Here is a 117,868-nt window from a genome sequence, read left to right on the forward strand (position 1 = left end):
TTGATTCCCACACAGGAAATTGACAACCTGAATAGTCTCTCTAGGAGAGACTTTAATTTAGCATTGGATGTATGGTCTGTACCCACTAGCACCAGCACCAGGGTAGTGGGGAACTGTGTCTGTGCCACTATCGCGTCTTTTCACCTCCTTCCCCTCTCCTTCCTCTCCTTGGATGAAGTGTGGGGATGGCTTCCAGCTGGAAGCAACACAGAGGCCAGGCAGCTAGAAGCTGCACCTGTATTGCAGGGGTGTAGGGATGGGAGAAGTGGTGGTGGTGTGGGTAAGTTCCCAGCTGCTTGTCCCTAGCACTGGTATAGGTATGGATAAAGCCCTTCTGCTGCTGACATGCCACTGAAGCCCCCTGGCCTATGGGACCAGAGCTGGTTGTTCCAGACCCTGGGTTGAAAAGGTTCTTGGTTACTGCCTTAGAGCAATGTATGGATGGCCCGCCTTCTCAGCTGCTAGTGTTCCAGGGTCATAGCCCAGTTAGCTAATCTGTACATCTGACATTGCTCCATGACCCCTTGAAGGGGCTGGAGCTCTCCAGCCCAGTCCATACACCAGAGGAGTTTCTTGCTCTCTGGCTTCCCAACCTAAACTGATACTGTCTTCCTGACTCACCGGCTTTATAGCTCTCAGAGGGGGAAAAAGCTGGAAGTGATCTACCTTCTCTGCCCTATGCAGCCCTATTTCCTTTTACCCTGTGTGGAATTTACAAGCCTCATCACAGGGAACTTTTATTTTTCCCTTGGGATGTCTTTCACTCTGGAGGTAAGGTTAGGAGTTGCATCAGAAAAGTGACAACCTTGAGCCTTCACCACAGAATGGAGTTAGGATGGTAGAATATGAAAAAAAGCCCTGCATCGTGATGGATAGAAAATGGTATTTAGAGGTTTGCTTTTGGGAATTGGCTTGTAGATAAAATAGAAATTGCATTAAAACAATGGTCCAGGGGAATGGCAAGGGTTAATTGATTTCTCAAAGCCTGTTTGTGACAAAGTTCCTTTAATACCCACTGTGTCTGAAGCCAGCAGACACACAGGCTGGAGAAATGAAGACATGCACCACACTGTTCCATAACATGAATAGCATACTGAAACAGAGATAAGGGATCTGGTGCCAGATCACAGTGCCCAACTGCAGAGCCCTTGGGATTTCCAGTTTTAGTGAACAGACCAAGTTAGGAAGCCCAGTAAATAACCAAATTAAGGTGTGTGCATGTGATGGGTTTGTTGGAACAAAGGAATATGCTGACAGGACAGAACATGGACAATATGACGACCATGGGAAACCAATCAACGGTGCCTGGGAATGAAGAGTCATCAGAGGAGGAAAAGGAAACAAAAGGAGGGATTTCACAGCAGCAAAGGATCTCTGAGAGGGAAACCTGAGGCCACCCTGGACAGAGGGCATACCACCAGCCAGTCTCACCCACCCCACTATGGGGCTCAAGCCTCAGCCCTTGACCTCCAGGCTGCTGACATCTGATATTCAAGAAAGAACCTCAGGGTGAAGCGCACATACTGGCCACACATACCTTCCTTCTGTGACAGCTCTAGGACTGATAGATATAGAACTGGGGTGGGTTATTTTGTTTGCCTTGCCTGCATTATTCTTATGTGCTATCACTGTGTATCAATAAAATTTGCCTGTTATCGAATGGAGAAGTCGAGGTCTGCCTGAGGGCTTGGGTCTGTCCAGAACAAGGTATTTGGGTCATAAATCCAGTGCCAATACATGGTACTCATAAGGCTGCATGAGAGTTTGAAATATAACCCAGTTCTGGGTTACTTCCTGAACCTTCCTCAGATGAATATGTCTATTCAGTTTTCCTTTGTCCTGGACAATGCTTGGAGGAAAAGATGATTCAAGACATCATTGGACAGAGTAGTCTCAGATCTCATGGGCTAAGTTCAGACATTACATTTTTATCAGTATAAGTGATCAGCAAACAGTCTATACCCATAACAGAACAGAAGTTTTGCACACACAGAGTGGTTTAAAAATGCCAGAACTCAGTCTAAGATTTACTCCCTGCCACCAAAAGACAAATGCATGTTCTGCTCCCTATCAATTTAAACTATGCTACTTACAGAAAACCACCTAACTTAGATCAATTCCACCTCAGGCTTTTTGAATGCCTGTACCTAGTCTTGGGGATTAGGAGTGTTGGTCATGTTTTGTGAGTTTTTTTTTAAACTGAATAAAACAGAGCCTGAGGGTGCATCCAGACAAGTGTGCACATGCCCTTTGCAGCACCTCAAAGGTTTTTGAAGCACCACAAAATGCATGCAGCACAAGTAAAAAGAGTCTCCGCACTGCAAATATGCAGCATGAAGGCAAAATTAGATACTGGGAACTCCAGGTATCTAAAAAACAATGCAGCAAAAAAACGGGGCAGCACATGTGGCTGCAGTGTGCACTGCCCAAAACCAGAGCCTGGCCAGCCAACCAGAGCCATGCTTCAGCTGCCAGCCAGGCTTCATGCACTTGGATCACCAGGAGGTCCCCAGTACTCTAGATAAGGCTGCTGGAGCCAGACCAGGTGCTGGCCTCAGCCTCCCTTATCCTACCCACAGTAATCTGCCATGTGCCAGAGCACACATGCAGAGACGTTCCCTGGAGACAAGTAGGAGCAGCACAGCTATGTGCTGCTGCTGTTTGTCCCTGGGGAAATGCACATGCATGTTCATCTGGACATTCCCTGTGTGTCTGTCAGAGACTCTGGTTCCTGGAGCTCTCTCCTACAACTCACCAGGATTTCAATGGCAGGGGTAAGCAGACTTGATCAGGACCTGATGGATACCTGCACACAATGTGGCGACGTTGCTCCAATACACTTTCAAATGAGCTTTAGTTAAAGTGTTCCTGCCACCATTTTGAAGCATGGGACTGCTGAATACACAAGACACTGTGGGCACTTTAATTACAGTGGCTCTTGGAGCTGCTCTAATTAAAGCAGCCCCCCACACCTCCAGAGCACATGCAAAGACACCTGATGTGCTTGTTCTGAGTTCACTTTAGGTTTTAAATTACTTTGATCCAGGGAAGAAATGCATTTGGGAGACAGTTTTCCCATTCAGTTGTCGTTGAGCAGTTCTTCTCCACTTGCCAAAGAAAGGGAATGTGGAGAAGTGAGGGACTTGCCCTGCTTTGCCGTAATCTTAAACCTCCTTCAAAGGCTTTCATAAATAGACTGAAATTTGTGACCGGTGGCACCTTGATCAGATCTATTTAAACAGTGAGGTGACATCCAGTCAATATGACCCCAGAACAATGGGGTTTATTATTGACAGACCTTTTCTTTTATAGGATATAATTCCAGTCTCAGAAATTATTTGTATGTAGGGTTGGTTTCTCCTCATTAAGAGAAGGCTTTTGGTTGTGTAGATAGTACATATTTGTTTCATAAGTTTGCTTCTTCTGGTTTTAGCCCCAGATCTGTCTCCTGCTTTCACTTTCTGTAAAATGATAGCTTTGTCCTCCTTATGGTGAGGAAGCTGAACTCATGAAACAGTGTCCTTAACCCCCTCTCTATAATCCTGCCATGAGGGTTTGGCAGGATTATGTTATGTTATGCTTTTTTTTCTATGTATCTAGCCCCCTAATTGTAACAAAATTAGTTAATGCAATGGGTGTCAATAATTTTACAGTGATCTCAGTAGTTATACCTGCTACTAAGCTTGCTTCTACTCTGCTCCTTATGTTTTCTGACAGTGGTTTTAGTAGTTTTAACTAATTTATTTTTGATGGATTAGGCCGCAAATTACTGTAGGGCTGTCCAACTTCATAGTGGCTATGGGGTTGCATGCTGTGCCAGTAGTGGGCCCCAGGAAACACTATTCTGGTTGAGTTCTGTGGTGGGCCACATGGGCTCCCCAAGACCCCCACTCTATGAGCAGCGCAAGCTCCCCCCACTTCCACTACCACCACCACGTGTGTAATCCCTCCCCATATACACTTCACTGATACCATCATGCAGACAATTCCCTTCCCCCTCAAACTTTCACATGGGCAGCAAGCTCACTGTGCCTCCTGCTGTGCTACCCTGTTCCAGAGACCACTGCTGCCACAGCAGCCAGGCAGAAGCCTAGAGGCCACTTGCTAACCCGGTATGAGCTGGATGCAGCTCGTGGGCCACCAGGCAGACAGCCCTGTGTTACTGTGTATGTTTGTGGTTGAGAGTGATCATGAGTACTTATTGATCATCCTGGAGCAATGTGTAGATGAAGGGTTCTGGTGTTAGATTCCATCTGCCCAGCCTGACAAAATGGATGGAAAGCTCCCACATATATAATGTGCACAAGAAAAAGTGGATGGTTTTTAGGAGCACATTTCATAAAAGTGTTGCTACAAATGTATTTTTGTATCTTTTCACTCTGAAGGTGTGATCCAAAAGAGTTGTCCATATGTTTCTTACCTCTTCCAAGTTGCCTCAATTATTTGTTTTGGAACAGGCTATTTCTCACTCATTGTCATGTGATTTTCTTTTCCTGGGGTTGTATTTATTCTCATGCTGCAATATAAGACTGTGGTGTCTGGGATGTGAACTTTATCTTGGGTCTTAAGACAGGTAATTTCAAAAGCCCAAGATGTAAATTATGTGGTTCTCAATGTTTTTAGACTCAGTGCAACCCTCCATAACTTCTGTGAATTACGTGGGACCCCATTTTAAAAAGGAATATATTTACTACAGTGCTTACTTCCTTACAGAAGGTCCAGGCAAAGGAGCAACCAAGCAGAGAGAGACCAAGCTTGCCTTTATCTGCTCATGTCCTCACATATTTTGTGGCACTCTTCAAAGGCTCTCATGGCACTCTGGGCTGCCCTGAGAATCGTTGTTCTTGGGTTACTGATATTTGGGTTTGGGTTCTTCCAGTAATGTTTCATCTGTATTAGATTTTTATTATTTTATAAGATCTTTATTAGATATTTCATTCTCACATATGATTTAGATAAATTTACTAACTGGAAATGTACTTTGTACTAGTGCAAGTGGTCAATTGTTTCTTAACTTATTCAGTTTTTATATGATTTTTGTCTGATGTTGTTAATATATTGGTCTTATTAAAAGTATCTTCAAAGTTAAAGTCTCTCTCTCTGTCCCTCCACACACCCTTACACTAGAAAAATGTATCCTGAACCTGAAAAACCTTTTCCAAAGAAAGTTTGATCACAGCTGTTATGTTTCCCCAAAAGGTTTTAGTTTCAATGAATTAGCATTTTTGCAATGAAAACATGCAAGCATAAAATGTTTTTCCTCTAACTTCAGACATAGTATCTTAAAGCACCACAACACCTTACCCCAGGAGACACATTCTTTGATGTCCCATTTGCATTCTTGGAATAAGATTGCAAATACTGAAATCCCTCCAGTAGGCAAGCTCTTTATCAGGGTGCGGATCAGCACCTGCCCGTTTTTCATCCCTTATACACTCTGCTGCTCTTCTCAGGGTAAAAGCTTTTTGTCTCTGCAGCTGGTTGTTTTTGTTTGGTTGGCTTTTTTTTACAAAGAAATAGAAAACACTACACTCACCACCAGTATTTCCCAAAACAGCTGGAAACAACATCAAAGCCAAACAAACCCTGCTCATAAGCTTTTAATTGTAAGAAATTAAACTGTATTTTTCTACTCTGTGAAAAATACAAAGAAGAGAGAAAAGTCTTATTTAATTACTTTGTGCTTGGACAAGCAACAAAATGTCATGGTTTGTGGTCAGAGACTTTACGTTGTATACTTGAGCTTATGTTGAAACTTCAGGGATCATGTTCTTGGTAGGAGGCTTAAAAAGGCCATCCTAAGATAGATAGATCCTTAGCTATCTACCATAATCCACAAATTCATTAACTTGGGCAAGCAGGAAGATTACAAATTCCAATACCATCATTTCTGTCTTAATCTTTTGTTCTGAATAGTGGAAACATTAACTAACTTTCACATGACAGAGAACCAATGGGATTTTTCTTTCAAATTAGAAATGGAAATTTTGATGGAAATTTTGGTAGAAATGTAAATTTTGGTGGAAATTTCAAATTGTTTTAGGAAAGGGGTGTAGGAATCAATTACATCCTGGGGTATCTACAAATGTCGTTAGTTCAACTAAATAAACTCCAGTGCAGTTCACACTAGAGTTTATTGCTCCCAAGTGCTGTGTTTACACATGCACCCAAGTCTGCAGCACATTAAGCCAGTTGGCAGAGGGCTGGGGTGGGAGGGTCAGGGGAGGTCAACCTGCCAGTTCCAGGCTACTTCAACCTGGCTCAAATGTGATGCGGGGGAGCTGGCTGGGGCACAAGGGTGCTTCAGTGGGGGGCTAGCCAGAAGGCAGCCACAACACTAAAGCACCCTTGTGTCTCAGCCTGCCCCCTCAGTGTCTACACATGCACTGCAGCAGCATAAATAATGTTAAAAAGTACTATTGTATGGCAGCGTTTATTAGTTTACTGTGGCCTAATAGGCCCATAGGTGCACATGCTGGAACTTTACTGTGGAGCTAATTAGACAACTGTGCAAGAAATTTCTCATGTAGATGTGCGCCCTCATGACCTTTCCTCCTTCTCTAACTGGATCTATGACAGAACTGTTAACTTGAGCAAGTGATTGTGTTTTGATTAAAGAGTTATTAAAGAGTCATTAGATAGATATATATGACTAGAATCCAGGACTCCCCCTACAACTTATGCCATAGGCGTGCCTTCATGGGCAGATCTAGGATTTTGAAAATGGGGGTACAGATGGTGTGGTGCAACATCACATATAACACAAACACTTTTTCTCCGAGTGAAAAGAAACGAAAAACTTTGCTAATATGCTAACAGCCCCATGGTATATTATTTAGTGTAGGATCAAAGCAAAAGTGAGTAAAACTTTATTGGAATATGCACTAATTAATTTTTTTTTAAAACAACAAACTAGGCGAAAGTAGTAAAAAGATGTTTTCTTATTAGTCCTGTAGTCATTGCAGTTAATTGTACAACTGTTATTCAGATTCACAAAACAAAATCTAGGCTTCTTGAACATCTTGACATTGCATCCAATACTTAACTCAAGTGTAGAAATGACAGACAGTGAATATTGCCACACCTGAGTTAAGGATTTTAGCTAGAACTAAAAACAGACTGCAGGACTGTGAAACAGAAGAGAGATATTACCAGGAAGGGCTAACAGACACCAAAACTGCAGAAGAAAAGATAGCTTGATTAACAGAACATCAAGACCATTAAGAAGGAGAGAAGGACATTAGCACCTGAGATTAGCAGGATTCAGTACATTATGATAACTTATCATCAGGGCTGTCTCTAGGGGGGCCAAATCGGGGCAACTCCCCCAGGCCCCATGCTTTGGGGAGCCCTGTGGAGCTGGACGAAGTGGCACAGCAACTCCACGCTGCCACCAGCTTCACATCTGGCCACTCGGAAATGCCCCCCCACCGAATTCAGTACCAGCTTCCTTGCGTCCAGGGGCAGGGCCCCACACCCTGATTGGGTCGTCTCTGCATATCATTGACATATAATGACATCCAACTGACATTTAATGAAGATAATTGAGTCCCTTAGCATTGCCTTGAGAAATGCTGCTGCCCCTCCCAAGCATTTGGTTTTAAAGTTTAGTAGGGTTACCAAAAATGTGGGTTTTCCCAGACAGGTCCTCTTTTTTGGCCCCCTGTCCTCGTGTCCAGGCAGGTTTTTAAAATGTGAGCAAATGTTTGGGTTTTTCCTTTGGCTCTGCTTACCTGGGCACTAGCAACTTGGCTGCTTGGAGCTGGGAGCAGCAGGCAAGGTGATTAGCTGTTGGGGGTCACATGATCTGCATGCGAGGCCCAGCAAGCTGCTCTCAGGTAAGTGACACAAAGAGAGAGAGAGAGAGAGAGTGAGTGTGTGTGTACACACGTGTGCATAAGCACAAGCATGGGAGCTAAGTGGGCAGCAGGGCTGTGGGGGGCAGGGTGCTGTGGGTTGGGAATGAGGGGCACTGGCAGGGCTGGGGGGCAGGGGACTGCAGGTCTAGAGTGAGGGGCCCTGGTGGGGCTGGGCAGGGCAGGGGACTTAGGAGTGAGGAGCAGAGGGAGGGCACAGGCATATCACATTGCCCCCTCCCCAACAGATACTCCTCCCACTTCTTATCCCCTGCCTGGCTTCCCCCTCTCCCCAACGGGTGTCCTCTTTTTTGATTCAGGAAATATGGTAACCCTAATTTAAGTGAAGCAGGAATCGATGAGGAGTGTACCTGCAACACTGTACCCTCTACTGCATCCACCCGCAAGTGCCCTCACCACTGAGCCCAATCCATGGCCTCCAGACCTCCCCTGTTGTCACAGTCCAGTTCTCTGGTCTAAAGCCTAATTCACAATATAAACAAAAGCCTTTACGTCCCAACAAAAGAATCTGCCCAGCTCTGGGTCACTCACTTCAGTGCCATCATTGCCCTTTAGTTCCCTCTGGGCAGCTCCAGAGAACAGCTCAAATGCCTGCTAGTCTATGTGCTGCAGGCAATTCCCTCAGGGGCTCCTCACCCTTCAGCATAGAGGACCAGGCTGCCTGCTCTGGCTCAGGCCCTGGGTTTATATGCCTAGAAACCAACACCCCCTTTTGGTTACCTGCCTTCCCCAGCTCTGCACAGGTTTTGTTCTCTGTCAGTCAAAGCCAATCCTTCCTGCAGCTGTGGCCCCACACAGCCAACTGGAGTCAACCTTAGGGAGGTGCAGGGCCTGGGACAAATCAGCCTGTGTGGGGCCCCTTTAACACTGTGCGGGGCTGTGGGATCCCTGCAGAGGCAGGGCATGGGCTGGGTCTCCCCAGCACTGGTTGGGGGTGTGGTCTCTATGCTTCTTCTGCAGTGCAGGGCTGAGTCAGTGCCTTAACAATGAAATCTGGTGCCTGGGTCCAAGTCCATGGCAACAGCCCACCTTTGCCCCACGCACAGATCTCGCACACCCCAGACAGTATATCATCTTCAGGGTGGAGTGGGGAGGAGGGAGCGAGCATCCAGGCAAGAAACAGGCAGAGTGGGGAAGTGATGAAGCAGAGCAGTGGTGCCCCTAGGCATGTACCAGTGGCACCCCTTTCACATTGGCACCCAACTCCACAGGGCCCCCAAAAGTGTGAGGCCTGGTGCAGTTGCCCTGATTTGCCTTACCCAAGAGATGGCTCTGCAGCCAGCTGAGCTTGCTGCATCTTCTTAAAGGAGTATAAGCCTCCTGGTTCCCTGCCACAGTTCCCCCTCCTCCCCTTCCCTATAGCCCCTAGGTAACAGGGTCTGTGTCCCCTGTTATAGGGGACTTCTGGGCTTCCAACTGTTGCTCTTCATAGTGCACTCCAGGGATAGCTACTCGTAGATGACTTCTGACCACCACTAATCCACCCTTTTCTTCAAAACCCCCAGTGATGGAGCTTCTACAGCTTCCCTGTGCAGTCTATTCCATATAGAAGTTTAATTGAAAGTCATATCCTTGCTGTCAAATTCTATCTGAAGATTTAAAATCTGTAAAGAAAGTACCTATTTTTTCTTTATTAAACGTATTTATTTCAATAGAAGCCTATTACATATTAACTGAACCTCAGTGGTTTCCTCTATATGTGTTTCTTGTAGAAGAACTTTATGTGGTTTCCTTTCACTGGTGATGCATTCCTGCACTGATTGCTTGAGCAATGTATAGTCTTCAACTTTAAGTTGAATAGTTAAATTTTCCCTTCATAGAAGAGGTTGCTATATTTAGTATATCAAAATTGGAAAGTATAATGTATTGAAATTGGAAAGACTGCAAGTCCAATTGCCTTGGTAGTGATTTTTAGTTTCACCTTACAGTTATTTACGAGAGGCACAAGAAGGTAGTCACTTTTGCAGCTGTGGAAGATAAGGCACTCAGGCCTGACAGACTCTGTAGTCAGCAGGATCCATGGCCTTGCTACCTTCATCAGAAATGACCTGCCATACACTACCATCATTTGGCACCATTAGGCAATCTTAGGGTGAAGAGACTGGTTGCTTTAAATTAGCTTAGCGTTCTAAATAAGTTTTCCACATCAGTTAGATTCTTGTACTCTTCAGAGGTACCAGATGGACAAAACCATCTGTCAGAGATTAATTCAAACACTAAAATAACCAGAGTTTTTGTTTAAAATGTCAAGTTCCAAGAAAATCTTTGCTTTTAACATTGACTGAGCAAATGAAATGGCTCTTTTTTCTCAAGGGTCAGCATTTATAGTTCCTTGTATAATACATTGCTGTTTCAGAAACAGCAGATTATTTCCTAGCTTTACTTTTTACAAGCAAGAGGTTTCTGAAGGCCTCTGAAATGAAGGAAACTGAAAATGACACAAGGAAACTAGAGAGAGAGAGAAGAGGGTGAAGTCACTGTGGAAAGGCAAGAGGGGACTATCAAGTGACAGTATTAAGAGCTCAGAAAGGGCCATATTCACCTAAATGAACAAAAACTTTTGTGGAATTAAAGAATATCCACCTTTATAGATAGGGGCCTACTACACTCAAGGAGGCAGCCAGCTGGTTCTGCAGGCAGATTGCAGGGCCAGCTACAATATTCATGAGTGCAGTAGGGCCTTCCCACACCTTTGATTGGCTGAGAGGCCCCAGGAGTTGCACCCCGCCCCAGATTGCCACATGGCCTGAAACTGCATCTTAATTACCCTGATTAAGTCATTAATCCACATGTTATTAAGCATGGATTAATAGCTTCCCTGGGCTTAATCAAGGTAATTAAGCCATGGAAAAGCATCTTTGCAGACAGGCTCGCTAATCTAGTAAGGACTTTAAATTAGGTTTGCCTGGGGATGGAGACCAAAATCCTGAGATAAATGGAAATGTGGGTGACCTGGAGGAAGCACAGGCAACAGGGGAAGCACTCTTATTCTTCTTGATGAAGTAGGACAATCAGCTAGTTATCTCAGGTGTCTGTACACAAACACACGGAGTCTGGGAAACAGCAGGAAGAACTGGAAGTCCTCACACAGTCATGGAACTATGATGTGATTGAAATTAGAGACTTGGTGGGATAGCTTGCATGCCTAGAGTATTGTCATGGATGGGTGCAAACTGTTCAGGAAGGACGGGCAGGGAGAAGAAGAGGAGGAGTTGTGCTTTATGTAAAAGAGCTGTACAATTGCTCAGAGCTCCAGTATGAAACTAGAAACAGGCCTGTTGGAGGTCTCTGGGTTAGGGTCAAAGAGGAGAGCAACAAGAGTAATGTTGTGGTGGGTGTCTGCTCCACCAGACCAGTACGATGAGGTGATTAAGGCTTTCTTCAAACAGTTAATGGAAGTTTCCTGATGACAGGCCCTGGTTCTCATGTGGGACTTCAATCTCCCTGACATCTGCTGGGAGGGCAATACAGCAGTGAACAGGTAAGCTTTTGGAGAGAGCTGGAAATAACTTCCTGGTGCAAGTGTTCCTGGTGAGAGGCCAATGAGGGGTCATGATCTTCTTGACCTAGTGCTCACGAACATGGAAGAATAGGTGAGCAATGTAGAAATGGATGGCAACTTGAATGGCAGTGACCATGAGACGATTGAGTTCAGGATCCTGAGGAAAAGAAAGCAGCAGAGAAAGGATCCTGGACTTCAGAAAAGCAGACTTTGACTCACTCTGATAACTGATGGGCAGGATCCCCTGGGAGGCAAGTCTGTGGAGGAAAGGAGTCCAGGAGAGTTGGCTGTATTTTAAAGAAACCTTACTTAGGGCACAAGAATGAAACATTCCTATGCACAGGGAGATTAGAATGCATGGTATAAGACCAGCTTGGCTTAGCAGGGAACTCTTTGAGCTAAAACACAAAAGGAAGCTTACAAAAAGTAGAAACTTAGACAAACACCTAGGGAGAAGTGTAAGGATATTGCTTGGGCATGTAGGGATGATATCAGGAAGGCCAAAGCACAACTGGAGTTGCAGCTAGCAAGGGGCAAGGAGGGTAACAAGTAGAGTTTCTACAAGTATGTTAGCAACAAGAGGAAGATCAGGGAAAGTGTGAGTCCCTTACTGAATGGAGGAGACAACCTAGTTACAGAAGATGCAGAAAAGGCTAAAGTACTAAATGCCTTTTTCATCTGATTTTTCACAGGCAAGGTCAGCTCCCAGACTACTGCACCTGGCAGCATAGTTTGGGGAGGAGGTGAACAGCCAACGCTGGCAAAAGAGCAGGTTAGGGACTATTTAGAAAAGATGAAGGTGTACAAATGCATGGGGCTGGATATGATGCACCCAAGGATGCTGAGGGAGTTGGCCAATGCAATTGTAGAGCTGCTGGCCATTACCTTTGATATGGCCTCCCACAACAATCTTGCAAATAAGCTAAGAAAGTACAGGTTGGATGAAAGGACTATAAGGTGGATAGGGAACTGTCTGCATCATTGGGCTCAAAGGGTAGTAATCATGGCTTGAAGTCTAGTTGGCAGCCAGTATCAAGTGGAGTGACCCAAGGGTCAGTCCTGGGGGCCATTTTGTTCAATATCTTCATCAGTGACCTGGAAGATGGGATGGACTGCACCCTCAGCAAGTTTGCAGATGACATCAGGCTTGGGGGAGTAGTAAATGCCATGAAGGGTAAGGCTAGGATTCAGAGACACCTCAACAAATTAGAAGATTGGACCAAAAGAAATCTTTTGAGGTTCAATAAGGAGAAGTGCAAAGTCCTGCATTTAGGATGGAACAATCCCAGGTACTGGTACAGGCTGGGGACCAACTGGCTAAGCAGCAGCTCTTCAGAAAAGGACTTGGGGGTTACAGTGGACAATAAACTGAATATGAAACAACAGTGCAGCCTTGCTGTGAAGAAGGCTAATGGCATTCCACGGTGCATTAGCAGGAGTGTTGCCAGCAGATCGTGCAAAGTGATTCTTTCCCACTATTTGGCATTGGTGAGGTCACATCTGGAATCTGGTGTTCAGTTCTGGGCCCCACATTACAGAAAGTATGTGGACAGATGGGAGAGTGAGGGCAACAAAAATGGTTAAGGGGCTGGGGAACATAACTTCTGAGAAAAGGCTGAGGAAACTGGGCTTATTTAGTCTGGAGAAGAGAAGACTGAGGGAGGATTTAATAGGCAACCTTCAACTACCTGATGGGTGCTTTCGAAGAGGATGGAGCAGGACTGTTCTCAGTGGGGGCAGATGACAGAACAGAGAACAACGGTTTCAAGTTGCAGCAAGGGAAGTTTAAGTTAGATATTAGGAACAACTTTCTCATGAGGGGGTTAATAGAGCATGGAACAGTCTACCCATGGAGGTTGTGGATTCTCAGTCCTTGACAGTTTTTAAGATCTGGCTAGACAAAGCCTTGGGTGGGATGATATAGTTGGAGGTGATCCTGCTTTGAGCAGGGGGTTGGACTAGATGAACTCCTGAGGTCCCTTTCAACCCTAATTTTCTATATTCTATGATTTTATCTGGTGTTGCATATTGTTGTCTATGTTTACTTTTTGGGAAATGTGGCTATCCAGGTAATGAAAATGCTCAATGTTCTCTAAGTATTTCCCTTTAATTGTAATATGTAGAGGAGCCTCTTGTTGGTTTGGAGTGAGTTGGTAAAGTATCTTGTTTTTTGTGAAGTTGACGATGAGTCCAAGCATTTTGTATACTTTGAAGAAGTAATCAAGCAAGCAATCTTCAATAATATAGAAGATTTAAAAAAGTTAGTAAGAGTGTTGCAACCTGAAAGGCAAAATTAAATCTCCCCGTGTAATATCGGGGTCTGGTGTTTCCCTGTGATATCAATGGCAGAATTTCCAGCAGCTTCAGTAGTGAGCAGGAGCACCAACGCTGTTTGTAGTTGTGGAAGCAATGGGTTTTGCCTCAGTAGATAATAGAAACAAGCAACTCTCACAAGCAGTGATACCATTGGAAAGAAGCTGCCACCTTAGCTCAGGCATTGCATGTTATAGAGTGCTGTCACAGGCTAGCCGGGCACTGTGAGTGTATTAATTTTATTATAGGCCAACTGGACTGTTTGATTTAGTTTTGGATTGAGGAGGTAAAGTTGGGAGTGAAGGTAAATTTATTATAGCTTACATACACACAACAGCTGACAGAAAGATAAATGCAATAAGCAGATAATGCAGTATTAAAGAGCTGATAGTAAATAACAGATAATAACAACAGATAGATTAATTTTGTCACAGGCCAGCTGGGCACTGCGAGGGTATTAGCCACTGGGCTTGTTTAAAACAACAGATAAACAGACATGGGTTGGCAACTTATTGATAGTCTTTTAATGTCAGATGCATGTTAAGTGATTTCAGCAAAGTTAGACGCCCCCGATCGAGGCTGTCAGAGGGATTACCTGGGAAGGTCCCTTGATTAGGTTCCGATTTTTACTCACACTGGGAGTTCGGGGTCTGGGTGTGGAATAGAAATGATTGTTTTGTTCCCTCCTTCCTGCTGGTTACTTGATGCACACGCTTTTTATACTTAGTTTTATGCTAATATGTTGGCTTTAGAGTTACTCACAATGTTACCCTATAGCTGTTACCCTATGGGATTGAAAGGTGTTAAAAATAGATCTCTCCATTTCCACTAATCCAGCCCATCAACAAGAATTTTCCTTAATGGACTGGTTTGCTCTGATGAAGTGCAGATTTTTGCTAATATGCCAGGCTTAGTGGCAGGTCTTCATTCTGGGTTAGCTTTATTGTTTGGGGACAACCTATCTTGATCAGATGGCGAGAGATATAGGCAAGAGGCATCAGAGGGGTTTGTCTGGGGTTTTTTAGGGGGGTTGTTTTGTTTTTTAGCTAAAGGAACTTTTATACCAAAGGGTAAAACAAGCTTAATCTCATGTTTGAGGCACTTGGAGGAAAAGTTCCTAATGTAATTCCATCGTGTTCGCCTCACAAGCCAATAAGCAAACAGGGTGGGAGCTGGAGGGTTTTATCCATAGAATCCTGAGAATCACAGAGTCCAAAAAGTGGATAACGAACTATCAGTCAAATGTGTAGTGAAGGAGCAAAAACAGGACTTGCATTTCTTTAAATCTCTTCTTTAAATTCATACATTTCGGATTCTTTAAATACAGTAGATTGCCTACACTTTGCTCACAGCTCTGAAGCTTTTTGTCTTTACCCTAGGATCCATGTCACAGACTGTGCTAAGAAAGATAGGTTTTTTATTATTGTTTTAGCTCTCTCGCCACTGTGAGAGCTCCAGAGTAACAGCCAGTTGCATCAAAAGGACATCAATGTTGTTTTTACCACCCTCTGAACAAACCCTACGCAGAACAAACCTAGATAACACAAAGCCTACAACTGTCCGTGTTTTTGCCTATCTATCCCTGCTCTCCTATCACTGCCATGACCGGTGGAACTGCAACCAAGTGCTGTGTTTGGTTAATTGTGGGACAGTTCCCAAAAAGTATTAAAGACAATGCCTAAGAGCCACAAGAATATGATGTACACAAATCTAGGAGTATTGATGTTCCCTGATTTGAGAAACCACAAACTCAAGCATGGATATGTAAGGTAGGAACTTCAAGATCTCCCCTAACTGGCCTAATACTTTTCTCACTGAAGCAAGCTGGAAAAAAAACAGATGATGGCTTTTTTTTCCTTCTCCCAGCCTGAGTCCTCAGTTCCTCACCGTCTGACTCCAGTTTGGAACGTTCCTTTGTTATAAAATGGGCTGGATGCACACTGAGATTTCTTCTTCAGATAATACTGCAGAGTTAAGAGGTTAAAGAATATTCAAGTCATGGAAATACTCAGATGTCAAGAAAATAGGACACATACAGTATATTTTTTTTAATGCATTTTGGCTTCCATTTGTACTTAATGGAGAAAAGAATCATGTATAATCAACTACCAGATCAAATCAGCTGTAATTCCTGCTTTGGGTTATAAAGTCTAGTTATTTGTCTTCAGATGTAGTTTGTCATGTGTTTGACTGCATCTTTTCCATGTCCTGTCTTCTCTGGTTTTGTTCACAGCAGTTGATGTTAGTAATATCACTCTACACACTCATTCTTGATTTAGTATTGTTGTGTTTGGTCTCTTCCTTGTTATTTTTTAATGTTTTGTATTTAGTTAGATGGCTGGAGTGTGACCCAGCTCTCAATGACTTCAGTGGGTGCCTCAGCAGGTACCTGACATTTTTTCATTCTTTATAAAAATGAACGTCCACAAGGCAATAATCCATAGAGAAGATGGGTGATGGTACAGCGGTTAGGTAGTTGGCTAGTATTTGGGAAATCTGACTTCAGTTCCCTGATCTGCCACCTATTCCTTGTGTGACCTTGAACAAATCACTTACCCATGTGTTCTCCTTCTGTAAAATTATAGTACTTCCCTACCTGACACAGATGATGGGAAAAATATCATATGTAGAACCTATATTTAAGAAAGGATGGGGGAGAGGGAAAATGATTTGCACAACTATCAGTGAGAGTGTGCAGGGTTTTAGAATAAATTTTTAAGGAAAAACTAATGGCAATATAAATAGAAAGAGGGACAAAATGCAACATGGATTTACCAAAGGTAGATCATTCCAAACTAACCTGATAGTCTTTGAGAAGATGACTGATTTTTGGAAAAGCATTACATGTAATCTGGCTGGAGCTTAGCACAGCAATTGGCATAGTGCTACCAGGGGGATTATTAAAACAGGGAAGAGGGAAATAACTGCAGCAATTGTAAAGCAGGTATAGCCCGGGGACACCCAAAGGTGTGCCCTGATCCCAGTCATAAGGGAGGGGTGAGAGGTGAGGGTGCTGTGGGAGGGATCACCATCACTGACCAGTGGTTCCCTCCTTCCTCCATAGAATTATACTCTAGACAGGCTCTTAACTACTTACAATATTTATTAACATATAATATACATAAACATAAAACTAAATATCATATACATATATTTATACAGTGACCATTAACCAATAACCAAGGTATAACACTGGGGGAAAAATCACTTCCAACCACGATCTTCAGGAAAAACAATATATATACAATAAACCCACAGCTTCACCACCCCACAGTGGGGAACTCGTACTCAATTAAAGGGTCATGCAAAATATAACAGGGGAAATGTGATTTTACCCCTACAAAGGAACAGTCCCTTTTTCTTTAATGCAGGAAGATAGGCTTCAATGGACCCCTACCCAGTTAGGAGACCTAGCAATCAAAGAAACCAATAGGATGCTTTTCAGAAATTACTCTGTCCTATGATAACACTATTTATCCATCACAATAAAACAATTTCAGCAGTATCAACACAATACAACATTTCAATTACAAAATATAATAAGTGCTATACTAAGCTGTAGACATAAACAACCTCAATAACATCTATTCCTTAATATAATCCTTGACCCATGGCAAGAGCCAGACTTTCTTTCAATGGGGCCCCTTGGGTGGGGCAAGAGGCAAGAGACTGCTCACCAAGCCCCTTCCCTGGGGTTTACTCACCTCAAACGTTTTTCCCTGTGGGACCCAAGGGCCCAATGACTCATGTTTCATAGATTCATAGAAGTAGGGTCGGAAGGACCTTGTAGATCTTCTAGTCCGACCCCCTGCCCTGCGCAGGAGAAAAACTGGGCTCAAATGACCCCAGCCAGGGGGTCTTAAAGACCCCCAAGGTAGGAGCCATCACCACTTCCCTTGGAAGTTGGTTCCAGATCCTAGCCGCCCTGACTGTGAAGCAGTGCCTTCGGATGTCTACTCTAAACCTACTCTCTAGCAACTTATGGCTATTATTCCTTGTTACCCCGGGGGGCACTAGGGGAAACAAGGTCTCTCCCAAACCCTTCTGGTCCCCCCTAGTGAGTTTATAGATGGTCACCAGGTCCCCCCTCAGACTTCTCTTGTGGAGGCTGAACAGGCTCAGGTCCTGTAGCCTCTCCTTGTAGGGTCTGCCTTGCTGCCCCTGATCATGTGAGTGGCCCTCCTCTGGACCCTCTTCATGTTGTCCACATCCCCCTTGAAGTGCAGGACCCAAAACTGGATGCAGTACTCCAAACGCGGCCTGACCAGTGCCACATAGAGGGGGAGGATCACCTCTTTGGACCTGCTTGTGATGCATCTGTGGATGCAGGACAAGGTATGGTTAGCCCTACTGACCGTGACCTTGCATTGTCGGCCCATGTTCATCTTGGAGTCAATAATGGCTCTAAGATCTCTTTCTGCCACCGTGCTTTTGAGAAGGGAGTTCCACCGCCTATAGCTATGCTGTTGGTTCCTACTGCCCAAAGGCAGCACCCTGCATTTATCAGTATTGAGTCCCATCCTATTTTCATTTGCCCACCCCTATAACCTGTCCAGTCCTGCTGTAATCTGTCCTTCCCTACTAGCGTGCCCACCTCACCCCAAATCTTGGTGTCATCTGCAAATTTAATAGGCTACTCTTCACCCTATCGTCCAAGTCGCTAATGAAGAAATTGAACGGTGAGGGCCCGAGGACAAAGCCCTGGGGGACCCCACTGCCCACTTCCCTCCAGGTCGAAAATGACCTATCCACCACAACTCTCTGAGTACCACCCCTCAGCAAATTTGCAATCCATCTGACTGTGTAGGCATCAATGCCACAGTCGCCTAGTTTTTTAATGAGAATGGGGTGGGAGATGGTGTCAAAGGCCTTCTTTTAAAGATGGGGACTACATTGGCCCTCTTCCAGTTGTCCAGCACCTGGCCAGAGCACCACAAGTGTTCATAAAGCTGTGCCAAGGGCCTCATAATAACCCCTGCCAATTCCCTCAACACCCTGGGGTGGAGAGCATCTGGGCCTGCTGATGTGAACATGTCCAGCACCTCCAGAAGTTCTCTAACACAGTCCTCCCTGACCCTAGGCTTGGCAGAATTTCTCCTGAGTCCATCCTGAATCTCAGTAGGGGAGTCCCAGTCCCAGCACAAGAAAATAGAGGCAAAGAAATTGTTAAAGAAGTCTGCTTTCTCCTCTGGTGCGACCACGATTGCCAAGCATATTCTGCAGGGGCCCCACATTACCCAGGGCCTTCCTCATTCTCCCTATGTATTTAAAAAGGGATTTTTTGTTATCCTTGATGCTAGCCCTAGTTCTGTATCAGCCTTAGCTTTCCTAACAGCCCCCCTACAGACCCAAGCGGTGGAGGTATACACCTCTTTGGTGATAGCTCCTCCCTTCCACTGGGTATACACCTCCTTTTTGGCAATCAGGCATTCACCAATGCCCTTGGTGAGCCAGTGGGGGCTTTTGGGCACTCTTGCTCCCTTTCCTTTTCGTTGGGATTGTCACCCCTTGGGCTCTGAGTATTGTCTCCTTAAGGAACAACCACTGATCTTGGGCACCCAGTTCCCCTACACTCCAGGACCCTAGCACCTTCCCCACTAATCTCCTCAGCTCATTGAAGTTGGCTCTCTTAAAGTCTAAGGCTACTGCCTTGCTGCAGGTCCTTGACACCCTGTGCTGGATGGTGAATTCTAGCAAGTGATGATTGCTATCACCCAGGTGGTCAAGGACCTGCAGTCCCCTCACCAGGTTGTTGCCTGTAGCCAGGACCAGGTCCAGCAGGGGATTCCAGGTGGTAGGACTGTCCACCCCTTGGTTTAAGTGGAGGTCCTGTATCTCAACCAGGAATCTCCATGAGTGGTCAGACCTGGCTGACTGCTCCTCCCAGCAGATGTCTGGGTAATTTAGATTACCTGTGATAACTACATCCCTTGCCTTAAGTGCCTCTGCAAGCTGATCTGAGAATACATGGTCCAGCTCTTCCCCTCAGGGGTGGTGTTCCCTCAGGTGGCGGTGCTCAGGGCACACCTTGATGAGGTCTCTTCCATGTCACTTCTGGAAAGCGTCTTCAGGCCTCTGCCACACTGCTAGGCTCCTCACCACCTTGTGCCCCACTCTAGGCTCTGAGCGCTCAACTACTCTCAGCTGCCATGTTGCCTCACGCAACAGCACTACTATTTCCATGTGCCCTGGCTTTGGGACCGAGAGCTCTTTTAGCAAAGGCCGGGACCTTCAGGCTCTGGCCATCCGGCCTCACACTAGGTGGCTAACCCGAGCAGCCTCCTCTGCTTCCCGGCTCCGCTTCCCCATGCTCCACCCTGCGCACCGTGAGAGGACATGGGGCCTGAGCTGCTGCATTGCAGCTCCCAAGGTCCTTTGACCCATGCACCGCCCTGCACACCGAGTGGCCTGCTGGCCCTCCGAGGTTGCAGGCTTGAGCAACCACTTGCGGCTTCCCAGCTTTTCTTGCTCCACTCTTAAGTCCCTCAGCACATCTTCCCTTGTGCCAGGCACGCTGCTTTTTATATACTCTTCAGGGCTCCATCCATGAAGTCTTCCAGACCTGACAGTGTTGCAGTCTGCAATCAAGTCTGTGGAGCTCCTCTCTCCCTCCCCTCAGAAAAGGGGCGTGACTTTACTCCTCTTGCTGCCTCCTTTTTGGTGGGTGGGCTCCACCAATCAAACAGCAGACTCTCAAGCCTGGGACTCAACCCAAGCTCCGAAAGGTAAGCCTGCTACATACGTAAGGAGTTAACTAAGAAGGAAATGACAGTTGTCCTAAAAGAGCCGGAAACAGATAAATGGTGGCATCCTCTAGAAGTAGTTTGGGGACCAGTCATTAATATTTTCATTAATACCATTCCTGGGGAAAAAAATAAATAAATAAATAAAAAAGAAAGGGCACATGCCGTGGTGGAAGTCCCCCGCACACCTGAACAAGCCTCACAGGCTCCAACCCTCCCCCTGGCCCAGCTGGGGCCCCACTCACCCCTGCCCTACTTCCACCCTCACTGTGGGGGCCTTGATCTGCCCCTGCCCCGACTGACCTGCTAGGTGTGGGCAGAGGGGAGGGGTTGTAAATCCTGGATTGCCCTTTACTTCAAAAAGTGATCTTCACCTTAAAAAGTTTGGAGACCACCGTCATAGAAGAACTGGCTCTCACTGAAGTTGATCCTGTGGCAGAAGGCCACCTCTGTTTCTCTCCAAGAACTCTGGTCTGTGACAATTTGATTAGTATGGGCCATGCAGAGGGTACACAACTTACCCTATCTCTTTAGGTAACCTGAGCTGGATACATTCCTGAGTGGGAAGGGGGGGAAACCTGGTCCCTCTGCCTACATGACTGGCATCACATACCTGGGTGAGGGCCTTGGGCTCCCTGGTGGGCTAGAGACTACCAGTCTACCCAGCAACCAGTGATGCATTTCAAATTGGTTGGCTGACAGCCAACAGGTGCTGGCCTCCATTGGACCAAGTAAATGAGGTCATAAGGGGTATATAAGTTAAGGACTGCCCAGGAGGAGAGGGCAGTAGCCATAAGGAAGACTCAGAGACAGAGAAGAGCTGGACCATCTGAAACTTGCTCTCTCTCAAAACTCATGATCAAGGAAAATGTACTCTGTCCAAGTTTGCAGATGACACTAAGCTATGGGGCGAAGTGGACACGCCGGAGGGCAGGGAGCAGCTGCAAGCAGACCTGGACAGGTTAGACAAGTGGGCAGAAAACAACAGAATGCAGTTCAACAAGGAGAAATGCAAAGTGCTGCATCTAGGGAGGAAAAATGTCCAGCACACCTACAGCCTAGGAAATGACCTGCTGGGTGGCACGGAAGTGGAAAGGGATCTTGGACTCCAAGATGAACATGAGTCGGCAGTGTGACGAAACCATCAGAAAAGCCAATGGCACTTTATCGTGCATCAGCAGATGCATGACAAATAGGTCCAAGGAGGTGATACTTCCCCTCTATCGGGCACTGGTCAGACCGCAGCTGGAGTACTGCGTGCAATTCTGGGCGCCGCACTTCACGAAGGATGCGGATAATCTGGAGAGGGTCCAGAGAAGGGCCACTCGTATGGTTAAGGGCCTGCAGGCCAAGCCCTACGAGGAGAGACTAGAGAAACTGGACCTTTTCAGCCTCCGCAAGAGAAGGTTGAGAGGCGACCTGGTGGCTGCCTATAAGTTCATCAGGGGGGCACAGAAGGGAATTGGTGAGTATTTATTCACCAAGGCCCCCCCGGGGGTTACAAGAAATAATGGCCACAAGCTAGAAGAGAGCAGATTTAGATTGGATATTAGGAGGAACTTCTTCAAAGTTCGAGTGGCCAAGGTCTGGAACGGGCTCCCAAGGGAGGTGGTGCTCTCCCCTACCCTGGGGGTCTTCAAGCGAAGGCTAGATGTGTATCTAGCTGGGGTAATGTAGGCCCAGCACTCTTTCCTGCTTATGCAGGGGGTCGGACTCGATGATCTATTGAGGTCCCTTCCGACCCTAGCATCTATGAATCTATGAATCTATGAACTGCCTGCCTCCAGAGGGAATCTCCACCTGCCTCTGGATGATACCTGTGAGTAAGCTACCTGAGATCTAACTAGATGTACAGCTTGCAGTAACTCAGATGTGTGATCAAAGGCTACTCCAGCCACCCTGTTTGCTCTATGCGATTTCTCTCATATTACTCAACTCTGTACCCTATTCCAACCCCATCCTTAAAACCAATAAAGTTCTCCTTTGTATCTACTGTGGGAGACTTATTGAGAGTGGGTCTAGATTATGTCTTGGGGTCCCCTTGGTTCAGCTGACTAAGGGAGACCACTACTTGTTCTTCTGAGGGAAGCACCCCAGTTCTTGAAGTGAGTCAAGTACCCTCAAGGGCTACTAGGCCTGTGTTTCCCAGGGGGCACAGTGCCAGAATCAAGCTCGTCTCTGGGTGGTGGCAGCTCTGCCCCCAGGGTGTGCTCCAGGAAGGGGGTTGGCCAGATGTGAGGCACCCCTAGGGAGGCACTCAGAGCCTGGAAGGTGGTCGGGCGCAGTGAGGTGAGTCGCTCAGCACAGAAGTACCCACTACTGGCTCAGCACCGAAGCACCCCTTACTGGCCCACCACAGATCCTAAGAGACTATCATGGTAGCTGAAAGCACCTTGAAAAGTTTGCAGGCACAACACATTCTCTTTTTGTCTGAAGGCAAAAACCCAGTTCAGTTGATGGGTACATCTACACTATAGCCATTCCTGAAACTAGTGTAGGGGAGATGTATATGAGCTGGCTTTAAACAGTTCAGCTGTAGAAGCGCAGGCTGGGAATAAAAAGCACCTGAGAAGTTACATAAATAATCTGGAATCTTGGCCTCACTAAACATCACGATCCTCCAGGTGGAGTTAACAAGTCTAAGGGTAGCTTGGGCATGTCTACAGCAGAGGCATCAAATTCATTTGGCCCTGAGGGCTGAATTAAATTTGCTGAGCCAGTCTGTGGGCTGAACCAGGACTGACCCCCTGGGCAGTACTCGCAGCGGTGGGTCCAGCTCACATGCTGCATGCTGCACGCATTTGGCCCCAGGGCTTGCTGTGCATGTGGCATATGGGGCTAGCATGGGAAGTGTAGTGCTTGGGACATGCAGACTGGACCCACTGCTGCAGACAGCACAAGGGATTGGTCTGGGGTGCTACATGCAGCCAGTGTGGCCTGGACCTCCCTATGCCACGTACAGTGTTGGTGCCAGCCCACACATCCTGTGCCAGCCTTGTGTTCACAGAAAGCCTCAGGGCCAGTGTGTGCTGCATACACCACATGGGACTAGACTGTCCATGTGCACAGCACAGGAGGCTGGCACAGCATGTATGCTGCATGTGGTGCCCCACCAGACCAGCCTTGAGCACTAGTTCCAGCACAGCCCAGTCTGGATTGGCCCTGGAGCTGGCACAGAGGGCCAGTCTCGGGGAGAGCCCACCTGTAGCACATGACTAGCCTGTGTTGCATGCAGGGCATGCAGTGCCAGGTCCAGCTTTCATACACATGCAACACATGGAGCTGGGGCCAGAGCTGGTGCATGGGGTGGTCCAGCAACCCATGGGCTGGATCATACAACTCCATAAGCTGGATCCAGCTCGCAGGCTGTTTGACATCCCTAGTCTACAGCAATAGTTGAAGCACAGATATACATGCTATAATTCAGAAGAGCTCCTACAAACCTTGCTGTTATTGAGCTCTCAGTTAGCAGTACCCATCACTGATGCCTTCTACCATCTGTGACTGGCTAAGAGACCTCAATCCTATCCTTCACAGATAAACATGCCTTTGTCACCTCTGTTCTGCACTCCAGCAATGCAACATCTGGGCATGAAACCATCAGCTTGTAGGAACCTCCAGCATACATAGAGCACAGGAGTCTATCACTTTGGGGCGGGACTCAATGATCTTCCAAGGTCCCTTCCAGCCCTAATGTCTATGAAACTTCAGCCACATACACTCCCATGACTGCATTGAACTTGTGTGACACTGTCCTGGCTTCCACAGCACAGAATCAAATTCAAGGTTCTGGGTTCTAGGTATTCAGTGGCCTGAGCTCAGTGTGCCTACATGACTGTCTGTGGTTGCAGGATAAGAATAAGTTTGTTCCTGAGGTACAACAGGACTTCATGGGAACAAAGTTTGCTGATCAGCAAACAGAGCTTTCCCAGGGGCTGGGCCAAGATTAGGAAACAAACTTCTCCAGAAGCAAAGGCCTGTACCAAAACATCAGCTCCTTCTCGAAGCATAAGGCACTCTTCTTCAAACCGCCTTTTCTAAACAGATAGCAGCTCACTGTTATCATAATGATGCCAACCGTGACAGTGACCCTGGGTTGAGTGAAGCCCAATAAGCACACAGATACGCTGTAGGTGTAATGGGGTCCCCACCCCATCACTGAGAGGGAGCCAGGGATCAGCTGAACGGCTCCACCCTTCTGGACAAACTGATAGTGGCAGAGTGCCCTTGAATAAAATGGCCACCTCTCCCAGGTGCAGCCAGCACAGTGTGGCCACTGATAGAGAGGACTAGGGCAGAAGTAGTGGATCAGGTGACTCAGAAAGAGGCATAAGCCCAGGGCCTGATGCAAGAGTTAAAGTCTGGCCCTGCAGGCAGCAGAGTGCCAGGGAGGAGTGGAGCCTGACTGGACAAGGAAGGACTCCAGGCTGCAGGGATGATGCAGGATGCCCCTGCAACACCAGGCAGCCAAAAAAAGCATTTTGGGGCCTTGCATGGTAGTTTTGCCACAGTGTGGTGTTGACCCAGGATAGAGAAGCTTTTGTTTGAGAGAACGCTTTCTCTTTGTGTTTAAATACCAGAGGAGTGGGTGGTGGCTGTAGGGGCAGAGGCCACTGAGAAGGGTGACAAGGGCACCCCAGGTCCTGGACTCTTTGAAGGGTCTGGCACCGCTGTAGCAGAAGTACTGCAGTGTGGGACAGCAAAGACTGGGGCAGGGGGGCCCAGAGCCCATGAGCCTGGGACTGGAACCGGGACCTGGGAGCCTATGGTCTTGAGACAGCAGAACTCAGGTGGAGGGACTCAGCCACAGCAAAGTGGGTCAAGGCCAGGGGGCCTCAGCCCAGACAAGGGCCTAACACCCCAAACCCCACTGCCCTCTAGGGGCAGCCTCCCTGTCCAATATAACATAAAGGTGCTGCAGGAGACACAACAGGGTGGGACCCTGAGAGGCCAGAGGAGCAAGCAAAGAAGGGTCCAGATAGCTGCCAAGGGGTGACTTCCTACCCCAGTGCTGGACAAGTTACAGTACGTCTATGTACAGTGAACACCATGTTGTGTCACTCACTGCTGCTCAGTGAGAGTCAGTCTGCTACTGCTGCTCAGGCATCCTAACTTCTGCTGTGTTTCTGCTCAAGGGCACGCTACTGCCATTCAAAAAGGCTGATGCTTTTCCTCACCTAGGTGCTCCACTACTATGTATTTACAGCTAAGAAAGAGCTCAAAACAGCTATGTGTGCTCAATCAAGCACACACTCACTTGCCATTAAAATTCTCAGTTAAGCAAGCTTTCTCCACGTAAAAACTCTCGTCTAAACCTCACCTAATCAAAACACAGATTGTACATACAATTCTCTCTAGGGGAAACAGGATGGAGAGAAAGAAGAATATTTGTGAAAGAAGCTGGTCACATCACCGCCTTAACTGCTGCAAGATGCTCCGAACCTAGCGGTCTGGAAGGTATATGCAGATCCACATAGAATCAGATAGCACAGGCAGCCTCCAGGTGGCTAGTGGCAGTGTCTGTCACATGTGTGAGGCATCGCCGCGTTCCTGAATAGGAACACTTTCCTGCAAGAGGCAGCTCGATCCAGGACTCATTAACAGAGGCAGCAGTGGACAAAGAAAGGGGGATGGGGTTTGCACCTATGTCTGCTTCATGTTTTCCTGACTGGTTTATGTTGTGGTTTAATTCAGCTACGACCACAAATTGCACACAACAAGCTCTAACATACTCCCGGTTGGAACTGCTCCCTCTGCAATCACAGTTAAACCCATGCACATTTTGTATCAGGTCTGTTTTACGAGCCTCACATCAGCCTTTGCAGGTCCCATAGAAACTCTACTGTAGAGCCTAGAGATGATGAATCTGTCTATAGATGAAGCAACCATTATGCAGCTCATTCTGAGGCTGAAGTAGCACAGTTCTTGCCCCTGGCTAAGCTCCAGCCCTTGCACTTCCATGGAAAGTATGGTTTTAAGACAGTTTTCTTCCCCCTCCTTTTTCCTACACCCCCCAAAAAATATTCAGGAGGGACCGTGCACCTAGGCTGCCTTTTACGAAGTTGAGGCCAGGCTGCCTACCTGCTCATAGAGGTGCACAACCTGCACTGCTCCACATGCATCCAGCCTTCGCTGCTGAAGTCCTTGCAGGTCCTAGAGAGGACACCAAGGTATCTGCTGTGGGAGCTTGTACAGAAGTGGAATTTACAGTACTTTCATTTCTTATGGGTAAATATAGAGTTTATAGACAGTGTTGACTCTTTTGAATGGTGGGGAGAGCTGGGAAGGGGAGGAAGAAGTTCTGGTATTGGTACCAAGGGTTATAATTTAACTATGGGGAGGTTAATTAAGTAGTCCTAGCAATTATAGTACATATGGGATACAATTGCCCCAAATCTCTACAGTACAACATCTAAGCAGCCCATGCTAGCCAAATAATTCAAAATCACATAAGCCTTCTCCCTGTGAAGCATGTGTGGCTCTTGTCACCAACTTCCATAGAAACAGGATGAAGTTCCCACTGACTTCCTAAACACAAGCTCAGCTCTTTTTGCATTACCTGAGAAAATAACACATAGTTACATTCTCCAATTCTGCGTACTGACAGGGACAATGCTGAAATTATATGATCAACTACAACAGGCCTCACCTTAACTTTGAATAATCTATTTATTACATTAGCATTGTCCAATTTCACCCTCCTTCTCCTGTTAGAATATTTTACTTTTGTTTAACAGATGTGGTGTTGCCAGTTTTTATACTACTTGTGCCAGGCTCGAGACAAACTGATGAGGTCAGACCTTTGGTTTCATTGCGTCTAGCACTCCTTGTAAATTAACAGTTGAAAATGTACCGAGTAAAGGTTTGGAAAGTAAAAAGCAAATCAATCCGAAATTGTTAAACAAAATGACACTATATTACATTAAGCCAGTTTTAACATTATTGAACATTTGGGGTTAGCAACATGTAAAGAAGCCAAAGGTCCAAATGAGTATCCCTTCAAAGTTAGAAGTTCATTTGGTCATTGCTATCTAGAATGCAGAGAGAAATACAGTGCTGACATCTGGTGTTTAAAACCAAGACTCCTGTTATCCAAGTTAAAATTTAAGGCCTGCTTTGGTTCATTATATTTAAAAAGAGGTGTTATCTAAAACTGCAAGGGAAGTCGAGGAACTGAATGACCTGGCCCAGGAAGCCTCTTCCAGTCCCAAGTTCTGAGTTCCCCAGGTCGGAACTCAGAACTTCTTTGGACCAGGCGCTAGGATTAGTTTTTTAAAGTTCCCCAAAAACAAACCTCCATTAAACAAACGTAGCTACTACATTTTGTTATTCCTCAGCATTTAAACAATAGATTGGTCAATAACCAGGAACATGCAACAGTAAAAAGCACCTTCTTAGCCACATACTAACGTTTGCAGAGTTGAGATTATCTTGGTCTCACCTACTTTTACATGTTGGCTACTTCCCCATCCCAGTGTTGAGAAACTAGTTGCCTACTTTGCAGATCTATAGATTAGGGCCCCAATCACACCAGCTGATAGGTATGGTAGTTTCCTGAATCCACACAAAAGAACCCCATTCAGAGGTCCCCTTTGGGGATGCAAAGGGTCACAAGTCAAACTGTTGGACTGGAGCTCACACTGGCGTTTGCCAGGAGGGAAAATTAAGGGATTTTCAGTATTATTTAGCAATAATTTAGGGAAGATGTTCTTTATGTGCAATTTGAACAAAACTGCTCCAGAAATTTCCCCAACTTCTGCTGAGGTTTTTTGTGCACATTTATAAAAAATAATACAGCATAGTCTTGAACATTTGTGTGTCACTTGTAAGTCATAAATAAAAATGAAAATTTGAGCAGGCCAGAAATACCAACCACTGATTTGCTGTACAATTTTTATTTGGCAGAAATAGGCAGAATGCACACAAGTAAAGACAACAATTGAATGTGACTGCCAGTTGTATAACAACATAAAAAATTGTTTTGCATCAATTACAAGGGATAAACCACGGGTTTGACCGAATACAGGGACATGGAATCCAGGTGACAGATCCTAAATTCAAGACAAAACTCCTGCTATTCTTCAGACAAGGCTCCTAATAAAATAGATTAGATTATTTGTTTTTTAAGTGCAGGTTTAGGGGTCTGAACAGTTAACTGCCTTTCTGCTACCAGGATTTAACTGTATACATAGGCACATCTGTGAACACATCCAAGTACAATATAGTTTTATTAGCACCTGTGACAAAATGGGAAAAAAAGGAAAAACTATATATTTTTAGACAGAGGTATTACAAATAATTTCAAATGGGTTTTTTTTTAGTTGTTTTTTTTTAATTCTTAAAATGGAGCAGTATACTGGATTTTTTTTTAACAGAAACACTATAAATCAAATTCTAGCCAACAGACAGCTTCATAGTTGCATTACAAAATTTGTAGAGAGGAGGTGGCTTCCTTTTAACGCAGAACTACAGAGCCAGGATGACATTTTTACCTATTATTGCTTTTTTACGGTATATAAAGATGGCCTTTAGATTTTTACCTCTTTTTTATTAAAAATTTTATGCTTTTTTTTTAAAACTTTGTTTTCAAAATTTTGGAACAAGGGTCCCTCTCTGGTTCACAGACAACAAAGCACTTCACCCCATGCTTAAGATACAAATCAATGAGACTTCAGCACCTTGACAGATCAGGGCCCTTGCTGGAGGATAGGTTCAGAGAACCTGAACAGTGATAGCAGAGGCTGGAACTGAACTGCAGGTCCCTTCCTCCCCAGCTGTCAGGGAAGGAATTCCAAAATTGAAAACCTGTTATTCCAGGAAGATAAAATATTTACCCAGAAAAAGCAGACACTTTCTTGAAAAGAACAAGTTGACATTAAGTTGATCATAAGGGAGTGGCAGAGGGACAACTCTGATTTCATTTTGCAATTCACCTAGAGTTTTTTACTTCAATGCACTAATTGATCAATCCCATTTTCAGCTAAATGAGAGAGTAAACACTGTCTGTTGTCAGAGCAATGTTTTGACTAGTGTTACTGCAGTCTCTAGAAGTTGTTAGTAGCTGCAGAGGTAGAGTGCCCGTTTGTGATAAATGCAGGTAATCAGAAATAATAAATGTAGTCAGGATGCTGAACTGAGGACACCACTGCCTTTAAGAAACACTTTTGTTTTAGGTCCACAATAACGTACAACAGTAATTCCTCCTATAAAAAAAACACATCTGCATCAGCACTTTCAGTAAGTGTTTTTGTGCAGTCTGCTTCCAGTAAAAGTTTGTCCTGGCATAAGACCAGACTGTACTATCTATACATTCTCTCACTAAACTTAACACAAACTCAAGACAATCCAAGACAAATCCAGTTGGTCTAATAAAAGATAGCGTTTTGGAACCAAGAGTTCTAGTTTTTTGTATGTCTTCTTGTCTCAGACCAACACGGCTACCAAGTACACTCCTGAAACGTGGAAGATGATGAATTTTAGTCGATTTGGGATGTTAAACTTCACTGCAGAATGAGAAAGATTTTTTACCTCCCTGCCTGCCATCTGACACCTCCAGAGAAGGAATTCTACCTGATCAACGCATCAAAGAGCTACTCCCTCAGCACAGCTCACAAAGACACTATCATGGACCCAGAGGGACAGCCTTCCATCTTCAGCTCCCTCTGTGGAAAAATGAAGTTTATTTCCTACCTATGGGGACTTTTTGCCATCTTGTACCTGTCACGGGCATGCTCGGATGAATGGCCAGGCCACGTTAAGTCGGCAGTGTGCTAGGCCTCGACGCAAAGGCCTCTGGACAAGTGGTGTCTGCTACCCTCACGCAGCAAAAGATCACCCACCTTGAAACTGCCTGACTAACAAAAGCAAGGTAATAATAGCTGGCGTGAGTCAAAACAAAATGCTGCAGCCCGAAGTTTTGATATGGCACACAATCGGTCACTGGGAACAAATTGCTGAGGGAAAAGACTGATTGGTCGCTGGAAATAAAACACTACAGCCTAACAGTACAAAAGCAGTCGCGGGAAAAGCCCTGACAGGGGAAATTCGAAACGAAACTTCAAGCATCAAAGGGCCGATGGACTGATCACCTCCCAGGGCCGCCCCTCCCCGAGCGCCATCTCGGGTCAGTTTTTGAGGCCTCCGCAAAGTGACTAGCGTTCCCCAGCCATGAAGCCACTCCTGTTTGCCTTTGTGGTAAGCATGCAATCCTAACTGTCAAATAGCCTCTTGAAATCTATGAGCCGTTGACCAGGTCTGAGACTAGGGCCCTGGCCAGCCGCACCAAGACCATGCGTGGTTTTGAACACAAGGGGTCTTGGCCTGAACCTCGTGACCCAACAGACACAATTCCCCATTGTTAACTGTTTGTAATTGTTTTAATTTTTTATATATGTAAGTTGTTGAGATTAACGTGGGAAGTAGTAGTAGCAAAGTATTTTGTGCATTTTGTTAAGTAGAAATAAAAAGTTTGGTATAACTCGAGCTGCGTCCTTGTCGGTGCCTACCCCACTGGCCCGGCCACGCCTGGGCATCTCCAACCTAGTGTGACACTACCATCTACACTTTTCCCAGAGCCTGACGAAGAGACTTTGATCCCAACAGCTCACAGAAAAGGACAATTTTCTTCTGATTTTCCAGTTGGTCTAATAAAAGGTATCATTTTGGAACCAAGAGTTTTAGTTTTTTGTATGTCAGCTTATCTGTTCATTTTTATATCCTCCCTTTTCCCTGTTAAAAGACTATTTATACTACCCTGCATTCTACGGAACATGTTACATGCTACCAGTGCCTCTAATGTTACTTATTTGGTTGCATATTTTTTTAAAAACTGCCTCCCCCACCACACCTGAAGAGACTTCAGCTTCAGAGAAGAAATGAAGTTGAGCTTTTATTGTGGTAAAAGAGTGCTGCATGAGCACTAAGCTTGGCCTCCTATGTGCAGGCATTCTCGGCCATCAGGCAAATATGAATACATCTGTGGTACTCCTGTCCAGTCTTCCTAATGCAGGGCCTTTGGGAATAAGACAGGCACATCAAAGAAGAAATGAGATATACTCAGGATCCTCTATGCCATGGGGAAAACCTGACTCTTATCTTCAGTGAAGTGAGTAAGAACCTTCCCATTGATGTGAGAAGGCAGATGAGACTCTAAACTGTTTTTGGAAATAGGATGGGAATCCATCTATACATTTTTGCTGATCTTTTCTAAGCCATTCAATTTATGGAGCTAGTCAGTCATCTTTAGTTCATGTGATAATGAGCAAGATCACAGTGTCCTGTGTTAGATTTAAAGATTAAAAGCTATCCATCAGAGGCTGCATAGGATTTTATATCTACAATAAATAGAGCTCACTGGGATTTATTCAGATAATGCTCCCCCCAACACTAACACCCGTAACTTGCTGACAGACAAAAACCCTGTATCTGTAACCAGAAGCTAAACTACTCACACAGACCAATATGCTTAGTTCAGAATTAAAGCAGGTAATATTTTCTTTAGAGAGTCTCAGTGGTACAAAATACTCTCTCAAGAAAGTCAGCCTGAGACAGTATTTTTCCCAGTGTGCTCTTTCTACAAAGAGATAACAAGTGTTTCTGAGCCAGCTGTTTGTAGCAGACACCATAATGAAAAAAATGACTTCTTGCCTGAATGGCAATTCTGAAATTTTAATGATAAAAATCCCCAAGTTTTCTGGTACTGTAATATTCACTGGGGCAGAGCATATAGATTCAACATGTAAATGTTTCCTAGTTTGTGGGGTTCTTAAGCACTGTTTCAGGACTTCTTTTGAAAGCCTGTGTACAAGCTTATACAATATATTCAAGGCACAACAGTGTGCAAAGTCACTATGAGCTGAGCCTTCCCTGTGATAAATGTCTGAACTGTGAAAACAAGTCAGACGTAAGGAGCCCCCACTCCACTCCAGTGCAAAAGCAGGGTGCAACACAGGTTTCTGCCCAAGAGTGGGTTTAGATGGCAGATGGACTAGCTACTGTATTGTCAGGTGCGGCAGACCCAGAGAGGCTGGATATGGCTGCTAGATGGCGCAGTCAGACCACCAGCAGAGCTCTTGCATGTTGCAACATACCACAAGGAGCACAGATGCTTCCTTTTTCAGGTCTGACTATGTTCACACTAACAACAAAGCAGGAAATTGGACCTATCAGCTTATGTTGTACTTTTACCATGCATATCAATTCCATTTACCTGGATTCACCCTACCTTGCAAGAGGACGTTTAACTTTAGGCTCATAACTAGGAACCTACCAAATTCGGGGCAATTGCCTCCCAATTTTGCAGTCCAAGCACAGTGCCAGTGCTGTGGCTTCCCCACTCCCCTCCCACCTCTGATTGGCCAAGGGGCCCCAACAGTCCCACCCCTCCCTGGAGATTGACAGATGGCCATCTGTCAATCCCCAAGGAGGGGCAGGACTTCAGGGGTCTGTCTGTCAGGGGTGTGTGCGTGTGCGTGTGCGTGTGCGGGGGCAGGGGAGGTGCCATGTATTGCTATGAACATCTCCCCCCATGCTTCAGGAGGCCAGGGCTTCCCACCCCCGAACCTCCCGCTTGCTCACTGATTTCATACATTTTCACAGAGACCTACTGATTTTGTGGTTTCTGTGAAAATCACAAATTCAGTAGGTCCCTACCCATAACCCCATAGAGTTATGGGCAAGATTTGGCTGCAGTACCTGCTTTAGCTGGAAGAAACAGAGCCTAACACTCTGGAAAAATATATTTTGAAAGCCTCTGGCTATATTACATAGGAACCCACCTAAGCGGGTATTATGAAAACTTTTTTTTTTCTTTTTGGCCTTTGGAGGTAAAAGGCATGCCAAAAGAAAACACTTCTACTAGCAAGGGGTAAAAAGGAGTACAGTATAAGGATAACCTTTGCAGATTAAAATGTGACCATGAGCTATTAGCTAGAGCTTCTGGATTTCTTGAAGTTAACCGCATCAGCACCTGTATTTCAAAGCCTTGGATCTTCTGTAATAATTACACTAAAATGGTTATACCATAAATTGTGAGAATGAATCTGGAAAAAAAAGAACTACAAAAGATGTCCTATAAATCAGATGTCTTAAGAACCCCTGGATTTTCTATTCTCAATAATAACTAGTAGTTTACTTCTCTTGCAAACTGTTTCTTTGTCCTTATAATTTCTAACAAATACCTCTTTGAAAATAGCTCTTCCCAAATTAATGAATTTCAGATTTTAATTCTATTGTACTAATTCATTTTACTATGCCTCCTATGTTTGGCCTTTGTGAAATAGGGCCAGATTCTCCACCATGGAAGTCCAGCAAACTTTGCTGGTGACTTCATTGACAGCAAGATTGAACCTGTAACTGGCCTTGATTTGGCTTGAATTTTAAGGACCCCGATTAAGGTAAATCTGTTTTGAGATCAGTAAATCAGTTCCTTCCATTTCATGAAACTTTGCAAAATGGTTTCCATCAGGCATTTTAATCTGCAATGCATGAGTTATTACCATCAGTATAAACAGGAACTCCATGAGGAAAAGCACCCACTTGTCTCTCCCAACTCTTGGGAACAGAGTGCTGCATTTCCAGTTTCCAACCTCTTTTTAGAATCCTGTGCAATGGTTCAACAGATGGAGGCGTCGGCACTAAGACAGGGATAAATTTACTTACCCATAAGTCTATTTCACTGAAGGTATCATACAAGATTCTCACTCATGGGGTTTGTGTACAGCATAGGGCAGGATTTCTCTAATGTTTTTGACCCTCTGAAATAGTTTTAAAAAAACAGGCTGCATGCATAACTTTTCCCATTATAGTCAGGGACATGCCATCAATGACTATTATTTCAGCACCTGAACAAGATCAGAAACAAGTACTTCCAGCAAAAAACTGGGGATTTTCATTCCTGCAAAGTAAACAGTTTAAGAGATGCCCCAAAACAAAACTGTCATAGGAAGGGCACAAATTAGTCTGAAATTTAGGAAAGGAACAAAAAAAGTTTTAAATTTTCAGATAATAGTAAGGATGAGATGGCCTCAAATCAGGCACAAAAAGCTGTCAAAGAAATGCTCAAAAAATATCCCATTGCTTTCAGAACAAGATGGATTTAAGTGGGGGACACCCTGAAAGAAAAGTCTCCAGAGACCAGAATAAACTGTGTTCAAGGCTTTACTGAAAGAATGAAGTCAATTCATCTCTAGAGATAGAATCTAAGCAGTGATGCCTTAACAAGCGTATGCAGAGGGCCATCTGGCTGCCTTGCGGATGTCTAAAATTAAAATATCCCTGAGATTCTAAAAGCTCAGTCACATTGTGAACTGAAGCTGCTGTCACCAATACATGATCTCTAATGCACGAAACTAAGAGACTTTCACACTTTTCACAATGAGGAGTATTTCTGGGGGCTAGCTGCAGGCTAGACTTACAAAAGTCTTGGGGAAAAATTGTAGACTCTAAAAAGAATGTACTCAAAATGTAACAGTCTGGATAACCTTTGAGACTTGACATATATAAAAATGCTTAACTCAAGCTGAAACAATCAGTTGCACTCAGCAATGACTGATTTCTTTCCAAAGTAAATTATTTTTGGAAGCTGCCAAATCTTTATTTCCTGAGGAGATGGAGAGGTAAGATAGTGCCATGAGAAAAGCAAATGAAAGGAAAAACCCACCACACTACCAAGATAGCATCAAGGGTAGTGGGAAAATATGCATGCAAGTGCCAATAGAAAACAGCTCAGCATCACTCAAAACACCAAACTGCTGTTCTTGGAAAGAGCGTGTGATAAAACCCAAAGACCCGAAGACAAAGTGACGAATGGAATTCAACAAACAGTAAAAGCTATAAAGCAAAGTGCCAAGAATTGCCAAGCAATTCCAGAAAGCTTTAAGAAAGGAGGCTGCAATGGAGTTAAGGATTCAAGCAAGGTGGTATTCTTGGGTTCCAATGATTGGGTAACAAATAAATTTGAAGGAACTGTTGGCTGAGAACTCAGAGTCAGAAAAGAGCTTAAAATTTTCCACCAGGCTCCTGAGGGGAGATCTTTCAGTAGTCAAAGAAGCCAGGGTGGAAGGCACCTGGTACAGATGCAGGGCATTTATTGACCATTTGTTACAATTACCCCTAGAGCCTCAGTAGATCACTTTTGCCATGTTTCAATGGTGGAAGCAGTAAATCCAAGAATAAAAATCCTGTAGTAATTTTACCTTTTAAAAACAAACTCCTAATGACCAGCACTCTAAAGGAAAACAACAAACAAGAACAAAAATTGCAAAATCCTCCAAAAAATATTTTCATCTTGAGTGCTTACCCAATTATCCAATATACCAAGCACTTATTGGAAGAATGTTTTCCTTTAAATGGTATTCACTGTGTGCATTTACACATTCATTAATGTGCAGTGGTTACTGAACATTTATTTAATACCTGATTATACAAATACTAAATTTAATTTGCGGTAACCAGAGTTACTGCGCAGTAGTGCTGCCGAACGTCTTTTTAGTGATGCTATTGTGCAACAGTCTAATAATACTATGAGATAGCATATTAGCACTGTTTGGGCTGTGATGCACTACTACTGCACAGTTAGTGTCTCAAGTATACATGTCTACTGTGACCAAAAAGGTGTCAAACCGTGCTCATTTTATTCACATGCATAATCCAAGAAAAGTGAATGGACCTGCTCAAGTATATATAGCAAATCAGGATTTATCCCAAAGAGCATATTGCCCATACTTGAATGAGAAAAGGATCCTTGGTTGAGCTGAAACAATATGGTCTTCAGTGAAGATTCTGGTGTCTGGAAACAGATTTTGCCTTGACGTATTTAAAAACCTGAGGCACCAGGAAAATGTTCAAGTTATTACAGCAAAAAAAGCAATCATCATCATCAAGACCAAAAAAAATTAAATATATTCTGGAAATACATTGCTGCCCTCAAATGAGGTAGGCTGCCCCACTTCAGGTTCTTTAGTTTTTAACCCAGTTTTCACTTGCTTCAGTATTCTTTCCCTTTGACCAGGTTCCTGAACTGCCACAGCTGGTGTTATTAGTAGGCTCAGAAATTCTGATTTTAATTAGAAACTTTATTCTGAAATACATTACATAGTTTACAGGCGGTAAGAAGTGGTGTCATTGAGAGATATTTCAGAACACTATGCTGAGTAAAATGGTTGTCAGATTTTCTAAATAATCCTTGAATTGATAAAAAATTTTTAAAAGAAATGTGTTAATTTCAGTGACAAAATCATCTCTGATAAATAAGGCACAGTCAGAAACCTCTGAAACTATAAGTGACTACCAATTCAATTTTACTTTCACATATTTCTGTTTTTCTTTGATAGCCCAAAACAGTTTTCCGTCTGCTGCTGTAAGTTTTCAAGAGGTCAAAGCAGCAAGGCAACAAACAGAGAGAAAACACACAAAAAATGTTTGGAGTTTATGATGGCTTAGAAATATCTGTAAAGTAGTTCATTTTTATAAATGGAGCATTCACCTGATATAAGAGAAGTGGTGACCATCCAAAGAAAAATACGGGCGTGGCATTATTGCTGCAAGTAGTGTCCAAGCTACATATCAATTCCCAAAATTCCAGAAAACATCACATCTGGCACAATTTAAGCTGGAGACATCATGTGCAATGATGCTCAGAAGTGTCATTCGATCTTATTTATCAATGTTCCTCACTCCACCACAAGCCAAGTATAACACAAACGTAAAGGCTGCCTACTTTAGATCACAGCTCAGGGAATATTAACTCCATTTAGATAAAGAGTAACTACTGCCATCACAGTTTGTGCTACTTATTAAACAAAACAGTCTTCCAAAATGGTGCTAAATGAACAAACAATTCATATTTTGGTTGGAAAAAGCTCAAGAAACCCATAAGATGTGGTGATGTTTTAAGATACTGGAACACATTTTTAAGACAATATTTAAACTTTCAAATGTGAGGGTTTTCCACACTCAGATCCTTAAGATCTGATGTGGCCTTTATGATCTGTGAGTTTTCAGATTCACCTCATCTGTAGATTACTTGTTTTCAATCTTAAATCAAGGCAAGTAAAGTAGTGTATTCATTTTAGTTTAATAAGCTTCAAGCAAAAAGATCACCAAAATTGGGTTTTTTGACTATTTGTATCATAAGTTAGAAGATAATGTTATATGTTGTTCTGTGAAACAAATACAAGCACTAAAAATACAAAAGTTTTTAAAAAAACATTTGCAAAGCTGAACTCATATTGCAGCTTTGAGGTAAAAAAATTCTGTAAATGACACAGTCATGACAAATGTTGAATATAAAATACATTCTAAAAGTACTTTACAGAATGGTTGAGTTTCCTTATCAGGCATAAAAGCTGAGAAGAAATGAAGTTATGATTAGCAGTTCACATACAGAACACAAAGCAATAAGTTTAAATCAGACTATTTTGGTTTGTGTAGCCCTTTATTAGCAACTAAAATAGAAGATATCTGTTGTACAACACGGGTAGTAACTGACTATACTGGAGATTTATTATATTCTAATACAGGATCATTTATAAATGCATTTTTATTAAAAAGCTTCCACCCCTTTTTTCTGTTTACAACTTGCAAAACTATTCTGAAAGCTGAGTACATGTGCACAGGTCTGCAAAGAGTGCAAATTTAGAATATGGTAAATGCTTTACATGTTGTACTTTTAAGGACTGTCTGCCACCATGCCTTTACAATCTTCATCACTTTTTAAAATCACAAAATATTGACAGACACCAGCCTTTCTTCCATTGTCCTAAACAAGAAAGCATTTTTAAATGAGTTGAAACTAAGGAAGGACTACACCTACTAGAAAAGAAGAGAGTTCTATTAGTTTGAGGTTTCAGTATACCCAAAGACCAGGAACTGTATCTTTGCAAGGGCTAGGCTGGGACCCCGTATAGAGAGTGTGTGCAGGTGCCATCCCTGAGTATTCAAAGTTTCAGTGGACCATTAGTGCTCCAGCTGCGTAACTCACTGAGCTGTCTTGCCAGTTTCGACACTGGCTTGATTGGGCATAATTCAAAAATGAAAAGCTCATATTCATTCCATTCTTCTGGAGCTCATTGATAGCCTAGGAGAAACACAAAAAAGTGTGAGGAAAAAATTATTTGTGAGCTATTTCAAGCAATCGGGCCTCTCCTAATTTCAAGCTCTCAATCCTTCCACTCAAGCAGGACTCCATGAGTTCCTGCAACACCTTTGCTCAAAAAAGCTAAAATGATTGAACATATGACATCTTCTGAGGAAAAAAAACCCTGTTTTGTAGGGGGCTAGAAATTTAAGCAAGACAGCCATACCTAAGGAGAATGACAGAGGTTGATGACTTTGAGGCAGATGGGCCATTAAGGAGAAAAAAAAAAATATGCAGCAAAAAAACCCCAAACATCTGAAGATGTAACATGAGAAGACATGAAAGAAAGGAATACTACTTAGATTTATTTCTAAACTCCACTTTAAATACAAAGGATCATACTATTTTTGGAATATGTGCACCACCATAATGTTTAGCTTTATGACATGTAACCTATCCTGATCTAATCACATGCTCCCACAATAAAGAGATTCCTCAGCATATTCTCCAGAGATCAACCTCCAAAGAAATAAAACCTTCTCTGCTAAAAAGGAATGATATACTTCTTATTTTTATGTAACTTATATTTTACAATGTAAGGCTAAATTTGCTAGGGTGCTTTCATCTGATTTGCACCATTCCAACAATGCTACGAACACCAATGACCCAGCTCAGTAAAGGTTTATCTTGGCACTGCATCACTAGAGGGGCACAAAGCACCCAAAGCATACCAGCTGTGAATGAGACAGACCCTTAATTGTTCCTTTTAAATTTAGGAGCTGACCTTTGCAAAGCCACATTATGCTACTGGACTATCTCCATTACATTTGTAAAATCTGAGACACAGTCAGACCTCAAGGTCACCAGACAGAAAATACAAAGACAGACTTTGGAGGGGGTTTTTTGTTTTGTTGGGTTTTTTTTTTTTTTGGGGGGGGGGGGGGGGGGGGAGGGTAGATTTGATATTAGAATGAATTCAGAAGTGAAAATTGGTACTTGTCACTAGGACTCAAAATTGAAGCGCCTAAAAGAAATTAACCATCTATTCCCCATTTCACTTCAGTGGAACTGGGTGCCTTGTTTCCCTCAGGCTCTTCTGAAAATCTTAACCCTGGAAAAATGCACAACTGCCAATGTACCATGCTAGAAAAACAAAGACAGCTGAGAACACTTGAAAATAAACTGGATTTGGACTTGCAATCTCAGAGCTACCAATTTTGCTTAAATATTTAAACAAATTTTAAAAGACTTTTTTTTGACAGACAGTTGTACTCACATTTAATAATACCCCAATAGGATGTCTTCCACATATTGTATTATGGTATTTCTTCAAGTAATTGCTAAAAGATACAGGGTCTAGCTGTTCTATAATGCTCATACCCTGAAAAAGAATCAATAGCAGTGATTACTATTTCCTTAGAAAGACAGCAACTGTAAAGTGCCTATATATCACAACTACATGGGGTTCCCCCTCCCCTCCCTTCTCAAATGCTCAAGTCTGAATCAATGAAGTCTCATGCAAATGAGCGGCATTTTATATTTGTATATAGACAGAGGTTTTGACAGTGATCTGACACATGTAGAGCTATCTTCACATCTTCAGAAATGCACTATGAATGACTGTCTTAATACTGTTCCTAATGCCTACCCCCACATCCCTACATAGCTCTGCTCCCTGAGCAGCTTCACTCCTGGTGGGGTTTTTTGTACAGCAGCAGCATCAAGGCCCAGGCAGGCAGAAAATCTATGCGAGAACAAAGCCTATTCACCTACACGAAACAATGATGTATATGCAAGTTTAAATAGGATCATACCAGTGTTCCAGGCAAAGACAACTCTTTCCTTGTCAGTATATAATTCAAATCAAATAAATGAAAGACAGTTTAATATAAATCTAACCCTGTTATAGGCAAAGATTCTGCCTCCCACAGCTATTCTCTGGCAGCTTCTCACCAGACAGTATTAGATATTGTGCTCCTTCCCCTTCTGACAACTACTTAATCCATTTGAAATCTGCAACAGGTTACTGAGGTCCAACTGCTGACCGACTCAGTAAGAGGTATACCCTTAGGCTAGGGACAGACATCACACATATACTGGTTTAAGTGATCAGAAACTGGTTTAAATGTGTAACAGAACAAATGTTCAGTATATATAAACCAGTTTGAAAATGGCTGAAACCAGTCTGAGATAAACCTGGTTGAATGTAGTATAAGACTTAACTGATTTGGGCCAAACTGGTTTATGTATGTCTGTCCCAGTCCCCTTCCTGGTTTAAGTTAAATCAGAGTCCCCCAGCATCCCAGATACTTTGTAAACCTGGGCAGGACTCTGCTCTCTGCTCCAGCCCAGCAGAGCTGGCTCTTCCCCTCTGCTCTCTAGCTCCAGCTCCAGCAGAGACTGCAGGTACAGCAGTGTCTGCCTGGTGTCCTCCTGCTCACCCCACCCCCCACCACCACCGTTCCCTGCTCAAGCAGGGATTCCCCCCCTCCCCTCTGCCTTAGACACCTCTCAGCATTAGCTAGCATACCACATGCTGGCTACAGTCTGTGGTGTGGGAGACAGGACAAAGGCAGACAAGACAGTGTTGGCTTAGGCCTTTTTGGAGCTAATGAACAGGTAGCTGGTAATGTCCCTCCATTTCTCCCTTGAAAAAAGTTGCCTTTGTTTTGTTCGATGGTGTGCTAAATGGTAACAACTGCCTGTTTAACTCCCTGCTGTGTAACTAAATGCTCTGTTATCAACTCCCTGCTGGCTCCCTGGCTGGTCAGGAGGGAAACCCTCCCTAACCAGAGCATCCTACAAGGGCCTGGCAACCTCCCCCCGCCCCACAGCTCAACACTATGGAAGGGAAGGGAAGGGAGGGCTGCTCTGGCGATTACAAACTGGTTCAGCCTAGCCAAGTTAGACTAACCTGCAAAAATTGAATCAGTTCAGACTCAGGCTTTTAGAATGTCTGTCCCTAGCTTTATTCTATTATCTGTACCTGAGAGGAAAAGAAAAACTAAACACTGTGTCATGGAGGGGGAAAGGGGTTCACAGTGAAGAGAGATCATTCTTTCATATAGAAAGTTGTCTCAAGTTTTGCTTTTGTATATGAAGGGATGGGAAAGAAGTGGAGAATAAGAGGAGAATGTGCGATTAACAGAGCCTCTCAAGTTGCCACCATAAAGTGTTAAGAAGGTGAAGGGCCTTTAACAGAGCTGAAGGGAGATGAATATGCTGTTTACATGTACAACTGTTCTCTTACCCAAAAGACAGTCAAATTCTGCAACTGTCTTGTTGTTTTCAAGGGATTTAAAAGGCACTCTCTGGCCCTTTCACTTCCAAACTCATGCCAACCTAACCCCCTCTGCTGACACAATCAAAGTACCAACACGCATATAGATTGTAATCAGCTTGCCTTACAGTTGCTGAATGGTGCAAACTTTTGCTTACTGCTGAACGTTGGTGACAGATTTGAAAATAAACTAACTCTGTGGCCTGTCAAGTTTTACACACTGTACAGCAGTATACAGCAGAATCAAGCTTAAATGCATAGCCACGTGAAATGAAACATTCCAACTGCAACCATCCGAATTTTAAACAATTGGAATGTAGTTGCAAATATAATAAGAAAACCATTGTTTCATGAATTGTTTTAAAAATAAGCATAGTACACAAACTGTATTGAGCCAAGAGATTTATTTCACAGCCATGAGTCACTGAAAAGTCCTTTGCACAGACAATTTAGCAACTGTCTCAACTAATGGGCATGGATTTATCAGAATGTCAAGTAAGCAGATTTTGACGGAAGAAACACCACTGTGGAACATTTAGAGTTATGCAGGTCACTAATGAACACTAGGTAAAAGCTGCATTCTACTACAGGCTACACATTTTATAGGGGGAAAAATTAGACCTGGTTTAGAGAATTTTTTCAGGTAAGCAATTACTGATTTGGGGTGCCTCAACTCCTCTGTGCTCTACCCATCGTGCCAGGAGGATATCATTTTTACAAGTGTTGGGCACCCACAACGTCAATGAAAAAAATGTGAACTGAAGGTATACTGCATCTTTGAAAATCAGGCCTCAAAGAACCCATAGTTAGCCACTCTTAAATTTTGGACCAGGCTACTTGAGAACTGGACAGTTTGCATATTAAATCTTAAAAGTGAAAGGAGATGATGAGACAACATGTTTTAATTAGCAAAATTTTCAAAATCACCACCACAGCCGCAATTCAACAAGTAAAATTTCTCTTTTATTCAGTATTAAGGCAGTGATCTAGCAAGATTTCAAAAAAGGAAAAAATGTTATATTTATGAAAGATCTATTTTTTCTTTCTATTCCATGGGTATACCTCCACTAAGTTTGATGGAAGTATCAAACATACAAATGTAACAGAAATGAGGAATCATGGAGAAGTGTTTAGTCACGAACAAAGGGAACTACCTTTCAAACATTTTTGCAAAATGCTCTGTATGCCCTCCCATTCTTACTTCACAGGATTGTGGCAAAAGGTATTTAATTAGGGGTCTCCTTTAGTCAAAGCAAAACAAAATCTTAGATTATTGTTAACTGGCTGCTAAAAATGCAACTTGATGTAAACTATATTCTGGCTATGTTAATTATATACATGCCCTTACAGCCATGTCTACTTAGGAGAACTGACCAAAATATACATTTCAGAAAACCTGCCCCCCCCCCCCCCACCATGCACCCTACTGAAGAATTTTTAACAGTCACTGTACTCCAGCATGCTTAAGTGCATGCTTTCTGAGCAGACAAAGCACCTTCCTCATCAGGAGGTAATAAAGAGGAAGTCATTAGTAGTAACAGTTATCATCTCTGTCAGTAGGAAGCCAGTCTTCTTCCAAAACAGAGGTTTTCTTTCTTGCATCTGTTTGAGGAGGGCTAGAGGATATAGCAATTTGTGGGTGGGCCTGGGCCAAAAGCCCCATATCCACTCCTATACTTCTGTGCCATGGCTTAGTGCCCCCCCCCAACACGCTGCCGGTCCGCGTGACAAAAAAACCTGTCACGTCCTGAGCAGTGCTGAGTCAGGGGGCCAATCTCAGGGAGGTATGTGTGCCCTGCCCCCATATTCCCCCCTACCAGTTGCTTGTGAGAGAACTAGTACCGTATCTGAAGAAATGTGAGGTGGGTGAAGGCTGAATATGAAAATGAATGCATTCCCACCAAAAGTTCAGGAAGTGTGTGGTAAGCCACTGGCAGGAGGAGAGTACTGCAACATCATCCTCAATTCCAAGGATGCACAGACTGTGCATCTGCTACACACAACCGCTGAGAAAAAGCTTCCAAAATTATTAAAGAATAAAATCTATTCTGAGGGTCTCCATCCAATTAATAGGGGGGAAAAACCAAACCCCAAATGGATGAGATTTGAGATAAGAAGCTGGCTTACAAATATGTTGGGACTCCCCATAGCAGTGGTTCAGACAATGCCACAAATCAGCCCTGCACTGTCCCCAAGGGCCATTTTGATCCCCTTCCTCTACCAAATCTGCTGCTTTGCTTTTTTCTCATTGACTTGTGCTCCCTACCTGATCTGCTGCTCTGCTCTCTGCATCCTGCCCCGTTTGCCGCTACACTGCCTGTCCTGTCCCCAGTCTGCCATATGGCAAACATAGAGGCTGCCTGTGTTACTTGCAGCACATGCACCACAGGGTGGTCACCTCTGCCCTACAGGAACAGACTATCATATATTTAAGTACATCTGATGTTGGTTAGAAAAGAGAAGACGAGTGTTAACATACCCAAATCACTGTACTGCAATGCAGTAACAGATTTAAAGAAAAAAAATCCAAATGAGACTGAAAATGACTCTGATTAAACAGGGTACAGTAGGAATTACTTCCACCAAATTATCAACTCTTTGCCACATAGCTACCAAAGAAAAGAACTGGACAATTCAAAAGTTTGCTGTCTGCAAACATGAATCTCAGAAATTAACAGGGAAACCTGGTATAAGCTGCCATACCTTAATTACCATTTTTCAAAACAGGTCTTGTCTTAATTGACACAGTAAGGAAAAAAAAATGCTGCAAAGATCTAATTACTACTCTACCACTCCTGATGGGAAAAAAAGTGAATGGCAGGAAACAGATGCTTGTACAGACATGTAGAAAAAGATGCTCCAGGAATATTGCCAAAGGGGAAAAGCGAGAATAACTTCAACAGGCAGCATTTAACAGCTTAAAAAGCTGAACAAGATTTGCAAAGCAACAATTCTCTTTTGACAACTATTGTAGGGTTATGGATTTCAGTAGCAATTTTGTGATTTAAATATGCTAAGATTTACATTTCAAGCAAAATTAAACTTTTAAAATCAGTTTTGAGATTTCAGCATAAAACTCTTAATAGGTCCATCAGAGTCTCCGCTTTTTTATTAAACAAATCTTTTAAAAATGTTTCCTTGCAAAAAATAAAAACAATAAAAAGAATTTAAAAAATAAAGTCCCGTGTCGTTTCCCCCATCTACCCCCCCCCAAATCTTATTTCTGTAGTTAAAGAATCAGTTAGCACTAACTCAGAATTTTATGCACAGGTGACTTCTCACTACAAACAACCAACAACTAAGAACTGCGCTTACACTGAGTTACTCTTTGCCATCTTCTTCCCTCCCCTATCTACTGCCTGCTAGGGCTATGAGAAATTTTGCCAGCTGTTCCGTTCCAACACTGCTTTGACCAATTTTGAGGTTGAAATGGCAAAATCAGAACAAAACAAAGGCCATCGAAATAGCCTTGAAACCAAATGTGGCTGGTCGAAACATTTCAAAAGTTGAAACGTTCCAACCAGTTGGGCTGACTTCCCATCCCCAGCACAAGATCCAGCAGGGGGTGGGAGGCAGCCCAGCTGGGCCCTGCACTAGATCGTACCGGGGGCGATTTTTGTCTTCCAAAATCATAACTTCTAAAATAATCCCTAGCTATTCTGGTCGCAAAACAGTGTTGGAAAACAGTGTAATAAATGCAGTGATGCCTGCTTGAGTCTGGAACAATGGCCTCAAGAGCTGTTGAGCATCTCACACACAAAAATCAGTTGCTCGCAAGCCTAGCAGTTGTTGTTTAGAAGTGATACTTTACTAACACTTCTGTGCTTATTAAAACATATTAGAAAGGAGAGTGCAGGTCTATGACCCTTTGCCCTCTATCTGTTTTAAGGGACATCTTAACTAGGCCCCCAAATACTGTAGGTGGTCAAAGAGAACTGCTGCTTTCTCCATCTAGTCAAGAACAAGCCAAGCCCGTGGAACCCAGCAGAGTATCTGAGCTTGATGGGGCCAGGATTAGGTAAGCCAAACTAAAGAGGTCCAGTATAGTCCAAATGCGTATTGAAAACCTACTGAAGTCAGGCCAAGCTTGGAAGCATATCTAGTCATATTTTGACCAGCTATATAATTTAAAACAAATAGCATCTATTTTGCTGATTTACAAAAGTGGAGCTACTTTTGACAATGGAATTTGGAAAAAAGTACCTTCAAATATTTTCTCCCTAACTACAGACAATTGGGGCTGTCAAGTTCCAGAATGCTGCATTTTTTCTCAATCCTAGACAGCAACATGCTCTGGTTAGGCAACCTCCAGCTTTCTGTGCTAAGGCAAAAAAGGGCTTTCCCATTCTTCCACCCAGTGTTGTTTCCTCCTTTGCTTTTTGGCAAGTGATGGCACACAGCAATGTTATGCCTCAGGGACATAGGATTTCACCTCCATTAACCCCTCTCCTTACAACACAGCTGTTTTCCCTCTTCTCTGCCATCCCGAGCAGTGACTGTGGCCAGAGACACTTTCCTCAGCATGACAAAGAGCTCCCCACCTGTACCTCACAAAGTTTTAAGTATTCTTTTCAACTGTTTTCCTCTAGAGGAGGATCTGTCATTTCTCCATAGTAGTCAAACTATTATTTTGTAAATTCCTGTGTGCTCATGACCAAGTAACTTCATTACAACAACTACAGGAGTTCAGAAAAATACACTGGGAATCACTCAGTATATTTTCTGTCTTTTATTGCTATATAGCAGCTGGTAAATAAAGTCAGAAGCTAACCTATGTCACCATCCAACATATAGCACTCGCACTTCACACGTCAGAGTGAGAACTTCTAAATATGACTTAGTTATTTCCCCCCAGATAAAGGCACACGTCTCAAATTCACAAAGATTCTTAATCCTGCTGCATGTTGGAAGTTTACAGAAACCTGAAAGAGATGAACCACTAACAATGTCTCAATAACATTTTCTGAAAGGCTGGAGCAGATGTTCTGCATCTTCACAATGCTGAACTTGGCAGCATCCTTGAAGTCATTTTTCTTAATTCTGTTGCTCCCCTGAGTAATGCGGATATATGAATCTAAGAGAACCATGAGTATTTGGCATAAAAGGCTCCAACTCTCCTTCCAAAAAGTTGATGCTGACTGACTAGACACTTCAGAACCTTAGAAAAACCCCTGCAGAATTTTTTTGATTTTCAGGAAATATTGGAATCATCCAAGTCTTGCTGGAAGGAAAGACAAGCATTTTCAGTTTCTGTACATAAAACATAACGATTAAATCCAGATGCAAGTAAGCACATGTGGTTTTTTAGATTAAATCATTTCCTTCTACATCTAGGGAAGAAAACGGGTGGTCCCAATGGAATAGGAATGGTTTTGTTTTCTTAATCTGCACAACATCCACATTTTCCCCTCCACTTAAGAGTAATTAAGCCTTTGAAACCATCACCAACACCACAGGTAAGATCCCTGCCAAATTAAACTCCACGTGTAAGCTACCAGAATATTCTGTTTCAGAGTCATAAAGCTCACTATTTCTCCTACACACATGTACACTGAAGGAATTTCAGGCAGTCAGGTATACATTTATTTTCAGAAGTAATATTTGCAAGATTCCACCCACAATACATTGTGCACACTCAGTAAAATGTACAATACCAGTTGAATGTAATACAATTGTTAAAAACCCTGTTTATGGCAAGTGAAAGGAGAAAATGCATATGCAGCATGTCTGTTCCTGAATATTTTATTAGATTCTAGAAAGGTTCAAGAGACATGCACAGATATTTTTTTCAGACAGTTAGTTCCCCCAAATCTGAAAACTTACCATTTTATCTAGGTGCTCAATGGATCTATAAATTTCTCCTTGGGATTCATCATAGTAACTGTAACGGAACCTTTGACCTTCAAACAAAAGTTACATATAGAATAAAAAGGGACAAACTAAACTGGTAGCTAAAACGCTCTCTACCGTATCAGAATCAGATTTATGATATTCATAAAGTAACAATCTTTCTCTGTTATAACTTTCTACTCCACTGAGAGAATACCAAACATTAGTACAGACACTCCCCAAAACCACTTAGGAACATAGGACAGAGGCATCCTGGCCCAGGGAGTCAAGTCCCCTGTGTTTCCAGGCAATCATTATGCCTTTAAGGGATACTTACACTTTGAAAAATGACTATGTATAAAATGCCACTAGTGGCACAATGTGTTAACTGCCTACCCATTTCTTCACATCAAAATTCCCTCAGTTCACAAGTAAATAGATGCGTCTGACTGCCAGCCCCGCAAAAATGTGCAACCTGAAAAAACAAGGTGGTCTCTTCTGCTTGCCCAAAAGCAGCCATGATAAAGATAACATCAGAATTTTAAAAAGAATCCAGGTCATCCTTTCATAGCTCTACTGGCTCCACAATTCTGAGATAAGTAAAATTAACAAAGATGACCTGAATGCAAAAAAGGAAGCACATCTTGGGTAACATGGAAAGTAACAAAAATCATTTGTAACAAAAATGACTACGGGTCTAGAAAATGACTTGCAAGTAAAGGCTGGAAGAACTTTAGGGTTATTTAGTCAGGAGAAGAGAAGACTGAAGAAAGATTTGGTACGAGTCTTCAAATATCTGAAGGATAGTTACATAAATAAAATGTTAATAGACTATTTTCTGTGGCTGCAGGGGACAGGATAAGGAGTAAGGAGCTTACACTGAAGCAGGACAAGTTTAGGTTGGATATTAGGAAGAACGTTCTCACTATAAGGGTGTTTAAGCATTGGGACAGATTACAGAGAGAGACTGGAGAGATTTAACTACAGGTCAGACAAACAAACACTTGTCTAGGATGTTTTAGACAGGGTTGATCTTGCCTTGACCAAGGTGTTAGAATAGATGACCCCTGAGATCCATGCCAGGCCTCATTTTCAATTATTTATGTACCTTTTTTTTTTTTTTGGAGAACTACTTTTCACCTGTAACCAGACATTAAAAAGTACAGGTAAAAGGTACTGGGTAGTTCACAGAAAGACATGGAATCCAGGATTCCTGGATTCTATATTTGGCTCTGTCTTCAAAACCAGTTGGATAATCCTAGGCAATTCATCTGTCTCCAGTTTACCTATTACAAAATAGGTAGACCACCGATTTCTATGGATTTTTGTAAAGCCTAATAAATTAGTTTGCTTATACTTATTATAAATCATTTTGAGATCCTTAACAGAAAGACATTAAGAGCTAGGAGATAAAACATTTTTACTGGGCTATAAAAGTTCAGAGAAGTATAGAAGACCTAGAATGCTCCACCACTTTCCCCAGCCCACTAAGAATTCGAAGACTGACAAATTATTTTGCCTAATTTTTTTTAGCCTTACAGAAAGTGAAAAGGCATTCAAGTTTAAAGTTTACATTTAGCAAAGATCTCTAAACACCTTCAATATGGTTAAAGAAAGGACCTCTTCAAACATAGCTACCAATTCTTATAATAGAAAGGTCTGTAACTTACCCCAATGGCAAAAGTCAGAAGAAACCACAAAGAGGTTACTAGGATCTGCTAGGTATTTACTAAAGAGTTTTCCAAATTCCTGTTCTTTTGACTCACTCAGTGCTCCAACCAACACAGGAACAATGGTAAACTCATCCTTATGGCTTATATGCAAAAGAAAAAAAAATGTCATTTAAAAATAATTTCTAATAAGGTTAGTATTTGTAATACAACAACTGAAATTATATAACCCCAACACTTAAAAGGATGCTTTCAATACCAGTAATTTGAAGAGCTCCAAGTAGTTCTAGTACTAAGCCTTCTCCAAATTCCCTTGACAATTTTTTCTGGTTCTACAATCTCTAAAAAACAAAAAATCCTGCAAAACACATAGTTCACCTTTGCTGGGATATATAACATCCTTAACCAACAGAAAAAACACAACTGTAGAGAAAAAACAAAGAAATGGACTATAAACAAGACTGAAATACCCCTCTATAGATAAGCAGCAGAACTGACCCACACCAATGTTTAACCAAGCCAACACTGTCAAACTCACCCTGCCCCCAGGCCAGATCCAGACCACAAGGCTCCTCACAGGCTGGACATAGGGACAGAAGCAGTGCAGCAGTGGCAGAAGCAGATGTGGGGGTTAACAGAGCTGTCACTCACCCCTGCCACCAACAGGCATCCAGCCTCCATTGGGGCCCACCAGGTTTCAGTAGTGGGCCCCAACCCTCCCCCCCTGCCCCATTTGCCCCACATAACAGCTCCATGTACTAGAAGCGGCCTGCACGCCTTAAGTTTGACAACCCTTAATTCAGGCATCGTTAGAGTCAACGCAAACCTCAGGCGCTATAGGCCCTGTCACCCTGAGACTTTTACCCAAAGAGCCCAACTACGAATCAACCAAAATAATTTTTCCTGATTTTTCAGTCATATTATTCAAAATTGTCTATCTGTAACAACCATAGGTATAAGTAAAAAAGGCTGCTTGTAGATGTTTAAAAAACAAAAACAGCACTTTAAACTCCATGAGCTCCCACACCAAGCCCAGCACATGCCCAGAAGAGGCAATGTATTAATTGGACCCGGTTTGCCCAATGTCTGTATCGATCAGGAGTTTTAGTGGGGCTTTGTTCGCGCTTTTATCTAATAGCTGATTGAATTAGCTTTAGATAAAGGCTCCAAAAAGCCGTGCTGAAGTGCCCAGTTTTTAAAGATGCTGCAGAGCTGGGACAAAGTAATGCACTGCATCTTCTGGTAATGCATTTTTTTGTTTTGTTCTTTAACCTCTGCACACAAACATACATATGCTCCCCCCAGAGGTGGCAGGCTCCACAGGCCTATGCAGGCTGGACTCCATCCCCCAGACTGCTGCATGGTGCCAGGCAGGCAGGTGGGTAGGGCTCCTTCCGCTGTGGTGCCAGCAGCCCATGCCACCTGCCAGCAGAGATGGAGGCTCAAGTGTGGCTCACCCAGGGCCTGCCATGTGGTGGTATTACTCAGGCCCCAAATAAAACAATTGGTGGGCTGGATCCACCCCTGATTAAGTCAATTCTTACATATCTCAGAACAAGCATACTTCCACTTGTGTGTTTAAATAGCAGGATTTTTTGTTTATTCCATTTGAAATACATACCCTCATGAATATTTATTTTTAAACTTGTTTCTCAAATAAAAAATTCACTTTTAGCCTTAAAGCAAGGCAAAACAAAATCTAGGACCAGTAGAAGTTTTTCCCCCACAGCACTCCTATTCAAACAAATGTAAAATGTGATTCTTCTATAGATCATTCAAATTTTAATACTCAGTTGTTTGTTCTTCTCCCCGTTTCTATCTGACCAGGAAGTCCCAGCCTCTAATCCACATTTTTCCTTGAATTTTTAATGTAAAATATTCTAAATTTTCCCACTAAAGCATTACTTCTTCCTTCTGCAAATTACACACAATTCAAGTACATGACTTCAGTCATTGCACAGTTTTTTGGCCAAAGTACCTTTCCATGGCTTTAGCAGTATAAGGCAAATGCATTTCAATACTATGTTCATCTTCATCTGTCTGTAGAGACATACGCTCAAACATTCCAGTCTTCCACAATTCTCCATAAACTGAAGAAATTTAAAAATAATAAAATGCTTCATTAAAATAAAATCCTACCAAGCAAACTATATCAGAAGCGGCACAATTAAACAAAGGCACATGCATTCAGAACTATGACCATGAAATCATTTTAAGTAATTTTCTCATTATAAGCATAAGTTGCTTCTAACCTGTTAGAAAATGTATATATGTCAGTATCTTAAAAACTTAGCACATGGTAAAACAGTGGCAGTTTTAGAAACTTTCAGCAGTTTTCTAGAAATAACATAAATCGCTGTACAATTTAAAACCCAGTTCTGCTCATCTGCATTTCCAGGTTTTCACCAAGCATACAATTATATATTAGTGGGGTGGAAAAACACAGGTCAACTGAGATTCTACTGGTTGGATAAGAACACTATACAGAGGCAGAAAAGGATCTTGGAGTCATCTTTGATGCCAGGATGAACACAGGCTGGCAGTGTGGGGATGCAGTCAGGAAGGCCAACTGCACCTTGTCACGTATCCACAGATGCATCTCAAGCAGGTCCAGGGAGGTGATCCTCCCCCTCTATGCAGCACTGGTCAGGCTGCAGCTGGAGTACTGCGTCCAGTTCTGGGCGCTGCACTTCAGGAGGGATGTGGACAACATGGAGAAGGTCCAGAGAAGGGCCACTTGCATGATCAGGGGGCAGCAGGGCAGGCCCTACGAGGTGAGGCTACAGGACCTGAACCTGTTCAGCCTCCACAAGAGAAGGCTGAGGGGGGGGTCTAGTGGCCTGTTACAAACTAGTCAGAGGGGACCAGCAGACATTGGAGGAGTCCCTGTTCCCCCGAGCACTGTCAGGAGTGACCAGGAATAATGGTCACAAGCTGGCAGAGGGTAGATTTAGGCTAGATATCAGGAGGCGCTACTTCACGGTCAGGGCAGCTAGGATCTGGAACCAACTTCCAAGAGAAGTGGTGCTGGCTCCTACCCTGGGGGTCTTTAAGAGAAGGCTAGATGAACACCTTGCTGGGGTTGTTTGACCCCAGTACTCTTTCCTGCCATAGCAGGGAGTTGAACTCAATGATCTGCTCAGGTCCCTTCCGACCCTACCAACTATGAAACTATACTCTACCTGTTAATGCAGTTAAAAGTATGATAATAGCTGTAAATTATTGATATTTTCCTCAAACTCCTCCCTCTGCCTATTCTGTGATGGAACAAATGACAATACAGAAAAAACTTTCCACTCTACATATAATACAAAGCACAGATATGCCTTGTTCCAGTTCCCTGCAAGAGAATTCTCAAATTAAAAACAGTCGACTGACAAAGACAATATTTGCCCAAAACTATTCAAGTCTCTTAAACAGACCTTATATATTACTTCGGTCTGAAATGTTCCTATTTTATAAAATTTATAGTCTTTGAAGTACCACAGGTCTTCTGCTAGTAAGCTGAGCAGTAGTTTATCAAGTTTTACGCATTGGCATGCACGCGTGCAGACATTTTGTTCTCTCACTTGAATCTAAGTCAATTGTCAGGTACTTTGTTCTAATCAATCCGCAAAAAAACATATCTAGTAGAACTATGCGATGGGTTGAAGTGGGTAGATTCAGCATTAAAAACTGTTACAGTAAGGTGGGTTCCTCTCACATGATTTGTTTGGGTGGGAATAAACAAAGGTGAACAGTGTTTGGGGACTCAGTTTCACAAGCATAAAAAAAGACTTTTGAGATCAATAAGGAAGTACCTTACAAGTAGTCCTGTTGTTAGATTTTTGAGCATTCCTGGTTTTTTTAATGACACAAAAAGTTTCATGCCTTGCATATAATATATTAAAACATAACAGAGCTCCAAGAATTGTACTCTACACTGAAAATAGCAGAAATCTGTATTAGTTTTACATGATTGATGACTTCTGTGAAAAAAGAGAAAAATCAAACTTCCTAATTTCTAGCGATCGGAGCAGTCTAACATGATTATTACTAAGCTCCTCAGGGTAAGGACAGTGGTGAGAACATTAGAGTTTTGGTCTGTGACTAGTGCCCTTATAGACTACCATAATACAAAGAGCTAGTCATATTGCAGCAATCCGTAAGACAAAAGCTTACTGCATACTTACTCTTTTGATCAATTCGAAGATCATACAGAGGTGTTCTATATATGTCCACACTGGAAAGTGCACATCGGGAAAGGGGCACATGATGGGAAGGCCCAAGAATAAAAATTTTCCTACTATAATAAACAACAGGAGCATACTTAATACAAACATGCAAATCAGATGACATTTCTTCATGAATCTGTATTAGTACAAGAAGTTAAGATCTGGCTGACCTTTGCATCTCCAGGGCCAGATATGAGAATGGTAAACCTAATGTGACAGCAAAGTTAGCTGCCAGACACGTATCCTCAGTGGAGGAGAAAAACGACAGTTTAACAGCTACCCAAAGCTGCTTCTGATTAGCTTTGAGTTTTTCCTGAAGTTAAATTTAAGCCAGCTCTTTCCCCAATGACAAAAAGTCTCTCCCAAGCCCAATTTTTCATCCAGCTGTCTTACAGGTACCATTTTTTACAATACTGTTGATAACTGCAACCTCTATTTTACTGGGGAAAAATCAATGAGTAATCATTATTTCAATTAGGGGTCAGTCTTTTCTGCCATGAGGTTTTGAGAAGTCTCTGACATTTTTATGTTCTGTATAGATAGTGTCATATAACTTATTTTGCTTTTGCATAGGAAAAACCTACAATTGCTTCAGGGTGGGGAGACGCTGACAGGTTTGGCTTGTTTCTTGCACATAGAGTGGTTCAGCAAAGCAAACGAAAAAAGTGGCAAAATGCTACATTGTCTCGCTTCAAAATTTATCCAGAATGCTAGCACACCTCAACTGTTACATCGAGGGAATGGAACTCGTTTCCATGAAACATTCCTGATTATCAACAGATTTTCTTTATAAAAACCCAACACCCTAATTTTGTTCAGAATATTTTGCAAAGAACAAGAATGTTAATTATATCAGCCTTTTGTTATTTTTTTTTCTGATCATAGGCTGACAGGAAAGTTGGACAGGAAGGGCCTTCACAAGGTCATCTAGTGTAGCCCCCTGCTCAAGGCAGGTTTATCCCCGACTAAACCATCTAGCCAAGTTAAGGTCCCTCTAACTTGCTCTTGAAAATTTCCAAGGATGGAGATTCCACAGTTTCTCTATGTAGCCTGTTCCAGTACTTGACCACTGTCATACTCTCCAACTTATATTTCCCCTGCTGAAGCTTGAAACCATTCCTTCTAGTCCTATCTCTTACAGTCACAGAGAAAAGCTCATCTCCACCTCCTCTGTAATCACCCTTCAAGTATTCAAATTCCCCCTCAGTCTTCTCTCCTCCAGACTAAAAACCCCTAGCTCTTTCAGCCTTTCTTCCTAAGTCTCGCCTCCCAGGACTCTAATAATTTTTATTGCTCTGCACTAGACTCTTTTCAAACTGTCCACATTCACCTTGAAGTGCGAGGTCCAAACTGGACACAGTATCACAGAATCATAAAGCCAGAAGAAACACCTCAGGCTCTTAATAAAACTCAAATCTCTGAAAAATGGCAAATCAAAAAAGAAATAAAACACGACAAAAATCAGAGGCAATTCCCAGTCAATTTCAAAGTAAAATAACTTCTACATAAAATACTCAGGGAAACATCTTTAAATATCTTTTCCCTTTTACTTTGGCCTCATTTTCTGATAAATGGGTCTATTTTCAAAAACAAAGTAGTAGTATTTTCGTTAATACTGTTATAGAGGACTATTTTAATGTCTGAAATGTGAAAATAATGAAAAAACCCACAAAACTATTTTGAAATGATTAGCTAGGAATTCAACATTTGGTAACACCATCAGCTTGAACAATGCTGTTAGGAAATGTTTCCCACTTAAACTACTTTATACATAGAAGAGATCTATTAATGCTACTTACGTGATGTTAGCATCCACTTGTTTGTAAGCATGGGCTGCACAAGACCCACAGTAAGTATATCCTGCATGGCTACAAAATAATTTTTATAAAATATTAAAACATTTGTGTCTAAGAATAAATGTATTGCTAAGCAATTTAAATAAGAATGTACTAAACAATTACAGAAATAGCAACATCTGAAAAAAACTAGCAATCATTTATCAGGACTGACAATTATTAAAAAAAAATAGTTTTGGGTACATGCGGGATATATTGTTACAGAGCATTCTAAAAATGTATTCTTTAAAGTGATAGTGTTTCTCAAGGAATGAGAGAGAGACTAGTGGAGATTCAAAGTAGCACAAAGAAAAAGTTAACCTGAAAATGGCAAACAGGTCATGCACAAATCTTAAGAATAACTGGTACGTAACATCCTAAATAATACTATATGTACACTATTATCTGATTTCTATTTATATATGATCATTTATAAGCACTGTCCCAAAGAAAGACAACCTTCTAGTTCTAACCAAGCTGTATATTATTTATATACTAGAGAACTGCCTGTCAAGAATGATGGATGAATTTCAAATAACAAAAACAAACAGATTTTACTTTTTACATTTACTAAATAAATCAAATATTATGAAACTTAAATAAAATAGGCTGAACATTTGAAGATACCAATCCCTTCCTGCACTTGCTCTCGTTCCAGCGGGATGGAGGCATACCCACCCATGCTGCTGCCTGGGCAACACTTACATGCCTCCTTGCTGGGCAAGGGCAAGGGCAAGAGAGCTACGAGCCTCACAACAGCAGCCCATTCCCTGGGGCTTCCTCCACGCCGCCACCACCAGGCACCTGCTCAGGGCTCAGGATGGGGTCACTGCTGCTCACCCACTGCCTCACGCCTCTGCCCGGATTCCACTTTTCCTCAGCTGGCCCCTCCTTTTGTCCTCCCTGCTGCCCTCCCAGGAGCGGTTCAGTAGAAACAGCCATAGCTCCTGACTTTTTTCCCCCAATTCTGGAACTTGGCATCATCCAGACATGGTCACTAAACAAATGTTAAGGTTTAGCAAAGAAATTTCTCTGAAGACACAAATGTTCTCTCTCTCTCATTTTTCAAGCTATTCACATTTAAAGAGTGTTACAGACAGACAGACACACAGACAGATGGATTAAGCCCTTTATATATATAGACCTTTATATATATAATGATATCGTAGCACAGTGGAGATCAATATTCTTGGTTGGCATGCCTCAAATTAAGCCCCATGCCCTCCCCAGTGATGTTTTTACACATGCTCTGGGGGGTGGGAGTGGGGCGCTTTAATTAGCACAGCTCTGGGTGCTGCTCTAATTAAAGCACCTGGATCATCTCGTGTATCGGTGTCCCTGCACTTCAAAATGGCCGCAGGGCACCTTATCTAAAGCTCGTCAAATGAGTTTTAGTTAAAAGTGCCCACGCTGCCATTTTGAAGCATGGGGCACTAATACATCAGACTTGGAGGCTGGATGGAGCATGGGAATTACTATGCACCAGCAGACCTGATTAATCAAGTCTGCTCTGAAGCCCTATAAGTACAGCGTGTTAGAGCAGCTTGCGCACTTGTGTACAGGCACCCCAAGTGCCACTCTAATCCCTTTCCCTAACCAATCCATTACTCTGCTTCTGTTTCCTGCTCTGTGCTTCCCACCCAGTCTGTTGCTCTTCTTTCTGCTCCCTGCCCCATCTCCCACTATGTTGCCTGCTCCTTCCACACACAAAGATTGCCCATGCCACTTGTGCCACAGGTTGGCCATTCCTCCTGGAGTATATCCATGAGTACCTGGGTCTTCATATCTATCAATATACTACACTTTTTCAAGACTTCAAAGCAATAGCGAGGAAAGAACAAGACAAAGGTGGATAGATATGGCACTGAAAGGAGAATAGGTAATAAGGGGTAAGTCTGGAGTTAATTTAGAAATATGCTCTGTCAATGAAAAGGATACATCAACCACAGAATGGATGAATGTAGGAAAAAAAAAAATCAATGAAAATTAGCATAAGAACAGCGAAAGCTAAGGAGAAATTAAATAGAAGGACAGGGTGAAAAGCATTCCTCATTGGCATCCAAAAAATGACTAGGCTTATGACAGGCATTTCTCCATGTCTGATTTTCCAAGAACATGTTATTAGTTATTTCCTATTCTGCAGGTGAAAAAGCAGAGGGAAAAGGTAAGTGAAACGACTTGCAGGAGGTGACAAACAGAAATCTGTGACAAAGCTGGACAAAGAACCCAGGTTTCTTGTCTCAGTTTTGCTCCCTGTCCTCTAGACCCCAGTGTTCTAAATAGGACTTTGGTCCAGTTTCTTACAATATCTCTTGTGGTATCATTATAAATAAAGAAGGCATGCTTAATTTAAAAAAATCAAATCAAATCACTGTAACTAAACTATCCTGATGTTCCATGGTGTCTGTCCTACCATTTTCTTTCCGCTCACAGCACTGACCTATTTTATTCTTTCATCTTATGCCTCATCTACCTTTATTAACTTTAATTCGATCTTAATATATTTTTAGAAATAGCTCCCATAATGTTGCCATCATTTTTTCTAATCTATCCTGTAAACAGAAAGCTACTTAGGGCTGGTTAGTCAGTCTAGAATTTACTATCTTCTTAGAATCTTTAAAAATACAGCTAGGATTTTTTTCCCTGCAAAAACAGTTGAACAGTTGAGACTTTTCCCTTTCACACCTCCTGTGTTGCTTTGGTAATTTAGACATTTGCATAAGCGTTTGTGAATTTTGCAGTAACTGGCAGTTCTATCAACATGTTTATATGGCTCAGGGCATCTTTGATTTTAGGGTATGACAGCTACAAAACCATACTGTAGTTGAAGCTTCTTTCAGTATTTGTCCATGGCTTGCAGCAGAGAAAACAGTGAATTCTTTGATCTTTGCATGCAGCTAAGTTTGAGTCAAATTCATTCACTACTTCCAGAGACATGAAGAAACACAAAGAAAATGGGGTTACTAGGTTTATAAGGCTTGAAATCACCCTCTCAAGCACAGTGAACCATAAGGGCTTTTACAGTATTAAATAAGGGTTATTTTGCAAAGTACAGTAAAAGCTCCATTAACCAGCACCTTACAAGCCGGCATATTCTATTAACCAGCATGCTGGCTTGTAAGGTAAAGTGAAACCAGAAGTGGCCACCGTGGCACTTCTGGTTTCTCCAAGCCCCCATGGCCCAGGGCAAAGCAGCTTGCGCTGCTGAGCCCTCACTGCCCAGGGCATAGTAGGCTGCGTGGGGCCCGCCTCCCTGTCCTGCAGGGCCCACAGGAGGGGTGGTGATGCTGTGCAAGGACGCCTGTTCGGGCTGCTCAATTAAGCGACATATTTTGGTATTCAGCATCCCCCATTCCTGGGCGATGCCGGATAACAAAGCTTTTACTGTAGCAAGTTCATGGTCTTGTTGGAACACTGAAAAGACAATTACCTCATGTATTTCCTAGAAGTTTAGCATTAGTGTCACATTCTTTTGAAGAAGGAGGAATATTAGACCATGGTTTCCAGGCATTTTCACCATCTGATGAGAATTATTTGGACTCAAATATATAATAGTTTCATAGTTCTTAGGATCGGAAACAGATCGTTAGGTCCCACCCCCTGTTCCGGGCAGGAATGAGTGCTGGGGTCATAACACCCCAGCCAAATATCTATCCAACCTTCTCTCAAAGGCCCCCAAGGTAGGAGAGAGCACCACCTCCCCTGGGAGTCCATTCCAGAGCCTGGCAGTCCTAACCATAAAGTAATGTCTCCTGATGTCCAGCCTGAACCTTCTCTCTAACAATTTGTGGCCATTATTCAGGCTGGGTCACATCAAAGATCAACCTTTTTTAAAGCTCAATCAAATTTTATTTCAGCATCTTGAAGACAGCTTTCAAATGCCAGTGCAGACCAGATCATGTCTAGATCCCAAACCAAAATTTTAGAAATACTTATAACTGCAGGATTTGTTTTTTATGAAGAGAAAGAAATGATAGCAAAGGCAACTTACGCCTGAATTGATCCATAATTCAAACAGCACTTTAGCAAAGGTTGTTTAAAGAATTTAGATAGCCAATTTCATACCAGTTATACTACTATATAACTATACTTGCAGAGTTGGCATATTCCCCATGAGGGGCCTACAATACAGACCACAGTCCCTAGCCCCAAAAAGCCTCAATCTTCATACATCATTAAAATGCACTCCTTGACCTTGCTTATTGGCACAGCCTTTCTGGGAAAATTAATGTTTTAAAGCATAGGCAGACACAGTTCTTCGGGTAAATCTGATATCTTTTATTAGACCAACTCAAATAGTTGGAAAAATTCTTAGCAGGCTTTCAGGTTTAAATACCCTTCGTCTGAGGAACCAAAGGTATTTGAACCCAAAAGCTTGCTAAGAAGAACTACTTCAGTTGGTCTAATAAAAGATATCAGATTTACCCAAAGAACCTTGTCTGCTTATGTCCTTAGTTCAATATGGCTACAACCTACACCCCTGTTTTAAAGCATAGCATCTTTGTCCAGACAAGGTAATCATCTATTTGCACAAATTTTATGCAAGTTTCATGATACTATAAATACTTAAAGTCCACAAAACATGCTCGTAACTAAAACCAATACTTTAAGGCACTGCTTCCCAACCTTTTTCGTCCCACTGCATACTTACATATATAAAAAAGCACTGCGGCACACCGGACGCAGAGGTGGGGGAGATGGAGTGGCATGTGGCCAGCTGGATGCTGATGGGGAGGAGTGGTACACAGCCAGCATTTTGGGCTGGAGCCACGCCCCCATCTGTCCATGTCTGCAGCAGCAGCAGGCAGGGGGCATGGCTCCAGCCCAAAATGCCATAGCACACCGGTTGGGAAACGCTACTTTAAGGAACGTCAGGATAAAGAAAGGGTTTAACATCCTTAAAAACTTCAAACACACAGATTTCATACTCACGGTGCAATAATGGCTCTAGCAGGTCTTTTTGTAGATTGTACTTGAGAAAGCCAACCTTCTAGCTGTGCATTCAGCTGGGGTCCTACAAGAAAAAAGACAGAATATGCTGAAGTAATGGCACGCTTTAGCATAATTTAAAATGTAACTTATTACAAAAAACAAATTACCACCAACTAGATTTTAAAACTAGCCAAGACTGAATTGAAAGCTTGTATTTCAAAAGCAGAAATAAAAGCAATGGGAGCAACATGACAGTGTGGTTTACAGTTGCACTGGGTATGTTCTAGCCTCCTAAACTGTGAAGTTTTATTTACTGCATCAATAGTGCAAATCAGTTTCTGCTTTCTGTGCATCAGAGATATACGCATGCTGTGCCAAGGGCCACTGCTTCTAATGACAAATTCATAAGAGGGTGGTAACACACACTCAATTAATTTACTCGACTAATCATTTAGGGGAGGTGTAGGCAACCCCCAGCACAGGTGCCAGAGTGTGGCACGGGAAGGCTTTTTGCTTGGCACATGCACCTTGTAAATAGCTGTGCTTTCATTAGAGCAGCTTGAGAGCTGCTGTAATTTAAGTGCCTGCAGCGCCTCATGTATTCAGCATCCCATGCTTCAAAATGGCAGCAGGGGCACTTTAACTCAAGCTTCTTCAATAAGCCTTAGTTAAAGCACTCCCACTGCCATTCTGAAGCAGGGGGATGCTGAATACACAAGACGCTGAAGCATGCTAATTAGCACGCTCCAGCAGACTCAATTAATCAAGCCTCCTCCTACATGCTGTAATTACAGTGCGTCGGAGCATGCATCCTGCATGTCTACAGGCACCCCTACTGTCTAAATTTCAAACTGATTAAATAGGACAATTATGCAAGCTTGAGAGAACAATATAAAAAAAAATCATGCAAGGTCAGGATTTTTGCAGATGACAGTTTTTACGGGACTTGCTGCATGGTTGGGATAGATTCAGACAAGCTTTTGGGCACCACAGTACCTTTCCTTGGGTTTACAACATCACTTCAATATTACTAAAGACATGGATGTTACTCACAGGCCTCACACAATTAACTTTAACCCATTAAATGCTATATGATAGTAGTCAAGGCTAAAGTAGTTGGTTTTTAATAATCCATAAACAACTAAAAAAATTAAACTAACAGCAAGCTGATTGTTAGGGAGCCTGCAAAATACATGAGAGTGCCTAAAGTGAGAAAATGCCATACCTATTTTATAGTACAGGTTTCCCCCACCAACCACAGTTTTGCCAATCAGTTTTGAGTATCCACACTTCAGAGAAGGGGGGGGGTACAGTTGGAAAATAGCCCCCACAGCCCCCTGGCCCTGCTTGTGCCTCTCACTCCACCCTCCACCACCCCCCAACCACCACAGCCTCGCTGGTGTCCCTCATCCCCCACCCACAGCCCCCAGGCCTGCTGGCTTTGTCAACCATGGGAAATTTCAGGAGCCTAACACCCCATGGTTGGCAAGGGAAACCTGTATTTCATTTGGACAAGTTCAGTATTAAGTCAATGATCCTATGGTATTAACATTGAGAAGATGTGGGTGCTAACCTTGAAAACAGATTAATACAGTGGTTCCCAATGTCTTTTTGCTGCACCCCACTGCTGGGAGTGCAGTGCAGCGGTGGCAGCTGCCTGTGGGTGGGGGAGCTCCTGGCATGCGGCACAGCTCATCTTTTGTGTGTGGCACCACTGGCATTGCCTGTGCAACCCTCATTTGGGTTGAGACCCGAGGTTGGGAACCAGTGGATTAACATAACATTATTCCCTTCACTTTTTAGGACCCAGTTCTCCAAGCTCCTGCGCTCACAGGTGCTAAGAGTTCTGATCTCAGCTAGTCCCTGTAGGTTATAACAATGCCTTCACAGAGTATAACAACAACACTAAGAGAACATATTTAGCAAATGTATGTTACAATACTTCCTCTGGGGAAAGTCTTAGCTTACAGAGCACAATATTCTTATAATGAATTAAAAAATTCACTTTCTGCTGCAAGTCTTCTACCTGCTACTGTTACAAGCAGCCAGTTACAATAACACCCCCTCCCAAAAAAAAACACCCTCAAGAATTTTTTTTAAGTTTCCCATACAGATTTGACTGCACCTTATCTTACTTTCATTTGCAACTACTATAGTAGTTCTTCCTTGTGTATGCTTCTTTCACAAAGCCCAAAAGGAAAGAGAAAAACAACTAAAACTACAAAAATTGGCAGGCACTCAGAAGCACCAGAAATTATATTACAATCATTTCTTGAAATTCTTCCAAATTTCAGGTTAATAGCTTTTTAAAGAAGTTATTTAGACCTCTAGTGGTGGCAACTCACAAGACTTGGTACGGTCTTGAAAAATCCATCTAACGGCAATTCGGCAGCCCTCTTCAGGAAGCGTGAAGTCTAAGCCCTCACTACTATTTTATAAGGAACAAAAATCACTACCCCTTTGTGCTGTGAAAAACATCTTCCATATGAGAAAAGGAAGTAAACCAGTACAGCATGACTTTTCTGAGTCTACAAATACTCAAGTAAGTCTGCTGCTGTGGATAATTTTAGCAAAGGGAAGCATGATACTACTATCATGGTCACTTCCATTGCTGCAACCAAGCCATTTGGCCAACAATGCAATTGAAAAACTGTAGCAGTTTCACCACTGAGTATTGTCAAGCAAAGGTAAACCATCAGTTGTGTTTGTCTGTGTGTATGTACCATTCTAGCTCTAGAAACATCCTGGATATCAGTAATGTCCTAATAAACAGTTGCTAGTCAATACTAAAAGAACCTGGTCAACAGAGATTCTTGCCTGGGTTAACATCTCCAATATTAAACTTAATAGGTATTGATATCCATAGCTTCACTGGAGTCAAAAAAGCTCTGGTAACCTGCCTGGGTCAGTTAAAAATCAAGCAGAGTAAACTTTTTCATTTTTGCTAAAGAGAAAGTCCCCCAAAAATACAAGTGTATTTTCAGAAACCAAAACCAGCTGTCTGGTAAACCTTTGTCTGATGCCATCCTGTACTTAAAGCAACCACAGCACAAGGCGGGCCACATTTGCTTAAATAGCTATTTCATTCCTGAACCCTTCAACGGCAAAACAGAAACAACCAAAACACTCTCCTCTACCACAACGATTACAAGTAATAGACTAACTAGTAATGGCTAAGGAGTGTACGTCCATTAGCATCTGAAAAAGAACCTGTCCACATGTTACCGCCACAACTGTGCGCTTATATGTTCTCCTATGCAGTCACATCATAAATTGTAAATTTATACAGCACCTAATTCTTTCTGGGTGTTATTGTAACAATATCATTCCAGAAGAGAAATATGAAGGAGAGACGAGCATAAACTTTTGTCCTTTCAGAACAGAGAAGTGGCATGGTATCACAACCACTTACAGTCCTCTCCCAATTTTAAAGCCACACAATACATTTGGTGGAACAGAATATTAAGACTAATATTCTAAAATTCCACATCCTCTAATCAATTAAATAATTATCTTTGGACACAAGCGATCCCTAACAAGTGACCCCTAACAAATTTACAGTAAACATGTTAAAAGAACAGCTTCTATCAAGGTGTTACAGGCTGCAATCCTTGAGGCTAAGGTCAAAGGACATGTTCGTAGTGGACAAAGAGACAAGCAGTTTTTGGAAGCAAAGAGAGTCACTGTTTAGTAGAAGGTGCTGTCTGGAATTGGATAAACTTAGAGTGGGGGTCAACATACTTAATATTCATAGGCAATAAACTAATGATAGGATTTTCCTCAGAAGCTGGACAGAATATTTTTGCCATTGGTGAAAATAAAGCAAAATAGATTAAGGATGGTTCCTTTCCATATGACAAGTGTGGCCAACACAGGGCACCTGTGCCACAAGGGGCACACACAGCTACCTTGTGGCACATCTGTCAAAAAGTTTGGCCCCCACATAAGTGCATGGATGACCTCCATCTGATGCAAGAAGTCTATGGGCCAACGAGAGGTAAAGAGCTGCTTGACCTGGTACTGACAACCGGAGACGATCTAATCCGTGACCTAATGATCAAAGGGAAGCCGGGTGACAGCGACCACAAGCTGATTACCTTCACCATCCGCTGTAAAGCTGGCAACTCAAGTCAGCAACTCAGAAGTCCTCAACTTCAAGAAATCTGACTCTGACAAGCTCAGGAGGCTTGTCAGTGAGGCCCTAAGGGACCACAACTCCAGGGGGAGGGGAGCTCAGGAAGAGTGGTTGCTCCTCAAGGGAGCAATCCTCAACGCACAAGCTGAGGCTATTCCGTCTCGGAGGAAAGGCAGCAAAAGGGCATAGCAGCCCCCTTTGCTCAGAGAGGAACTAGCGGATCTCCTGCGTCTAAAAAGAAAGACCTACAAAGGATGCAGGATGGGATCCACCTCCAAGAAGGAACATTCCGCACTGGTCCGGACCTGCAGAGGGCAAGCCAGGAAAGCCGAGGCTGTGATGGAACTCCAACTGGCTACTAGTAGCATGGACAATAAAAATATCCTTTTGTAGATATGTGGGGAGCTGGAGGAAAAGCAAGGGCAGTATTTGGACCCCTACTAAACCAGATGGGACAACTGACAACCAACGCCCAGGAAAAAGCTAACCTACTAAATGGGTACTTTGCATCGGTCTTTCACCAGTCCCACATGACGCCCATGCCCATTATGGGACAGGGAGGCCCGGGAGAGGGAGATCTCCTGCCCTCCATCAATGCTGATGTCGTGAAGAAACACCTTGAGAGACTGGACACCTTCAAGTCAGCCAGCCCTGACAATCAACACCCCAGAGTACTTGAGGAGCTGGCCAGCATCATAGATCCGTGCCAGGGGCTGAGCTTCGAGAACTCCTGGTGCTCTGGTGTAGTGCCCGAAGACTGGGAGAAGGCCAATGTGGGACCTATCTTCAAGAAAGGAAGGAAAGTGGATCCGGTTAACTACAGGCCCATCAGCCTGACCTCTATCCCGGGGAAGGTCTTAGAAAAAATTATCAAAGAGGCCATTCTTAACAAACTGGCCGATGGCAACATCCTGAGGGATACCCAGCATGGGTTTGTTGCGGCTAGGTCTTGCTTGACCAATCTCATTTCCTTTTACGACCAGGTGACCTATTACCTAGACAAGGGAGAAGAGATTGATGTCATATATCTCGACTTCAAAAAAGCCTTTGATCTGGTATCCCATGATCACCTCTTGGCAAAACTGGCCAACTGCGTCCTCGGGTCCACCACGATCTGTTGGCTGGGGAATTGGCTCCATAGTCGGACCCAGAGGTGGTGGTTGATGGAAGTCAATCGTCATGGTGCCCTGTGGCCAGCGGGATCCCCCAAGGCTCTGTCCTTGGACCTATTTTGTTCAACATCTTCATTAATGTTGTGGACACTGGAGTCAGAAGAGGACTGGCCAAGTTCGCCGATGACACCAAACTTTGGGATAAAGCATCCACACCTGAGGACAGGAGGGCGATCCAGGCTGACCTTGACACCAGGTCAGGTGGATGAGAACCTGATGGTGTTTAACACCGAAAAATGCAAGGTTCTCCACCTTGGGTAGAAAGATCAGCAACATTCCTATAGGCTCCGCAGTGCTACGCTGGCTAGCACTATGGATGAAAGGGCCTTGGGGGTCATGATTGACCACAAGATGAACATTAGCCTTCAGTGTGATGCTGCGGCTAGTAAAGTGAGCAAAATGCTGGCTTGCATCCATAGATGCTTCTCGAGCAAATTCTGAGATGTCATTCCCCCGTTGTATTCAGCCTTGGTGAGGCTGCAGCTGGAGTACTGCGCCCAGTTTTGGGCTCCTCAATTCAAAAAGGATGTGGAGAAACTTGAGAGAGTCCAGAGAAGATCCACGTGCATGATCACTCCCACTCCCCACCGCCACCCCTCCCCCCCCAGCCACCACCGGCTTCTTCACATCAAATTGTTGGCCGGCCCTGCCTATACATAAGCAACTGTGCCAGTATACTGCATCAGGAAACAACATTAACAAGAGGAAAAAAATCTTCCATCAGCATCGCTTAAACCAGCTCCCCAAATTAACTGAACTAGACCAGCAAAAGGCTTGCTGGGGTTATGGGTGTCCTAGGTTGGTTACGGGTGTCCACATTACTAAACACCACAGCTATGCCAGCAAAACTTAAGTGCAAATGAGTCTCAGTGTTAGTAAAACATATTTTAAAAATTCTTGTTGAGGTAATATGGTCTTTAAGAGTGTGACTAGAGCAAAAGTTTTGGCTAAAACTGATTTTGAAAATTATTCAAGGCTAGGCACTGGCTTGGATTTGAGAACTACGGTTACGATGTAGGTAGAAGTATACTTTTTTCAAAATGATTCTGCTTGCCCCTCCTTGTACCAATAAATCAGATCCTGGGTTAGACCCAGATATTCTGTGAGCACCACATACTCTTACTTGTTAGAAAACACTGAAAGCATTCACGATCTCGCAATATGAGCTCACCATCTTGTTGGTTGAAGCCCATTTTGCCTGAAACTGTATTTAAAATTTAAGTTTATCTGCTACTATGTTAAAATCAAACTCAAATATGCTTCAAAGACTAGTGTAGATGAGGCTTTAAAGGTGATCTGAAATGAAAAAGTGCATTTCAGATGCTTTAAAAAGGTCTACAATGTATTAAAAAAATAAAAGACTGTGCGGGTGGAGGCGAAGATCTACTTGGGTTTTTACATTAGATCAGAGGCCTTGTCTAACCAGTTGGCCGAGACACTATAAATGACTGGATCAGTAAGAAGATTCATAAATACCAAGGTTGTGGAACCTGAATGAAATAGACATTTATTCTGTCAAACTTGTTAGACCTCTGTTTCAGTTAAATACATGTTAGAAGTCTTATATGCAATTGAGTCATCAGATTTCTTTCTTAAAAAGTATACTACTCCCATCCTTTCAACCAAAGTGCTCAGTCTACTGCTGCAGGTCGGACAAAACAAGAAATACCAAGTTTGACAGTTTTGCTATTTTTACAAAAGGAAAAGCAGGACAAACTATTGGAAAGATACCTGTATATGCTTCAGAGAAGCCTAAAGTAGCAAAAAAAGAAAGCTCCCCAAAAACCAGGGTGGGGCATAAACTAGTACTTTCTCTTGGTGTAATCCTTGACACATGCAGACACCATGGGAACAGTGAGCACTTTGTAGTTCCCTAACTCAGTGGTTCCCAACCCCCGGGCCATGGCTGCTGGTCTACAGGAAGGTTGGCTGCCAGATTGGAAGTCTGGAAGTGACTGGCATACAAAATGCTGGTCCACAGCTTGCTGGTCCATGGTCACTTCTGGTCCACAATTTGCCAGTTCGTGGTCTAAAAAGGTTGGGAACCACTGTTCTAACTATCCCTAGGCAAACGGCAACAGCTTTAAGGGAAGCTAGACCTATTCCTCCATTAGTAGGCAATAAATGATCTAAATAAGGGGTGGGCAAGGGCCTTTGCAACCATAAAGCAGGATGCATATATCAAAACAGGAGGCAAAAAAGCCAGACAGCACTGCTTCTTACTTCCACCAGCCAGAGGCCCAGGACTAAGTTTCACATGTATCAGACATCTATTAATCTTTCCAAAGACAATGAAAGATGGAGGCCCCAAGAAAAAAAAAACTGGGAGACGTTTATGGACCTCCTCCTTCTGAGCAACTATTGGGAGGAGGTATGTCTGTAGACCAAGTCCCAAATCTGTAATTTGAGTCACTCCTTGAGACAGAGTTACTTTCTTGGACTCAGCATTGATGCTGGCCTGAACTATCTGAAATAAAGTTATTTCTGCATACTCTTTAACTGTCCCTTTTTCAGAAATTCTGATCAGGTATAAATAAAACAAGTTACACTCAGAATACATCCACAGTGAATCCCTTATTCCTCCTTCATTAGAAAGCAAGGGCTTTGTCATGGGCTACTTCTCCATAATCCGGTGATAGTCAAGTTAGTATGGAGCAATGATGTCCAAAGAGAAGATAATAGTTAAGAATAAGAATAATTAAGAATATCACTGCAAAGGTCAGAAAATACAAAGATTAAAGTCCTCCAACAATATTAACATAGCTATATTGCACAAGTACTTTGGACTAGTTATGCTGTCAATGTATACCTTGGCACCTGGAGTACAAACAGCATGTCCAAATTAGTGAGACTGCTGAAATTCCCAACCTTTGAACTTCATTCATCGTCCCCCCCACAGTCGCAAACCCATTTTTAGCACTAGAGATATACAAACTGAATTCCCTTATTTTCATAAGGAACTAAAAGTAAGTAGAGATGCCAAAATACAAATTTAAATGTGTACTCTAACAGCAACAAGCAAATGACCACAACATTAAAACAATGATAAAAACCTTAATTATACTTAAACTAATTACACAAATCAGTTTCTTACTACAGGTATGACACTAAATCATAATGCCATGAAATGTGACTGTGTTAACACATTCACAAATGACAAAACATTCATCTACACTGTAAAGCTTAGATCAATGGTTCTAAACCTCTTTAGACTCAAAGCACTACTTGGAAAATGCCAGCTCCTAACTTTCACTTGTATCTTGACTACAGAAAAATAATAGAGCAATTCTTCTGTTGCAAAGAAATCAAAAAGATCTCAACAGGTCCTAGTTGCAATTTTTGGGTTTACTTTGTGAATCATATAGGCAATCCTTTAAGAGGATCTTGTGACACCCTGGTTGAGAATCACTGCCCTAGATATAACGGCCATATTTAGAATTGGACAGCTGTTAAAATAGTCTCATGTTGAGGCATACAGTGATTTTTTCACAAACTCGGAGTTGGTCTAACTTTGCTCCCATTGCTGAACTATCATGTTTCATGTCAGTGTAACTTCACTCATATATTACTCTGGCAAGCTCACATGCAAGTTCTTTCCCAGGTTCTGAAAAGCAATTATAGTCAACAGTAGCAAAACTGAACTGAAGAGAAACCAGGCAGGCATGTGCCCAGAGTGAAGAGGTTTGTGTTATTAATTCTCAGGCCTGATTACGCTTCCATTTAGGGAAAAAAAAAATTGCCAACAGTAGAAAAAATAAAATTCAGCTCATCCTAGGAAACACACCCTTCCACAATTACTTGCACTTACTTTTTTTTGGTGCACTTTGAGAAACATGGTTTAACTTTGAACTGTTACAGGCATATCAGAGGATCCAGGCAGTTACTGCCAGATGCAGCAAAGTTGAGTATTCTTCCAAATGTCAGGATATCTTTCTGACCTGGGATAAGGATGTACAATAGAGTTGAACTTTTCTTTAAAGTTATCGCAACAGCTAATGCACTTTCTGCTGCATGAGAAAGCATCCGCTTCAGTGAAAAGAAAAAAAATGCTCTGCTGTGTTGGCTAGTCACAATGGAAAACATAGTGTTTGGTTTGTCACATCAATAGGAAAACTGGGAGAAAGTTAAATCTAAGAAATGTATCTGTACTAAATATCTGTCACAATCCAACCTAGTAGTTGTGACAGACTTACTTTTATTCTTTTACTGGACCTCTGGTGCTATCTGTAAGTCACTGTACAGTCAACAGACAACTTAAATATTGGTGTCAATTAAGTATGGTGAATTCTGATTGCCATTTTGGGGCCACCCTCATCAAAAAGAACCAACAGGAAGCGAATGGAGTGCAAGTGTCTGGTCTCACTAGGGACCACTTTCTCCCCTCACTCTAATTGCTCTGGATGCTGCTCTTGCAGAGTCAAGGCTGCATGTGGCAAAGGAGGCAGGCAGGGACAAATTAGCTGTAATAAAATCTTATGAATAAAATAAATCTTGACAAGAGAAAGCACCATAGAAAGATTTACTTATTCTAAGTTTTGCTTTGCCTGCATCCAGGAACTGGGCGACTTCAGTTCTCCCTGACAGCTATCCCCTCCCCCTAGTAAAATAAGGGATTGTCCATTAATACCAGTTTCCATGTTCTGAATGAGCCTACCCACTTTCCCCAAACATACTGTAAACCAAAATGTAAACAATACCTTGAATCAAGGGCCCCATCTTTCCTGACTTCTCAACCCTGTCCATAGTGCCATAAGCCATCTTGTACTTCAGGCTTGAGAAAATTCTCCATGTTTTGAGCTCATTTATTCCCAGCAGACTCCTAGCAACCACAGACAGCCTCCAGTATGCCGGCCTGGGCCATGCCCCTCAGAATACAGCAAAGCACCTAAATGAAGAGGAAAGGGATTGTGGATTTATCCTACCAAACCATCCTTCAGATTTTATCTTTTTCTGCTCAGCTTTATTCTTAATGTCCAGTTCAGTGGCCTTCTACAACCCCTTTGGATACATATGCTGATCACAAAGACAAGTTGAGTTCCCCCTGGATCGGTTTTTCTCACCGTATCCCAAATGGACATGTCAAGTTGGTCTTGAATTTGCACCTGTAAAAACATCTAAATCAAGACATGGACCAATGCCAAGAGCAGAGTCAGGAACTTGTCATATGGGGTGGGGGAAGGGTCAAGAGCAGCAACTGGTGCTGCAGGTGTGGCTACCTGCACAGGCTACCCCTGCTCCCAACTTCTTTTTCTCTTGGCAGCCAGGACAGGGATCACCCTGAGGGAGCAGCAAACAAACACTTTTTTTTAAGTTTCTTGATCAGGTAAGAATCTACCTCTTCTTCATCCCCTCCACCCTTGCCCTACATGGTCAGTACCATGTCCCCTCTCCTCCCATGGTGGGTAGGGGGAAGACAGACTTCAATACTGTTTCTGCCTGGCTCCAGCCAGGCTCCACAGGGAGCAAGGATCAGCAGGGGAAGCAGAAAGGAACATTTAGGGGACCAGGCAGGAAGGAGAAACCCACCCACTGCCACAGCTGCAGGAAACAGGGACAGCAGGAGTGATATGTGGGGGAGAAGAGGGGAAGGGAGGGAACAAGAGAGGAGATGCCACTGACTACCAAAGGGAAAGGGAGGGGAAGAATTCTTACTTGCTTCAAGGCTTTAAAAAGAAGTCCCTGACTAATGCTCCCTTGGCATCAACTAAAGGGGGGCAGCTGCATTTACACCACTGCACCTGTTCTGGATCCACGATGCTATACTAGTTAGCTGCTCAGCATTCACACAAAGAGAGGTATGTGCCTACCAGTACTAGCATCAATTTCTGAGTAATACACAAGTGAGAGATTTCCTATTGCTCAATCTTCTACCAAATGTAAGGAGGCACTGTATGGCAGAATGAAATTCAGATTAATGACTGAAACAAAACTGTTGCGATGCTTAGTCCCTCTAGAGCAGGGGTGGGCAATTATTTGGGTTGGAGGACCACTTAGGGAGTTTTGGGAAGCTGTTGAGGGGGGTGAGGGGAAGAGGAGAGGGAGGAGGGCAATTGATTCTATGTGGCCTGCTGGCCACAACCAAAAGCCTGAGGGGGAGAGGGCAGTGCCCTGCACCACTCCGCCAGTTTGTGCCTGTCACGGAATGGGGCCTGCAAGCGGCCGTGAGCTCGCTAGCGTCCCCTGCCGTGTCAATTAAGGTGATCCAGCACCCTCAACTCGCCCGTCATGTCTTTGCTGTTATGAAGTTCAGTATGGGAGGCTGCCTCTTATCACCCCTAGACACCGCACTGGTATTGTTCCTCTGTTTCCCGTGGGTGCCCCAATACACCCCCTTCCATATGGGCAATGCATGCCTCCTACCTCCCCTTCAGCATGCCCCAAGCCTCGCAGTTGTCCCTGGACCTTATTAGGTCCCTCGCCCTCTAGCACCCTCTCTGGCGCCCCTGGGCTCGTCACGCCCTGGTGCCCCTCTCTGGCTTCCTTGGACTTGTTACACACCTGGCACCCCCTGGGCTTGTCATGCCCTGACGCCCCTCTCAGGCGTTCCTAGACTTATTACGCGCCTGGCGCCCCTTCACCAGCACCCCTGGGCTGCTTGTGCAACTTGCGCCCCTTTTACCGGCGCCTCTGGGCTAGTCACACAGCCTGTGCCCCTCTATCAGGGTCCCTGGGCTTGCCTCCCCAGGCAACTCCCCACTGGGGCCTGCCTTGTGCTCTCCACGCTCCTTGCCCTCTCTGGGGCCTCTTGTCCTCCTCTGGGCTTTCCTGCCCCCTCTTGGGCCTGTGCCGCGCTTCCCGCGCTCCTCCCCCCCCCCGGGGGCCCGTGCCGCGCTTCCCGCGCTCCTCCCCCCCCCCGGGGGCCCGTGCCGCGCTTCCCGCGCTCCTCGTCCCCTCTGGGACTTGTCCGCACCCCGGGTGGGGCTCAGGAGGCCACAGCCGTGCCTGGCCCCCGGACCACCGTCTGGGTCACTTGCCCTACTAGGGCTTCTCCCCGACTCGCCCCACAGGGCGGGGGTCAACACCCCCACCAACACGCGCCTCGCTGTGTACCAGGAACCCCCAGATTATTGGGGAGCTCCCGTGAGGCCTCCTCACACCCCTACAGCCTCACCCGGTCCTCCGGTGCAACCATAACTAAACCAAGAGCCAAACGGCTATAATGCAAACCCAAGAAGCCTCCTGGCTTACAACTCAACACTCACTCGGCTCCTTAGTCATGGTCTCTTATAGGGTTCACTTGCCGACATCACTGCAGCCGGTCAGGGTGGTCAGGCTGCAACCATTGACTCAGGCTGCTCAGCTTCCCCGCAGAGCTCCTGCGGCGGCCAGAAGGGAACTGCTCCCTAGGCTCCAGCCTGGGCTGTTTATAAAGGCCCGGCCCTGCCCGCTGCTGCCACATGACCTGCCTGGTTGCCCCAGCAACCGGCACCTGAGCTGCCCTAATGATTGGCAGCTCTCCTTAATTTCTCTCCAGGCATGGAGCACCCTAGTGCCCCTGTGACAGTGCCAAGCTAGGCAGCATGTAGATTCCTCTGGCCCCTGCATCTATCTGCCACCCAGCCTGGCTTCCTGTTGGTGCTGCACAGTCCTAGCAGCACAGCCACCACAGCAGTCGTGCCACATCAGAAAAGTTGGGGCAGCTGCCCCAGGCTAAGCCTCCCTTGCAGCTAGCATGGACTAGCAGTGCAGTGGTGGCAGAAGCCCATCATGGCAGGCAGGTACCCAGGATGGCTTTTTGGTGCACTACATTGTGCTCCTTCCCATGCGGACCCAGCTGCTGGCCACCACAGTGCCAGGAGTGCGCAGTCACAGTGTCAACAGAACACTGGGCAGGGAGAGGGATGGGTGTAGGGGGAAGGAGGTGGAGGAGTCTGCGTGCTGCCTGGCCTGGCTCCAGCTGCAACAGAGTGGAGCGCATGGGGTGCAGCCCTCCCACCATCAGGTGCTGCAGCTGGATAGGACAACTTGTGGGCCAGATACAGCCCACAGACCATATATTGGCCACCCCTGCTCTGGAGGTAAGCCATAGCAGACTGTACCAGTTCAATCAAAACCAAAGTTCATTTCAAAAGTATAAAGGCAAACAGTTACAGAACATCTTAACTGTGGCTTACCAGTGTGTACAAGGAACTGTGCTGGAGTTACAATTATTGGCTGTCACAGGAAGATAGACCTTGAATGTTTGTGTGGAGATAACCTGCATAATATGGTACCTAATGCTTGCATTTGGACTCAATCTTTCAATATGCAAATCCATAAAGAAATGTCAAAAAGGCAATTTTCTCTGTGAATTAAGCATACTAAATAGGGATACCTACGCTATTTTCTCCAATAGGTTAAATAATAGGTGTACGTTTCCACTATAAAATCATGTGAAAAAAGTTAATGTGCAAAGGAAAGCATCATTATTCCTTTTTTAAATGTGTTCTGTGATGGGCTTGAGGGATTAGAAGAAAAAACACATGAAACACATGAAATATCCTCTCAGTAGCCCAGGATTGTATGAAGATGGGTATGCAATGTCACAATCATACTAGTTTCCAGGGACCTAAAAAGATGGCTGCTGTATTTCCTAGAAGACTAAAAATTCTAGAATAAATAAGCAGAAAACAAGAGATGAAAGACGTAAACACACATGCATCCTTTCAAGATGTCGTGCAAGCCACAGATGTTGGGAAACCAGTAGAAGTAGAACTTCCAGAGCATATTCCAGCAGAACATGCATTTCAACAAGTGGAGCTCACCCTCAAGAGTGTTTACAGTATTGTAGCAGAATTTTTTTTTAAGGATTAAATATTTATGAATGAGAACATCCCATGTTATGCTAGACAGTATTAAAAAAGAAATACATGTTATATTCTGCTGGGCTTGAGGCATCAGCCAAATAACTGTCTAAGATCATGGTGAAATGTCTGCTGTGGCTAAACTCTTCTAGGATCATCCATTATAAAGATTCTTGCCACTTTCTCCAAAGGGACCTGGAACTGGTCACCAGAAACAATTCATATAATACCAGTATGATCAAAGATGACAGTTCATTTAAAGCCACACGCATATAGCCTCCTACAAACATTAAGGTTTGATTAAGATTTCTCATGTAGATGTGAATCTTTATGCTAAATCTGGTGAGCACACATTGGGCCATTTGAGATATTATACCACATGTGGGGAGGGCAGGCAACAGGGGGCACAAATGGCTGGGGGGGCAGGTACTGAGAAAGGGACAGTGGCAAAGGGGTACAGGCAAGTGGCAGGTGCAGCAGGGGGGCCAAGGAAAAGGCCTCTTGCCCCCCTGTTGCTGCTTTCCCTAGCGCAGTGAAGACAAATTTAAGACAATCCCCAATAATTAGATTAAATACATGGAAAAGTATAATTTTATTATAGTTATAATGTTATAATCTTCCATGTATAGAATACAATTATGGGGGGCTCACCTTAAATCCAAAGTCATCTTGGGATTTCAGTAAATATGGTAAACGGAAACATGGCTACCAACGCACCTGCAACTTAACTGCAATGCGCGTGAATAAGGTAATGCATCAGTACCCGTGTTGAACAGTAAGAGTTAGACACATAGTGAAAATGGAAATTTGATCTTCTTGAGTTGTGCACAATATAGATAACCCAAAACCGTTTTGAATTCTTTGTCCTACTACAGCAAATAACAACAGGGTAACTTGCACAAATGCTTTTGTGATAATGACCTGACAGACTGCTAGAAGCTGTTTATGAGGGATCCTAACCACAGGCTTTTTTACATAAGAACACTGACCAGAATAGCTGTGGCCAAATAAGCCAGGGTGAAATACCTCTCTATATTGATATACTCCAAAATAAGAATGGCTCTCTCCAGTTTAGCTTAATCCGCAGAGTGGATTCTAAAATACCTACGGTGCTTCGAATTCCAGAGAAACAGGCTGTGAATAGCTTTCCTGTTTAGACAAACACTGTGAACAAGTTTCACCTATGATGGATTAAAGGTAGGTTGTAAAAATAGCTATTGCAAATATTTGGACACATCTGAAGTAACTATGGTATTTTGTCCTTTTTTGTATGAAAAGGAAAACATATGCATATGGGCTGGCAATATCACTTTTTATGTTCTGGTAGTACAAGATATTACTATAGAATCTGCAGAATGTCAAAATCTATAATACGCTGTGTTTTCTTAGGAAGCTATAGAGAGAGAGCTGGCATTCAAAAACATAGAAATGATTTGGTAACAGTAAAGTAGACTGAAGCCTTAGGGATATGGCCTCTATTCTTTAAATAGCCAAAGCCTTTAGGGCTAATTTGAGTGATACAGTGAGATTAGAGACTTTTTACAATAAAACCTAATTGACAGGCACCAATATAAAATATTAGCTAGAGTTTATGCTCTAACAAACTACATTTAGACCCCTATAAAAGGGATCATTTACAACTTATAAACATTTAACTAAAGAATACTTTGATAATATATTGGTGTCTATTCTGTATGCTGCTTTATTTGGCTGGGAAACTGACATAATCTAGACCTACAACACCAGTAAGAACTACACTTAAGCTATACCCCACCACTAAGAGTGTTTGCTTATACAGCTCTGAGTAAAATCTACTCACAGCACTTACCTATAAAAAGGGAGTCAGTCTTTCTTTACTTCAGAATTTATAGTGGTCTACGTATTCCTGAACACTCACTAAGCAAGCTTTTACCAGCAAACTCTTCCCGGTCAAGTCTGTTTCTACATAGCTAAATGTATTTCCTAATCTGTGTGTTTCAAACTGGGACCAAACCACTTAACATGGTAAATCCAGATATGGCCTGCCCACCAACGAAGCACCACTAGCACCAACGTCAAGCAGGTACAACTTGCATTTGATCCTCTGAATTGCTGGAAAAGGGATGGCGCACATTTTGATTTCTCCTCCTCACTGGTTGGCACTATTACTGGGAAATCAGCGAACTGCAATCAGGGTTCTGAATACCAGTAATAAATACTGACCAGATTTCACTGAGAGTTAAGAGCAAGAGAACCTGAGCCCCAAGACTGTAGCACTACATTCTGCTTACCTTTGGAAAATACCTAGGGCATCTATACACATACTTTGGAGTAGGAGAGGGGAGGGGGTGTTTTAATTAGAGCAGCTCTTGGGAACTGCTTTAAATTGAAGTGCCAGCAGCACCTTGTGTATTCAGTGTCCTGCAGTTCAAAATGGCGGCGGGGTGAATTAAAACTTGTTCGAGGAGCTTTGGTTAAAGCTTCTCCACTGCCATTTTGAAACACAGGGACACTGAATACATGTGACAGCAAGGCTATTTAATTAATTGAGTCTGCTCTGTTGTATTCTAATTAGAACAAATTGGAGCAGGCATCCTGCACGTGCACAGGCACCCACAGAGGTCATAACGGGTAGGGATTTTTAAAAAAAATAAAATCTTTGATTCTGTAACTACTTTCTGCATTCATCCAGGAACATAAATTTGTTTTACCATGAGCCAATAATTTTGTTCATATCTTGTTCTTCTCTTTTTTCTTTTATGACTCACAGATGAGCAATTCAATACTCTGAAATATTTATAACAACATAGGAGGACATATGCATGTGTTTTAAGTCTTTACTCAGAGGAAGAAGTTAGACAATCCAGCAAAGTAAATAGTGATGTCCTGTGACTTGGCCTGATTAGGTATTGTCTCTCAATATAGCAATAACCTCCTGTAATAATCTGCCCTAAAATAAAGATGAACCTTAAGGGAAATAAGAGAATATTTAAATTTAGTTTACAAACAAATACCGATCCCCTTCCTTCCATATGCAAGAATAATTGAAGACAATAATTCAAAGGACATAAACCAAGTTTAACACAGTGGGCCATATGATTGTATTTAAAAGGACAAATCTTTGATATAAATCCAAGTTCTGGCTAGGCAAAGAACCAGATTTGGCCACAAGGGACAGAAAACTGTATTTCAAAAGACAAATGACAATCAGCATTACTTTCAACTAATAAAATATATAATTCTATAATTACTGAGCACTAGTATGACATATTAAAAGATCTATAAACAAAGCAAATGTTGATATATACTTAAAAAACCTTAAGCACAGACTTGAAAAAGAAAAAAAATTCTAGAATTTTGAATCAAAAAGATGCAAAGAAAGACCATTTAGACACTAGATGAAGTTGTAATTCAGATGTTCAAAACTAAATATAAAAACAACATCAGATTCACTGATAGATGAAACAATATCTGAGCTTCTATAGTTGCACAAACCCACTAAAAATAAATGCCTCAAACATACCACAGTGCTCCATGTGCTGAACCCCACCTCTTGAACTGAAAACAGCACACAGGCAGGCTCATTAGCTTAGACACTTTCATGGTAGAACTTCAGGTGTAGTTTTTTCAGTATTTAGTTGTATATTAATGTGAAAATATGGGGGTGGGTGGACGGGAGACAAAAGGAGAAGTGAGTAGCTGGCATTAGATATATTGCATAACACAGGCGTTTTCAACCTTGTTGCATCAGTGTACCCCTGGTGGCAGGATGCTGGCGAGGAGGGTGCAGGGGTGGCACACAGCTGAATGCAGAGTGGCAGCAGCCACCACATGCAATCTTCCCCTGCCCCCTATGTCCGGCCAGGCAGGTGGCACCTGCATGGCAATACAGGATGGTGTGCGGCAGCGCTCCATCCCCACCCACCTACCTGCACATACCCCCCCAAGGCCTTTTCAAGTACCCCTGGGGGTCTGAGTACCCCCAGTTGACAACCCCTAGCATAACATAACGGATAAGAGTCTGTTCCCATAAACTTTTTAGCAAATTGGTAGCCACCACTCAAAGTCTAATATAAGCATTTCAGGATGAATTTTAAATTACAGTTTACTGCTCCCTTATTTTAAAATCTGAAAACTTTCAAGAGATTTTGCAAAATAAGGGTTTCTCCTCTTTAATGTTTTTTGGATCTTGAACCTAGGGGAATGAATGAATGTGTGATTTGTGGCTGTTTTGCAAGGTAAGCATGACCCAGCATTTCTAACTTCAAGTTTGACAGGTAATGGATTTTCTTTTCCCCATCTGGTCTCCTGATGCTGTACAAGTGATCCATTATTTTATGTTCTCTAGCACTCTGCATAAGCTAGAGAATAATGAATGACAGACAAGTTTTTGTTTTTAAATCCTTCCTGGGATTACTGGTAGAAATTAAAACCACAAAAAAGTATTGGATAAGGATTGTCTCTTATGTATTACTCTTTAATGTACTGGACTGGGGTAATATGGCATCAAAACTTACAGTTCAGTGGTTTTGTTTTTACAATTCTAAAATGGTGAGCAATTAATGAACCAGAAGTAATTTAAAGAACTTTCTGAAATTCTTTATTCGGTATCTATATATAGTCTGAATGGTATACTGAAATGTCTCAAAATACCTAAGTACTTCTCATTATAAATTTAAAATTGATAACAATTCTACATCTGGCATGATCAGTAATATTAAATTAGACCCTTCATGGCCTAAAGCATATTTATTTTCAGTTTGATTTACATTTAGCAAGCATGTATTTAGACATCAGACCAAAAATCTCCTATAAACTACACAACAAAACCTTCCCTTACATGAGTATCCCATTGACTTCCTTAGTGAATAGCTATGCAGACTGAGTGCTGGTTAATCTTTGGTGAGTGGAAGGAAATGAAAGGAAAGTCTAGGTTTGCTAAAATGTGAAGAAAAGAAATTAAATTATGGAGAAGGCAAGAAAAGCGGATTCTGTTGTGAAGCAGAACTTGTTACTTGTATACCTCAGGGCATGTCTACAGCACAAGGGCTGTGTCAGGTAAGAGCCCTTGAACAAACCAGGCTGCTCAGCCGGGGGGAAAGAGACAGGGTAGGAGCAGGAACTCTTCCTAGAAGGAATATATTCTTGATAAAGTAAACATGATGGCCCAATTCATTTCCCTTCTCCCAATGTCCGTCACTCACCTTCAGACTGAATTTTTCAGAACAGAAACTACATCTATAACTATTAACCAGCTTCTTTTATGATACCTCAATGATGATATGATACCAGTTTCCCAGATGGCTCTGAATTTCCTCTAGGCTTAGAGCAGGTCAAGTTTAAGACCAACTGAAAATTTTACTGAAACAAACATCAAAATTTACTGAAGAAGTCCACAGTCCAGGAGCAGCACAAGCTCCAATGGCGTTAGCTACTTCATCATGATAACTTAATGCTGCTATTTGAAAGAGAGTCATGGGATTAGCAAACCCATGATGTTCATTTTTCTGCTTTTCACTGCAGTCAACACGGAGCCTACCCCGTAATTGTTTTATTTTTTTTTCTTCTGTATAACTGCCACGCGGCACTCTCACATTTATGTAACCTTGAAGTCTTAACTAGTAAGCTAAATGAGCGATTTGTATTTTTCTCTGTTGGCATTAAGCTACACATGTGCATTTTGTAGATTTTATTTCTTATCTAGAAACGAAACTTATGTAAAAAGTCTGCCTAGGAATTACTATGTAAAAGAAACTATCCTATCCCTGTATGCTCAACTTATATCATAGTTAGTGTCACAGAGGCAGTCCAACCACATCTATAAAGAGGCAAAGAAACAGAAAACAGCAGAGATGACGACCGGAAAACTCTATAGGCCCAATCACCCTATAGACCAGTTCTCAGCCTCTCCGTCTGGGCGTACCCCAGCAAAGACAAAGGCCTCGCAAATCCGACAACTAACAACGATTCACCGTGTTACAGTTTTGTACTGTATATCCCACTCATGAGCTGTTGACCAGTTCTGGAACTACGGAGCCGGCAGCCGCACCTAGCTTTGGACTTGTTCCACTGTTGGAGAGCAAGGGCTGGCTCTGGAACCCCGTGAACCAACAGACCCCCTTTGTAACCAGCATACTGTAACTGAAGAAACATCGGAGACTCCACTCCTCAACTGCCTCTCATCGTAGCTTAGACAGCATATGTACGCTCGCTATACTTGTATTTACTGCAGCTTTGTTCCAACCGGCCTCCCCTCTTATTCGTAAGAGGGTGAGGCCAGGTGAGTGAATAAAATCTTTTTGTTTTATCCTATATCTACTCTGTAATAACTTCTATTACTAACATCCCATCTCAATGAGCCGTTGACCAGTTCTGGGACTACGGGGCCGGCAGCCGCACCTAGCTTTGAACTAATTCCACTGTTGGAGAGCAAGGGCTGGCTCTGGAACCTCGTGAACCAACGGACACCCTATAAATTAAGAAACATTAACAACTTACTCTAAGTCGTCTACTTGTGCCAACTCGGTGAACCTCGAGGGCGGCTATAAAGCTACCTCCAATCCCGCCCCACAAGCCGCGCGCTCGCACAGCTCCGCAAAGCCCGCGGCTCCCCTAAGCGGTGCTGGAACCGCTAGCCCGGCATTCCGCCACAACCCCAAGCTGGTCAAGCCCACAAGCATCATCCCACAAGCTGCACCTGAGTAGCTGCTTTTACATGGGTGCTGGGGTAAGGCGCTTTGAATTTCTGAGGGTGTACCTCAATGTCCTCAATACCCAAGCAATTAAACTACTCTAGTAGTTGTTACCTGATGCTTGTGGAACTGGCTGTCCATCCTTTTCAAGCTTGCCTGTAGACATGTTTTAGTCCAATGTGGCAGATTAGAAGTGGCTCTAACTGTGCACATTCATTCTTGCCTATCCCAGCTGTAGAAAGGGCATGGGTCCAGCACAATGAGATGAGCAATGTCTGCTTTTGGATTCACTGTTTTACACAGCAAATTGCAGACAAAGGAAACTAAAAAGTAGTGGAGGACACTCAGAAGGTGGAAGCAGCATCTCTGGGCAAGAAAACCATGTATGTTTACATGGCAGAATGGTAGTTATGCTCACTGTATATTCCCTCTATGCTGACCAGCAGTTCCAGAGAAGGGACCCCAAGCATAGAGAGGAAAGACATTTTATAACCTGCATCCACATGAGGAAGATGACTACAGTATAGGGGCTTGCCCTGACACTACGGCACCAGATATGTGGATGATGAAAGCCATCTCAGACCACAAAATGGGCTTGTTACCAGAAACAGACCACCTCAGACTGTTACAGGTAGGCAGTTAACCAGTTTGGTGTTGGTCACCCAACTGTCGATGTAGACACATTGCTTTGTGAGGTTATTGCTATAGCAGCATCCTATACCCACAGGTAAACCACAACAACTTCTGAAACAACAGCTGGGATTTCTAAACTGTAGTGGTGCTATTTGGACCACAAATCTGCCTATTACAAGCAAAGGAACAAGAATGGATACTAAAATTTCAGGTTGACCAAGGCCTGCCTAATGATAAACAAGTTCTAAATGCCATCATGATGAACCCGTAATGTGCATGACAGCAGGGTGTTTAGAAGATTTGCTGCTTGTTTGTTTGGACAAGAAGGAACTATATTTGGGAGGAATAAGGGCATCACCACTGTTTCTGTGCCCTGACTAATTAAGTTGCACCTCAAGATAAGAACAGCAAATAGAATACTGGTGTGTTTCATTACAGTTGTGACCGATAAAAAAAACACACACCTGGGCAACAGAAAGCAAGAACATTGTTGCCTACAGACCCATTCAAATGCTGCTAAGCCCAATGCCTCTGATATTATTTTGGCATTCTGCATTACATTTATGAAGATAATGGACACTATTCATTTGCCATCCAGTACAAGCAGATAGAAGAATGCACCTCTGATAACTGAGAATGAGTCAAGGACAATAACAGAAATAACGGTGCATCTTGTACGCCTATATATTTGCATTGTAAAGGCAAAATGAACGGAGAAATATGATGCTATGTAATGCTTCTATACACATACCAGTTTTTCCACTCTGGACCACATGTCCTGTTAAAACCTTTGTTTTACTGCTATAACATCATGCGAGTACTTGGGGAAAATCTGAGACAGGAAGTTATAGCCAAACATTTTTATTATAAAGTTGGAATACCCAAACAGTACAAGAATACTCCAAGAATCAAAACAGGCAGCCCAGATGCCAGACAATAACACCACGTTACCTGGCCCAATCCGTGCCATCACCCAAATAATGAAACTGCACATCAGCAGCTCATCTATTCACTTTACTTGAAGGAAGCACAGTGTGTGAAATAACATAGTACATCTTCCCAGATACGCTTCCATTCCAGGAGTGCACAGACTGACTGCCAGCAGAATCATCCAGTGTCCACTGTGGATTTGACATGTGATATCATGAAATACAAGTTTACAGCCTGCTGGCCAAAACAACCATTCCCTTTGTAGCTGATAATAGTGTTCAAGGGAGTCTGCAATAAGTTTGTTCTTCATCTGCTGCAAGTAGAGGAGTTAGGAACTGTTACTTCAACAGCTTCAAATGCTTATCTAAGCTGTGCCAAAAGTCATTCCGCATTCCTTGGTTGTCCCTGATCCTCTTTTCCCACCCCCATCACCTGTAGGTTTAGGGTTTTCTCCAGAAGAAGCATGGAGGATCCGAATTGGTTCCGCAGAGGTGGAAGCTCCTGCCAAAACAATGAAATAGGAAGTTATATTTAAGAAAGAAAGTAAAGAGACAGATGCAGTTCTGTTACAAGCCCACAAAATGATACTCATTACTTCACATCTTTTAGCTCATTTCTACACATTTACTTGTTTAGCAACAACTATATTCCAGTTTACCAGTTCACAGAGTCAATTAAATATTTTTTTCTTTTTTTTTTAATTTTTGTAAAAGCATTGTGGCTCTGGTTGGCCATTAGATCAGTGGTCTCTTATCAGCAACAGTAACACTGGAGGATGTTAATTTGCTGGAGGTCCCAGACTGCAAAATATATGAGTTTTCTGTGGGAAGTCCAGAAACGTTATCTGTATGCATCAACCCATTATTTTATTGGACGATAACTAATAAGCATATGAATGACCAGAGAAGGTAAGTAAGTAGAGGGGCTGGCCTGGGAAGATTCCTTTGCCCAAGAATCTCACTGACCATCTTGAATTTCTCCTGTACCAGAAATTCTTAAGCACTATTAGCCAGAAATTATGAAACATTAACAGGAAGCTGAACCAGCAGCAGATATCTGAACAAGCTCCAGGGTTTTTCAACCCCATCATAACAGTGTACTGAGACCCAAGAACATAAAGGAGGCCAAGAACCAAGGCACTTTTCCACTCAATACTGCCAGCAAGACTTGTAATACGTTCTATATGGGACATCACTTTAAATGCTACTAACTCTATAACAGTTATAAATGGAGCCAGCATTTAGATTCTAGATGCTTGTTAAGCCTGAAATCCCAACTTTTAATAAATGTGACAGCAGCAACCTATTACATGTCTTAATGGGAATAATGCACTAGGTGTACATTTAATTTTTTTTCTCTGCTTGGAGCCCATCTTGGATAATATATGGTGGGAGAGAGTAGACAAGGAAGCCAGGAAAGTGAACAGCTTCTACTTTCAATTGCAGACAAAGCTACTCCATAGCGTGGAATACCATCCATAACAATAATTGGATTGATTATAAAACAGCACAACCCTGTCACTTGCGTTGCAATTTCTTCCACAACAGAAGTAGTGGCTGTCTTACCTGGCTCTGGCTTTGATGCTGGTTTCCTCTCCGATCCATTCCTGGGGGCTATCACCAAGAACAGCCAGGAAATTTGGTCCAAGAGCATCTTTTAGCCACATGGCCTGTTCCAGGTCCAAGGTCCATTTCTGATCCGTGCGTCCCTCACTACTAAGGTTCCCTCCTCAGCTGCCTCCAGTTATTTCCTCATCTAATAATCAGACCCTGCTGCCTTAAAAGTCTCAAACACGATAACAAGCTTTGACAGAACACTCCACATTGCCCTAGGAATTAACTCCCCATCCACCTGTCCCCCCATGTCCGCTACAAGGTCATGCTATATATTTAGTTGGCATCCTTGCAATAAGTGCCTTTGCAGCCTTTAGTTTACACCCAACATGGGGCTGCCATCCACCTGATGCCCTCTTCTTCCACCTCCAGCTTCTTTTAAAGCAGCATCTTTATGAGAGCATTTCAAGGTACATTTCCCAAAGTCACATTCCTTCATACACTCACATCAGAGGACAATCAGAACCATGTTGCAATCATCTGGTAAGATAGCAGAACGCTGGGATGAGGGTCTCCAGGGCATTAGTGCATAAAGGTGGAGGTGAGCTGATCTGTACAAAAATGGAGCTGGTAGTATGAAGCAAGACATTTAAATGTTGACCAAGTGTACATAAGCCACAGGTGGTTTCTGGAGCCTAGGATGAAAGTTGGAAGCAAACAAAAGCTATTATGCCTGGAGAACTATGGAAAGGCACTGGAGGAGTTCCAGTTTGAATTCTATAACCTGTGCTTCAACTGCATCCTCACTGCAAAGTAAGGGAGTTAAGAGCTTGCATTAATGGAATCAATGCTGTAATTTTGCTTACCCAGCTAAGGACATATGTTCAAAGACCACAGAAATCAAAGTAAGAGCTTGTGTGTGGACAGCATGGGACTTGCATCTAAATATAAGGTAAGAACTTGAGTCAAGTCAGCAAGGGGTCACATAACCATTTTACTCCCATTTTTTCTCCTTCAGTTCTGCTGAGCCTTCCTTAATAAGCATCCAAAAGCCTCCCCCACGTCCCCAAAACCAAACCAAATTAAGCTAAAGTACCCTGCAGGCAGGCAAACAAACGGCAGCCTTCTTGCTATTTTGAAAGTTATGACCTCTACTTTCACACACTTCATTCATTTTTATGAGGTAAGATGTCTAGTTCTGGTCGGAATACAGAACCCCTTGCCCTCAATTTTCTTCTGCTCATTTAAAAAAAAAAACTTCAAGTGAGAAAAAAATGTAAGTGCTCTGCACACAACACAACCATTAAACATGTTTGTTTTACCTAGTTAAAAACAATCACCTTAACTGGTTACAAGTAACATGATTTGGTTTCTGTGCAAGCAGCTTTTCTGCTATCACAACTATTTATATGCCTTCATTGAGTACTCTGCTTATTTTTCTCTAAGAAACGTTTGGAGAGCTATTCTATCTAGCTGTCCTTTACTAACCCTATTCCGAGAAGTATACAGCAGTATATGTGAGCAGTATTTTTGGATGCCTTTACTACAAATAATTGGATGGAAAAAGTCAGAAGAACTAGACAAACTACACAGTTTACTGGGGTGCATGGTCCGACCAAAATGCACGCACTGAACCAAATGCACGCACTGAACCAGTAGAGAGACAACCGTAAGCCTCTACCAGCTGCTATAATTACTTTAACTGTATTGTGTAAAGACATGTTTTTCACTCCAACCGTGCAGCTGTGGTCCAGTATTATACAAGAGTAAGAAAATTGAAGTGTACGACCATTACACTGGAAATCCATGTTCTAAGGAAAGATATGTACAGTATGTCCACAGAGGTGGTTATTAGCCGTGTTAATCTAAATCAGGCAGAAGATAGGACAGTTTCTAAAGGTGACACCCTGCTCCAACTCGTTCATAGACATGAGGTTTTTGTAGGTAACAACACATTTCATCAAATATTATGAATGGACTGGCAGCAGTCCATTTCACTTGGTTGAATACAGCATGTGGAGTGTGGGAAGTTAACAATACCATGAAGCCTTATGTTGTGTATGTCCCAATGTGTGTTTAGGAAATGGAAGACTGAAGCTGTATGTTTATTCAAGTCATTTACTACTCTAGGCATCTAGGTAGACAATGGGCAAGTCTATAGAATGTTATTTTTTAGGTATAATTCAAGCATTGTTCCTGTCTGGAGTGGATCACCTCTCCAAAGGTCTGTAACTGAAAGATTACTACCAAACAGTAGATGAATAGGCAGATTGTTATAGGAAACAAAACTGAGTTACAAGCTTCTTCACCAAAGTCAAGTTGCTCATCTTATATTTCTGCTTCTCCACTTGTCCGTTTCCTCCAATCCTTTGGATTTGCATGTTAAAAGATATGGAAGTTGGATCCCTGAGGAATCTTCTGTGGGGATGGGAAAGGATTATCACTTGCTCATTAGACAGAACAGGTTTTATGGTCCAATCCAGTTTAAACAAAAAACAAAAACAAAACAAAAAAAAGAGAGCTTCCCTTCCTCCTCTTAACAATGAGAAAGACCTTTCACAATCTTTCTGCTCATCCCACCCTTCAGCTCCAAATCCATGAAGATTTTATCATCATAGCAATCTTTCTTGTGGCTGATGGATCAGATTTGAGGCAAATCCCTTAAGAAAATGGCTGCTAAAATAATACAAGATATATCCAAGTCCTCAACATTCCATAAAGGAACAGAGCTCCATTTCATATGCCAGTATGTCACCAAGCCATTGGCAGCACTTCCTTTGTCTCTTAGTTCTCCTCTCTCCTTCTCATCTCACATCTAGTTTTCTCTGTTATTCTGTTCCTCCACAAAGGGCAGTCAGCAGAAGCAACATTCAGTAACTAGCTTAGCACTTCATTAACACCACTAAATGAGGGTGAAAGAGAAGCCAGAGATAGAATCCCTCCCTTCTGCTCTGGGTGCACAAAGAACAAACGTTACAGAGCTGGATGACAGAGGAAAAGTAAAGCGTCCTACACCTACAGTCCCACACTTAATTCAAAGGGCCAAAAAGGTCAACATAAGGAAACAATCAATTTAATTTGATTTTACTCTTCTGTGCCATCAAAAATGTGCCATACACAAAAGCAGAAGAACAATTTATTTTTCTTAAACATAGGTGCGAGGACTGTGAGAACTCCGATATGGCATCTCCCCTGGTCTACAAGAACCTTGGATCTAGATGCAAGAACACTGCATTACCACCAGCCTTACGTTCACTGTGAATTTAAAGCACATTTTCTTAAAATCCTGCACACATTTGTCAGCTCTGGTTTACCATACCAATTAAAAAAAAAAAAGCTAGTGTAAAATATCTGGTTGTGAGTTCCCACATCATAGAGCGGTTGGGTTGGAAGACACCTCCAGAGGTCATCAAATCCAATCCCCTGCCTGAGGCAGGGTCATTCCTATCTAAACCATAAATCAAAACTCCTCCTAAAACTGCCATCTACCCCGACACGTAATGGAGACTGAACTCCTGAGCCCGCTACATAGGGCAACCTGGGCAGCCAGCATCCTATCTGCCTCTATAAAACACTGTCAGTCTCATGCAATTTCATTTCCAGCAAAATGGCTGGAAAAACCAGTGGAGGACTTAGCAACAGGTCCTTTGCAGACAGCTGTCTCCCACCCACATGCTCAGGAGTGGGGGGAAATCCACCAGCTTGGGAAGCAAAGGGAGTGCCCACTTCTGGCAGGGTTCATGTGGTAGAGGAGGGAGAAGGTAAGGTGGTAGAAGGAGAGGCACCAAGTTTGGGCCATGCCACAGGTGCAAAGGCACCGGGAGCCAGCAGCAGCACCCTGCTCCAGCACTGCCAGGAGTACAGTAACTATCTTATTTATACAGCACTGTACCGAGACTCCAAGCACCCCCCGGCCAACTTTTAGTATTGGGGCCCCCCTTCAGTACAGATGATAATAATAATATTATTATTACTACCACCACCACCACCACCATTTCTGGGCCCTCTTTGAATCCATGCCCGGCCCTGTAGTTATATGACAGTTTCAACCTTTGTAAAATCAACAGTAGGAAAAGCGGTCAAAACGCCAGATCATTTGAGGCAGCTCACTGATGCAGCACAGGCAAAACCCACGTCACTCTCAGGGAGTCTTAACTGACTTTGGGGTTCACCGTCGGCGCTATCTTGTGACTCCAAATAAAGCAATGCTTCCACTCTGAAGACCTAGTTCTCATGCCCTCACTGGCCAGTCACAGGGAGCAAGATCAAGTACAGAAGACGGCAACTTATTTGCACACTTTTTGAGCAAAGCCGATCACTTCGAATTTCAGCCCTGGCATCGCTGCCCTGCCCCCCCACCCCGGAGCCAGGAGCCGGCAGGGGGCAGCGGCGAAGCGGAGCCGAGCCCGGAGACCGTAGTAAAGCTCTCAAGGGCAGCAGCCGGGCCCCAGCGCGGGGCCGGGCCTGGGCCGCCCGGTGCTGATTCAGCCTCCCCACCCGCGGGCCCGATGGCCGGCCCGCGCCCTCCCCCCGGCGCGGCGCGGCCCGGCCGGCGCTACCTGAGGCGGTGTACCAGCTGCCGGCGTGGCTGGCCTCCCGGCAGAGCACCCGGTTGGACATCTTGGTGCCGGAGCCGCCTATGGTGTTGGGGGAAGAGGGCAGGAGACGGGCCCGGCCGCGGCGGCAGCGCTGATCCCGCTCCCTCCTCCAGCTCCGGCGCCGGCTCCTCCTCCCCCGGCAGAGCCCGGGGCCCGGCGGGCGGGGGCGGCGCTGCCAAGGGTGGGGCGGGGCGCGGCGCGCTGCCGAGGGGAAGGGAGGGGGGGCCGCGGGCGCCTGGGGACAAAGCCCGAAGCAGCCGCCGGCAACGGGATGCGAAGACAAGGAGGCCGCGGTGGCTGCGGGGTTTGGCCCGGCTCAGCTCCCGTGGAAGTCAGGACCGCACCGGAGCGGGCCCCTATTGGGCGGTGAAAGGAAAAGCCTCGCTCCGATTGGGTGCCCTTACCCCTAGCCTGTCCCGCCCCTTTCCCCCCCGCACCCCCGTTTGACAGGCCTGTTAGGGGACGGCGCCCTTTATTGGAGGAGAGCACGGAGGGGCGGGGCCCGCTGGCAGCGCCCGCTTGGATTGGCCCGCCGCGTTGCCGTGGCGATGGCTTCTGGCCTCGCTGATTGGCGAGCTAGTGTCTCTGTGGTGAAAGGGAAGATTCCAGGGGCCAGTCAGGTGCGGCAGGGACCCGGGGGGGGGGACCCGAGCTGGCCCCTGTGCCCTCCCCTCCCGCCGCCAGCCGGAGCATAGGGCAGGGGGAAACCCTCCCCTCGGCTGCCTGCGCGCACGCGCACGGGGACCGCGAGTTCGGCCCGGCCCACGCGGCAGCCCCCGCTGGGCAGTGCTGGGCCCTCCAGCGCCGACGGCAGGGCGGTGGCTGCAGCTGCCCCAGCCTGCCCGGCCGCCGGAGCTGCTCTGGGCACTGCAGACACACGGTGCGTGTCCCTACCCACAGAACCGGCGCCCGTGGCAGGGACATGCAGAGAGTGGATCATGGCTCTGCCCCAGGCTCTGCTGCTGCCCTGCAATCCCAGCTGCCCACCCCATTCCCAGACACCGCTCGCTGACCGTCTTCGGCCCCAGACCATCCACTCTGCTGAGCGTGCCGTCCCTGCACGGGTTCCAGCCTGGCCTCCAGGGCGACCCTGCCCACTGCCTACACGGGAGATCAGCTGCCCTGCCCCCTGCTGTGCTGGGCCAGGTTAGCACCCCGTCCTAGCCTGCACCAACTCACCCAAACTCAAGTAGCCTTCCGGTCCAAAGCTGCTGCAGTTATATGAATGGAGCAAAGCTATTGCAAGCAAACCAGTTGTTCCTACAAAAATGAAGCGTGTTTAGGGCAACCTGACCTTATTTTGCCTGATTTTCAACACACAAAAATACAGTCAAAATACTCTGTTCCAACTTCTTTATGTTGGCATTGCGTGTAGGAAGACCCCTGGGAAGAGGAACTGAGATTTGGGAAGGAGGATAATAAAAAGGTCATTATTTTCCTCTTCCCCCTCCCCATCCCATGCATTCTGTATGCCCAGGCATCCATTGGAGCAAATGTGTGGTACATGCTTCATCTTAGCTACAAAAGTGAGGGGGGTGGGGTTTTTTGTTTTTTTTTCTTTTTTATATGTAGTCACCCTTGAAAATAAATTGAATTAAATGATAAGGAACAAGCTAGCAGTACTTAATTAGCTGACAAATTCAACACAATTGTTTCAAAATTAGAAATAAAATCTATTTAATTCGCTCCATTGATATGAACTTCTGTACAGAATGTGCCTAAAAGTCTAAAACAGGTAAAAGAATACTACATTGCAAGTCCTCAGAATCCCCATCTCTTAGTCACCGCTTGCACAATCACAGCTAATGATTCTTACGCATTGTTATACATCCTCTCTGTAGTAAGCAATTGTTAATCCTCTGGATTATGGTATACATGTAAAAGGTCTAGTTGGTGCCTGATTAATTCACTTGTATGGAATCCTGCGACTGTCATACCAAGACCTTCAACTAGAGGTGCACTGATATATCGGTTGCATATCGCAAGAGTTGTCAACTGGGGCTACGCATACCCACAGGGGTACCTGAGAAGGCCTTAGGGGGTACATGTGGGTGAGGATGGAGTGCCACCATGCTGCAACACCCACCCAGCTGGACATGGAAGGCAGGGGAAGCTTGCATGCTTGCTTGCTGGGGGGGAGCCATGGCACACAGCTGCCGCCACTCCACATTCACCTGCGTGCCATACCCCTCCAGCACTGTGTCCAACCTCCAAGGATACACTGCTCCATGTCCAGCTGCCAGGGATACACTGACCCCAAAAGGTTGCAAACCCCTGGCATATTGGTTCACCACTGATAAAAGGAAAATTAGCATTGGCCTTTTTTGGCCAGTGTAGCTAATAATGTCACCACGTGTATGCACACAGCTGCATGCATGCCTATGGTCAGGAATGCAGCCAGGCAACATGGAGAGCAGCACCCTGCAGTTAAGTCTGTGGAGGGGACCAGCGTGGGGGAGGGAAGGGGCGTGGTGGGGAAGATTGAGGCCCCCACTGTGAAGGAGGGAGTGAGGCCGGGCCTGGTGCCCAGCCAGGGCAGTGAATGGAACCCGGGGCTGAGGCAGGGAGCAGGACAGAGCTGCAAGTGGCTCACCTGGGGTGGGGGTCGAAGCTTCCCACTGCTGTGCAGGGTGGGTGGGGAATCTTCTCACTGCTGTGCACGCTCCCCGGGGGAGACATGTGGGGGGCATGTGCCTCCCCAGATTTGTGCACAGAGCAAGTGCAGGCTGCTCACTGGTCTTGGGGCTCTCCACTCTGCTGCCTTTTCCTCGGGAGCCCCATGCTGGCTATGCGTCCCATTTGTCTGGCAGCACTTGGGGCAGCTAGCTGTGCCTCCTGCTGCCAGGCGGGCAGGGGATGCATAGCCAACGAGGGGCCCCTGGGGCAAAGGCAACAGAACAGAGAGTCCCAAGCCCGCAGTGGGCAGCCTGCATTCACCCTCACCCTGCTTAGCTTCACTCCAGTTAAAACCGTTCCTGTGCTCAAAAATGATGGTGGTGGTGCTTGAACTAAAGGTTATTTAATGAGCTATAGTTCAAGCACCTCCACCACCATTTTTAAGCACCAGGACGCTGACCCCTGGATGAGCCACCAGAGGCTCTGTCCCACTCCCCACCCTGGCTCCAGATCCCATTCACCGCCCTGGCTGAGCAGTGCCTCCAGTCCCTGCCTCACTCCCTCCCTCACTGTGGGGGCCTTGATTTGCTTCCCCCATGCTCCCCACATCCCTTCCCCTCCACAGACTTACCTGCAGGGCACTGCTCTCCATGCTGCCTGGCTGCATTCCTGTAAATCAGTTATCAGATTGGTATTGGCCAATATGTCTGGTTAATAATTGGTATTGACCAAGAAAATCTTTATCAGTGCACTCCTACCTTCAATGCATATGCCTAGCCAAGAGGACTGGAGGCTACCCAAGACTTACCACCCTCCCTTTAGACTGCTGAGACAGAATCCAAAGGCCAGACCACGTCCAGTCATTCAGTGCCTCAATGGTTGTAGCTTCTGCCAGAGACCAACAATAAGACCTGCTGCTGACTGCCTAATGCAGCAGTTCCCAACCTTGGGATCATGGCCCCATTTGGGGTTACAGCAATAAAAAATGGGGTTGCAAAAGAGTTGACTGATTATGATGAAATCACAAGAAAAGCAAGAGTTCCAGCCTGAAAGGGGCTGCTTGGGCTTGTGGGGAGCAGGAAGAGGGCACTCAGGCAGGGGGTGCCACATGCATGTGCACAAGCACACATGCACGTGGCAGCCAGGCAGCATAGACAGCATCTCCCTCTAGGTAAGTCTGTGGGGGATGGAGGTGAGGGAGGGAGTGGGGCAAGGCTGGGGGTGGGGATGCTGCCCAGCCAAGCCTGAGCATGGGGTGCAGGCAGGAATGCAGGGCCCAGCTGGGGGAGCAGAATGGAGCCATGTGTAGTTCATCCAGGGGCTGCAGAGGAGCTGGCTCCCCAATGCTGTGCACACTTTCTTAGGGAGAAAGGAATGGGATGGCACCTGCCCCCCAGATTTGTGCATGGGGTGGGGCCAAATGCATGCTGCCCACTGCAGGGTCGGGGTTCCCCACTTTGCTGTCCTCCCCACAGGGCCTCTGTGACGCAGTGGGCGAGACCCCGCATGGGAAGGTAGAGTGGGGCAGGGAAGCTCAGTGCCACTGCCAGGAGCTCCACACCAGCCACTGCACCAGGGAGAGGCACCCCCTATCCACCTGGCAGCAGGAGGGGGCACAACTCCATGCCACCACCACTGTTGCTGGGCAGGCAGGGTCGCCTCACCATGGCGCAGCCAGCATCGGGCTCCCAGCAGTGGCACCAAGCCTCCCGACCCCACTCTGCCTTCCCACAACAGATCCCACCCACTAGGCCACAGAGACCCCCAGGGGGAGAAAAGCAGGGTGGGGAGCCCTGAGCCCGCAGCAGACTGCTGAGATCCTTCCCTCCTGCCCCAACAGCTTCCATTCTGGCCATGCCACCCATGGGGGAAGGGAGCGTTGATCTTGTCTGCATCATTTTGAGGTTGCAAAAAATTTCCTATGTTTAGCTGGGGTTATGCTAAGGAAAAGGTTGGGAAGCACTGGCCTAATGCCTCAGCAAACGTGCATTTCTGTCAGGGTGTTGTCCCTAGCCTTTCTCCAGCCAAGGAGTACCTACAAGATGTGGGGGCTAGGGGTTTGAGGCGTTTTATACTCGCCTTATTCTGGAAGTTGCAACATTGTTGTATTTTATAGGAGCTACCCTGCCATGAGTAGCCCTACCACATTGCCACCAGGCCCTCCAGTCAGATGGAGCTTAATTCTGATCTAGGACATACTTCAAAAGTAGGGATGTGTTTCCTCATATTTCCTCAACATCCATATCTCAGTCATATCCGGAGTCCTGCTACTACTTTGTCCTCTGTTATATTCAGTTCCTCCAACAGGAAATTTGACAGGCAGATCAAAAACTAGAGGAAATGATAATGCATAAACCATGGAGGAATATTTGCAATTGTTATGGACAAAAAGTCCAGGACAATGATTCAAACAGTTTGCTATCTTGGATTATTTCAGTGTTCTTAAGGTAAATAGCAGTATCCTATTAAGGATATCACAAACTTTACTTCTTTAAGAAGATATGGAATAATTCTTAACTTGGTCATACCATATAAATCATGCAGGGGTGTTAAGACTCTCCCAAAGTCAACCCCCAACCTATTGACAGGCATTCCGGCTGTCCATAACGTCAGATAAAATTCTCCCATCCTGTAGTTAACGCAGTCTAATTCTGTGTGCTTTGACCCTCATCTTCTAAACCTACGAACGACTATAACTAACTTCTAATGGAGATCTAATATTAGATAATCAATCATGAATGGTAATCATAAAATGGTTCCAGATTTCTTCTAATAGGACAAGTGGGGTTCTACTTCTTTCTTTCCTTCTCTCTATATCCCTCTTCCTTCATCAGCGCATTGCAATTCTGACTTCTTGCTTCAAGTATCCTTGCCAGATACTTGGTTGATATCAGTCTAGTATTATTCTCTGAAGCCAAGATGTCTGCTACAGTTTTTAATATAAATATCAGGTGCTTTTTTTTTTTTTTTGATATACAACCTGTAAATAGACTTCCACCTCTGGTTCTTGTACAGCTGCATTTACAAGTCTCCATTATCTATCAACCAACACTGCCAGTGGCATAAGATTTTTCTGACTTCTGATAATTTGGTTTTCCTTTTTCAGTGGGTGGTAGCCACATCCATGTTTCCAAATACATGACTGCCTACATTGATAGACCATTGCGCCTGCTTTCACTATCCCTAAACTGCTCTAATTTACTTTCAGACATAATCAGTGATTTGCAGGCTCTAATGACTTTACCATGTTGGATCACTATCCTTTCCAAGCCTTCCTTCAGGATTTCTCCAAGTTTTATACTACTTTTCTAGAAAGGCAGTAGCATCGCTATATTGTTTTCCTAGCAGGTGCTAAATTAGAAGTTGAAGCTGCCCAATCTGTTATGTGTCTTTGTTCCAGGGTCCCCACCTTTGCTGTAATTAAATATGATAAAGGCCTGTTATAGTATATGCAGTTAATTCACATTCCAAGGGAGTAGACCATAATTTTCCCAAAACAAAGGCAAATTGTTCAATTTACAGAAGCTATAGTTTGCTTGGTTTCACTCTGCCTCCAGCTTCTTTCTTGTCCTTTCTGTTTCTGAATCAGCACAGTTTCTACGGCTCTATCACATCCAAATCTCCACTCCCTTGGCATGTAACAGGAACTGTGGGAGGGGATGTACAAGGCAGCTTGCCTACTAATCTGTTTCCATCCCTTCCCCCACCTAATTCCTCATCTGCTCTGTAGCTGGACTGCTGCCATGGAGACACCAGCAGACCTCAAAGACCTCCTCCCACAAAATAGCTAGGAAGAGGGAGAACTGGGAAGAAGAGCACAGAGAGCACAGCCATTGGAATGGGGGAGGAAAAGCAGCATATCCACCTAGATGGGAAATGCAGCACAGAGAAGAATAACACAGTAACAGCAGCAGGGATGAAGGATTGCAGGTACCCAGGCAAAGCAGACTAACAGCTCAGGAGGAAAGAAGGTGGGCAAATTCTGGGGCAGAGGCAAGTATTTTATCCTGCCCTTCAACATGAGCAGGTGAATAAATGTATATAAACAGAGAGTTGCAAACAAATTAAAATATTTCATTTGAGGTTGTAAACACTGCTAATAATCTAGAGTCTTGTTTTTAAGCACATAGAAAACCAGAATTTGAACCCCACTGGATTAAGCCTAGGATGAGAGAGAAGATTTGCAATATCCCCTGAAAGTCCAGGCGTCCAAGAGAAGGGTTCTAAGGTTGAAAGCCCTTTCCAAAGGCAGTGGTCCCAGCACTCCTCCAATTTCAACTCCCCATTTTAAAAAAGGGGCAGTTAACTCCAGTGCTACCAACAGAAACACACGAGGAAATGGGTCCTGGCTGCCTCGGCAAACATTTAACATTTCCACAGCATTCACTTCTCTGTCACTTTCTATACCATTCAATTAGTATTCTTGTAATTACATTGCTTCATTGGAAAAGATGCATTTGCTTTGTTATAACTAACTAGAAGAACTCTTCTGCTGACTTCCGCAATGCTGGCAGTTACGGTGGTGACCCCAAATCCCCAACCTACATTACATAAATTTCAGTACTGGGAGTATCAACTTCCAAATAGATTAATCCCTCAGCAGAATTAACTAATTAATACAGCAGGGAATAAAGTTTTACTCTATTGAAAGAAGTAAATACTGGGCTTCTATTGAAACAAAGAAGGTCAGGTAAAGCAGTAATTGAAGCTCCTCACCATTCTAGGTCCACAGCCAGCTAAGCAGATTTGAGGAGGTTGCTAGTGCTAATAGCTGTTGGGAGGCCAGGAAAACACAGATTTTTACAGGAGGCCTGTTGGGAGGCCAGGAGAGATCCAGAGACTGGAAGCCATCTTTCTCTCTATTCCTCCCCCACCAAGAGTTTTTAAATACAAGGCACGCTTATATATTTTGTCGTCTTAAATGAAGAAAAATAAAATCCTTATGGACCTCTGGACTCATGTGAGGGAAAGGTACAGGGATGTCAAAGTAAATTTTTAGAATCGTAGGAAAGTAGGGCTGGCTGGGAACTTTCCCTGCTGCAGGCAGGAACATCCCTATCAGAACTATCTTATACCACTCCATCGTCTGACCCAGTGGTTTTCAACCTGTGATCCACAGGCTATATTTAAGTGGTCACAAAAGATAACTACAATCAATCAGAAGTGAGTGAGTACTCACACTTACAATTCAAAAGGGTCCATAGCTCCATTCAAAATGGTTTAGGGGTCTGCAGATGAAGAAAGGTTGAAAACTACTAGTCTAACCGATTAGTAAAACTACTATGTAGTCAGTCCCAACAACCACAAGGGATAGCATCCTAACTTTCCACAGGTAAGGCAGGGGGACAGTAGTGGCCTATGTCCCGCTGCTGCAAGGGTTGTTATTATAATACACCTGAGATATCAAAGGAAGAGGGCCACAGCCCCTGCTACAGAGGAAAACAAAACCCCCCCACAGTCCATAACAATCTGAGCACAGGGTAAAATTCCTTCCTGACCCCAAATATACCAATCAGTCTAACCATAAGCAGAGAGGCAAGACCTTCCAACCAGGAACCTCTGGGTGTAAGTCTTAGCAGGAGCACTGGCATACCCCAATAAAAATCCCCACCCTTGGATGCAGCCAACATCTGATGCTTCTAAGGAAAGTTAAAAAAAAAACAAACCCAAACCTCCCTGATGTGGATTGCAACAGGCCTCACGTGGCACTGGCAACCAGCAAAGCCAAGAAGCTTGGGAAATTACCCACAGTAGAGCATAGGTATAGCTATGCCTATATCATCACTGACTAGTAGCTATCCAACCTCTTCTTGAACACCTCCAATGATGGAGTCTACAGCTTCCCTAGGTAGCCTATTCCACTGCCTCACTATTCTAACACTGAAGTTTTTCCTGATAACCAATCTAAACCTACTTTGCTGCAACTTTAAGCTCTCCCACGTTCTGCTCTCTGCAGCAAGAGAGAAGAGGTGTTTTCCCTATTTGAAGACTGCTGTCATGTCTCCTTTTAAGCACCATTTCTGCAAGCTAAAAATGTCTATTTATTTTAACCTGTCCTTGCATGACTTGTCTTTGAAACCCTTTATCATTTTTGTCACCCTTTGTTATTTTTGTCTGACCCATCTCTAACTTCTCCATGTCCTTTTTTAAAAAGTGGAGTGCACAATACTCTAGAAGTGCCCTAACCATTGCTGAGTGAAGAAATGATCACCTTTTGAGTCTTGCACTTCCTGCTTCTATTGAAGCAGCCCAAAACTGTATTTGCCTTTTATGCAGCTACATATTGAGTCTGTGATTCTCCAAAACTTCTAAATCCTTCTCTGTAGTGCTGCCATCCAGCCAGGTGTTACCCATTTTGTATGTGTTTTTTTTAATTATTCTTCCCAAGATATAACTTGTCAGCACTGAACTTTATCCTTTTAGCTCCAACCCAGCTTTCCAGTCTATCAGGATCCTTACAAATTGCACTCCTGTCCTCCAACATGTTCTCAGTCCTTGCTAGTTTTGGATAGTTTGCAAATTCCCTGAAGCTCTCTATTCCAGTGTTCAAATAATGAATATGTTGAACAGCGCTGAGCCCAAGACAGACCGCTGTGGAATTACATTTGAACTCCTGCCATTCTGACATGGATCCATTTCTAATTCCTCTTTGCTTGTGGCTACTGAGCGTTGTCTACACACTTTATAATAGTTTTATCTAGCCCACTTTTCTCAATTTGTTTATGAGACGGTCCTGTAGGACTTTGTCAAAAGTTTTGTTAACGCACCTGAGGGTAGGGAATGGATCCACGCAGATCTGGACTGGTTGGAAAAATAGGCAGAACGAAATAGGATGCAGTTCAACAGAGACAAGTGCAAAGCGCTGCACCTGGGCAAAAAGAACCACCAACATACTTACAGGCTGGGGGAGGGCCTTCTCAGCAACACAGCATCGGAAAGGGATCCTGGAGTCATAGCTGACTCCAAGATGAACATGAGTTATCAGTGTGGCTCGACAAGGCTAACCGCACAAGTGATCAACAAGGCTAATCACACTTTATTACGCATTAGCAGATGCATGACAAACAAGTCCAGGGAGGTGATGCTTCTTCTCTATGCAGCATAGGTTAGGCCGCAGTTGGAGTACTGCATCCAGTTTTGGGCACTGCACTTCAAGAGGGATGCAGAGAATCTTGAGGGGGTTCAGAGGAGGGCCACTCGTATGGTCAGAGGCCTGCAGGCAAGGCCCTATGACGGGACAGGCAAAATGTGGCCTGGGGGCCAGATGTAGCCCACCAGGCCATTCTATCTGGCCCACACGGCCCCTAAAAAATTTAGAAAATTAATATTTATCTGCCCTGGGCTGCCTGTCATGCAGCCCTTGATGGCTTGCCAAAACTCAGTAAGCGGCCCTCTGCCCAAATTAACTGCCCACCCCTGCCCTACGAGGAAAGACTGAGGAACCTAGATCTCTTCAGCCTTTGCAAGACTAGGCTGAGAGGTGATCTTGCAGCTGCCTATAAATTCATCAGGGAGGGCAGCAGGGAATAGGAGATGCTCTATTTACTAGGGCACCCTCTGGAGTAACTAGGAACAATGGCCACAAATTGATGGAGAGCAGATTTAGGTTGGACTTTAGAAAGGACTTCACAGTAAGGGTTGTCAGAATCTGGAACAGGCTTCCAAGGGAGGTGGTGCTCACCCTTACCCTAGGGGTCTTTAAGAGGAGACTGGACAAGCACCTAGCTGGGGTCATCTGACCGCAGCACTCTTTCTTGGCCAGGGCAGGGGGTTGGACTTGATGACCTACTGAGGTCCCTTTTGACCCTAACATCTATGAATCCAAGTCCAGATACACTATATGCATTGCATTCTGTTCATCTACCCAAATAGTTACTTATTAGAAGGAGATCAAGTTGTTTGGCACAATTTGTTCTTAGTAAATCCGTGCTGGCTACTTGTGATCAGCCTTTTCTAATCCAGATGCTTGCATACAAACTTCTTTATAATATGCTAAAGTAACTTCCCAGGTATCAAGGTGAGGTCTATAATTTCCCAGTTCTTCCTTTTTGCCTTTTTTTTTTTTAAAGAGGGGCACTATGTTGGCCCTTTCCTGTTCTCTAGTACCTCACCTGACTCCGACAACTTAGTAAATATTATTGCTAAGGGCTCCAAGATCTCCTCTGCCAGTTCCTTCAGTACCCAGAGATGAAGTTCATCAGGCCCTGCTGAACTGGAAACCCAACAAACACTCTCTCACTGTCTCTTTTTTTATCTCTACCCTCATCTTGTCCCCTAATCCAAATAATCCTTATTAGCTGCATGGTTGTAATTTAATTATTTTGTGAAGACTGAGTCAAAGTAGCCACTGAGAAGCTCTGCCTTTTTTACATCTTCTGTTAAGAGTTCACCGTGGCTATTTAACTGTGGACCCACAGCTCCCTTTGTTTTTCTTTTCTGGCCAACTTATTGCCATTAATTTCTCTTGGCAGGTGCAGTTAATTTTTTATCTTTGCCTTCCTGATTTTGTCCCTGTATGTTCTCACTATTTTCTGGTATGCTTCTTCGGTGACCTGTCCATCTCTCTGTTACCTGTATGTTTTCCTTTTGCTTTTGAGGCATCCTAGAAGCTCCTTATATAGCCACATTGGTCTCTTACTATTCTTCTTGTGCTTCAGTTGTATTGGAACAGTTTTTTGTTGGACTTCTAATACTGTGCCCTTTAGAAACTTCCAGCCCTCCTGGGTGCTTTTATCCTTCAGTCTGTCTTTCCATGGCACCATGCTTATTATCTCCTTGAGTTAATCAAAATCTGACTTTTTGCAATCTAGCAATTTTGGTTTACTGACCTTATTCTTTCTTGATCTCAGGATCATGGATTCTATCATATTGTGACTGCTTCCTCCCCAGTTTCCAACCACCTTCACATCCTTCACCTACTCTTACCTATTGGTCAGGACAAGATCCAAGATAGATAATTGCCTAGTTATGTTCTCAGCCTTTCAAAGCAGAAAGTTGTCTTTCATGTAAGCTAGGAACTTGCTTGACATTTGGTCTGTAGTATTCTAATACCAATAGCATTCACCAATGCCGCAAAAATCCAAATGCCTGCCTAGTATACTTCTGAATAAGCAAATACATTCAAAAACAACATCAAGGTAGCAAGACACCACCAAAGCAGGTTATCTTCCTTTCCTAGGCACACCACTGGACTCCTAACCCCTCTCTGATTTTCTCACACCTATTGTTTAATTACACTCCACGTATGTTTTTTTGCCCTCTTCCTCTCATGTCTCCCTTTGTTCTCCTCTATCCATCCCCATCTTTGAAGCAATCTTTCTTCTCACCCCTCTGACTGTTTTGATTATGAAAAATAGCCAAGTTTAGGTCAGGCAAGGTAACATAAGCTGGCTAAAACTGATGTAGTTGTACAGAAACACTGCTAGCTCAATTTTAGCAGGATACAGTAAAGCTTAAATTCTTAATCAGCTTAGCCTGTGTTAAGAGCCTAAGAAACATGATTTCCCCATTTTTGGCTCAGTGAGGCTCTTACCTCTTTCTCTCCACCCCAGAAGTGTCTCACCATCTATTGATATACATTTTAATTCATTGAGTGTATTTTAACAAACTACTTCCCATCCTTGGAGTAGGATATTGATATTGCCCTCTTTCAACCCCACTTTTCTATGATTCTTTGTGATTCTTCTTTATAGGGGACTTTTTTCACTTTCAATCTTTTCTCACTTCATTTCATCATCTTTCTAGGACTTTTCATCACTGCAGGAAATATTTTGATTGTCCTATATATTTATCTCTCCCTCCAACAAGCCACTACCATGGTTAAAAAAAATGACAGGTAGCTGGTTCTTTCCTCCCAGTTGTTTGAGTAGAGCCATGAAAAAGACTTGGGGGAAAAACCAAAGAAAAGGTAATCTCCTACATAAAGTATAGATACAGAAGGTCAGCCATTGCTGGAAACACAGAAGTACTGTAGTGTTTGGACCAGCCATTTGAATGCAGTTAGAAAGGTTGGGCTAGGATAAATATGCCTACTGCCTCTCCACACCATAATAGGGAGCGATAACCCGGAGCTCTTGTTTGTTCAGGGGGATTTCAATCATTGTTCCTGCTTTCTACCATACTGTCTGGGTCTACTGCTTTTGTCTTTTGTCTTCCTGCCTCTATCCCTTCTTTCCCCCTTCCCTGATACTGTTCCTCTCATACAGTTTTTCTGTTCTACTTTCTTCACTGCCTGATCCTTCTCTGTCTGCTCTTCAGGGAACAGCTCCCTGTTATCAATATCTGCTCAGCTTTTTCTCTCTTCAGCTATCTAAAGCAAACTGTCACACCCAACTGACATTCCTAATCCTCAGACACCCTGCTGTTAAAAGCAAGTTGTGCAAAATGCACACTGCCTTGCTGTCTCAATAGTAATGCAGTGGAAAAGACTATTGCTTTGAATATATCCCGGTAGCCTATTTTGTTATATAGCAGGACACCCATCTTATCAACACCTCAACATACATGTGAGAAAAAATAAATACCACATGGTTTCTGGCAAACTAAAAGCTTATAGCCTTGCCCCAAGCACCCACAAATGCAATAGCTAATGCTTGGGGCTGTCAACAGTCTTGTCAGGATGGTTTCTCTGGGCTAATTACCAAGCAGACACTGGATATCCTGGAAAGTAGAGATAAAAAGAAAAACAGTCAAGCGGGGGGCATAATATATGCTTAAAAATTGAGATAAATATGTACCACAACTCCTAACCGGTGCTGATTAAGAAACTGCTAGGAACTTTCTTTTGGTTATGTATATACCCTGGCCAAATTTTGAATGGCAGAAGGTAAGGTATATTTGCACCTGTAGGCTAAATCAGAGATATATATAATGTAAGCTTGTGTTAGCTCAAGCTTCATCTGATCCTATGAAAGGACATACACAGAGCAGTGTATAAAGTGGAGAGAGTGATTTCAGTACGAAAGGTAGGAAGTGGGGAGGAGGGCTAGTGCTGGGAGAGGCAAACAGGCAGCCAATAAACCCATAGCAACAAAAGGGTCACAAAAGCTAAGCCAAGTAATGGGACAGAAATCCTCAGTCCCTTTTAAATCATATGTAACACGGTTCAGGCTGTGAACGATTTCTTGTTCTGCAATTTCCTATTCAAGTTGTTTTTTAAATTTTGTTGCCTAAGAACAGGCACCCTGAGGTTCCCCTAAAACCTAATCAGGTTCAGAGAAAGGTTAAAATAACTTTTTAGTGCTCCCATTGTGGTTTCTTCCACAAATTAATTAACATAAATCCAGAGGAGATACATACTTTCAAAGAAAATGGGAGCCACTGAGAATATATGAACACAAAATAACTAGGAGGCGCAACCTTTGACAATGTTAAAATACCATAGAAGATTTATCCCAGTTTATTAATAGTTTCCCCAAATATATGAATGTTAAGAAATAATGTGACAGATTTAGATTTGACAAGCAAAGTACATGAAAGCAGCAAAACATTTTAATGTATATTTTTCTGTATATTGGTACTCACCCTGGTATTAGCCTATAGTGCCCTGTAATGAGTTGGAGCCACTATTGCATATTACAGTGGTAGAAGAAAATCCACATTTAAAGGTTAAGTTAGCTTCCTGTAATAAATCCAATTTGTAACTCTTGCTAGATTCTCTCCTGACAAACCAATCTAAAATATGACCTAACACCTCTCTCAAAACCAAGTCAGAGGAGTGGGGAGTATGTTGCTATAAAACATGTATCTTCACTTTCTATGGGTCACCTTTGAATTTCAAGAACTCTGCCTGTCTGGAGTATTCATTTTTCTAAATGATCAATCTGATCCAGGCAGAGCTGATGTTAACTGGCTTCCAAATGGAGGGACATGCCACTTTTTTTATAAATTGTTCTCAGCAGGAAATCCTTTCTTCTCTCACTGTCACTTCAGAGGCAAAAGATGCCATATTTATCTTGATGGAAGCAATTACAGTTAGGAACAGACCTACTTTATGTACATTTACCTTGAAATACCATGTATGACCTATAATTTTTTTGAACTGAGGAAGGGCAGTGTGTGCGCAAAAGACGGTCAAATTTCTCTCCCTACTATACAGTTGGTACAATAAAAGGATCACCAAAAGAACAAACACCCTCCCTCCCCCTGCCTCCCCTTACAAAATCAAAGCCTTGCCTCTAGAATTCTTCAAAGTTATTGAATGGGCATAGCGGATCTGGAATGGTTCACTTGTTTCATTTGCCTTCTTTCAAGTTGTGGTTTCATGTTAGTTGCTTTCCATTTAATTTTTCAGCAAATATTTTGATTCAGTCATAGAGGAAGGCATGGGAAAATTAAAGGTATGTCAAAAATATTAAATTATTTAAAAGTCAAGATAGGCTTTGTGCTATTTAGCAATGAACTGTCAAACATCCCTTAAAATTGCTTTTTAAAATGTCTTTGTTCAAGCCTCTGGTTTAGAGTTAGCTTTTTCTTCTGCCTTGTAGATAACTTTATCTTTAAAAATTTTTCTTGAAGTGCATAGTTTTTGGACTGGCCCCATTTTCACGCTAACTTATCTAAAGCTAACTGTACAGTTTTAAAAATACCATGTCAAATTTTTAAGTATACAGGTAATTGTACAACTATAAAAAAAAGCTGGTCTTTACTACGGAAAAATGCTTGTATTTTCTTTTTGGCTTGAAGAAATAGGTATGTTTTACTGTAGATTTTTAATTGGTTCCAATGGGGGGAAGTTTACAGAGAGAAAAATATTTGAGAAATTGGAGTGTATTATCACTTTCCTGCTATTGCCTTCAACTTGAACACTGACTTAATCTGATACAGATCTCACAGTCAGCAGTAATGTTGGACTGAATGCATCTGATTTTGTCTGCCCTTAGAAGCTAAACAGTTCTCGGTCTTGCTGTGAAGGGCTGAAGGGTAAAACATTTTAGAATCCCATGCACCACAGACACAAGCCAGGGGATCATAGTTGAACACTTGACAAATACTAACCCATACAGAGTGGGTAAGTGGCAAGACTTCATTAGACCTTGCTGTCACTGCTGAACTGAGAGAGGAATATGTGTAGAAGGAAAAAGTCTTGCAGTAGTAAGTGTCTGGCTTTTTGCATATTTATGTGGTACTTCCTTACAAATCCTAACAAGTGATTTTAAATTAACAAATCAAGGAACGCAGTTATATTATGGATATATATATCAGTAAGGGAAAATCTCTTTTGTAGAATTGATAATTTCTTCACTTCTTAGTCCAGTTCCAAGATTGTTATCTTGTATGAAACCTCTCCTTGATAACAGAGTCCTTTTTTTAACAGCATGCCCTTACACAGACACCATTTTGCCTATTTATTTATCCTCCTAAACTGGCCTAGATGGAAGCACAATAGCAGGTGACATCACATCCTAAACAACGTCGACAACAGCTGAATGATTGGAATGCTGATGTCAAGTGACAGCTGAACCGAAAACTTGTGCTCGTGCTCTGGGCTTTGAAATTCCAGGTTGATCTAAAAAGTGTATGATCAACTAGACTGTTTACAAATTATGCTAACCAGTTGCTTAGAGAAGTGGTGTGAAAAGCTGAGAAATAAATGTTCTGCTTCAGATTTACAAAATCACAGATTGGAGGAAATTTGTTGGTCTAATGAAAACTGATAGTTGAAGTCTTCCTATACTGTGTTTTGGGATCATTATAGAATTCTTGATATTTAAAAGTTGAAGCAAGTATTCTTGTCTCTATTTATCTCTAAGATGGAAAAGCACACTCTAATCCCCACTGCTACCTTACTTCTCAGCTTCTTAATGCATTTCCTCCCTGCTGTTCCCCTCTTGTGGTCTTTCTAGCACCCTGCATTTGATCTCTCAGTTGCAGATGCTAGTTCACCCTCTCCACTCGCATTCCCCATCTTCCCTGTGCATGCTTATTTGATTGGGGGAAAAAAGAGAACTCAACAGCTGTTATTCCAAATAAATTAATTTGGCTGATGCTGGTATTTGTAGTCAGAGTTTCATCAGAATAACTCACTGTCCTTTTAAAGGGCTAACAGAGAGAATCTGATAAACAGGGTAGGTAATTTCTCAGTGAAAACCAAGGAAGGGTATTTGTCGAAATGTATCTCAAGTAAGCAATTGGTCCAATAAAAGCTATCTCCCACAAAAACTCCAGCCCTTCACATATTTCCTGGATTATCATGGCTACAACATCACTTCAACACTACCATTAATTCCCCAGTGACACGTACAATCCAGTAAACCTGCAATTATCATAATTAATTGAATGATCAGTGAGATTGCACATGTGATAGGGTTGCTTGTGGTCTGCAGATCTGTTACCAGTGGTGGTTCGTAAGATGCAAAGAACCAAACTTGTAAGATGCAGCCCTGAATAAATATGTGGTTCTGCACTTAAAGAACTAAATACAGGTGCAAGGAGCTGAATGAAACACAAGGGATGAGGCAAGGGATGTGAACCTCCATGATGTTACATTTACAACATAATTTTTCATGACATACATGCTCTGTTCTCTTAAGTTATGAGTATGTATTAAAGGAGAATAAACTGATACATATTAAAATAGTCCTGTGCAATGGGATGAGCTCTGTAATCCTTTCTCAATGGCAAGTCACAGCTCACATATACTCAGTGATTAGTTCACAATCAAGTCATGACCTTTATTTCATCAAATATTCATAAAAGTATAAGCAGTAGTGGTTAAGTAACATGCAGCAAGTTTATGCAGATAATTTGCAAGGCAAAAACAAAGTTCTTCTTTAGAACAGTTATTCTATAACCATCTGACCTGATTTGTTAACCCTCAGCCTATAAAATAATTGCCTTAAATACATTAACAGTACTTAGCACTGATTATCAATTACAGGACAACCAGTTTTGGGAGAGATGAAGGAGGGTAAGTCACTGCATCTTGAGCACCAATGTATCTGAAGGGAATAAGAAAAGCTTTTTAGTGATAAACAAAGGACAGCCAATTTTTGCCTAAAGTAAGGAAGAAGGACAGATTTTCAACATGTATATTCCTTCCAGTAAGTCAAAACATGAAAATTAAAATCCTTGAAATATTTTTAGAAGTTTCAGGCTTTGGTGAAGAATTATTATGATCCCTGTTAGAGGCTTAGCACTAAGAGTCTCATTCTAATATATCTGCATGCTTTTCAAAACAGACTTTTCACCTTTATCTCTCTTCCCTTTCCTGCTATTACATGTGGACTACAAGGAGTCATTGTTTAATTCCAATTTTCTAATGTCTTAGAGAACACTGAGACAAGCTTTGTGGATAATGCCTTAATTATAAATATTTTAGCTAAATCTCTTCCCCTAATCCCCTTGAATTCCTGGGGATTCTATAATTTTTCCCAGTGGGTACATCTCTTGGCCACTCTTGTGCCAATATTTCTGAGCCATTATAATGCATACTACGATGTTTCAATGCAAATTAGCAAAGGCAACTCTCTACAGCAAAACTGAAAAATTAAAAACAAAAAATACAAGCTGCCATAAAATACCTTCGAATGGCTAGAGAGGTATGAGAGGACTGGAACGTTCTGCACTGAGAATACTAAGATATTTAGATTTTAGGAAACAGTCAAGGAATATATCCTGAAAGCATTGTACAATATCTAAAGCTTATACTCAGACTTTCTTTCTTGGAATGTGTCCACAGATAACCCTAGGAATATATCCAACAGGATTTGTTTGGTCTCTTATCTTAGCAGAACAAAATGCTATTGCTCACATACAGAGAAAGATCTACCCCTGGCAAGTCTCTGAATGGATCTTGGGTATCTGGCGTATAAAGTGCCCTACAGGTGGCTTCTACAGCTGAGGCTGTGAATACAGACATATGTCTACACTGCAGTCACTGTGACTTCAGCATAGTGTACACCAGTGCTTCTCTAGCAGGGTGCTCTGAGATTCTTTTAATAGTGCTGTGTAAAAACACTGTTCAGTGTGCAAACATCTGCATGATTCACAAATAATCCTTGAGATTCCATGGAGGAATCCAGAGCGTCAAAATGATTCTGACCTGTTGGGATCTTTCCAAGTTGTTTGCAACAAAATAATTGTTATATTTCTGTAGTTAAACAACAAATGACAACTAAGCGCTGGCATTTTCCAAGGTGTGCCTTGAGTCTACACAGGTTGAAAACCACTGGTGTAGACATATCAGAGCTTGTTTTAAAACTAGCCAGCTGCAGTTCCATAAGTAGTCTAGCTGCGGCAGCATGCAAATCAGCACGGACTGTAAAACCCACTCAAGAAACTAGATGTTTAGGCAGTAGGGCATCTAGCCTGTTCAGCGCTGCTGTGGCTGCAGTGCTAGCAGTACACAAGATAGCAAGTTTAAAGCTAGCATGGCTTTCTCTACATGACAGGCAGTCATGGTAATAATGACTCTTCTATGTAGTGAATCCAGCAAATCCTGTGTAGTGGCCCCATAATCCCCAGTCCTGCAAATATTTACACAGGGGTTTCATTTTAAATCATGTCTGTGAAGTGAATGGGATAGATTCTGCTGAAATAGCATGTGATGTGGTAAGGCCTCATAACCTATAGTAATGCTGTAGAATTAAGGCTCCTGGAGCAACCTAGATTCTGACATTTCCTAATTTTTAAGAACTTGACTTTGCAACAGTAACAGTGTTCTTTCAGCTTGGTTTTTTTAACGGAATGATCTCAAGTGATCACCTTCCAAATAACGAACCTAAACTTAACCAGCTTTTTAAAAATGAGAGAATGTCAGACATTAAAAAGAAAATTTGTGGGGCCTCATCAGCAGCTTGTTACATTTAAGTGATTTGGAAATATGGAGAAAAACCAAGGGATTAGAATACTAGGTTCCTTGGAATCGGAGGTGGGACAAACCCTAGTCGGATTTGTGTGAATTGTGGAAGTCATACATTTTCCTACCTTTTTTATGACTGTTAGCAAAGCTTCTGGCCTCACCTTACCTGCAGAGATGTGGCCAATATGGATCTTAGTGCCCTACTAGCCACAGGTTCACAACTTGTGGCCCCATAGGAGGCAAGACCAATGAGGGGAACTGAGCCATCAAATGGGGCTCCAGTTGTGACTGCTAAAACCGAAGTGGGGGCAGCTCCATTAGGAATATCTATGATAGCAATAGTGTTGGACACAGCTGCAAAAGGCTGTGGACTGGTGACTGCATGTCATCCAGGCATTAAATAACCAAGTGGAGGATGCCCTTTGGCAAGGTCAGAGCATGTACTGCAATTTGTGGCTGAGTCCAGTATCAAGCAGAAGTATCTGCAAGGAAAACCAGGAGAGAATTCCTGCATGTGGTCCTGTAGCGATTTGTGACACAAATTGCTTGCAAGCGACAGGGGGAATGGAAGGAGCAATTTCTGGTAGTAGAACCACTGATTCGGCCACAAGAAGAAAGTGGCAAGTAGTCAGAAACCAGGCCTTTCTGGTATGGGGCAGAAAAAACACTCTCTCTTAGCAGTAACAGTAGGGTAGTCTCTATTTTGGGACTTCCAGCATATTCCCCAGCTTGAACAGATGCAGCAGGAAAGCAGCAATAGGCAAATGAGTTTGGATTGGCCTGAGGAACAAAGGAAGGCTCAAAAAGCCATACAAATCTCACTGGTTCAGATTTATTACACCAGTAGCACTTGCCCTTTCTACTGGAAAAACTGTTGGTAATTTCTCTGCAACACAGGGAGAGTAGCAGTAATATTAATGTGGGGAAAACAGGGAGCTTAGTGGGTTAAGTATGATAAAATAAATGCAAAAGTGTTTCAGTTGGAAAGCTCCAGTAAAATGATTGATTACTTCTGCTTTAGGTTCAACTACTGCTGCACTGTGTAAACTCCTCCTCCTATATCTTCTTTGGAAGTCACAAAAAGACAAAATCAGGACAGGTTGAAAGAGAAGACCTTGATTCTGAATGAGACAATACATTCAATTAATTTTTCTCATTCAGGCTTGCAAGTCTCATGCTGGGATTCTAACAGCAATGAAATCCCAATGACAGATTGTACAGTACATTTTTAATGAATTTTTCAAACTAAGCCTATGTCATCTAAGACCTGTCCTGCTTGTACTACCTGGTGAATGTATAAATCTGTGGCCAGCTTGCTGGCTTGCACACTTGTTTACAAGACATACTAAAAAGCCCAATAAATTAAGTGCAAGGTGAGCTTTGATTTCTCCCGGTAGAGTTTGGTATTTCTTTTGCTTTAATACAATAGTTATTTAAAAATTCAACGGTTTAAATAACTTCTAGCCTTTAACTGCTGAGCAATTCAGGACAAAGATGCACTAGGAGCAAATAACCTGATGAAAACATTCTTCTAGATGGGAGACCCAGCTCCAAGTCTCTGCTTTGCTTGATTTACGCAGCTTTGAAATTAGGTTTCCTAATCTCATGTGGGTTGTGACCATCACTATCAGAACATCTCTTTGTCTCTGAAACAGAGTCCTCCTTATGCAGGACAAGACAAAACCCTTAAGAAACATTGCAGGATAAGAAAATGTTACTGCTGACCTCCAAAAACTCACTCTCATACAGACAGAATGTATACTTGCTACATGCATCCTCTGGTGAAAATTAGCTGTGTTTCTGTGCAGACTGCAGTCTCTCAGGTTTTCTTCCTCATTTCTATTTTCTCCCCTTAATTTTCAGTGTTTGTGATTTATTCCAGTTCAAAGAGCCAATATCTTAAATGACCTTTGCACTATTTTTCCAAATACTTCATTCTTTTGTAAGTACTTTGTAAATTGGGGAAGGATTCACCACAGGATAACACACACATGGAACTGGTCTTCACACAAAGTTCAAGACCTTGCATATCTCATCTGGAGACTGGGGAGGGGCAGAGAACAGATTGAAGAAACTGACTTAATTTGGTCTAGAAAAGTATAGATGAAGAGTGTCTTAAGCCTTCCTAAACCTAAAAGGTTGTTATAAAGTGGGTGGTGGTGATTTCTTCTCCATAGCTAGTGATGTGAAGTATGCAAATTAAGCTTCTTAGTTCACAAAGATTTAATGAACATATTAGCAAAAATTTTGTTCAGTTGTGGAACTAAAATTGTAACAACTTCATTAGGGACTTTTAAACACAAGTTAGAGAAACATGTATCAGTATATGTATATATCCACTGCTGAAATGGGGGCATGGGTTTAGTCTTCACTGGAAATTATGATCATGATCAGCAGCAGAGAAAAGATAGGGTGAGCAACAGCAACATTAAGACTCTGGGTTCCAGAGCCATCATGCCCTGTAGCTGAAGTGCAGTTCCACCCTGAGTGCTGACTTGGTTGGGTACAATGCAGAGCATTGCTAGCTTCTGAATGTGCTGCATTACTTAGATTTCCATATTAGTTTTGCTCCACATTCAAGAAAATAATACATTTTTTCCAACTTGTATGGCTCTGAGAAGTTGCTGTGGCTGTGGCTGCAGCACCTGTAGGGATTAATATTGCAACAGCTCATGGTCTGGATCCACGGGAAGCCCCACAGTCCACTGCTGAAAGCCTGTAGTCTGATTGTAGCAAGTCATCTTTTCTGCCTTAAAAAAAAATCCATTTCTTTAAAGCAAATTCTAATAGTGTGATGTTATGCAGATGGCTCTTGGTATTTGCTGCCTTTACTAAACCAATGAATACTGAGTTATAGACTACCAGTATAAAGTATCTGGCTTTTCAAGAACATAGAATGTCTGAAACCAGAAAGAGATACTATACAACCAAAACTCCAACTGTGATAAGCTTCTTACCATTACTGTCATCTTATCATTGGTTTTATGTATGCAGATGAAATATCCCATTAGAATTATTCAAGCTTCATCCATCTGTACAGTTGTAATACACTAGATATTACCTGATTTCAGAATAAAGTAAGACAAATGAGCAAATGAAATGTAAAATGTACTTTATTAAATAACTCAGGAAAAGGTAAGGGAAATTGTGAGATTACGAAAAACAATAATTTGCATTTCCGTAGAATTTTTATAACAGAGTGAATCAGTAAATAAGTATGTAAGTCTAGCAGCCAAAATATCCTCCCTTTCCCATGGAATTAATTTCGGTCCTCAAACTGTGCCTTGTTTTTTAAAAGATATGCTGCTAGAAATTCAATCGGATTTGGTGGTCTGTAAGGGGGGAAAACAAGAAGAGAAAAAGGAAAGAGTAACCTTTTATTATATGAAAGAATACCTGAAAAACAATAATCTTCATCAAAACAGATTTAATTATAAAAGCATTAAAGTTAAGAATTTGTTTTCATGCTGTTACATAAGCTCTAGACAGAAACTAGAAAAACTTTTATTCAAACTTTCTATCACTGAAACCATATTTTGGCGTCTTATAGGTCAGGGTTAAATAAGGAAAGAGAAAAAACCTACAGTCTGTCAGTCTAAGCTTTGGAAGGGAAGGAGTCCACGCTGAAAGTAGAGAGATGTAGTACCCCCACTCGATAAATCTGCATTCATGCCATCTCAGTATCTTCTGCCAAACATTTCTAACCAACACACAGGAAGTTGAAATTCTTGGATAAAAAGCACTGTAACATGCAAACAGTTAAGTCTCACTAGGTAATTACTGCAGATTTTCTTTTTTCAGTCAAACTTACATGGATCATAAATCCTGGGAATCCAGCTTCTAACAGCTAGGAGAAAAACTGTCACAGTTCATGGAAGCATCTAAAATATTTTAATTACTGTTTACAACAGTGGATCCCAACCTTGGTGTTGCGACCCCATTTGACGGCAGCCCTGTTCCTCAGCACTGACTGGAGGAGGCCTCAGGGCAGAGGGAGTGAGGGAGAAAGGATGATGGGGCAACTGCCATCTTGACTGTTGGCTGCCGATTGTGCCACCATACCCCTTGATGCTGATATGTAGACAAGCCCTAGCAGGAGAAGAGGGGGTAGACGCCATCTTGTCTGGTGCCCTTCATGCTGCCCTGCCAGCCAGCGCCTTCCCCTCCTGGCAGTAAGGACCGCTGGCTTCCACTGGAGAGCCAGAATTACGTTTTTATTAAGGGGTTTTTTTTGTTGATTTTGTGAGCAATGCTGGATTTCATGAAATCAAACCAATTAGGTCCCTAGATATCAGACTACTAGATCCTATCACCCTACATGTAACACACCAAGGAATAAGTTCTGCCCATTCAACAGACTAAACAGCTATATTATTATTATTTTTTTACCTACAGCATGCTTCATATGAACTGGTTAAAACAGCCTTTCTGATTTCTAGGCCCTTATTGGGAAGAGAATGCCTGTATTTGCAATTGACTTCTGTGTAGGAGTGCAGGCCCATTTAAAGCATCTTACCTCTCCTTTGCTAATACAGCAAGTCCCTGTAGTAAGATAGGCACAACTGTTTGGTCCAAATAGGCACGCGTAGGTAATGACTGAAGATCCACTTTTTGCTTTGATGTTTTCTCGGCGTTAATCTTCTCATTTTCTACGATTCTCTGAATTCAAAACATTTGAATAAAAACACTAAGACCCCAAGTATTTAGGCACTCCCCCTGTACCACCTACATAGTCAACTTCAGTGGATAACACAGGACCATCAAACACATGGACCATGAACAGGATCCTCCATGAAGACTGCATCACCTGCCACGCCATGACTGGGCAGTCAGGGGCAGCATGAGCAGGAGCAGAGACCCCAGCAGGATCCTAGGGTGCAGAGCTCTGCCAGGGACTCACAAGGCACAACAGACAACACTGACATCCTAGCAGGGACCCCACTTTGCCCAGTACAAACACCTGGCGTGCCACACACACAGTCTGCCAGCTCCGATAGACACCCAGCCCCTGGCAGAGCTGGACAGGGGATTCTCTTCAGGGCGTTTCCCCAATCAGCTGCAGAGACTCAGCCTCACCTACCTCCACATTTTCTGTGAGTCCATACTCCGCGTGGGGGTTTTCTGGAACCTGAAAGAAAAAAAAAAACAGTGTGTGGTCAGCAGAACCGCAGCCTCCTGCCCAGGGGACTCCCCAGAAAGGACTTCCAGGAATACCTGGGGCTGCCCCTCCATCATCTGCTCGGCCTCCATCCTTGCGAGGGCAGAAGCTGCCTGTTATGCAGCCAACCGGCGACGACCTGGCCCAGAACTGGTAAGACAACAGGGAACGAAGTTATGGGGGTGGGCAGGCGGCCCCACATGGCACAGGGAGCCAAGGCGCGAGGGCACAGCCCCGCCCACCTGCTTTCCGCGGGAGTGGGCGAACCCAGGGGGATGACGTCATACTCCCGCATCACCCCGCAACCGCCTCTTAGCGGCCACGTCCCCCGCCCCGGGTTGGGGAAACTACCTCTCCCCTGCTTCGCCGCAAACCTGTCAGGACACGACCCAACGGCGCGAGCGACAGCACCGACTTCGCCACAGCAACCAGCAACTCGAGCGCGTCGCGCTTTACGGCGTCGTAAATTGTTTCGCCGGAAGCGTCACAGAACCGCGCTGTAGTCAGTAGTCCCAACTGCGCCTGCGCACTGGAGGGAAGGGGTTGGAAGTCAGATATCAGCTGCGCTTGCGTGGAGTTAGTCACGCCCCCCCCGGTGGCTCCCACTGTCCCGGCCCGCCACGTGGGGGCGGGGCTCCACGGGTGGCGCGCGCTCCTGGTGAGCTGCAGCAGGGTCCAAGTGCTACCTTTAATAGGCTCCCCTGCAGCCTGGGGGTGGGGGGGCTTGGGCTTGACTAGATCTATAGACGTGGCCTCAAGGGCCTCACCTGCCTGGCACTGTCCTCCCTGGACTCTCCCATGTGGGGAGCAGCGCGCTGAGGGGGAGATGCTGGAGGTCAGGATAGGGTGTGGCCCAAGGGGTTCACCCAGTCCCCCCGTGCTGTCCATGACCTGGCTCTGAGCTGCTGCACAGGGTTTGGGGATGTAGCCACAGAAGATGATGGACAAATCAATCGTCATAACTCCCCTGCTGCCAAATTTCCTGACTTGTGAGGAGTCCCACAGGCAGGATGCCATGGCTCTGCAGGCTGCATTTGGCCCACCAGAGGTTGAGCACGGTACCTGGTTCAATGCTCCCCTTTTATAGCATCCATTTTTGCCCCTGTCGGAGACAGGGTACTGGGATAGACGGTCTATTGGTGTCACCCAGTATGCCACGTCTTGTGTTCTTAAGTAGTGCTGGTGATGCTACCTGGGCTGGAGAGGCAGGAGGCAAGGCAGCGTGGCACTTTGCGTACTGACTGGCTCAGAAAGGGATAAGCTTCCATAGGTAACATCAAATGTTGAAAAGAGATCGTATAAGTGCCATGGGCCACAGTGACTTCTCAGGGCCACAGAAGGTGGAAAAAATGTGTTATTTTCTTGAACGTGGAGCAAAACTAACATGGAAATTGATGTAGTGCAGCACATCCAGAAGCTAGCAATGCTCTGCATTGTATCCAACCAAGTCAGCACTCAGGGTGGAACTGCGCTTCAGCTATAAACATTGTCACTTCATTTAATTTAATACTCTTCCTCATTTTACAGTCATTATCTGGGATTCCAATGTGAAACCTTGGGATCTCTGTGGAGTAAGTGATGAATATTCACAGTTATGAATGAAATGAGAATGATGCTTTGAACAAACACTGCTTTAAAATTATAAACTCTCTGGAAAGAGTCAGGGCTTAGGCATTTCAAAATTAGGAGACATTTTTGGTTTGAATCTCCATGTGCCTCAATCCACATCTGTAAATGAGATAATAATACCCCTTCATCTCCAAGGGGACACTAATTAACGTTTGTAGTACTCAGATCCTATGGTGAGGGCACCACAGAAAATCCCCTGAGAAAATTAATAATTCTGTGTTCAGAACTGGTTTGAATGGTGCAAATACAGCATGGGTTTAAAAATTATCAGATTTAAAAATGATGAAACAAAATATTGAAAAGCTGGTTATTCGGTAAGCTCTGTTTTGTGGATTGGTAGGGTAAGGATCTTATGGATAAAGAAGTGTGTGGTTCAAAACTTAAATACACAGCACATGCATAAAGGGGACTGCAGCAGGACTGCACAAGAAGCTTGCTTCCTTGATTTTTTAACATGTGCGTCCCTTGGCAATCTTAATATCTGTTAAAAGTTTTGATGCGAGATTTCTTTGCTGATTATGTTACAGAATAAACTAGAGATCCCAATTAAAGATTGAATCCCCTGTGCACCACCAGAAATCCAAATAAAAAATCTTTTTTTCAGAGAACTGTTAATCTGCATTTCAAACAGGATGCAACAGGGAAGTAAAGCAGACATATGAGTTGGGGGCGGAAGGATGAGGTAAGAATCAAATGAAAGGATTTTAACAGCCAAGAACTGGTATCTATTTTGGCACAGGTGGGTTTTGAGGAGGGATTTAAAAGAGGATTGGGTGGTTACTCTGACTCTTGATGAGTTTCTGTCATGCATATGGGAAAGCTTAGAGGAAAACTTGGAGGTATTTGAAGGGAAGTGGACAGATAGATGATTGAAAGAGGCACAAAAGGTGATGTTCTGAGGATGTTTCAGGCCATTAATATGGGGCGTTGAAATATCTCTAATGCCCATCTGGCCCATGGGGCAAAAAGGTTGAGTGCCCCTGTTCTAAGTGACCAGGGGCTCCATGCTCTGGAGGTTGCATCAGCAGAGGCTGCATGTCTGGAGGCTGCACTACAGAAAGCCACAGGCCTCCTGGGCTAAATGACACACACACACACACACTGTTTTTTAATTTTATGTTTCAGGCCAAATTAGACAAGTCAGTCCTGAATCCTATTGACTGAACAGAACTCAATCATTTGTGTGGCACTACCACTGGCAAGTATCCTGTTGCAGCTAGTATGATGTGGAGAAAGACGGCTGGGCAGGAGGTGGGGGCCAGACTCTAAGCCCCTCACAGGCCACCAGCTGGACAGCCTTCATGTAATCAAGAAAGGCCTGTACAAGCAATGAAACAAAAAATACAGGAAAGGGGTAACTGAGCTAAGACTACTGAGAAAGCAGAAGAGAAATCCTTATGTAAAGCAGGGAAGAAATCGCAGAGCTTGGACAAGCAAACATTTTGGAAAGAGGAGGCTCAACAGCTACAGGAGGCATCAAGAAAACTACTGAAGAAAAAATACAAACAGGTGAATCTGCATGGAAGCACCATTGGCTAATTATATAAGTGGTAAAAAAAAAGGAGAAGTCTATGGTGACTTGACAACAAATGCTAAAGCATAAAAAGTAAGGAATGAGCATGTAACAAATCATTAAGCCTTGCAGTCCACCCAGATGAAAGCATTCTAGACATGCTAGATGAACACAACTGGAAAAGCAGAATGGTTGTCAACATTGAACTACCATAAAAAGCAGAGACAGAGTAGTGGAGAAATGGGGAACCTAGAGACACCAGTGCCAACAAAGCTTTACAAAAATATTCAAAAAGGTGTGTGAACTAGAGTAGGTACCAGATAACTGACTAAGGGAAGTAGTTTTAGCAATCATTAAAAAATCAGGTTTAATCCGATAATTTATAGAACTTATCATTGATATGGGCAAAAGTCATGATGAAGGAAATTTGTCTACAGATTATAGTTTGTGTTAGAGATTAAGTGGATGAGGAACAGTACAGCTCCATACCCAATCAAGGCTGCACATGTCACACTCAGATGGAAGAGGAATTGAGAATGGAGATTACAGATATCTGTTTTTATTAGCTTGATCAAAGCTTTGGAGAAAATCATAATGGAGGGCAGCAATATCTCATAGTATTTCAGGTCAGCAAATTTCAAAATTATAACATCAAAGTACAAATCCTCCTACAGTGCCATCAAAACTTATGGAAAATTAAGCAACAGTTTCAAAGTCAAAATTTGCTTTAAGAAAGGGGGCATAAAATAAGCAGTGCATCATTTCATTGTCTTAAACCAAACATTGATAATGTTAGATGAGCGCTGAAGGGCATAACAGTAGATGTTTAGTGTATGAGTAGATAGCATTGTCTAGCTAGCAATGTCTAGGACAGAAATAAATGTCAACACTATTCTGCTCCCCAGGTCAGCAAAGATATCCCAAAGTGAAATGAAGAAAAGCAACACACCACCCCTGAGGCATGGGTAACCTGTTAATAAGAAGCGTTCCTATCTGAAATGGGCAAAGCAGTACTTTAAATAGGTGCACACACTTGGTTTATGACAAGGACCAGTGGAGAAGACATCCCTTTGTTTATGGCAATGAAAGAAAAAGGGGTAATGTTGAAATCCAACAGTAAAATGAGGCTTAAGTATGACTCACTGTGAACAGTTTTCAGACACACTTTTGGCAGCTTGAGAGGAGAAAACTAAAAGGTGACCCTCTTAAAGCCATTGTGAATTCTCTATATGAGGTCTATAAGGAAACTGGAATGGATTGGGCCCAGAACCAAGCAGGGGTGGTTGTGGTGTGGGTCTACCAGGAAAGTGGGTAACACCAGGAATCCTGGTTTTCTCTCCTAAAAAAAATTCCCCAATTTTCGATTTAAAACTTCCCCCAAAAATCCACATTTTCCATGATTAAA

General features: G+C 43.4%; 2 protein-coding genes across 5 annotated transcripts; both read right to left on the reverse strand.

Annotated features, from left to right (window-relative positions):
* Window positions 1-28,314: 28,314 nt before the first annotated feature.
* Window positions 28,315-89,056, reverse strand: MEMO1 (mediator of cell motility 1). 3 transcript variants are annotated; one of them, XM_090044948.1, is made up of 10 exons: window positions 88,708-89,056; window positions 83,028-83,096; window positions 60,272-60,353; window positions 55,304-55,372; window positions 53,463-53,575; window positions 51,269-51,380; window positions 49,291-49,433; window positions 47,615-47,691; window positions 39,788-39,892; window positions 28,315-38,511 (listed from the first exon to the last, which is right to left on the reverse strand). In XM_090044948.1, the coding sequence occupies exons 1-10, from the start codon at window positions 88,766-88,768 to the stop codon at window positions 38,380-38,382; spliced, it is 963 nt and encodes a 320-aa protein (XP_089901074.1). In that variant the 5' UTR covers window positions 88,769-89,056; the 3' UTR covers window positions 28,315-38,379. The 3 variants fall into 3 exon arrangements, with proteins under 3 accessions (XP_089901074.1, XP_089901064.1, XP_089901080.1); XM_090044938.1 differs by lacking the exon at window positions 88,708-89,056 and adding an exon at window positions 84,161-88,628; XM_090044954.1 differs by lacking the exon at window positions 83,028-83,096.
* A 22,202-nt stretch (window positions 89,057-111,258) lies between these two features.
* Window positions 111,259-113,850, reverse strand: DPY30 (dpy-30 histone methyltransferase complex regulatory subunit). 2 transcript variants are annotated; one of them, XM_090044998.1, is made up of 5 exons: window positions 113,696-113,850; window positions 113,378-113,471; window positions 113,244-113,291; window positions 112,680-112,822; window positions 111,259-111,495 (listed from the first exon to the last, which is right to left on the reverse strand). In XM_090044998.1, the coding sequence occupies exons 2-5, from the start codon at window positions 113,411-113,413 to the stop codon at window positions 111,423-111,425; spliced, it is 300 nt and encodes a 99-aa protein (XP_089901124.1). In that variant the 5' UTR covers window positions 113,414-113,471; window positions 113,696-113,850; the 3' UTR covers window positions 111,259-111,422. The 2 variants fall into 2 exon arrangements, with proteins under 2 accessions (XP_089901124.1, XP_089901134.1); XM_090045008.1 differs by having other exon boundaries at window positions 113,673-113,828.
* Between the last annotated feature and the right edge of the window lie 4,018 nt (window positions 113,851-117,868).

The sequence above is a fragment of the Crocodylus siamensis genome, chromosome 1 (genome assembly GCF_052110815.1).
Source record: "Crocodylus siamensis isolate JL-2025a chromosome 1, ASM5211081v1, whole genome shotgun sequence".
NCBI classification, from domain to species: Eukaryota; Metazoa; Chordata; order Crocodylia; family Crocodylidae; genus Crocodylus; species Crocodylus siamensis.

Excerpts from the sequence above, each read along its gene's own strand:
- MEMO1 (XM_090044938.1), bottom strand. The coding sequence starts at position 84,248 with ATGCTCTTGGACCAAATTTCCTGGCTGTTCTTGGTGATAGCCCCCAGG. Across the intron at positions 53,576-55,303 it reads CAAGTGGATGCTAACATCAC|TAGGAAAATTTTTATTCTTG; the intron begins GTAAGTAGCATT and ends TGTTTATTATAG. Across the intron at positions 39,893-47,614 it reads TTGAGCACCTAGATAAAATG|GGTATGAGCATTATAGAACA; the intron begins GTAAGTTTTCAG and ends ATTCTTTTTCAG.
- DPY30 (XM_090044998.1), bottom strand. The coding sequence starts at position 113,413 with ATGGAGGCCGAGCAGATGATGGAGGGGCAGCCCCAG. Across the intron at positions 113,292-113,377 it reads TGATGGAGGGGCAGCCCCAG|GTTCCAGAAAACCCCCACGC; the intron begins GTATTCCTGGAA and ends TTTTTCTTTCAG. Across the intron at positions 112,823-113,243 it reads GACTCACAGAAAATGTGGAG|AGAATCGTAGAAAATGAGAA; the intron begins GTAGGTGAGGCT and ends TTTTGAATTCAG.